The sequence below is a fragment of the Rhincodon typus genome, chromosome 16, assembly GCF_021869965.1.
Source record: "Rhincodon typus isolate 14 chromosome 16, sRhiTyp1.1, whole genome shotgun sequence".
NCBI classification, from domain to species: Eukaryota; Metazoa; Chordata; class Chondrichthyes; order Orectolobiformes; family Rhincodontidae; genus Rhincodon; species Rhincodon typus.
In genome coordinates, this window is record NC_063347.1 from 16,996,621 (window position 1) to 17,137,849 (window position 141,229).

A 141,229-nucleotide genomic window follows, 5' to 3' on the forward strand; every position below is an offset into this window, starting at 1 on the left:
TCACAGATGCTGCCAGACCTGCTGAGCTTTTCTGGCAACTTTGTTTTTGTTCCTGATTCATAGCATCAGCAGCTCTTTTGGTTTTTACCTATAAATAGAAACTGCAACACATTCAATCCAATATCAAGCATCTACCTAGTTTGTGGTCAATAGTTGAAAATCATTTTATTCATCAGATATAACACAGTTTGGAGCTGGAGGAACACAGCAGGCCAGGCAGCATCAGAGGAGCAGGAAAGCTGACATTTCAGGTCAGGACCCTTCTTCAGAAATGGGGGAGGGGAAAGGGAATTCTGAAATAAATAGGAGTGGTGGGGCTAGGGAAGGTAGGTGGGATGATGATAGGTGAGTGCAGGTAGTCAGTGGTGGGGATAGGTCAGTGAGGTGGGAGGAGCGGATAGGTGAAGGAAGCGGGGATGAGAGGGAGGGTTGGTCATAGAATGAGGCTGGGGGTGGGAGATTTTGAAGCTAGTAAAATCCACATTGAAACCATTGGGTTGTAGGCTCCCAAGGCAGAATATGAGGTGCTACTCCTCCAGTTTCTGGGTGGTAACGTTGTGACACTGGAGAAGGTCCAGGATGGACATGTCGTCCAGAGAGTGGGAGGGTGAATTGAAGTGGTTGTGACTGGAAGGTGTTGTCGTTTGTCACGAACAGAGCACAGGTGCTCTACAAAGCGGTCCCCAAGCCTCTAGTTGGTCTCACCGATGTAAAGGAGAACACATCGGGAGCAGCGGATACAATAGACCACTTTAGTGGATGTGCAGGTGAACATCTGTCTGATGTGGAAGGTAGTTTTGGGTCCTTGGATGGAGGTGAGGGGGGAGGTGTAGGGGCAGGTGCAGAACTTCCTCTGGTTGCAGGGAAAGGTGCTGGAGGTGGTGGGGCTAGTGGGGAGTGTGCAGCAGATGAGGGAATCACGGAGAGAGTGGTCCCCAAGGAAGGCAGATAGGGATGGGGAGAGAAATATATCCTTGGTTGTGGGGTCAGATTGCAGGTGGCGGAAGTGGTGGAGAATGATACATTGAATCCGGAGGTTAGTGGGGTGATACGAGAGGACAATGGGGATTCTGTCTTTGTGTTTGTTGCGGGGAGGGGGTGTGAGAGCAGAGGTGCGGGAAACACAAGCGATGCGGTCAAGAGCATTTTCGACCACTGAAGGGGAGAAGTTGCAGTTGTTGAAATAATAGGACATCTGGAATGTTTGGGAGTGGAACGCCCCATCTTGGGAGCAGATGTGGCAGAGGCAGAGGAATTGGGAGTAGGGGATCGCATTCTTGCAAGGTGGGTGAGAGGAGGTATAGTCTTGGTAGCTGTGGGAGTTGGTGGGCTTGAAATAGATATCAGTTTCGAGGTGGTCACCAGAGATGGAGACAGAGAGGTCCAGGAAGGAGAGCGAGGTATTAGAGATGGTCCAGGTGAACTTGAGGTTTGGGTGAAATGTGCTAGTAAAGTTGATGAACTGTTCAAGCTGCTCATGGGAGCATGAGGCGGCGCCGATACAGTCATTGATGTAGCAGAGGAAGAGGTGGGGGATAGTGCCAGTGTAGCTGCGGAAGAGGGAATGTGTTATCTCTGACTCCAGCATCGGCAGTTCATACTATCTCTGATTTCATTCATCAGCCTTCTTTGTCTCAGATTTTATTAAAGCAACATCATCAATACTAAAATACCTTCAAATTCAACGTCACTTGCACAAGTAAGATTTAGCACAGAAACAGTCATGATTTTCAAATATGAAATAGAACTTAGTTACCGAAATGAGAAACTAGTTACCAAACCTTTTCCTCTTGCACTCATCAGGCCAATTTCAAGAAGGTCAAACTTTAAATGATCACAATGATTTGAACTGCAGGAGGAAAAGATGTTGCCTTGTTGTCAAGTTGATGCTGATTGTCCAAGGCATTGCCATTGAGAAAACAATATTATAAGCTCCCTAAGTTCTGGGATAATTCAAAAAAATGATGAGAACGTTGCTGTTCTTTTCTATGTCGTTTTTGAAGAGCCTAGGATTTCATTTGCCATATTGACCACTTTCTCAGCCTGCCCTGACACCTTCAAAAATTTGTGCACATTTCACCAGGGCTATCTGCCCCTGCAACTCCTTTTGAATTTACTCCATTGTTCATATTGCTTCCACCTCTCTATTTGCAACAACAGTGCACTGATTCTATTTGTTTCTTACCTCAATTGGCATCTGTGAGGCAACTTATTAATTGACATATGTTAACTTTCATTTTTTCTTCACAGATGCCGCCAAACCTGCTGAGCTTTTCCAGCAATTTCTGTTTTTGTTCCTGATTTACAGCATCCACAGTTCTTTTGGTTTTTATTAATTGACATTCTCGATACAATGACAGAAGTGATTGTATACTTCTCTCACTGTCCTATCTTTCAGTGCTCCTGCTACTTCCAACATTTCAACACCCCAGGAAAATTATTAGCATCTCCTATGATTTATTTACCCTGAATCGCTGTCCATGGTTATATTATGGGCATCTAGCTCAGTATATCTGACAGCTTTGTAGCCACATTAATTTCCTGAGACTTTGTCTCTTGTTACCCTTCTGTACTGGAACATTTTGTTTAGGTGCCCAGCTAGATCTTGAAAGAAAACCTTCAGCAGTAGAGGCAAGATAATGTCAGGTTCTACAGCAATTGCTCTTTGCTTTCTACTTAATGCTAGCTGAGTGTTTGACAAGTTTTTTTTTGACCTATGTGGTCCAAATGCAAAATCTGACATCGCACCAGCCAGTTGTACTATGTGACATCAGACTAAAGTATACCTGCATTATTCTGGCACAAACTGGGGTGGCAGTGGGGCTTTCCTTCCCTAAAAGACACACAGTTTTAACCATTCAAGTGGCAAGCATGCAGCAATTCCTGGATAATCAGCTCCAGGGTTGCACTATTGAACACCATTCCCTGTCCTAGATCCTTATTTGAGCCATGGTGTCTACTCGGAACTACCAATATTCTTGATTGATATAATGGCTATGCAAATGTATAGCATCTATCAAATAGTGTTGCTATTTTTGAGTTCTCTAAGCCAGAAAGTATGTTCTAGTTCTACCTGTTCCAGAGGTAACAAGTTGAATAAAATATAGTCTTACTGTCATTGAGTACGTTATCAGACATAACTTCTTGTACTTTTAAAAATACAAATATATTTCAGAGAAACCCGACAGTGTGGAAACAGGCCCTTCAGCCCAACAAGTCCACACCAACCCTCAGAGACCACCCAGACCAATCCTTGTATAACCCACCTGATCTACACCTCCCTGAACACTATGGGCAATTTAGCACGGCCAATCCACCTAGCCTGCACATCTTTGGACTGTGGGAGGAAACTGGAGCACCCAGAGGAAACCCACGCAGACACAGGGAGAATGTGCAAACTGCACACAGACAGTTGCCTGAGGGTGGAATCAAACCCAGGTCCCTGGCGCTGTGAGGCAGCAGTGCTAACCACTGAGCCACTGTGCCACCCGAAAGTTGTTGGGTTTTGATGGTGATGTTGAAATTTTTTTCAAAATATCAAATTAATACATAGAATGCCTGCAGTGTGGAAACAGGCTATTCAGCCCATTCAGTTTACAGCAACCCTTTGAAGAGAATCCCATCCTATTACCCTGCATTTCCGATGGCCAATCTGCCTAACCTGCACACATTTCGACTGTGGGAGGAAACCAGAGCACCCAGAGGAAACCAATGCAGACACGGGGAGAATGTGTAAACACCACACAAAGTTGCCCAAGACTGGAATCGAACCCAGGATCCTGGCACTGCGAGGCAGCAGTGCGCTGCCCCCATCTTCAGGAATATTTACAGAAAGAATTTATTCATATTTATGCTTTGGAATTGCACAGCTATGCACAAACTATTTAGGAGACATTATTTTATGACCTTCACTGTAGCTCTTCCCTGATTTGTTGACACGCAATCATGCAACGTTAACAAATATGCTGATGGTTAATGATTACATTTGTCCAGTCACTCATCATTTTCCAAAGTGCAGTGACCCTGCTGATAAACACATTTGCAGTTAAGCATTAAAGTTTGCTATTTTTCTTTCAGAACAGATTCGACCTTTTGGTTATCGATGCTTTTCAAGTTACTTACGGAAATGAATGCTTATAAAATGTTAGAACATATAGAATATCTATGTGCAGAATTTTATAATTATCAAGATGTATGTTGATAACTTGTTTTAATTAGAGATTTACACAATCCATTTCAGGGATATATCATACATTGAGTTGGACTAAAATGTATGTATTTACAGATTTTTTTCTGAGGGTCAGTTGACTCACTCATACAAAATTTAACAAGCAAATTTTTTAGAAATCTGCAGTGGTTAAGAAAAGCATGCTAGGATTATATATTTTTAAAAGTGTATTCATACATGGAATGTGGGCATCACATTCTAGGCCATCATTTATTGCCCATCTCTAATTGTCCTTGAGAAGATGTTGGTGAGCTACCTTCTTGAACTACTGCAGTCTGTGATATAATCCTTTTCAGTATCCAACTATGCTGTGTGGGCTGGAAGCCTGTTGAGATTGTAACATTTAAGCACAAGGTGTTTAACTGCTGGTTATACTTGACCCAAGTATGGAAATTGTTTTAAGGTTTTTAATAGGTCACGTAATCAATTCAAGGATCAGTGAACAGCAACTCAGGGATCAGTTTTAGTCAGCGAGAGACATAGAGAAGGTGACTCCTTGTTGTAAAGTGCTGCTGTTAGCTGGCTTCTTGCATTTGGGGCAAAGCTTGGCTCATGGCAGTAGAGTTCTGCTCAAAGAAGTAGAGAGCTTGAACTGTGCCAGCAATTAGATAATGGATACTGTTTATGTATCCCAATGAGATGTAAATTCAGATGGAAGTCAGCTCATTTGGAAAAGAAGACCAAGAGGCTGCGTGTGGGACCTTGTTGAGAATTTTCTTGACAAAATTTAGGCATAGCTCAAGTTCAGTGCAAAATTGAAATTGTGCAGCAATTAGACTATTACAAGGAGTCTCAGGATGGAATGTGATCTTGGGAGAACAGGTTGAACAGCCAGCTCACAAGCAGTTGTTGAGGCAGTCTGTGACACAGAGGATTTGGGGGATTTTCAAAGCTAGATCTGCAAAAATAAAGAATTGGAACTCCTCATCAAGAAGGCAAGGAGTTAATGAGAAATCGAAAAAACTGCGGATGCTGGAAATCAGAAACGAAACAGAAACTGCTGAAAAATCTCAGCAGGTCTGGCAGCATCTGTGGAGAGAAATCAGAGTTAATGTTTCAGGTGCAATGATACTTCTTCAGAACTGATGATGGCTGGGAAAAAGTTGGTCTTTATGCAGATGGCAGGGAGGAGGGAGGGGTTAAGGAGTAAACAATAGGTGGAGACAGAGCCCAAAGAAAGAGAAGAACAGCTGGAGAGACAAAGGAGTGGATTATGGCCAGCCTATGAGAATGAATGGCTGCTATCAGGGACTAATAGTGGCTAACAATAGGTAATGTGAAATAGCAGACCATACGATAAAGGCCTGGTACGTGGGAGTTGGGGTAAGGACATGGGAGAAGGTGCCTCAAGCTCTAAGATTGTTGAACTTGATATGGAGTCTAGAAGGCTGTAGAGTTCCCAAATGGAAAATGAGGCACTGTTATTCCAGCTTGCACTGAGCTTCGCCGGAGCACTGCAGCAAGCCTGAGATAGAGATGTTGGCCAGGGAGTAAGGTGGTGTGTTGAAGTGGCAGGCAATTGGAAGCTTAGGGTCTTTTTTGTGAATAGAACATAGGTGTTCTGTGAAGCAGTCACCCAGTCTATGCTTTGTTTCCCCAATGTAGAAGAGACTGCTTTGTGAGCAGCGAATGCAGTAGACTAGATTGAGTAAAGTGCAGGTAAAGCACTGCTTCACCTGGAAGGTGTGTTTTGGCCCTTGGATAATGAGGAGGGAGGAAGTTAACAGGCAGGTGTTACACCTTCTGCAGTTGCAGGGGGCGGTGCTGTGGGGCTGTGGGGGTGTTGGGAGTGAAGGAATAGAAGACCAGGGTGTCCCAGAAGAAACTGTCCTTGCAGATGGTGGACAAGGGAGGGGAAGGGAATACATTCCTGGTGGTGGTATCCTGCTGGAGGTGGTGGAAAAGTTGGCTAATGATCCTCTGGATGTGGATGCTGATGGGATGGTAGATGAGGGCAAGGGGGACACTGTTGCTGTTGTGGAAGGGAAGAGACGTGGTGAGGGCTGAAGTACAGGAGATGTGTTGGACCTGGTTGAGGGCCCTGTCAACTATGGTACTGGGGAATCCTCGGTTGAGGAAGAAGGTGGACATTTCAGAGGCCCCCTTGTCAAAGTTGGCATCATCAGAACAGATGGAACAGAGACAGAGGAACTGGGAGAATGCAATAGAGTCTTTACAGGAAGAAGGGTGTCAGGACATATAATCAAGGCAATTGTAAGAGTCAGTTGGTTTGTAGTGGATATTGCTGGCCAGCCTATCCCCAGAAATGGAAACAGAGATGTTGAGGAAGTGGAGGCAGGAGTCAGAGATGGACCACGTGAAGGTGAGAGCTGGGTGGAAATTGGAAGCAAAATATATAAACTTTTCCAATTCCAGATGAGAGAGGGAAGCAGCACCAATGGTATTATTGATATGCCAGAGCAAGAGTTGTGGGTGTGGGCTGGAACAGGACTGGAACAAGGAATGTTTCACGGATACCCCACAAGAGACAGGTATAACTGCAGCCCATGTGGGTACCCATGGCCACCCCTTTGACCTGGAGAAAGTGAGAGGAGTTAAAAGAGTTGTTCAGAGTGAGGATGAGCTTGGCCAGGCAGAGGAGGGTGGTGATGGTATATCAATGATTTAATGAGATTTACTGGCTCTCAGTACCACTCAAGTCTGGTTAGATTGCTGAGAAATTCATGGAAACTGCCTTGACTGCATCTGCCATTTGATATGCTCTGTGGTGTGTTTCACTATAGTTTATCTGTTAACTCACAATTATCTCAAGTTAAACCTAGATGTTAGAATATAAACTGTAAATTTATGTTGTAGATTTCTTTAACTTTTCTAATTTAGTGTAGTAATGTTTATTTTGTTTGTTAAAAATCATGGAATATTGTGAGTTCACTATTTTAGTAAGTACCTGGGATTTCAAATGTTAAACAAAAAATCTTGCTGGTCGCTAATCTGGTCATAACATGAAATATTGGTTTCACATGGAATCGTAACATAAAGTTGGTAGGCTTGTCTAATCGTAACATAAATTGAGGACTCTTGTCCGATGCAGATCTAAAGACTAAATGAGTGCTAGGACTTTGTTAAGCTGAAAGATGATAAGATTTTCATGGTGAATTTTTCTCTACTTATTGTAATGGTTTTGTGTTGCTAAGACTTTTCTAGGGAGAAAATACTATCCCTAAGTGATTTACAAAAAATAAACCAGGGTAGTTAAGTAGCATTACTTGAAAAGTTGGAGTAAGTGTTAAATACAGGGACAGAAAAACCTGATGTAATTGAGGTAATAGCAGAGCATGTGGAATTGGAAGAAAAAATAACCCAGATATAGCATTTCAGTTTAGTTGACTAAAATCCAGTTGCAATTGAAATTGAAAAAGAAATTAAGATACAAAGAATAAAATAAATGAAATTTGGAAAAGAAATAGAAATTTGAAAGCTTAAACTTTAACTCCAGAAGTAGATAGATTAGCAAGGAAAGAAAAAGGTAAAATGCCTGAGAATTCCAAAGAGAGAAAGAAACGCTATAAATTAGCTAAACAAAAGTTTACGTTACATGGCTTAAGAGAAGGTATTCTAGTCAAAAAGACTTAGGAAAAGGTTGTGGTCATTTTCATCTGTTGTAAGATATTTCATTATAATATATATAAGATGGTCTCTTTACTCTGTAATTATGTTTCCCCAAAAGATGTGTCATACTACAAATATCTACCTCAAATTATATAGTTTAAAGCTCAGAAGCATACAGCCCAACAAGGCTCTGGAAACATTTCATGCAAGCTTCCTCTCATCCCATTCCATCCAATACAATCAACAAATTCTTCTTTTCTCTTTCATAACTCAAGATTATATCGACTTCTCTTGTAACACTGCAGCTAATCTTTGAGGTAGGACGTTCTACCTTCTTACAACTCTTTAGGAAAAGGTGTTTCTGTTTTATTCTGTGTTTGATTTAGTTGCCAGAACCCTACATTTCAGGCTCAGAGATAGTAAGAACTGCCAATGCTGGAGTCAGAGATAACACAGTGTGAAGCTGGAGGAACACAGCAGGCCAGGCAGCATCAGAGGAGCAGAAAAGCTGATGTTTCGGGTTGGGACCCTTCTTCAGGGTCTCGACCCAAAATGTCAACTTTCCTGCTCCTCTGATGCAGCCTGGCCTGTTGTGTTCCTCCAGCTCCACACTGTGTTATCCCTATATTTAAGGCTTCTAGTTTTGGTCTTCTCCACAAGTGAAAACATTTTCTCCATGCCCATCCTATCAAGTCATTTCATTATTAAAAACATCAGTGGGGCTCCCACATCCTGTCACACAACCCCCTCCCTCCTCCGCCCCCTCAGCACTGCCTTTTCTGGACAAGAGTACCCCAGCCTCTTCAGTCTTTCTTGCCAGTTATAACCTCTCAGTTCTCATTCTACATCACAGATGGAGTATGCCATTAGGTTTTACTGTTAAGAAAATAAACTCTTTGAGTCCTGTTGTCACCTGTCAACCATTAAAGAGTAACAGAACCACAGCAACAGCGTCACACTAAGAAAAAGATTTTTAACTAATGTCAATACCACACAATAATTAAACACATAAACTGACTATTGATTGTCTTTCTAAACCAGTAGTTGGATTCATAAGTTCAAATTCTCAACAGTGAAGTAAAGCTTGAGTGACTTACATTGCTATCTGAGCCTCATAATTAGTTTACTGCCTTATAACTTACCGAAGATGTGTAATATCTAATCTCAGTATAATTTGATTGAAAGTTGTATTAATTTGTTTTATTTATTTTTAAACAGCTGACCGTGTAGTAACTAGTGGTAAGTTGTTCATGTTTCTTTCTAAACATTAAGCAGACACAGTGCATGCAAGTTATTTTGAAATGGATTTAACAGCTTAATTGTTAGGTTTTGATGACATTAGTCACATTTCTGACAACTTCTAATCACCTCTACTATCTGTCTTGCCTTCCCTTTATAAATCAGGTTTGGGCTGCAGAATGATGGAGATGCTACTTCTCCATTCAAATCTTCTGGGCTGGGCATTAATCCCAAGACAGGGAGGGAGGAGAGTGCTTCTTTGAGACCTGGAGGCAGGATCTGTTACCATTTTATATCTTTGCTTCCCAGCCTCAGCCTTGCGAGATTGACTGGCTGGCTACTGGGAGTCTAGGCCTTTAACACAAGATTGCAACAGGCGAGGTGAGAGGAGAGAGAAATTCAGAGGGGTGTATGTATGTTGGGCGACAAGGTCGGAGGATGGAGGTAAAATCGAGGTTCAGTGCTGGATAAGGTTGTAAGCGAAGGAGATCAGAAGCCAGATAGAGAAGCGATTAGAGGAAAGAATAAGGGTCAGATTTCAATCCACAATGGGATAGAGATCGGAGGCCAGAGAGGCAATTGGAAACCAGAGAGATGACAAGTGGCTAGGTCATGGAAGCTCAGAAACCCTGCAGAACAGCTGCAAGGTGTCTGGGAAATCAAGAATCAGGACAGTGATTTGAAGAATCTCGGGAGAGTGAAAGCAGTGTAACTGAGAAAGTCTGGCAATTGATTTTGGATTTGATTTGATTTATTACTGTCACGTGTACCAAGGTACAGTAAAAAGTGTTGTCTTACATGCCTTACTGACAGATATATTATACAAGTGCATCAAGGTAACAGAACAGAGTGCAGGATAGGAGTGACTGATCAAGGTGAGTGTGATCAGTGAGGCAGGTAAACTGAATCTAGTAGCTAAATAGAAAGACACTCAGCTCCTTGATTCTGCAGCCCTCACCTTCCTTTAGCTGCAGGTTTCCTGAAGCGCAAGAAGCTCTGCTAGCTGGGTTAAATTTAAAAGCGGTGATACAATTTGAGACATTTAGCCTTATTCTAACTTTTAAATTGACAACTTACCATCCCAACCCATCTACATTAAAACCAGAAACTGCTACATCAAAAATGGGTGTGGGAGTGGGCCAGTCAGCCCTTTGAGCCAACTCTGCCATTCATTACCATCATGGCTGATCATGCTACTCAGTAACTAGCTCCTCGTTTTTCACCATATCCTTTCATTCCTTTAGCCCCAAGGGCTATAGCCAACTCCTTCTTGAAATCATACAATGTTTTGGCCTTGACTGCTCTCATTGGTAGTGAATTCCACAGGCTCACCATTCTCTGCGTGAAGAAATTTCTCCTATCTCAGTCTCCTAAATAGTATCTCCCGTATCCTTAGTTTGTGACCCCTGGCTTCGGATTTCACTGACATTGGGAACTTTCTTCCTGTATCCACCCTATCCAGTCCTGTTAGAATTTTATAGGTTTCTATGAAATCCCCTCATTCTTCTGAACTTGGCTGAACATAATCCTAACTGATTCAACCTCTCCTCAAACGTCAGTCCCACCTTCTCAGGAATTACTCTGATAAACCTTCACTGTAATAGATCTTTTGCAAGAACATCCTTCTTCAGATAATGAGACCAAAACTGCATGCAATATTCCAGATAGTGGTGTCACTAAGGCCCTGTGCAATTGCAGCAAGCCATCCCAGTTTCTTAACTCAAATCCTATCATTATGAAGGCCAATGTATAATTTGCCTTCTTTACTGCCTACCATACCTTTAGTGACTGGTTTAGAAAGGACATTCAGGTCTCATTTTGTATTCCCCAGTTTATAGCCATTTGGATAATCATTTGCCTTTCTGTTTTAGCTACCAAAATGGATAACCTCATATTTATCCACACTATATTGCATCTACCATGCAATTGTCCACTCACTCAGCTAGACTAAATCACATGGAAGCATCTCTGGATCGTCCTCACATCTCAGCCTCCCACCCAGCTTTGTGTCATCTGCAAATTTGGAGATGATTGCATTTAGCTCCCCCATCGAAATCATTTGTGTTTGTCCCTAGCAGGCAGGGAAGATGCGGTCAAGTGAGGGAGCCTTGGTTCTCAAGACAGGTCAAACGACTGGTTAAGACGAAGAAGGATGCTTATGTAAGGTTTAGGAAACAAGGAACAGAAAAGGGTCTAGAGGGATACACGTTATCCAGGAAGGAGCTCTAAGGGTGCATGAAAAAACCTTGGCAGATAGGATCAAGGAAAACTCCAAGGCTTTTTACACGTATGTGAGGAATTAGAGAATGACCAGATAAAGGGTAGGGCCGATCAAGGAGTGTAAAGGGAATTTGTGCACGGAGCCTAAAGAGATAGGAGAGGTCCTTAATGAATACTTTTCTTCGGTATTCACAACTGAGAGGGACCTAGCTGTAGAGAAGGATAGTGTGAAACAGGCTGGTAGGCTAGAGGAGGTCGATGTTAGTAAGGAAGATGTACTAGGAATTTTGAGGAACTTGGAAGACAGATAAGTCCCCTGGACCTGATGGGATTTATCCAAGGATTCTATGGGAAGCGAGGAAAGGGATTGCAGGGCCTTTGGCGATGATCTTTTCATCCTCACTGTCCACAGGTATAGTGCCGGAAGATTGGAGAGAGGCAAACATCATTCCCTTATTCAAGAAAGGGAATAGGGATAACCCTGGAAATAACAGGCCAGTTAGTCTTACGTCAGTGGTGGGCAAATTATTGGAAAGGGCTCTGAGAGATAGGATTTATGATCACTTGGAAAGGCACAGTTTGATTCATGATAGTCAGCATGGATTTGTGAGGGGTAGATCATGCCTCACAAATCTTATTGAATTCTTTGAAGAGGTGACCAAATGGATGAAGGTAGAGCAGTGGATGTGGATTACATGGATTTAAGTAAGGCATTTGATAAGGTTCCCCATGATAGGCTCATGCAGAAGGTAAGGAGGCATGGGATAGGGGGAAATGTGGCAGATTGGATTCAGAATTGGCTGACCCTTAGAAGACAAAGGGTGGTAGTGGACGGAAAATATTCAACATGGTGCTCAGTTACGAGTGGTGTACCACAAAGATCTGTTCTAGGTCCTCTTCATTTGTGATTTTTGTAAATGATTTGGATGAAGGAGTGGAAGGGTGGATTAGTAAGTTCGCGGATGATACAAAGGTGGGTCAAGTTGTGGATAGTGTGGAGGGCTGTTCTAGGTTACAAAGGGACATTGATAGGATGCAGAGAAGTGGGCTGAGAATTGGCAGATGGAGTTTAACCCTGAAAAGTGTGAGGTGATCCATCTTGGAAGGACAAACTTGAAAGCAGAATACAGGGTTAACGGAAAGATTCTTGGCAGTGTGGAGGAGCAAAGAGATCTTGGGGTTGGGGTTCATGTCCACAGTTCCCTGAAAGCTGCCACCCAGGTGGATAGAGTTGTTAAGAAGGCGTATGGTGTGTTAGCTTTCATTAATAGAGGGATTGAGTTCAAGAGCCGTGAAGTTATGCTCCAGCTATACAGAAGCCTTGTTTGGCCACATCTGGAGTATTGTGTCCAGTTCTGGTCGCTTCATTACAGGAAAGATGTGGAAGCATTGGAAAAGGTGTAGAGGAGATTTACCAGGATGTTGCCTGGAATGGAAGGTAGGTCTTACAAGGAAAGGTTGAGGGAGCTAGGGCTTTTCTCTTTAGAATGACAAAGGATGAGAGGTGACTTGATAGAGGTGTACAAAATGATCAGAGGTATAGATAGAGTGGACAGCCAGAGACTTTTTCCTAGGGTGGAGGTAGCTATTACGAGGGGGCATAGTTTTAAAGTGAGTGGAGGTAGATATAGGGGAGACGTCAGAGGTAGGTTCTTTACGCAGAGAGTGGTTGGGGCATGGAATGCATTGCTGGAGAGGGTAGTGGAGTCGGCCTCATTAGGGGCATTTAAGAGGCTATTAGATAGGCATATGGATGATAGTATAAGGTAGGGGTGGAGGTTAGATAGGCCTTAGGATTAGGGTAAAAGTTCGGCACAACATCGTGGGCCGAAGGGCCTGTACTGTGCTGTACTGTTCTATGTTCTATGTTCTATTAATAAGTATTGTAAATAGCTGGGGTCCTAGCACTATTCCTGTGGTACCCTACTATTCACTGCCTGCCACTTAGAAAAAGATTTAAAAATAGATTTTGAGCTGTGGATTGGAGTTATGAATAAGATTTTTAACATTTTAATATGTACACCCCCACATACAATTATTCTACCTATTGTACTGTCTCAATCCTTCTCCCCTCGGCTAAAATCACATTAGAATCATAGAATCCCTACAGTGTGGAAACAGGCCCCTTGGCCCAACGAGTCCACACCGAACCTCAGAGCATCCCACCCAGACTCATCCCCCTATAACCCACCTAATCTACACATCCCTATGGGCAATTTAGCATGGCCAATTCATCTAACCTGCGCATCTTTGGACTGTGGGAGGAAACCGAAGCAAACACACGGAGAACGTGCAAACTCCACACAGACAGTCGCCCAAGGCTGGAATCGAACCGGGTCCCTGGCGCTGTGAGGCAGCAGTGCTAACCACTGAGCCTCTGTGCCGCCCCTTTGCAGAGGATCATGGCATGAAAACATCTGTGGAAAGAAAAACAGAGTTTATATTTCAAATGCAAAATGACTCTTCTGAAACTTTTGGTTTTCAAATCTCCAACATCTACAGGATTTTGCTTTCATTTTAGTATATAAAACAACATCTTTTTGAGTTACAAAACAAATAGAACACGACAAATTTCTTTTTCTTTGCATGGCTTTTTCCTCTGTTCGGATATCTGACCTTAGAAAATACAATATGTTGTTATCTTTAAAGTATAAATATTGATTTCTAATGGCTGTCAACATTTCCTAACTCTACATTTTTTAAAGTTGATGGAGATCCTCATTTCATTATCCAACGGCCGAAACAACAGAATGCCATCTGTTTCAACCTTAATGGGAAACCAGGTTCAATACTAAATCTTGTCACAGATCCACAGACAGGTAACATAGTGTCATATACAGTTTATTTTAAGCAGAGCATTAGAAGAGAAACAATCATAAAATAAAATGCATTTATATAGTTGCTTTTGAATGCTAAATAAAATACCTCCACAGATGCTATTATCCCATCATCAAGTCACCCTTTATTTACACATGGAGAGTCCTTGACATTGATCCAGCTCTCTGAGAGTGAAGACGATGTCTTACACTGATTGGACTCCCTGATTTAGCCAGATTAACAGTCCCAATTGGGAAACTCATATTCTATGAGGTCCACCTGGCTGAACTTGTTACAATCACTACACTAAAGATGCCACAAAATATTTCATGGGCAATTATTCTAAACAAATGGAATAACCTCTAACACAGCAATGAGAGAACAGAAATGAAATGAAAGATAAGTCGTTGCCAGGATATCTAGAAAACCTATTTTCTTTTGTTTGAAGAATCGATGGATTTTTGTTTACATCCACTGGAACACCAGATTTTCTACTGCATTTACAGGAAAATAATTTCCCACAGCACATTTCCAAGAAAGAAAATAGACATTGTTCTAAATCTCTGAAAAAACACATGAATTTTTATGATTCAATGAAAAGGAGGGAAATTCTTATTTGTCCTTCCTTACTGTCGAAAAAAATCATGACATTGTAAAATGTATTTCTTATAATGTTCCTGTGAAAAACAAAATCAAATTATTTTGCAATTATTATATCAAATAGAGGTTCATATATCACGTAAGTTAGCTACTGATTTTTCCATTTTGTTACATTAATATATACTTATCCACAAAAGGATACACACAAACACTACAGGTCGACACAAAATTTACCCACAAGGAAATGTTGGGAATTAATAGCACCATTGCAAGTAAATCTCTGACACTGTTGCTGACGGAGAGTGAAAGAACATGTTATTTTGTAACTTTTTCTATTGTCTTCACTTTGCTATTTCTCTCTGTCTCAGTCTCTCTCTCCCTCCCTCACTTTTGTTTCCTTTTGATTCTTTTTTTTTTTTTTTCTTTGTTGTTTACGTCACTTCACTATATAGATTTTTGTTTCTGTACTATATGTTTATTTTGGCTGGACCATGCTGACAAAGGGTATGCCATATCAACTATTGCTCTTTTCTTTCTTTTCATTCGGTCTCAGCCACATTTTGGTCTTCCCAGCAAATAATATCTTTCATTTCCCACCCTGTGCACTATGTTTCATCTTTTTACTATTTTCCTTATAGTTTTTTTTTGCTCCATCTAACTTTCCATTCAGTCTGTATTCTTCCTGTTAGGTTAGGTTATCCAAATAACTACCATATCTTTGGTGTTTTAATAATCATCACCCATTAATCAAATGTTTTATTTGCATATTGGGTTTATTGTTTTTAAGTTATTTTTGATATATTTGTCATAAAACTACAGGCATAAAAGTAAATGGACAATTAATAGGAGACAAGAAAGTAGAAAACAACCAGAAAATAAATACATACTTTGGAACATTTGGGATTGAAAACAGGAAAATTAACATGAAAATGGCAGTGACAACTGAAAAAATCAACATTTATCACAATGAAGAAAAGATTATTATCCCTTGGTCAACTACAGCAACATTAACATATGAGAGGTATTGTCTGCAATAATAAACTGCCATGTGTTTGCCCTTGTACCATTTGTCACAGGCACAGTCATCACAAAAAAGGGGTTTTGTCACAATCAGTCGTCTGACTGGCTGGCTCATGGTCAGGGGATTCATGCCACCAGAGTCTGAGAAGTGTTTTATGGTCAGTCCGATAGGGTGAGCACAAGGAGTTGGGGAATTTGCATATTATGAACCAGGGAGTTGTGAACACATCAATCAGACATCTGGTCACTCATGCCTATTGCTGTTAGTAAAAGCTGGTAGAGGTCTGAGAAAAAAAAAGTCTTTGGTTTCCTTCTGTTGATCTTTTAGGAAGGTTCATTGGGGTTAGGATCCTGCAAGGGCAGCACAGGAGTGAAGGAATCAAGGCTGGAAGGGGAAACACAGAGGCAGTTAAAGTAGTAGGGAGAGAAATTATGACAGGAAAATCTCAAGTTCAATGCGGAAATTTGGAGCTGCTTTGGAGAGTATGGTAGACTTTGGGAGCAGGAGTCATGACCACGGCCTCCAGAGGGAGAATGCAAATGAGCAAATTGACCATCAGCCAGAGGTAACGCTAAAGTTCAAGGGGCAGGAAAGATAGCTGTATACAAAGTTCAATGTGGCGTTTCTCACCATTGGGTCTCATGGGTTGGAAAGGGTTGCCTGAGTAGTGCTGGATAAAGGGGTCAGATAGATATGAGGGGTTCTGAGGGGGAAAGGGAGGGGGGTGATGTGGCAGCCACACTGAGCCTGGTGCTGATGGTGTCCAGCATGATTTGCGTTACCTGCTATCATTTTTGCTTTTCTAGTTGCAAAGTGTTCCTAGAAAATAGCAGGAGGAACACCCAGGTTGGGCGTAGACAGCATCAGTTTTGGGTGGAAGCTCGGATCCATGTTTGCTGAATGATAGTACATTGCAACAAGAAAATTGTGAAGCAGCCATTTGCAAACAGCAGCTAAATTGAGTTTGCAATCATTGTCTTACCCACTTCATTTACAATCAGAGTGAGGCAGCTTAGAAGTCAGATGCTGGTCAAAGGCAACTTGCCACATGACATTGATACTTGCAAATTGTATCCAGGCATATCAATAATGTTGAAGTTGGAAGCAATCATGGTATAAAAGGCCAGTGCTGGCCAAAGGGACACCACTAATCATTCAACTTCCAAGGGTCCCATGTGAACCACACAACTTCATGTCCTCACCTGTGATGTAAGTGAGCGATGGTACTGAATACAGTGTTAGGTTTAGCATTTGATGTGGCTGTAGGGCTGGGAAGATGGTATTGCACTGCAGGTGGTCCTTTTTCACTTACAGTACATATGGTGGTCACTCAACCAGAGTAGAACCTGCAGCAACTGGCTGTACATGCTAAGGAGGAATATTCAATGCAGACATGTCTCCCATTATCTGCATCTACCAAACCCTCCAGAAACCTTAAATAAACTCAGGTAAACCCAAATAAACATAAGATTCAGCCATTTAGATCTTTAACTTGAGTACAGTCTATACTGTGTTCCCATTGGCTTGTCAGTATATAGACTTGCACAATAAAATTTATGTAAACAAAAACAGAGAAGCTACTTCTCACTGCAGGTGAATTCCCGCAGTGTTACATTGATTACATCACAAGCTTAAAATTTCGCTAATAATAGCATCAAGTTGTACAAAATGGGCAACAGAGAACAGCAACATGCATTTTTTAAACTCATAGGATGGCACGGTGGCTCACAGTGCCAGGAACCTGTGTTTGATTCCAGCTGCAGGAGTTTGCACTTTCTTCCCCTGTCTGTGGGTGTTTCCTCTGGGTGTTCTGGTTTCCTCCCACAGTCCAAAGATGTGCAGGTTAGGTGGATTGTCCATGCTAAATTGCCCATAATGTCCAGGGATGTGCAGGTAGGTGGATTAGCCATGGGAAATGCAGGAATAGGGGAGAGGGTGAGTTGCTTTTTGGAGGATCAGTGTGGACTCGATAGGATGAATGGCCTGTTTCCACACTGTAGAGATTCTATGATTGCTAGGATGTGGGTGATATGAGCTAGGCCAGCGTTTGTTGCCCTCGAGAAGGTGATGGAGGTGCAGCTAGGGATGGGCAATAAATGCTGGCCTAGCCAGTGATGCCACATCCCATGAAGGAATACAAAAAGTGCTGCTTTTGTCTCTGCTCAGTGTGGGAACAATATGCAAACAAGTCAAATATTGCACAACTAGAAGGTCAGTTGGCTTAATTTCATCAAAAACAATAACTGATAACTGCTTGAGATTATATACCTGTAGTCATTCACTCACTTATGCTTTTATAAAGAACTGAAACAATTTTGGATCAATTACACTTGAATACAAAAATTATCTCTATCTAGCTGCTCAGTCTCTATCAGGAAAGAGAAAGATCTCACAATAACGATGGGGGACGGTGCAACATTCGTTATCGTGCTGCATCGGGTCTGGAAAAATCACCCTCTGCACAGAGATTTTCTGGGATTTTATACACTTGATAGCCACAGGCTTTCAAATATGACCCATGGATTACTTGGTATGTAGCACATTCACTTTATTACCTATACAGTCAACAGAGAATGAACTTGCATTTACGTAGCATCTCAGGATGCCTAAAGCATTTGATAACCAATTTTAAAGAGTATTCACTGTTGTAATGTAGGGAAATGTGGTAGCAATAAGCAGTAACATCCCACAAATAGAAATAGCATTGATTAATGTTATATTGATGTTCGTTAAGGATAAATGTTATACAGGACATTAAGATGACTCACCCTGTTTTTCTTTGAAAAGTGCCAGCTAATAAATGAAAAATAACATTCATAACGCACAAGTGCCAGGAAACAACTATTACCAACAAAAGAGAATCTAGCCATCTCTCTTTGACATTCAATGTCATTATTGTTGGTGAATTTCCCTATTTCAGCATCCTAGGGGTTACTAGTGACCAGAATCTGAACAAGAACAAATCTGAGGTCAGTAAATCACCTCCTGAATTGCCCAAGCCTGTCTACACCTACATGGCATGAGTTAGGAATGTGATGAAATATATCACACTTGCCTGGATGAGGGCAGCTCCAACAACACACTAGAAATTTGATGCCATCCAAGATACAGTAGCCCACTTGCTTTGCACCTCGTCCCCAACTTTAAGCATTCACTTTCTCCAGCAATTATTCTTAGTTGCATTGGTGTGTACCATAGGAAGGATGCACTGATGCAATACACTGAGGCACATTCAGTAGCACCTTCCATACCAAAGACCTCCGTTACCGAGATAGGCAAGAGCAACACAGGATCATCACTACCTGCAAAATCCCCTCCAAGCCACAACACCCTGACCTGGGTCTATATCGTTCTTCTTTCACTGCTGCTCAGTCAAAATCCTGGACCTCCCTTTCCAATAGCACAGAGACTGTAGTGGTTCAAGAAGGAGGCTTTATTACAACTCTGTCAAGAGGAGATGAGCAATGCTGCCTTGTCAGCAATGCTCACAATCCTGGACAAATAGAAACAATCTTTTACATGCTGTTTAGTATTTCATCTAAGACACTTCAACTTTGTCAATGCAGCGCTCGCTCTCAGTACTGCACTGCATGTCAGTCTAGATTAAATGCTCAAAGCTCAGGATTGGGGTTTAAACATTCGACTTTCTTATTCAGAGATTAGGGGCTATCATTGAACAAAGATTTACATCAGTTGGAGCTAAGTTTGAATTTTTGAGTAGGATAGTTTATATTTCTTATTATACTGTGATGGATTTGTGAAATTCTAATCTTTAGCTAGTACTGATTTTACTTGATATTTGCATAGGTCAATTTTACCATGATGTTAACTATAAGGTGTATAACATCCATCCTGGATTGGACCCAGAAAAACCAGATGCTACAATGGCTGTAAAGGGTCATAATCTGACAGTAACAAGGTAGAAGTTTAAATTGTGGTTTTTGTTTATATATCTGAGAATATTTAAATGATTCTTTTGGAAATGTAATTGTGTTATAATTTTGACATTTCTTATAGAGGATGGCAGAAAGATTATCGATTGGATTCAAAGTGGGGTGCCAACATCACATGCTGGTTTGTTCACAACAATGGGAAAGGATTTATTGATGGAACTTACACTGACTATGTTGTTTCCTCCTTATTTGACTAAACATCCATACATCTGACCAGTTTAATAAAAAGAGATGTTGAAAAATTATAGTTTCTGTATTATACTTTTTCACATGGTCACTTCAAGATATTGCAAAGCATTTCACTGAATAAGTTAAGCTTGAAGTGTGATGACTCATTTTATCTACGAAAGCAGAAGTGCTCTTACGAAAGCTTTTCAAGTGATACTGCATGATCTTATCAGCCACCTGAATAGCCAAATGTGACCTATGAACATACCAAAATAGGAAAATGCTGAGCTGAAAAAAACCAATACCTACCAATCAATTAATCAATTCCTAGCCATATGGGTATAGTTGTTTCCTGGGTCCATGTAATCACATGTGAGAGATAAGTGAAACAGCAATAATCCAGAGCAAAAACGAATAAAATTAATCTGGGCAATTCTTCTCTGAACAAACTTTCCAAATCTATTTAACTGAAATAATTTGTCATTGTGGTCACAATTTAGTTCTATTGTTATTTTATACTCCCCAATCAAATAACGTTGGAGTTCTCATGGGTAGTAGGAACTGCAGATGCTGGAGAATCCGAGACAACAAGGTGCAGGGCTGGATGAACACAGCAGGCCAAGCAGCATCATAGGAGCAGAGAGGCTGACGTTTCGGGCCTAGACCCTCCAACTGCCGTCGAGACATCAATCGCCTCAACCTCTCCACCCCTCTCACCCACTCCAACCTCTCCCCCGCAGAACGTGCAGCCCTCTGCGCCCTCAGCTCCAATCCCAACCTCACCATAAAATCCGCGGACAAGGGAGGCGCAGTTGTAGTATGGCGCACTGACCTCTACATCGCCGAGGCCAGACGCCAACTCTCCGACACCTCCTCCTACCACCCCCTTGATCATGACCCCACCCCTGAGCACCAAACCATCATCTCCCAAACCATCCACAACCTCATCACCTCCGGTGACCTCCCATCCACGGCCTCCAACCTCATCGTTCCCCAACCTCGCACTGCCCGCTTCTATCTCCTTCCCAAAATCCACAAACCTGAATGCCCTGGCCGACCCATTGTCTCCGCCTGCTCCTGCCCCACCGAACTGATCTCCAACTATCTAGACTCCATTTTCTCCCCCTTGGTCCAGGAACTCCCTACCTATGTCCGTGACACCACCCACGCCCTCCACCTCCTCCAGAACTTCCAATTCCCCGGTCCCCAACATCTCATCTTTACCATGGACGTCCAGTCCCTCTACACCTGCATTCCCCATGCAGATGGCCTTAAGGCCCTCCGCTTCTTCCTGTCCCGCAGGTCCGACCATTCCCCCTCCACTGATACCCTCATCCGCTTAGCCGAACTCGTCCTCACACTCAACAACTTCTCTTTCAATTCCTCCCACTTCCTACAGACAAAGGGGGTAGCCATGGGTACCCGCATGGGCCCAAGCTACGCCTGCCTCTTTGTAGGTTACGTGGAACAATCCCTCTTCCGTACCTACACCGGCCCTAAACCCCACCTCTTCCTCCGTTACATTGATGACTGTATCGGCGCCGCCTCATGCTCCCACGAGGAGCTCGAACAGTTCATCCACTTCACTAACACCTTCCACCCCAACCTTAAGTTTACCTGGACCATCTCTAACACCTCTCTCCCCTTCCTGGACCTCTCTGTCTCCATATCGGGCAACCACCTAGAAACCGATATTCATTTCAAGCCCACCAATTCCCACAGCTACCTAGAATACTCCTCCTCCCACCCACCTTCCTGCAAAAATGCTATCCCCTATTCCCAATTCCTTCGCCTCCGCCGCATCTGCTCCCAGGATGAGGCATTCCACTCCCGTACATCTCAGTTGTCCTCATTTTTCAAGGACCGTAACATCCCCCCCTCGGTGGTCGAGAACGCCCTCCACCGTGTCTCCCACATCTCCCGCACCTCATCCCTCACACCCCGTCCACGCAATAAGAACCAAAAAAGAATCCCCCTCGTCCTCACGTACCACTCCACCAACCTCCGGATCCAACGCATCATCCTCCGACACTTCCGCCATCTGCAATCCGACCCCACCACCAAAGACATCTTTCCCTCCCCACCCTTATCTGCTTTCTGGAGGGACAACTCTCTCCGTGACTCCCTTGTCCGCTCCACACTCCCCTCCAGCTCCACCACACCCGGCACTTTTCCCTGCAACCGCAGGAAGAGCTACACCTGCCCCCATACCTCCTCCCTCACCCCCATCCCAGGCCCCAAGAAGACTTTCCACATCCAGCAGATGTTCACCTGCACATCTGCCAATGTGGTATACTGCATCCGCTATACCCGGTTTGGCTTCCTCTACATCGGGGAAACCAAGCGGAGGCTTGGGGACCGCTTTGCAACCTTTTCTGATGAAGGGTCTAGGCCCGAAACATCAGCCTCTCTGCTCCTATGATGCTGCTTGGCCTGCTGTGTTCATCCAGCCCTGCACCTTGTTGTCTTGGAGTTCTCATGCATCACCAGAGTTTTGTTCAAGGAAAAAACAATATACTTTGATTATAATGATTATTCCTGTGGATGCAGCATTGTTCCCTAATAGCTTTAGATATAGCTTCATGACATTGACCGAGAAACCTTGAAGAATAGGAACTATGTCACCAAGGTGTTTATCTTTCAGCACTGGATTCAGTGTACTATTATGGAATGCTTATGCTCTATGTTAGAAGAGTTCAGCTTCAGCACTTCGAGTGAAATTCAGCCCAGTACAAATGTTAACAGTTCTCATTGAAGCAGCAGTTTATAAACCAAAGGTCATAATGTTCACAAACAACATTCACAAATTTATACAATGATTATACTGTTCACTTGCAAGACTAGCATAAATGACTCCATTGCAAAGCAATTAGTCCTTCACAAAACTTTTATTTTTTTATTGTAACCTAGATATTTTAAACATATTTTATGTCATTTTTATAAGAGTCACAAAATTTTCTTCTCATTTCATACATCTTTATAGCATATCTGAATGACACTCATTTTATCACTGATTCAAGACATTTCATGGGATATGAACTTATGACCAATGGAACTGCTTGAGATTTACAACCTTTTCAAGAAGTACAGAATAGAAATTTCCTTTCTCATAATCTGAATTGGATTCATCTGAGATTCCATAGATTGAAGAACAAAGTCACCAAGCACCTGAACTGTCTTTCTGTCCCACACTGTTCTTCATTCATTAATTTCTTTACACTCTTTCACTTGCTCAAACTCAGTCAGTTATTCTTTGTTTCTGTTATCCTAATATTTGTTTAGGTAGGAGTTCTTCTATATGGTGGAACGAGTAACACTAGCTCATAACTCCACAGAACAATTTTCTTTGTGAACTCATAATGGCTTTATAAAACTCTTCTACAGGCTGCCCTCCCACCATTTAATATTCAATTAACCCCACACCTAAAGAGTGGAAGCAGTTAAAATTGACCGGTTGATCTTCCATCCAATATCCCATTATTTTCAATTTTAACCTGCATTTCTAAGCATGTGGTAGCTTTAAGTTGTTGGGGACCTAATTAAAAACTGTTGTCATCTACCTATGCTTGTAGGAGTCTTTAGCTCCTTTCTAGCAGCCCCCAATCTTTTAAAAGGCTCTTAGAGAGCTATCACAGTTCACTTACATTTAGCTGCACATTTATCACTGTTATCAACATTGTGCATTCCATTCAGATAAATGCTACTAAATTAAAGCACAGAATTTCCAATTTTGATTCTGTCCCACCAACTGAAAGATAATACAACCCACTCATCATCCACCTTCTGCACCAGGGTCAACTTTTAAACTCTTTAGGGGTCAGCGTGATCAGATGACATTTTTGATGTGACCCTTGTGAAGAGTGGTATATCTCTGTTTAGTAGCTACCATTACGACCTTCCAAAATGAGTACCACGGAATCTTGCCTTATGAATTTTTCTTCTATTTGTGTAAGGGATGAGAGTATGGCTGGTAAGGGCAGCATTGATTGTCTATCTGTAATTGCCCTTGAGAAGTTACTGAGCTACTTATTGAACCACTGGGTATAGTGTTCTACATCATTTATGATAGATAAATAATGTTAGGAAGGAAATTGCAGAATTTTGACCCAGCAAAAATGAAAGAACAGCGATTTAGTTCCACCTCAGGACAGTGTATGTTTTGTCGTGGAACCTGCAGGTGGTGGTCTTTCCAGGTACATTCAGTCCACTTTCTTCTAGGAAGTATACCTACGGGTTTGGAAAGTCATATCCAAAGAGCTCTGCCAAGTTATGGCAATGCTTCTTGCAGATAGTATTGAGGGACTGCTATGCTCAGAATCTTCACAGCTCCAGAAGGATGTGGGCATTGGTGAGTCAGTTGAGAAAACAGGATGAGATTGGCAGAAATGAGATTCTTGACTTTAAGAGCAAAAAATCAAATTCTCCTACGAAGTTTCAAGCTGCAAGATGAGAATCTCATTAGTGAGCATCAAAAGGCCTATTTGTATGTTTTAGCATTACCTAATGCATTACCTAATCTCGTCTCATGTAGCTTCCCATTCTACCCACTGGGTAGAAACTAGACAACAATAATTCACAACAGGAGAGTCAGAATGGGTAGTTGGTAACTCTAGCTTTCTGTTTCCACCTCCAGGCCAACATCTTGGACAGTAGTCATCAATATCTCAAGGCATGGCTGCATCCCCCACCCATGCCACACCCTCATGGCACACTTACAATACAATTCTGTTCTTGAACACTGCAATTTGCAGCACACCAGCACCTTTCATTGTAATCCTGCTGCCAGGGCATATTGTGCACAGGAACCGGCACTCATGGATTCGACCAGACTGCATCTCAGGGTTCCTCACTTGCTTTCTTAGCACTCATTCACTTTGTGTCTGCTCAGATGCTATAGCATATCTGCCTTGCCTTGCCTTGCATTTTTGCTGTTTCCCCAACTCCCTCAGTCAGAGGTTAAAGACTCACTGTACTTCTGTTGAGGAGCTGAACAGCGATCAGTCAGGGATCTGTTCAGCCATCAGTCCAGGCTGTCTGTTCGTCAGTTGTGGGTGGGCAATGATCAGTCCTGGGTGTCAGCCAAATGAAAGTCAAAGAGGGTTATCAGAAGCCACTGTGTGGTGAAAAAGTTGGCTGAACGTAGTATGCTGGGATCCAGGAGAAGGCAATGATTGAGATGGGGAGAAACTGAAAATATAAAGGGGATGGAAGGGTTGTTTGTGTGTGTGTGTGTCTGTATGTGAGTGTGTGTGTGTGTGTGTTTGTCTGCGCTTGCGCTTGGGATACAGTGCAGCATGATGTTGTCTTGAATAAACTATCGTGCTGACGGGGTCATGTTTGGAGATGAATCATAATTCAAAGGGATGTTTGGTAATGAGCGGAAGTTCAGAAGTGATGAGTTCAACCGAGAATGCCAGGACGAGAGGAATGTGGAGTTGAGCCAGTAATGTACCGTATCAAGTGTGACCTGCATTGCCTTCCATACGCATGCTAAATGTAAATGCGCTCTGTAAATGGAAAATAGCTGTGACCAAACCATGTGTCTATCTAAGCATACAAGGTCCACTTTTGACCTATATGAGGCTTATCAAGGGGACTGCATTCATCAGGGACATACACAGTGCAGGTTGAAGATGTCAATAATCATAACCTCCTGCATGTGAAATGCAAGTGGTGTTCAACAGTGTGGGATACTAATTCTGGTCACAAGTTAACTGGGCCATGTCATTGGTCACTGCAGATTGAAGATAGTCATCTCTATGAAGCAGAAGTAATCACAAGAAACTTTAAAAATGGCATCTATGGGCCACAATTCACAATGATAATTTAAGACCTCATCAGCTGCACAAGGAAACGGAACTGATTTTCTTTTCCGTAAACTGTAAGAATTCATCAGCATGCTCCTATGTGCAATATTGCCTTTCTGAGGTGATGTGGGGTAGGGTGGCAAAGTATCAGTAAACATACAGCACTTCCAATGTACTATTGTATTCACACACCTCGACTTCTGCTGCATTCACCGGATTAAGGTCTCTATGTCAAGCTCCATGTAGAGGAATTTCAATCCCTCCTTCTTGGAGCCCCCCATGTCCCACATTATGGAGGAGTATACTAAACCATCAAGTGCCAGATGCTTTACAAGGGTGGTTACAGGAAGCCATGAGTCATGACACCATTGCACAACCCCTGATTGAGGCTGAGTGTAGATATAATGCAGCCCAGTCCTCCACCAGGGAAATGGTACAGCAGATGATAGGCACATTGAAGATGGGGTTCTGAAGCTTTGATCAGTCTGGGTGATGTGCCTCATTATCCCAGCATGCTGTGCTCTGCACATCTGGAGCAGGCAAACAAGGGATGCGATGGGCTCTGAAGATCTGGGAGAACTGCAGCAGTGTTCCAAGTCGGAAAATGTGGACATTGAGCAGGAAAAACATCATCTTCATCATTATGGAGTGCTGTAGCATTGGATGCAACAAGCCAGACAAAACGTAACTGACACCTGCTTCAAATAGATGAGAGCTGGGTGCAGTTATCACTCATTGATTGTAAATCTGTTGCTCTTCAAAAGGCAGTCCTGTCTAATCCAAGAAGAAAATCGAGGTTCTGTTTGTTTGGCTATGCTTCACTTTTACTGATGCTGAATAAAAGTGAAGATTTTCAACCATTTCAAGGCTTTCCAGAATGTAAGGGGTTCACATTCAGCAATGAGAAAATGTTAGGCTACACTGGACGTTGGGAAAGACTATCATTCAGACAGGGTTTTGAGATGAGGCTTAGTAGCTTGTGTAGCTTGGTCCCTGAATAGCAATACCTTTACAAATGTGTATTTGTATTTGCAAAGAAGTGTCAGTCATGATAGTTATGTGCCCTGAGACATGTTTCTTTATGGATGCTCTCCCACTATGCGCACCGTGAAGGGCAACTCCTGGCTGGCAGCACCTTGACCAGGTGCATAGCTGGCCTTTATAAATAATAATGGCACCAGGAATCCCAGCAGGCCGGAGCAGTGGTGGATACTTCTGTCGAGAGGGATGATGGGACAAATGGAGTAGCATAGAGGGATGTTGCATAAGCAACAAACAACTTTTAGAGAATAACGTAAGAAATCTCACTTGAGCTCACAGAAATAAGCCCTCCATGAAACTCACAAAATTGACGCTTAGCCAATTTCTGGTCAAATTCAGCCCACTGTTTCTCATTTATACTACTAACCAGAATTAAAAAAATGTCTACCAAACTTTTTAATGGATTCAAAAGGTACTGGTTTATTATAAGCAAGACTTATTCATTAAATAAGTGTCAAAAAACATGTGAGCAGTAGATAACTGACTGAAATAACTCCACAGAGGTTGGTATCCAATCACCAAGTCACCCTTTATTTAAACATGGAGAATCCTTGACACTGATCCAGCTCCTCTCATTAACAGATTAACAGCCCCAATTAGGGAACTCATATTCTTTGAGGTCCAACTGGATAGCCTCATTATAATTGCTATACCCCTCTCCTTCTGAGGGCATAGAACTTAGAACTGTACAGCACAGGAACAGGTCCTTCTGCCCACGCTGTTGTGCCGAACATGACACCAAATTAAACTAGAGATAGTAGGAACTGCAGATGCTGGAGAATCCGAGACAACAAGGTGCAGGACTGGATGAACACAGCAGGCCAAGCAGCATCATAGGAACTAATCCTGTTTGCCTGCCTTTGGTCCCTATCCCTCTACTTCTTGCATTTTCATGTGCTTATCTAAAAGTCCCTTAAATGCCCTTGTCATGTCCGCCCCACCACCACTCCTGGCAGTGTGTATGAGACTCCTACCATCTTTGTGTAAAAAACTTTTCCCCTCACATCTCCTTTGAACTTACCCCTTCTCAACTTAAATGCATGCCCCCTTGTATTAGACATTTCAACTCTGGAAAAAGATTCTGACCGTCAACCCTATCTATGCATCTCATAATTTTAGAGACTTCTATCAAGTCTTGTCTTAGCCTCCACACTGCAGAGAAAACAACACAAGTTTTTCTAGCTTCTCCTTAATCCCTTTATATTATAAAAATACACTTTAATCCAGGCAGCATCCTGGTAAACGTCTTCTGAACCCTTTCCAAAGGCTTGACATCCTCCTTGTAATGTGGTGACCAGAATTGAGCGCAATACTCTCTAAGCGTGGCTTAACCAAAGTCTTATAAAACTGCAACATGACATCCTGGCTCTTGTACTCAATTACCCGACCAATAAAGGCAAGAATGCCATATGCCTTCTTTACCACCCTCTCTACTTTCGTGGCCACTTTCAGGGAGCTACAGCCTTGAACCACAAGATCCCTCCTTACATCACTGGTGTTCAGGGTCCTGCCATTAACAGTATACTTTTGCTTAACATTTGATCTCCCAAAGTGCAGCACCTCTCACATATCCGGATTAAATTCCATCTGCTGTTTCTGTACCCATATATGCAACTGATCTATATACCGCTGCATCCTTTGACAACCTTTGTATCTTTGTATCATCTACAAACTTACTAACTCACCCATCTACATTTTCATCCAAGTCATTTATGTACATATTACAAACAGCAGAGGTCCCAGTACAGATCCCTGCAGAACACCACTTGTCACGGACGTCCAGTCTGAAAAACATACTTCCACCATGACCCTCTATCTTCTATGGACAAGCCAATTCTGAATCCATGTGGCCAAGTCACTGTGGATCCCAAGCATCTTAATCTTCTGGATGAGCCTAACATGACGGACCTTGTTGAAAGCCTTACTAGAATTTCATTGTGGGCCAAAGGGCCAGTACTGTGCTGTACTGTTCTAATCCATGTAAACAACACTGCTCTACCCTCATTAATCACTTTTGTTACCTTCTCAAAAAATTCAATCAAGTTAGTAAGATGTGACCTGCCCTGCACAAAGTCATTCTGACTGTCCCAAATTAGGCCATGCTTTTCCAAATGTATATAAATCCTATCCCTAAGAATTCTCTTCAATAGCTTCCCAACTACCCACGTGAGACTCACCTGTCTACAGTTTCCTAGATTATCTCTATCCTGCTCTTGAACAGAGGAACAACATTAGATACTCGCCAGCCCTCCAGGACATCTCCAGTGGCTAATGAGGAAACTAAGATCTTGGTTAAGGCCCCAGCAATTTCCTCTCTTCTCTCTCTCTACAACCTGAGGTACATACCATTGGGCCCTGGCAACGTATCCACCATAATGCTTTTCAAGAGACCCATCACCACTTCTTTCTTGATCTCAAAATTACCTAGCATATTAGCATGCTCCACACAAATCTCATCATCCTCCGTATCCTTCTCCCGGGTGAATACTGACGCAAAGTACTCATTTAGGATCTCACCCACAATCTCTGCCTCCAAGCACAATTTCCCTCCTTTATCCATGAGTGGTCCTACCTTATCCATTGTTATCCAATTGTTTTTAATGTATCTACAGAATGCCTTGGGATTTTCTTTAACCCTACTTGCCAAGGTAATTTCTGGCCCCCTCTTGTTGTCCTAATCCTGATCTTGAGTTCCTGCTTTCTTTATATTCCTCATGGACCCTGTCTGATTTTAGCTTCCTAAACCTTACATATACTTCTTTTTTTCTTTTGACTAAATTCATAACCTTCCTCATTATCCAAGGGTCCCAAACCATGACACCCCTGTCCTTCCTCCTTACTGGAACAAGTTGGTCCTGAACTCTCCCCAGCAGGTCTTTAAACAATTCCCACATGTCAAATGTGGACTTGCCTGATATCAGCTCCTCCCAATTAACACTCCCTAGCTCCTGCCTAATATTGACATAAGTTGCCCTCCCCCAATTTAGTACATTCCCGCAAGGTCCTGATATCCTATTCATAGCTATCTTAAATCTTAAGGAGTTGCAATCACTGTTTCCAAAATGCTCTCCCACTGAAAGGTAGGTCACCTGGCTAGGCTCATTAGCCAATATAAGGTCCAGTATGGCCCTTCCTCTAGTTGGACTATCCACACACTGTTTCAAGAAACCCTCTTGGAAGCATTTAACAAATTCTTTTCTGTCTAAACCTCTTGTTCTAAGGGAGCCAGTCAATATTGGGGAAATTAAATTAATCTGCTATGACAACGCTGTTTTCATTGCATCTTTCCATAATCTGCCTGCATATTTGTTCCTCAATGTCTCGGTGGCTGTTGGGGGGCCTATAGTATAATCCTATCAGAGTGATTACACCCATCTTACTTTTGAGGTCTACCCATATTGCCTCAGTGAATGAACCCTCCAATATGTCTTCTTTGAGTGCAAATGTAACATTTTCCTTGATAAATGATGCAACTCATCCACTTCCTTTACCTTCCTCTCTGTCTCGGCTAAAACAACGAAACTCTGGAATGTTGAGTAGCCAGTTCTGTCCCGCTCTCAACCAAGTCTCTGTAAGTCTCTGCAGTTCCATGTACTGATCCAGGCTTTAAGCTCATCTGCCTTACCTTTAATACTCCTTGTGTCAAAATAAATACACTTCAACCCACTAGCGCCATCGTGTTCATTTATCTGACATAGGCCAGTTTTTTTTTGTTGCTCCTCCTAGGCCTTTTTAGCACTGGGTCAGCTTCCTCCAACTCTGCCTCTGATATGGACGGCATGTAGCTCTCCTCTCACGCCAGGAGCGTCTTGGAAGAAATTCATGTTCATTTTCAGGCGGTGACATCCACTGTATCTATCTCAGATTCCAAGGTATTGATCAATACCTTGATCAAGGCTTGATCAAGAGGGAGTACCCATGGATTCCAAAGCAGTCGGAAAGGTGGTGGAGGAGTTAGGCATCTTTTGTTCCCAAACCATTTGTGAGTTTTCAGCTTCCATATGGTCCACATGATTGTTCAGAAGCATCACGTCTGCCTGAACTTTATATGTCACTGGGCCTGACCTCTCATCCAAAATGACTCTTACCCAATCAGGGCCATTCCCGTGGTTCCTACACTAAACATCATCACCTGAAGTAGAGACATAGAGTCATTTAGAATGGAAACAGACCCAAAACCATTAAATCCATCTGTCACTCCTCAGCCCATTGACCCAACTGGTCAAGATCTCTTTGTAATCTTAGATAACCTTCTTCACTGTCCACTATTCTACCAAAAATGTAAATTGTCTCTTTCGCCAAGCAGAGTCTTGTGTCCAGCATTGGCATTTCTGTTTCAGCCTCACCTTCCGAGGAGCAGGAAAGCTGATGTTTTGGGTCTGGACCCTTCTTCTTTCTGAAGAAGGGTCCAGACCCAAAACTTCAGCTTTCCTGCTCCTCTGATGGTGCTTGGCCTGCTGTGTTCATCCAGCTCCATACCTTGTTATCTTAAAGAAATAGCCTACAGTTTCACTAGATACCGACTGTCGCAGTTCCCATTTGACTATAGGACCACCTCACGTGCAATTACAGGGATGGCCCCAGCAGATAGCTAATGGTGAGAAGAACACATTGAACTAATACTACCCCAATGGTAAAATGGGAGGCATCTCATGTCAAATCCAGATCTTGCTTGGGATCACAGTGTGCCAACAGCTTAGAGGCTATTTCTTCACATCCCTGAAAGCTATGGCTTGACTACATGACCATTTTGAAGGCTGACCCTTTTTTAAAAGTTGATGCAAAGGTGCCAGTTTGGAGGCCAGATTATGCATGTATTTTCTGTAATAATTCACCAGTCAAAGTAAAAACCTAAACTCCGGTACGGGGCACCTGTCATTGCCCTTACTTTATCCTCCAATGGGTGTAATCCAGTCTTGTTGACTCTGTAGACCAAAGAGGTCACTTGAGGTGCTTGGAACACACATTTTTCCCTTCTAAGACATATGCCCACCTGGGAGAAATATCTAATCGCTATGTCCAAGTTTTCTAAGTGCTCCTTATTGGTGTTCCCTGTTTTTGGCACATCATCCAGATAAATAGCGACTTGAAGTAGAGCATGTAAAATGTTCTCCATCATCCACTGAAAAGTTGAACAGGCTGACTATACCTCAAATGGCAGTCTCATAAATTGGTATAGACCTTTACGGGTATTAATTGTAGCATACTTCTGGAAATTCTCAACTAACTGCAATTTGAAGTATGTGTGGCTCATGTCCAGCTTAGTGAAGCACAGCTATATCTCCCGTCCCCCACCAGCTTTGTGTAGAAATTCTCTACGCAAGGGTATTTATCCAGCTGCAAAAAGTGGTTTGCTATTTGATTAAAATCCCCACAAAGGCAAACCAACCCATTGAATTTCACAATTGGTAGTACCAATGCTGCCCTTTCCACAAACTGAACTGGTTTGATGATTCTTTCACTTTCCAGCCTTCTGATTTTTGCTTCTACTTTTGCATGTAAGGCAAATGGCACTGGGTGGGCCTTGCAGAACCATGGAATTGCGTCCTGGTCAATATGCAAGGTGGCCTTGGCTCTTTTGATCGTCTTTAGACCTTCCTGAAAAACTTCCAGGTATTTAATTAGAACTTCACTCAGGCAGCCATTTTCTAATTGAAAAATGTTGGGCCAATCTAGGTGAATCTTTCTCAACCAATTTCATCCCAACAAGCTTGGGTCTGAGCTTTTTACTACAATCAGTGGTAACTGAACCAGCTGTTTCTCATAAGAGACTGGAACCAAAGTTGTATCCTTAATTTGTGAAGGTTCTCCACTGTAGGTTGTAAGTCTAGCTGAGGAATTGTGCAATCTCAAGTGTTGGAGTCCAGGGTGAATTTTGTTAAAGGCTGGTTCTACAATCACTGAAACAGCCACACTGGTATCAACCTCCATAAGAACACGGTGACCATTTAACCAGACATTTATTTTGATTGGTTCGGATTTAGATGTTGCTAAGCAAGTTAATTTTTCCAAACCAGATGTAGGTGGATTTTCCAGGGTGTGGCCCCTCCTGGATAATGGCCTATGAGTTCTCTTACTCAATTTCGGTCAAGGTGGAATTTTTTGCTGTCTCAAGTCAACGTACCAGCAGCGACTACAATGGCTTGCCGGTCTGTATCCTGAAGAAAATTTTACCAGTATGGCCAAGGCTTGACTTTGTTTTGAGGTTTTGCTGTGGGATGACCTAGAGTCCCTCTGTTCAGGATATGTTCTGAGTGAGGCTATGCAATTGCCTCCACCCAAGTGGTGTTCCCCAAGCTCAGTCAGATTGGCGAGGGTGTCCACTTCCACCAGAATTCCCTGCAACTCATAAGCTCCACTTGCCACTTCAGCTAGTAGGCACTTTTGCATGGTTACATCATTAATCCCACATACCAAACGGTCTCTCAGCATCTCATTAAGGATTAAATCAAAGTCACATGCCTCTGCTAGACTTCTTAACCTAGTCAAAAATCTTGATATGAATTCCTCGGATCTCAAATTGCTGACTAAAACTGATACCATTTCAGAGTTAGAGGAGGCTTGGGGTTGTAATATTCCTTAACTAAATCTGTCAAATCTTGAAAGGTTTTGGTATCTGGTGCCTCAGGGAAAGTTAGGCTCCTAACAACCAAAAAAATCTGTGGGTCCACAAGCAGTCAACCGAATTACTCATTGCTTTTCATCTGCCCCAGTGTCATTTGCCTGGAAAACATAACGCATTCTTTCCACATACTGGGCCCACTCTTTGGCAGGAGGATCGAACAAGTCAAGTTTCCCAATAACGGCCTGTTGTCAGAAATGTTTACTCCAATTCAAAGATGACTGTTTCTTCTTCACGGGCATGATTTTTTATCTTCACCACTGAATTAACTCCACAGAGGCCAGTATCCCATCATCAAGTCACCCTTTATTTACACGTGGAAAGTCTTGAGGACAGGATGTCTGACACGCCTGTACTTATCTGTCAACCAAGGCTCCTTGATTGGACCAGATTAACAACCCCAATCAGGGAACTCATATGCCAAAAGGTCCACCTGGCTGACTTCTGGAGTGACTGTAAAGAGGTCACCTAGGTTTCCTGATTGGGGCTGTTAATCTGGTCTAATCAGGGAGCCCTGGCTGACAGGAGTGTCAGAGTTCCTGTTCACTCTGAGAGTTGGCTCTGAGGGAGCTGGATCAGTATCAATGACTCTCCACGTGTAAATAAAGGGTGACTTGGTGATGGGATATTGGCCACTGTGGAATTATTTCAACCTTGTTTACAATCACTACACCCACAATTCTCTTTGATCACTTCAATTTTCACGTCCAGGAAATCACATGATAAACCCTCTTCAACCCAGAAACATTCAAACAGTTCCATATTCCTCTTTGTCATAGTCCATAAATGGATATTTATTCCTCATTGTAATGATGAATGGTACTGAACATAGCGGAATCAACAGTGAATATCCCACTTGTGACCTTGGTCAACTTGGATTTGTCCTGCACTTTTCAGACTAGAAAACACCTGGGCAATTTTCTCTTTGTAGGGTAAATGCCAATGTTGTAACTGCTCTACTCCTTGTCATGTCTCTGTTACTTGGATTGCAAAGAACGCATAGAAATTCTGCTCCTACAAGGCAGCGAAGAACTCAAACTGCTGAGACTCAACATAACTATTCCTTAGAAGTGCTGTGCCAAATACTCCAAACATCTTGGCCCTAAAATTGTTTACTTACAGTTGGAGATCAGTGGTGGTATCGTGGTATTGACACTGGTCTAGTAATCTAGAGACACAGGCTATTGCTCTAGAGTTGAGTTTGAATCCTATCACAGTTGATGACAGCCATTGCTTAAAAATAAATTTCATTTACTAATTCCATTTAGTGAACGAACTTTGCCATCCTTACCTGGTTTAGCCTACATGTGACTCCATGCCCACAGAAGACTGACAAAGAAATGGCTCAGCGAATAATTCAATTGTATCCAATTGCTGCAAAACTTGATGAAAAAAATGAAACCAGATGAATTACTTGACACCTGTCAACCCTCCAAAGTCTTTCTTACTAATAACTGGGGCTCTGTCTGAGAGTTGCCCCATATTCAAATTAGGGAATATCCTGAGATAGCCATTCTCATGGAATCACACCTTACAAACACCTATAACACCAAAGGACATTTCTGGCTGATTAGATGGCACACTGGTATACCATTGGAAGGAGATAACTTTGGAGTCCTCAATATTGACGTTCGACTCCAATGAAGTCTCATTGCACCAGCTCAAACAAAGCCAAAGAAAAATCCTGTTAATTAAGATCTATTACCTCCTCTCCTTGGCAGATAAATCCATTCTCCTGTATTTTGAGCAGCACTTGGAGGTGGTCTAAGGATGGCAAGGGTATCTGGATCCATCATCAAGAGTGGCTCAGCAGCTCTGCTGACCTAGTTAGCTGAGTCCTAAATGACATAGATATAACAGGTGGTGATTGAACCAACTAAAAGGAATAAAACCTACCACCTCATCTTTACCCGTCTATCTGTGCCAATGCATCTCTCCATGACAGAATCTGTAGGAATGCCCACTGCACAGTCCTTGTAGAAATACCTTTACATTGAGGATACCCTCCATCTGTTGCACTAACACTGCGCTGAATGTGAAAAATTCTGAACAAATCTAGCAACTCCAGACTGGACATCCTTCAGGGGGTCTGGACTATCAGCAGCAGCTGAATGGTATTCATTCTGTGTTTCTGTAATCTCATGGTCAGTTTCCACCATCCTCCTTCTGTTATCATCAAGCAGAGGATCAACACTGGTTCAAGGCAAGAGGACATACTAGTAGCAGCACCATGCATATCTAAAAATGAGTTGACAACCTGGTAAAATTACAATACTGAACTACTTACATGTCAAACAGCAGTGATAGACATGCTTAAGCAATCTCTCAACAAATGGATCAGATCTAAACTCTGCAGTCCTGCCATCATGGATGGAGTGGACAATTAAACAAATCACTGGAGGAGGAGACTCCACAAATATCCCCATTCTCAACAATGGAGGTGCTCAACACATCAGTACAAAAGATAACATTTGCAAATATCTTCAGCCGGAATTGCTTAGTGGACAAATCAACTTGATCTCCTCCTGAGGTCCCCTGCATCACAGATACCAGGCTTCAGCCAACTCAATTTTCTCCAAGTATTGCCAACAAATACCTGAAGGCAGTGGACACTGCAAAGGCTATGACCCTGACAACATTCTGGTGATAGCACCGATGACACATTCTCCAGAACTAGCTGTGTCTCTCACCAGTGCAATTACAATACCGCCATCTATGAACGTTGTGGAAGATTCTCAAGAATTCCATGTACAAATAAAGCAGGTCAAACATAACTTGTTTAATTACAGCCCATCAGTCAATTCTCAAATATTAGCAAAGTGATGGAAGTTATTGTCTACTGTGTCCCTAAGCATCACTTAGCAACTCAACAATAACCTGTTTACTGATGCTTAGTTAGAGTTCCACAAGGGTCACTTACTATTGACCTCATTATAGCCTTGGTTCAAACATGAACAATTGAGCTGGACTCAAGTGAAGGTGAAGGTGACTGTTTTTGACATCAAGACTGCTTTCGATTCAGTGTGGCGCCAAGAAGCCCTAGCAAAATTTGGGTCACTGAGAATGAGAGGGAAATCTGTCCATTGGTTAGAATTCCTAGCACAATCCAAGACATAACTGTAGGAGTTCCTCAGGGATGCCTTCCTAGGCCAAACCATCTTCAGTTGCTTCATCAACAACCTTTTCTCTATCATAAGGTCATAGGTTGGGATGTTTGCCGATGATTACACGATGTTCAGAAACATTTATGATTGCTCAGATAACTGAAAGAGTCCATGCTCAAATACAGCAAGATGAGGCTTGCGCTGGCAAGTGGCAATTAACATTTGTGCAGTGCAAGTGCCAGGCAATGACCATCTCCAACAAAAAAAATCCAATTATTGTGCATTTACGTTCAATAATGTTACCAAATGGGGGGTTACCATTGACCAGAAACAACTGGATCAGTCATCTAAAGACTGTACCTATAAAAAGGTCAAAAGCATGGAATTCTGCAGCAAGTAACTCATCTTCTGACTCCACAAAGCCTCTTCGCCATCTACAAGGCACAAAACAGGAGTTTGATGGTATATTCCTTGCTTTCCTCTATGAATGCAGCTCCAACAACATTCAAGAAACTTGACACCACCCACCATCTTCAACATTCACTTCCTGTATCACCAACGAACAGTGGCAGTATGTACCAACTACAAGATGCATTGCAAGAACACACCAAAATTCCTTAAACTCCTTCCAAAACCATAATCTCTGATGCTTAGAAGAACAAGAGCAGTAATACATCCTGCAAATTCCTCGCTAAGCCCCAAACCATCCTGGCTTGAAACTGTATTGCTACTCATTCACTGTTGCTAGGTCAGAATTTGCATCTCAATAGTCTCAATAGTTTATGAAGACAACTTACTATGAGATAGCAGTACTATGGTCTTGTAAGACAATGGCAACTTGATATTCTCTCGGGCAAAAGAACCATATATGCTAGCCGAACTAGTGATGCACACATCTGTGAATGAATTTTAAAAATGCTCTGTGAAATTATGTGCTGCTGTGACTAAAAATGTATTTTTATATTTCAGTACTGACCCTTAAGTACAGACTAGTACTTGTCCCTGAACGTTCATGTTTCATAATTTGTCTAAAAACTTCTTTGTTTGCTTTAATTACACAGTTTACATCATATTCTCCAGTGGGTCAGTTCGTTTTTGGCAATAGCAGGAGTCAAGTCAATGCTGCTGTTGTTTATTAACAGAGTTCAGAATAAAACCTAGCTTCTTGTACCTCGATTGATGCATTGAGCAAAATGAAGGCAATGCTGTCCTTTCTTCTACTAATTTCTATTCCAGCGCTAATATCCTCTGATTTCATAATAACAGAATCAGAGTTTCCGCAGGTAATGTACAATTTATACGACTAAATATCTATAATAACTTCTTTAATTGGCTGACTGTTTAACTTTTTAAAACTTTATTTTGGCCAGCATGGATATATGAGCAGTTCATCAGATGTTCTGGAACTGGATGGAAGAACCCTGAAGGTATTTTGCAGCTAAACTGTACTTGTAAAATACTGTGCCTCACTTAATCTCTATATAAATGTTATTTCAAGTTAAATGTCAGAAATCGCATGACACCAGGTTATAGTCCAACAGGTTTATTTGAAATCATAAGGTTTTGGAGTCTCACTTTTTCTTCAGGTGTTAGTGAGGTGGTATCAGACACAGAATTTATAAGTAAAAGATCAAAGGGTCACACCACTGATAAGGATGTATTAAACAAACCTAAGATGCTTTTAAATCTTTAATCAGTTAGAAGGTTTTAATTGATTATTATGTATATGCAAATCCCTGAATTCCTTTCAAGTCACTGGCCTGAGAGAATTAAAGGTTTTATCAGTATAAAGAAGAGGTGACATTTTAGGTCAGACAATGCATGTTATGTGTGAGGTTCTATATGTTTAGAATCTATATGTGTTTGTGTTTTGGTTTGGAGTCAGACTAGTTTTATTTCTAAAGTAGGAATTTATAAAATGCCACATTGACTGACTGCCTATAAATTGTGTGCTTTTTGAACAAAATAGAATGTATCTGCAAATATAAATTCACCCATGGATTTACTTGTGTGTGTGTATGTGACGGATTGTGTGTGTGTGTGTGTGTGTGTGTGTGTGTCAGTGTGATTCAGGGCGGGCGGCGGTGTGGGGGGGTGGGGGGGGTGGGGGAGAGAGAGAGAGGGGTTGTATGTGTATGTGTGTGTGTACGTGTGTGTGCGTGGGTGTGTGTGTGTGACGGATTGTGTGTGTGTGTGTGTGTTCATGTGCAGGAGAGTGTGTGTGTGTTCGCGTGCGGGAGAGTGTGTGCGTGCATGTGTGGGAGGGTATGCGTCCATGTGCGTGTGCAGGAGAGAGTGTGTGTGCACACGTGGCAGAGAATGTGTGCGCGCATGTTTGGGAGAGAGAGAAAAAGAGCGTGTGTGTGTGTGTGTGTATGTGTGCGTGTGTGTCTGTGTGTGTGTGTGTGTGTGTGTGTGTCTGTGTGTGTGTGTGTGTGTGTGTGTTTGGAGAGAGATTGTGTGTGCATGTGTTTGTGCGTGTGCGTGGTGCAGACAGAGATGGTGCGTGTGTGGGAGTGGTCCAGGACATTCGGCCTCAAATCTTCAGGTGACCGTCCTCCAAGGCAGACTTTGGGATACACAACAACACAAAGTCGCCGAGCAGAGGCTGATAGCCAAGTTCAGTACCCATGAGGATGGCCTCAACCGGGATCTTGGGTTTATGTCGCACTACAGGTGACCCCACCACACTATACACTCTCACACACACACACACACACACACACACACACACACACACACACACACACACACAAGTAAATCCATGGGTGAATTTATATTTGCAGATTCTTTCAATTTTGTTCAAAAAGCACACAATTTATAGACAGTCAATGTGGCATTTTATAAATTCCTACTTTAGAAATAAAACTAGTCTGACTCTTAGCATCTTAGCTTTGTTTAAAACATCCTCATCAGTGGTGTGACCCTTTGATCTTTTACTTATAAATTCTGTGTCTAATACCACTTCACTAACACCTGAAGAAGGAATGAGGCACCGAAAGCTTGTGTTTTCAAATAAACCTGTTGGACTATAACCTGGTGTCGTGCAATTTCTCACCTTGTCCACCCCAGCCCAACACCGACACCTCCATTTCAAGTAAAATATGAAAGGATCAACTGTTGAGTATGTCTGGGTTTTTCTCACTGCCAAAGATTGTTCTTGCTAGTCATGATTTGCAAGCCTCACACACAACAGAAACTATTTTCAAACTACCTATTTCCTTTGATAAAAGGATACAAGCAACAATGTAGGTAACTTTTTCCAGATTATATCGCTTGTGACAGTAAATTTATGATTCCTCAGTCAAGCTTCCAGACTCATAAGTACAATGCAGCATTCAACTTGTTTTAATGGTGGATACTATTTCATTTCACTGAATCTTGATTTACTTTTCTTAGTTGGCAATAGCTGACAGTGCAACTGCAAACTGAAACTAAAGGTGATGTTTAGCACTAAAGAATCTAGTATTATGATTTTTGTTTTTACTATAGATTTAGCCTTGGATAATTTTGTTATCATTTGCACAAAATAACACCATATCACAGTAGTTATTTAGAATCTAAATCTCAGTTCTTTTGTATCGTACCACAATTACACTGAATGTTTCAGTTTTTTGAGCTCAAATTGATTATAGCCCAAGGTATTGAGAAGAATTTTTTTTATTATTTAAGCTATTTTGCTAATCAACCTGTTGAAGAGATGTTATTACACATCTCTGGAACAGGTGAGACTTAAACGTAGACCTCCTGGTGCAGGGGTAGGGTTGCTACCACAAGAGGGCCTCCTCCAAGATTTGAGTCTGGGACCTTGCACCCAAAGTGGGAATCATAGCCCCAGCTGAACAAGCCACTTTGGGGTACCCTACTTATTACATTCAAATTAATCAAATTTGAATATATTCTTACACTGCAGTGGCAAATTGGCCTCTATTGAATTCATGAGGTATAACTGTTCATTCACAAAGTTATGTCACTGAATGCACAGCAGCGTCTATTGATATTCATTAATTTTTATCAAACAGGTTACTTTTTTAGAATTAGATTCTCAACTATCAAGATGCAACTACTGATAAACTGTTGCAATGTCATCATTTGATTGTATCAAGATCCATTGTACATTACACGGGAGATAGGGCATACAAAAAGGCCTTTTGCCCAACATGTGTATCTTGATGTTTATGCTCCACTCAAGCCTCCTCCCATATTGCCTGTTCTAAATTTATAACTCTTTCTTTCTCCTTCATATATTGGTCTAGTTTTTCTTTAAATTAATATTATGTACTTGAACCATTCACAATAGCAGTGAGTTCCACACTCTCTGGGGAAAGGAATTTTTCTGAATTCCCTATTTGATTTCTTCATAAGTACCTTGTACTGATTGCCTCTAGTTATGCCTTTCTTCAATAGGAGAAACATTCTCTCTATGCTCATTCAATCAAAATCACTCAATTTTAACAAGCTCTATTTGGTCACACTTCATCTTTTCACTAGGAGAAAAGAAAGCCAGTCTATTAATTCTTTCCTGACATGTATACCCATGCATTCTGGTATCATCCCTGCAAATCTCTGCACCCTCCCTTGTTCCTCTCCATCTTTTTCATAATCAGAACTACATGCAGTACTCTACATGTGGTCTAAGTAAAGCTCAACACAGGTTTAGGGCTCATTTGGCTGGACAGCTGGTTTATAATGTAGAGTAATACCAACAGCATGGGTTCAATCTCTGCACTGGTTGTTGTTACTGTGAAGTCTCCCCTCATCTGAAGCATTGTGATCATCAGGTTAAAACCACCACAGTGGTTTTAATGCTGTTGAATGAGAAAGCAGCCCTATGGTCCAGTAAGTGACTTTACCTTTAGCATTTCCTTAATTTTAAATTATTTTCATCTCTTAAATAAGGGCTTGTCCTTGTTCATATTGTGATGAACTCCCTAAATTGTAGTGCAGCTTTTAGTTGACTACACCATGATTGTTTTGTTCCTTAATGTGCCCCCCCACACCAAATATACACCTTCCAAGTAATCAGATCTTCCTATTCTTCTACCCAAAACTTACTTCCTCATATTTATCTATGCTGAATTTCATTTGCAAATTATTTACCATTCTGAAATTTATTACTGTCCTCAATTTATTGCAGTTCTCCCCAGTAATGACTAACTAACACCCCCCATCCAAATGTCATGCCATCAATATTCTACCTTTGAAAAGAGGAAATCTGTACAGTGCTTTTTATACTTTATATTTATAAATATCAAACATGTAATTTGTACTTTAATTTAGTTTCTTCTGTAATTCCATTGGCTTGTATAATTTGTGTATATAACTGATGCATTTTGTAACATTGATGTGTTTGTCCTTTTTTGATTGGCAACAGAAAAGAAGCATTGGTGAACATGGCAAAAAAGTAAGCTTGATTTCTCTGACTGTTTATTTCAGCAAGAATTTGCATTCATTTTAATATGCTGGGTGATTGTTTTTATCAGTTACATTGGATTCTTTTCTGTCTCCGCAAATGGTATGATTGACCTTGCTTTGATATATTGAAGCTGCGATTTTGTAAAATGTATTTGACGATACCATTTGTACACTATGACCAATTCGAGAAAGAATAGTAGATGCTTTACTGTTCCACTGGAACAATAAAAGCACAGATTTAATTTAAATTGGATCTTTCTAGTTTCTTGCTTCAATCATTTCTTCTTGATATAATACTCCTTAATCTCCTTCAGCCTGAGCGGGACCTTGAAATTTATGGTATGAAGATTGATTGCAAAGTCACATCTCGATTTGCTCACAGCGAGGTAATCAGCCGGGTAGTGAATCGAGCCAATGAATCAAGGGAAGCTTTCTTTGAAATGGAACTACCCAAAACGGCATTTATTACCAACTTCAGCATGTGAGTATCAATTACATTATTCAGTCAAAGTAATTAATTAGGATTACCTAACCCATTTACACAGTGTGAAAGTTTGTTTGCACAGTGTCACATTTTATATATGTATTGTATATAAAGTTAAAGGTTAAAAAAAACTACATGATTCTACTTCCACAAACTAATTTTGTTTTGCTTAAAGAAGGGAAGTGTCATCAATAAAATTAAAACACTTTATAAATAGAGGTATGAAGTATAAAATCAAGGAAGTTACGATGAATAATCTAAAACTTCAGAAACACTTGACAGGTCAGGCAACATCTGTGGAGAGATAAGTATATTTAACATTTCAGAGGGAAAGCAGGACTAGCTGATTTACTGTCATGGTGAGCTGACATGAACATGAAGAGCCTAATGGCCCACTCTGGGCTGCGACCATTACTTGATTGGATGATCCTGAATTTTGTTGTGTAAAATAACTCCACAGAGGCAAGTATCGCGTCACCAAGTAACCCTTTATTTACACATGGAGAGTCCTTGGCACTGATCCAACTCCCTCAGAGCCAGCTCTCAGATAAACACGATGTCTGACACTCCCGTTCTTTTCTGTCATACAGGGCTCCCCAGATGGATCAGATCAGCAACCCTAATCAGGGAACCCATACTCTATGAAGTCCACCTGGCTGACCTCGTTACAATCACTACATCCCCGCTATCCTCCACCGCACCCCCCCCGCCACCTTCCTCTGAGTCCGAGGACACAGGCCGATTCTTTACTTTTCCAGCTCCTTCTGAACTGGGTCACATTCTTCCAACTCTACCTCTGATACGGGTTGCACGAAATGTACAGTAGCTCACCCCTTGCACTCAAAGCATCTCGGAAAACATTCATTCTCCTCTTCAGGTGGCAAAGGTATTGAGGTGGTGACATCTGCCCTGTCCATCCCTGATTCCAAGATATCTTCAAAGTTTGACGGAGAGGGAGAACCCACAGGTTCCAGTACAGTCAGAAAGGCAGTCGAGGAGACAGGCACAATTTGTTAATGCGCCATTTGTGAATTTGCAATTTTCATATAGTCTGCACGTTTGTTCAGGACCGTCGTACCTACCCGAACTTTATATGTCACTGGACCTGACTTCACGTCAACCATACCTCTTACCCATGCAATGTCATTCCCATGGCTTCTAAACCACTTCGTCCCTGAAGCAAAGTGTCTCTCTGGCTTAGCGGCGTCTTGTGTCCGGTGTTGGCATTCCTGATGCGGTTTCATCCGCACCCCCCACCCCACCCCGTTCTGGGAAGATCAGATTTAACCTGGTGCAGAGTCTTCTCTCCATTAAACTCTGCTGGAACTATCCCTGTAATTACACGAGGGATGGTCCTGTAATCAAATAGGAACTGGGACAGTTTGGTATCTAATGAAGCCATAGGCTGTTTTTTAAGTCTGCCTCAAAGTATGGACTGCTGATCTACACTAATTTTGAACCACATTGGCAAAAGGTGTAATTGTGCAACAAATTCAATGATGAAATGGCAAATACTGCTATAACCAAGTCCAAGCAGCTGAATAAAGTTCTCTGTTTTCATTCACTGTGATTGGTACAACAGTTTTGACCTTTTAAATAGATTTTTCTTTTCCCAATTCAATACGCAATTGGACACACATTAAAACTATGAAGAACACACCTAACAGATCTCTTTGGAGTTCATTTATTAAATTTCATTTCACTGAAGTATGAAACTTCCTTAAAAGATAAAAATACTATCCCAACTTTGACACACACACTAGCATTCAAGCCAACAGTACAAGGCGCAGGGTCAGGCTGGGTGGAATTGAAAAACAATCACAATTCTGCAGTTAAGGCATTATATGTTGAGTTGGTTGTGTTTCCAGAGAAAGTTGTATGGGACAGATTTCACATCTTAAAGGATCTTGATTTGCAGTTGGTTTTCTCTCAGGGCTGATCTCTTTTGCAGAAGCAGGTACACCACTTCCAAAGATATAGAGTTCTTCTTCTTGATGTTACTGGATATTACTTAATGTTATTAGATGTTTCTTCATGATGTTATTGCTTTCTGTAGCAACAGATACAAGTGTATAATCAGGAGTTCTCATAGGAGGTGGGGTTATATGTGTCAATCCTTGCTGTTGACCCACACTGGGGACAATTTGTTTTTAAAAGAGTTTTTATGGTCCATTGCCGGAGTTCCCTATCATCATTTGATATAGTTAGAGGAAGCAGGGGAGGTTTCAATCCATATATGTACTGTAGTTGACAATCCTCATCTCCAGAGACATTTGAAGGTTTCAGTGGGAGCTACGCATTCCAGATGAATTTTAATATTCAAGTCACTTCATCTTGTATAGCCATTTGAAGCCACTTAATGCCCTGCTTTTAAGTCTTGACAATGAGATTTAAAGATTAATAGTTTGTACTTTATATCATAAAAAAGGTAAAGTCACCATATCCACAGAGGACAACTGGGCTGCTCTCATATTAGAGAGACAACGGTGGTGGTTTAACCTGAGGGTCACCACACCTCATTATGACATTACTACAAAGTCAAGTTACAACATGAAATTGAATTATTGAATTGTGCTTATCTACACTATTTTTGGAACACATTGGCAAAAGGTGTAATTTTTCCTTACATTATATCCTCCTGCTGAAATGCCACACGACTGAAAATGTAAGTCTGTCATAAGAATTGGCACTTGATTGCAATTTGTTTGATTTTAAATATGAGCTGCTAATCCTATCTAGTCCAGACTAGAATACTTCTTCGCTTATTCTCTGTTAATGTTTTTTAGAGTTTTGCAACTGATGTTGGCTCCTCTGCTGTACATCCCATGCTCTTGAAATTGTCTCTTCCATGGTTTTTTTTCTCTCTACTTTATGCCTCCCAAGTGTCATTCCAAACTTCTCTCTAATTTTGTTGCGCCCTTAAAATCATGTTTTTTCTTTCAGTTTCCAAGATATTTGTATCTCCAATGCCTCTAGGATTTACCCTTCCCTGTTTTTGAAATCTATCCTCTTTTCTCTCCATCTCCAAAATTCGCCTGCCCAGGGCCTTCTAATCTGTTTGTTTTAGAGATCTCCTTGACTCTATATGTGAGACAAACCACCACTCTTTCTTTTTGTATTCATTGTACAGTGTTTACTCAGTTTTTTCAGGATCACCCTGCTGGGTGGACAAAGATGTCTTAAGATGTAATATAGTAATTAATAAGCATATTAGAGTATATATTCCTTCTTTAACGGAATAAATATTATTAAAATAGTGGATTAAAAGAAGAAACCAGTGGAGGATATATGAGATAAAAATAATGAGTTAGACCCGTGTTATACAATCCATGTGTTTTTCTCTCTCTGTAGGACTCTAGATGGAGTGACTTATGTGGGAGCTGTAAAAGAGAAAGAAGTTGCTCAGCAACAGTACCAACAAGCAGTTTCACGGGGACAGACTGCGGGACTTGTAAAGTAAGAACAATTTCCTAGTATTTAACTAATGATGTCCATTTCTCATTCGTTTATTCCCCATGTTTCTAAGGTTTTGGAGTAGATCTGTAGCTCGGGTTGTGGATGTTGAGGTTGGTTGGCTCGCCGAACTGGTTTGTTGTTCCGCAGATGTTTCGTTACCGTGCTTGGTAACATCCTCAGTGCAGCCTCTGATGAAGTGGCAGTGTGTTTTCCTGCCTGGTTTTTAAACTCTGGGGTCCGTTGCAATGGATTGCCTCACTTCTGGGTTTCCTCCGTAGTAGAATGTATATGGGGTCGAGTTCAATGTGTTTATTAATAGCATGCTTCGTGGAATGCCATGCTTCCAGGAATTCTCGTGCTTGTCTCTGCCTAGCCTGTCCCAGGATCTTGGTGTTGTCCCAGTCGAAGTCATGGTTCTCCTTGTCCATGTGTATTGAGATGAGTGAGTATTGGTAGTGTCTTTTTGTAGCCAGTTGGTGTTCATGTACGAACTAAAGACCCACTCCCCGCCATGGACAGGACCAATGCCATCTACAAGATCCCCTGCAGAGACTGCGAGAAACACTACATCAGACAAACAGGAAGGAAACGAACAACAAGAGTACATGAACACCAACTGGCTACAAAAAGACACGACCAATACTCACTCATCTCAATCCACATGGACAAGGAGAACCACGACTTCGACTGGGACAACACCAAGATCCTGGGACAGGCTAGGCAGAGACAAGCACGAGAATTCCTGGAAGCATGACACTCCACGAAGCATGCTATTAATAAACACATTGAACTCGACCCCATATACATTCCACTACGGAGGAAACCTGGAAGTGAGGCAATCCATTGCAACGGACCCCAGAGTTTAAAAACCAGGCGGGAAAACACACCGACGCTTCATCAGAGACTGCACTGAGGATGTTACCAAGCAGGGTAACGAAACGTCTGCGGAACAACAAATCAGCTCGGCGAGCCAACCAACCTCAATTCCCCATGTGATTTGTCAAATGAAACTGCTTATGATAACGCCCACTTAGTCTTAATAACAAAGAAATAAGAATAAATGCATGAAATTCTAGTAGACTGTGCCACACTCCCACTTCCAATACACAGTCACTTGCCCATTTATCATCATTTCTTACCAAGGCAATATTCAATCCGCCTGGCTAATTCATTTATACACTCATATTCTTTTGAAGTTCTCCAATACTGTGGTGAACCCAGCAAGAAATACACTGGGAATGAAATTTCAGAAAGTATAAGATTACAATATTATAATTTTCCCATACTGGATGCCTACACATAGAGATTGGTTGCACGTTCACAGAAGCACTCCACCTTCGTAAATAGCTTCTGACAAATATATAATTCATGCTGGACAACACAGTTTTACTGATTGGATCAAATCAATTTAAAGGGGCAGATCAAGAAGATTCTATTGGAACGGCGGGCAGAGTTCCATAATGTCAGATCTCCATCCACATTGTGTATCATAACTATTTCTGGGCAAGTTGGAGGGGCAGTGGTACAGTTTAGGAAGCAGTAAACTCATTTGAGATTGATACAAGGAAAGCATAACCTGCTGTCCATTTCTCAAAATACTGGAATGTTGAATGCATAGGTTCTGTAGAAATACCTTACCATTTCCCTCTAAACCCTTCAAATTCATATACCACTCCTTTTAAATGTTGTAATTGTACCAGCCTCCACCACTTCCCATGGCAGTTCATTCCACACACTCATCACCCTCTGCATGAAAACGTTGCCCCACAGGTCCCTTTTAAATCTTTCCCCTCTCACCTTAAACCTTTGGCCTCTAGTTTTGGACTCCCCTGCCCTGGGGTAAAGACCTTGACTGTTCACCTTATCCATGTCCTTTACGATTTTATAAACTTCTGTAAAGTCATCCCTCAGCCTATGACACTCCAAGGAAAATAGCCTCAGCCTATTCAGCCTCTCCCTACAGCTCAAACCCTCCAACTCTGGCATCATCCTTGTAAATCTTGCAAGTCTTGCTTATGCCCCATTCAAAATTGGATATTTTTTATGCATCCCTCATTGTAATGATGTGATCGTCACAAAGTAACAGTAATATGATAAGAAGATAAAAAAAATTTCTACCTCGATATGTTACAGGTATGTAACAGCAATTTTTAAATTGTGTTATTTTTTCTGATTTCCAAAGAGCATCTGGAAGAAAAATGGAGAAGTTCAAAGTGTCAGTGAATGTTGGAGCAACCAAAAAAGTCACCTTTGAACTAACTTATGAAGAATTATTAAAACGTAATCTGGGGAAATATGAAATGCAAATCAGAGTAAAACCCAAGCAGCTTGTCAAACATTTTCAGGTATATTTCTAAAATAGTAACACAATTAATATATTTTAACTGTGGCTATTATTTCCTGTTTAACAACAATTAAATTCTCTTACATTTTGAATTGCTGTTTCCAGATTGATGTACATGTCTTTGAACCACAAGGCATTGCCTTTCTGGACTTTGATGCAAAATTCTTACCAAATAATCTGACGTCAATTGTGAAAAAGACACTGACTGCAACAAAGGTAGGTACGTGCCATTACTTAAAAAAAATCTTTAGTTAAACAGTCACTGCAAAAATTGACTGCATCACTGCTTCATTCAGGGCCATATTTCCTTTAAACCAACTCTTGAGCAACAGCGCAAATGTCCTGACTGTGATGAGACTATTCTGGATGGAGACTTCATCATAGAGTACGATGTCCATAGAGACCTGTCTGCCGGTACTGTTCAGGTAATTGAACATTATATTTAAAATAGACATCTCATTGGACCCTTTACTCTGATTTATTAATGTTGAAATTCTTTTGCAGATTATAAATGGATATTTTGTCCACCATTTTGCTCCTGCAAATCTAACCAGAATCCCTAAAAATGTCGTCTTTGTGATTGACCACAGTGGATCTATGTCAGGCACTAAAATGCGGCAGGTAAGAAAATCTTTTGATGTAGGCTGAAGAATGGAAATCCCTGTTATTCCTAACCTCTTTCTTTCCTAAGCCTTACTCAAGACGCAGCCAAATGAAAGAGTAATTTGATTCACACATTTACCAACATGAGGAAGAAAAAGAAATGTGCAACTATAGATATTTTGTAATTAACTTGTTCAAATATGTTATTGCGTATCTCTGGAGCAGGAAGAACTTGAACTCAGACTTCCTTGCTCAGAGGTAGGGACACTACCATTGCAACACAAGAGACAAAGCTTTCAATGACATACCAGAGTTCACAGCCCCAGGATGTGCCAAATGTCTTACAACCAATTAATAGTAATATCAGTCATGGTTGTAATATATGAAGACCTTTGTTCTTCAGCAACCTTCTCAAAATGTAGGATCATATAGAATGGATTGTTCTTCAACCAGGCCAATTATCTACTCTTAAATTTGTATACCAAATGCTAACAATAGCAATTGAAAGTATGGATAAATGTTGTATTCTGTTTGTTTTTAATCCAGGAAGACATCTGTATAAATGTTTATTTTGGTCACTGTTAAGTTAAAGTAGCTCTGTGTTTATTTTACTATTTATTCAAAATGAGGATGCATCAAAACTCTCTGTTTATCAGTGTAATTACAACCTCAGTTGGTAATTTTATAGTTCCTCTGAAATAACCTCACAGAGGCTGATATCCCATCACCAAGTCCCCCTTTATTTATACGTGGAGAGTCCTTGACACTGATTCATCTCCCTCAGAGCCAGCTCTCAGAGTGAACAGGATGTCCAACAGTCCTGCTCTTATCTGTCAGTCAGAGCTCCCTGATTGGACCAAATGAGCAGCCCCAATTAGGGAACTCATATTCTATGAGATCTACCTGGCTGACCTCATTACAACTACTACAGCCTCTAACTGTAGTCAGTTAACAACTAACAATTACAAAGCATGAGTGACAGAGAGCCAGCAAATAAAATAATATTATTATATTTAGCCAAAAGCTTGGTCAGAAGTACATTTAAAGAAAGTTTTAAAAAGAGACAAATCCTATCTAATAGGAGACAATGAATCAAATCTTGGTGTATAAAACTGTCAATGTTTGCCATCATTAGTCAACTGACACTGACAGCACCTTCTGCATATGCTCAGAATAACATGGAAACCCAGAAGCTGTTGTCAGTTGAGACTAACCTCCTCCACTGGATGCACTCTAGAGGCTCACAAAACTGCAACTTCCATATCATTCATGAATCATGGAACTACAATAGGAACACTATTAATTTCACTGCAGAAACCTTCAAAAATGTTATATGTTGCTCAATGAGTTGCAACTGCATTTTTAAGAGTGTACTAACTTCATAATTGATGCTAAACTGCCAGTTGCTTTTATCTTTGTAGAATTTCAAATTTCTCCAAAGAAATTAAAACATTCCACATATTTTCAAAGACAAACATTTTTAAAAGTCTGTTTATCACATTTTAGTTTCTATTTTATACTGTCATTCAAATTTAATATTTGAATATTTAAATTAAAAGTGAAGGATTTTAAGTGCTTTTAACTGTCTGGTTTGCATTATGTAAGCTAAAAAATTGTACTTACGTTACTGCTTACTGATATTGTTGTCCCTGCGCTTCAAAATATAATACAAACGCATGAATAGGGAATGAGAATGGGCCACTTGACCCCTTGTGTCTGCTCTGCCATTCAGTACTGTAACATGAGATTTGAACACAGGGACAGCCCAAAGATCATTAAGCAAAGATTCTTTATTGCATTGCCATTAGGTCATTATAAACATGAAGGGAAGTGAAAGATAATAAAAGAATACACAGCATTTACAAGGAATTAAGCTTCTACTTTACATCTAATTGACGAAAACCCATGTCTATCTGATCCTTCACCCCATAAGGCCTACGTCATGGAGGCACCTTTTTTCTTCAGAGAGGGTCTGTTTGACTGCTTCAGCTTCCCTATTTGGCACCCTCCTGCATTGTCACCATCTGTTGCTGGAAGTTCCATTTAAAACTTTCCTGCTTGAGACTTAACAACCCAGCAACTACACATAGTGCACAATGACATTTTGCTAAGTAGTTGCGTGATTAGCAGGTTCAATTGCATCTTGGTGACTAGAATGCTTGGGTCCACCTTAGTGGCAGTGTTCTTTTTATGTATCACAGCTGGGAAATGATAAATATTGGGGTGATATCCACTATTTGCTCAAGGACCTTCACAGCTTCTTATCTGTACTGGTACCTTCGAAGGGACACAGACTCTGTGGCAGGTCACCCATATTGGAGTCTGAGATGGTCAGGTCTTTAGGAGTTACATGATCGGAACCCTGGGTGCTTCAGTTTTATTCTCCCTTTGAGCCATCCCAGTGCCATTTTCCAGGCTTGCAGCAGGCTTCCCTACAGTGGATGTACACCCTGGATTCACAACGCACCGGTTACTTCAGGATTCCTCATCATTAACCGACTCTACTTCACTTGAGCCATCATTCACCATCACTTCAGGCTCCATGACCCTGAGTTACTTGCGTCCATGTCATCCACCAGACACCCGGTCTCAACCAACTCCTATCTGTAAACTATTTTCTGAGTCTGTACTCCAGACCATCAACATAGGTGTGGTACTGTGTCCAATTGGTCGATAACTCTGTGGGGTTGAAGATTCCAGACATTCTGTATCCTATTTTGTCCGCTGACATTCAGAATTTGGAGGAACACTCTTGTACTGATTGGAAGGCCATTGTCACTGGCTTTGCAATTGTTCAGTCCTTTCCACCACTTCCTCTGTCAGCTCATTCCATACACGCACCACACTCTGCGTGAAATATTTGCCCCTCAGGTTCCTTTTAAATCTTACCCGACTCATAAGGCCTATGCCGCCTAGTTTTGGACTCCCCTACCCTGGGGAAAAGACCTCAGCTATTCATCCTATCCATACCGCTCATGATTTTATAAATCTCTTTAAGGTCAGCCCTCAACTTCCGATGTTCCAGGGAAAAAAGCCCCAGTCTATTCATTCTCTATCTATAGCTGAAGGCCTCCAATCCCAGCAACATTCTTGTAAATCTTTTCTGAACCCTTTCAAGTTTAACAACATCTTTCCTGTAACAGGGAGACCAGAATTGAATGCAGTATTCTAAAAGTGGCCTCAGCAATGTCCGGTACATCCTCAACAAGGGAAGGCAATGGTCTTGTAGTATTATTGCTGGACTGTTAATCCAGAGACCCAAATAATGTTCTGGGGATCCAGGTTTGAATCCCACCACAGCAGATGGTAGAATTTGAATTCATTTTTTTAAAAAAATGTGAATTAAGAGTCTAATGATGACCATGAATCCATTGTCAATTGTCAGGAAAATCCCATCTGGTTCACTAATGTCCTTTAGGGAAGGAAACTGCCATCTTTACCTGGTCTGACATATATGTGACTCCAGACCCACAGCAATGTGGTTGACTCTTAACTGCCCTCTTGGCAATTATGGATGGGCAACAAATGCTGGCCTAGCCAGAGATGCCCACATCCTGTGAATGAAGAGAAAAAAATGACATCCCAACTCCTATACTCAGTACCAATGAAAACAAGTGTGCCAAACACCTTCCTCACCACCCGATCTACCAGTGACTCCACTGACTAGTGTGTGAGACAGCTGTCCCAATGTTGACAGTAGATGTTAGTAAGGAGGGCCTTGCAAAGTCGACAGCGGTGTTTCTGTCATCTTTTCCAGTACCGAGGTTGATGTTAGGTGGTCTGTCTGGTTTCAAGTCTTGGTGTGATGGTAATGTCCCTACCTCTAGACTAGGAAGCTCTGGTTCAAGTCCCACATGCTCCAGAGGTATGTAATACCATCACTGTAACAGGTTGGTTCGGAAAAATAGATTAATACTTAGCACATAACAGTATATGTTCAATAGTTTACAGGTTCAAACAGAAAATCTATCATCCTCTCTAGCCTTGGTAAATATCTGTTTCTTGGTGTTGTGCAATAGATCTTTTATGTTTCTTCAGAGAATTTTGATTCTCACCTGAGAATTCCTCTATACTAATTAGCCTGCTAATTTCCTTTACATACCCTTAAATTAAACAGCACAACCTAAACCAAGCAACATGTACTACACTTACTTTCCTTGGCTTGTTTTTAATCACTCTACTTCCCTGCAACAATCAGACTCCTGACGATATCCTAGCATTGTGACTGAGATTTATTCAAAACAACATACTGTTTGCTGACTCACTGGTTTACGCAATGGCTCATAGTTAGTTCCTACAGAAGTTACAGGACCTCCTGCAGTGCCACAACAATGCCACCCGAAGGTTGCAGGAACAGCAACTCATATTCCACTTGGGAACCCTGCAGCCCAATGGTATCGATGTGGATTTCACAAGCTTCAAAATCTCCCCTCCCCCTACCGCATCCCAAAACCAGCCCAGCTCGTCCCCGCCTCCCTAACCTGTTCTTCCTCCCACCTATCCCCTCCTCCCACCTCAAGCCGCACCCCCATCTCCTACCTACTAACCTCATCCCGTCCCCTTGACCTGTCCGTCCTCCCTGGACTGACCTATCCCCTCCCCAACTCCCCACCTACACTCACCTTTACTGGCTCCATCCCCGCCTCTTTGACCTGTCTGTTTCCTCTCCACCTATCCTCTCCTCTATCCATCTTCTATCCGCCTCTCCCTCTCTCCCTATTTATTTCAGAATCCCCTTCCCCTCCCCCATTTCTGATGAAGGGTCTAGGCCCGAAACGTCAGCCTTTCTGCTCCTATGATGCTGCTTGGCCTGCTGTGTTCATCCAGCTCTGCACCTTGTTATCTCGGATTCTCCACCATCTGCAGTTCCTACTATCTCTGAATCAGTTGTAGACTGATGATTACAATTAGGTTTGAAGTTTCAGTCTTAAAAAGCTTCTATTTTATGCACCATCATTTCTTGTGAAAGGCAGTATAATTTTCATCACACAGAGACACTAGAAAAATAACATTATCAAAATGTAATTACTTAGAAAATTTCATGCTATACCTCATAAATGATATTTGGCCCGAAACATCAACTACCCATTTCAATTTGCTGTTTCTCATTGTTGCAGTGGATAAATTGCATTTTCTTCTTTTCTATATTTAATAGCTTTTCTTGCTTTTTGACATCTTAATGATATGGTCTTTTTAATTCATAGCTGTGACCATTCCATTATCAACAAAAAAGTATTGTCTCACTGAGACAACAAGGTGCAGGGCTGGATGAACACAGCAGGTCAAGCAGCATCATAGGAGCAGAGAGGCTGACGTTTTGGGCCTAGACCCTTCATCAGAAAAGGGGGAGGGGAAGGGGGTTCTGAAATAAATAGGGAGAGAGTGGGAGGCGGATAGAAGATGGATAGAGGAGAGGATAGGTGGAAAGGAAACAAACAGGTCGAAGAGGCGGGGATGGGGCCAGTAAAGGTGAGTGTAGGTGGGGAGTTAGGGAGGGGATAGGCCAGTCCAGGGAGGACGGACAGGTCAAGGGGGCGGGATGAGGTTAGTCGGTAGGAGATGGAGGTGCGGCTTGAGGTGGGAGGAGGGGATAGGTGGGAGGAAGAACAGGACTGCTGGCAGCTTTCCTGATTATAAGGCCAGAATTGGAACCAGTACCAACTGCTACTCTCTCGATTTGGAATAAGACTAATTATTGGTTCACTTTGCCACTGATTTCAATGTTGGCCTACTGAAACTGCAACCTTTTGCTAATGTTACTGGTATCTCAATTGAGATGCTAATGCCTTTACCTTCTGTTATCAAAATGCAATCTTGTAACAGCCATATTTTGTTGTTCCCTGCTCCTCCAGCCAATTGTTGAACACACAGTGTCAGTACAATTGAGAATTGTAACGAGTGAAGGATGTTAGATTGCCATGAGATCCACTGTACTTGCTATGTGCCACAACTGATAGATGTCAAAAACAAAAAGATTCATCTCCTTCAGATATTTCATCATTCTCATGGAATCATACAGTACAGACAAGGCCCTTTAGCCCATTGAGTCTGCTTTTTGTTGAGTCACTCGGTACCGTACCTATTTAGAAGAGCGTTACATTTGGGAATCAAAGAATCAAAGAAGGATTGAGATGTTGAAGATAGTTGAGTTGATAGCTTTCATCCACAAGCAGTTCTGTATGCTCAGTGTCTCCAACACCCATTCCTAATCAGGCCTCTGCTGTCCAGCATCACATACTGACCCATGTTTAGAACTGTGAGCAAAGGTGTGACGGTGAATGAGTGGTGCCTCAAAATCAGATAGCTCTGAGCACGTGTCACTCATCAGTCAGGGTTGGTAACTTGCTTTGGAGAAGGAAAACTCTAAATTTAATCTTCCAGCTATGGGCCATGTCGTAACATCTTTGTCAGTTGACAGTCTAGAATATAAACAGTGCCAATGAATTGGATGATGATATAGAAAGGGCAGAAGAGGCTTTCTAGCTTGTTTAGCAGCTCATTATCATCATCATCCTTCAAAAAGGTGCCATCTTCCAGGTTTCATGACTTATATGTCCTAAAGTGACTCAACAGAACCTTTTGGAAGAAAGGAAAAGAACCGAGTAGGGGCAGGGTTTCAAACCAGGTTAATTCTCTTTCTCCTCCCATTTTCTTTGCTTCTCTGCATCAGAGTTTATGCAGTCAGTTTCTGTCTGCACTGTGGCTTGTTAGAGGAGGCACTGCTTCATGTTGTAGTATGTGGCAATGCACTGATACAAAGGTGGCCTCAGGAGAATGGTACTTCGCCACAGATCAGGGCAGCTATGGAGTTTAAATGCTCCTAAAGGATGGAGCAACTATTTTTTAGGAATTGTACTGCTCTCCCCAAACCAGGGAGGGGAGAAAAAGAACTCAAATGCAGCATGCTGTCTCTGCATCTTCCAGATCACTGCTCCTAGCTGATGTGTCAAAAAATAGAAAAAATTCAAACTCATAAGATTGTAAGATGTCGGAGCAGATGTAGGCCAATCAGCCCATCAAGTCTGCACCACCATTCATTGGGACCATGGCTGATCTGATTATCCTCAAATCCACTTCTTTGTCTTTTCCCTGTAATCCTCTATTCCCTTATTGAATAAAAGTTTGTCATCTCAACATTGAAAATGCTTAATGACCCAACCTCGATAGCCCCCTGAAGTAAAGAATTCCACAGATTCAATACCTTCAGAAGAAATTCTTCCACATTTCTCCATTTCCTTTACATATCTCTCTTAAATGGATGGCCTATTATTCTAATATTGTGCCTTTTGGAGCTAGATTCTCCCACAAGGGGAAACAACCTGGGTGCAACTGTCCTGTCAAGTCACCTAAGAATCAATACATTCGCCGCTCATTCTTCTTTATTCCAATGACTACAGCCCTACTCAAGTCTCCTCAAATGATAGTCCCTCCCTGGTCTTAACTTAATGAACCTTCTCTGGGTTGTCTCCAATGCCAGTATTCATTTCCTTAGGTAAGGGGCCCAAGACTGTTCACAGTATGCCAGCTATATTCTGACTAGTGCTTTGTATGATTTTCACGAAACCTTCCTACTTTTATAATCCATTCCCCTTGAAATAAAGGCCAACACTCCAATTATCTTGCCTATCACCAGGTGAAATTGAATGCTAGTTTTATATGACTCATGCATGAGGACCCCCAAATCTTTCTGTTCTGTAGCCTTCAGCAGTCTTTCTCAATTTGGGTAATATTTAGTTGTTCCATTCTTCCTGCCAAAGTGCATAATCTCATATTTTACCACATTATATTTCATCTGCCAAGTCTTTGCCCACTTGCTTAACCTGTGTACACCCTCTGCGAACTCTTTGTGTCATCTCCAGTACTTGACTTTCCAAATATTTTTGCGTCATCCACAAACGCGGCTATAGTACATTCACTTTCCTCTTACAGAAAATTTATATATATATAGTAAACAATTGTGGCCCCAGCACTGATCCCAGCAGCTAGTAACAGACTGCCATCCCGAAAATTCCCCCTTACCAACTCTTTGCCTTCTACTGGCTAACCAATCTTCTATCCATTGAAACTCAGTTCTATTCTACTTCTTGTCTCTCATTCTGCATTCCCTGAACTTATCCATTAACTTTTATTCTCTAAAATCAATTTCTGTCTACCCCACCCAGACTTGCAAGAAATAAGTGAACTCCCTATTCTTCTTACTAAATATACTACCTCATATTTATCTGTATTAAACTTAATTTGCTAATTATTAGATCATTCGTCAAGTATATTAAAGTCTTCCTGTAAGGTGTTGTGGACCTACTCAGCATTAGCAAACCCCCAATTTGGTATCATCAATATTCTGTTTCATATTTTTCTAAATTCCAATTAGTGTAGGTCAAACCTACAATCATTGAATCTTACAGTACAGAAGGAGAACATTCGACCCATCATGTCTATACTGTCTCCTGAAAGAGCTAAAACAGAAATTGCTGGAAAAGCTCAGCAGATCTGGCAGCATCAGTGGAGAGAAATCAAAATTAATGTTTTGGGCCTAAGTGACCCTTCCTCAGAACTGTAAGAGCTACCTAGCTAGTCCCATTTTCCAGCCCTGTCTCCATAGCCTTCTAAATTCATCACTTTCAAACATAAATCCAGCTTTCTGTTGAAACCTTCTACGCAATCCACCTCGACTATTCTCCCAGGAAGTGCATTCCAAACCCTAACAACTCTCTGAGTAAAGAAGTTTCTCTTCACCTCACTTCTAGCTTTCTTGCTGACAATCTTGAAATTGTGATCCTTAGTTATTGACATGCAATGAATGGAAACAGAATGTTCCCTTTTACCCAAACAAAGTTGTTCCTTATTTTGAACATCTCAAAAGGTCACCTCTTCATATTCTCTGCTATAAGCAAAATAAGCCCAAATTCTGTAATCTTTCTCGGTATTGAAAATCTCTCATTCCTGGTATATTTTATTAAAGTAAATTTCCTTTGCACTCTCTCCAAGGCTCTAACATCCTTCCCTAAATAAGTTGCCCAGAACCGAATACAATACCCTAAATGAGGTCTGACCAATGATTTGTAGAGGTGCAGCATCACTTCTTTGCTTTTATATTCTATGCCTCTGTGCACAAACCTAAGGATTCTACAAACCTACTTAACAACAGTTTCAACTTTTCTGGCCACCTTCAGAGAATTATGCACATGACCCCTGAAGTCCCTCTGCTCCTGTACTTCCCTCAAAGTTTTAGCATTGAGCCTCTATTGTCTCTTCTATTTCTTCTCCTAAAATGAATTACATCACATTTCTCTGCATTGAATTTCATCTGCCAGGTGTCCACCCATTTGGCCAACTTGTCAATGTCCCTCTACAGCTGCTCAGCATCATCCTCACAATTCACGATTCTCTCTGGCTTAGCACCATTTGCAAATTTAGAGGTTTTGCCCTCAACACCCATTTCCAAATTGTTTACATAAAACAGAAAATATACAAGTATATAAACCTGCCCAACTTTGCTTTACAGGACAAACTCTTTATCCCAGGAATAAAAACCAGAAGAACTGTGGATGCTGTAATTAGGAACAAAAACAGAAGTTGCTGGAAAAGCTCAGCAGGTCTGGCAGCATCTGTGAAGGAAATATCAGAGTTAATGCTTTGGATCCGGTTCTGAGGAAGAGTCACCAGATCCGAAACGTTAACTCTGATATTTTCTTCATAGATACTGCCACACCTGCTGAGCTTTTCCAGCAACTTCTGTTTTGCTCTTCATCCCAGGAATCAGCCTTGTAAACATATTCTGAACTGTTTATAGTACAAGTATATCTCTCCATAAGTAAGGAGACCAAAACTAGGTGTGGCCTCATCAACAGTTGTAGCCAGATATTCTTAATTTCATACTTCAAACCACTTGTAATTAAGGCCTACATTTTACTTACCTTCCTAATTAATTATGTACTTTCTTTTTGTGATTCATCTGCAAGAATACCCAGGTCCCTCTGAACTGCAAAATTCTAGAGTATCACTCCATTTAAGTAATATTCTGCTTTTGTATTCTTTCTGACAAAGAGAACGACCTCACATTTTCCTGCATCATACTCAACTTGCCAAATATTTTCCCACTCACATCCTATCTCATAGAGTCAGAGAGTCTATACTGTAAATGGAAAAGCCCTGGGGAAAATTGATGCACAGAGAGATCTGGGTGTTCAGGTCCATTGTACCCTGATGGTGGCAACGCAGGTCGATAGAGTGGTCAAGAAGGCATACGGCACGCTTTCATTCATCGGACAGGGTATTGAGTACAAGAGTTGGCAGGTCATGTTACAGTTGTATAGGACTTTGGTTCGGCCACATTTGGAATACTGCATACAGTTCTGGTCGCCACATTACCAAAAGGATGTGGATGCTTTGGAGAGGGTGCAGAGGAGGTTCACCAGGATGTTGCCTGGTATGGAGGATGCTAGCTATGAAGAGAGGTTGAGTAGATTAGGATTATTTACATTAGAAAGACAGAGGTTGAGGGGGGACCTGATTGAGGTCTACAAAATCATGAGAGGTATAGGCAGGGTGGATAGCAAGAAGCTTTTTCCCAGAATGGGGGACTCAATTACTAGGGGTCACGATTTCAAGGTGAGAGGGGAAAAGTGTAAGGGAGATATGCGTGGAAAGTTCTTTACGCAGAGGGTGGTGGGTGCCTGGAACGCGTTGCCAGCGGCGGTGGTAGAGGCGGGCACGATAGCATCATTTAAGATGTATCTATACAGATACATGAATGGGCAGGGAGCAGAGGGATACAGATCCTTGGGAAACAGGCAACAGGTTTAGATAGAGGATCTGGATCAGCGCAGGCTTGGAGGGCCGAAGGGCCTGTTCCTGTGCTGTAATTTTCTTTGTTCTTTGTTCTCGTCACACTGCATAGAAACGTGCTTCAGGCCACCATGTCAATGTTGACTAACGAATACCAAACTACACTAATCCCATTTACCTCCACTTAGTCCGTAGCCTACTATTTCATGAAATTTTAAGCACTCAAACAGATGTTCTCAAATGCTTAAAAGTATCTGCCTTCACCACCTTCTCAGGCAGCACATTCCATATTTCTACCATCCTCTGGGTAAAAACATTTTTCCTCAGATCTCCTCTAAACCACTTACTCCTTAGTTTAAACTTGTGCCCTCTCGTCTTGGACATATCTGCCCTGGGGAAAAGATTCTCACAATCTACCCTGTCTATGCTTCTCATAATTTTGTATACATCAATCATATTCCCCCCTCAGTCTCCACTATCCAAGGAAAACAAAACCCGGCCTATCCAATCTCTCCTCATAACTGAGACTTTTCATCCTGGTGAATATCCTCTGCACCTTCTCCAGTGCAATCACTCCTTTCAATAGTGTGGTTAGAGGATTTTCACACAGTATTCCATCTGTCCTAACCAATGTTTTATAAAATTGCCACAAGTCTTCCTTGCTCCTATATTCAATGCCCCAGCTAATAAAGGCAAGCATCCTATATGCCTTATTCACCACGCTGTCTACTTGTGTTGGCACCTTCAGGGGTCTATGGACTTGTACACCACAGTCTCTTTGTTCCTCAGTATTTATTGACCCTTTTTAGACCTCCCAAAATGCATCACCTCAGACTTATCAGGATTAAATTCCACCTGCCATTGCCCTGCTCAATTTACCAGCTGATCAGTATCAGACTGTAGCCTGAAATCATTAATGCCTGCTAAAACATTTAATACTTCCTTCTTATTCATCTCATCATGTTCTACAACCTCACCATCTCAACTGAAATCATCGCTACAATGCCCTTCTCCACTGCGAATGAAGATGAAAAATATTCATTTGAGACTAAAGCCATGTCCTCTGGCTCCACAAACAGATTGCCCTTTAAGTCTCCAATAGGTCCCACTCTTTCCCTGATAATCTTCTTTCTCTTAATATACTTACAAGATGCCTTGGGTTTTCCTTAATCCTATCTGGCAAAGATAGTTCATGGCTGCTCCTAATTTCTTTCTTGAGGGTTCCTAACACACTCAATGTTTTTGAAGTGCCTCCCCCTGCTTTTAATGCACTGTACTTGACATATGCTTCCTTCTTTTTCGTTATCAAACTCCTAATATCTCTTGACATTCAGTGTTCCCTGGACTTGCAGCCCTTGCTCTTTACTCTTAGAGGAACTCGCTGGCTCTGAATTTTTACTATACTACTTTTAAAAGATTCCTGCTTTCCAAATGTAAACTTAGCTACAATTAGCTGTTCCCAGACTATGTTTGCCAAATCATGTCTAATGATATTGAAATTGGCCTTCCCCCAATTTAGACATTTAAATTCTGCGCTATCCTTAACTCCTTCTCTAATGACTTTGAATCTTACAGAGTTATCCCCAAAATGCTCGCCGAATAAAACTTCAATCACTTGACCAGCTTCATTATCTATAATTACATCTAGCACTGCCCCTTTCCTAGTAGGGCCATCTATGTACTGGCACAAAAAGATCTTCTGGATGCACAATGAAAATTCCACCCCGTCTAATCCTACCACACTTATGTGATCCCAGTTAATGTTAGCGAAGTTGAAATCCCCTACAACTACAATGCTATTCCTCTCCCCTGTGATTTGCCGACATATCTACTCCACTATCTCCCTCTGTTGGGAAACCTGTAGTATAATCCCAGCAAAGTATTCTCCACTTTTTCATTTCTAAGCTCTACCCAGATGCCTTCATCTGAAGACCCATCTAGGATATCCTCCCTCATTACTGCAGTGATGGATTATTTTATCAATAATGCAATGCCCCTACTTCTCTTACATCTGACTTGAAACTAATATACCCTGGAATGTTGAACTGCCAGTTCTGTCCTTCCTTCAACCATGGTTCAATGATTGCAACCGCATCAGATTCCCACATGCTGACCAATGTTCTAAGTTCATCCACCTTACTAGTCAAAGTTCCTTGCATTCAAATAGGCACAATTTAGCTTTCTGGAACTCCATGTGCCTTATCATGCCCATGTCTTCTCTGCCTACTGGAATGTCCTAGAATTTCCTCTATATCCAATTGGACTTTGCTCCCATCTTTACATCTACTCTGTTCCCCTTCCATTGCCAAATATACAAAAACACAAAATGCTGGAAAAACTCAACAGGTCTAGCAGCCTCTGTGGAGAGAAATGAGAATTAATGTTTCGAGTCTGTTCAACCTTCTTCAGAACAGAGTTATTTCATTTTTTCAAAACCTCTATATTTCTTTGCGGACTCTTGGTATCCTCCTCATCCATACTTGTGTCATCTCCAAATGTGGGCACAAGAGGATGATGGGCAGCCTGACTTATGATTCCTTATTCCTTTCTTGGAAAACATCCTCACTGACAATGTCCAAGATCCTGTTCAGGTATTTGAGGCTGCCTTTGATTTACTATGCTGGTACGAATTACACAAAGTCCATCTCCTTTGATTTGACTGAGGATTGATCTTTTCTCTAGGTTGGGAGAGTTCAAAACTAGGGGGCATATTTTTAAGTGAGAGGAGAAAGATTTAAAAGGGGCCTGAGGGGCAATTTTTTCACACTATGTGTGGCTCGTATGTGGAATGAACTGCCAGAGGAAGTGGTAGATGCAGGTACAGTTACAACATTTAAAAAATGTTTGTGTAGGTACATGAATAGGAAAGGTTTAGAGGGATATGGGCCAAATGCAGGCAAATGGAACTAGTTTAGCTTGGGAAACTTGGTCGGCATGGATGAGCTGGACGGAAGGGTCTGTTTCATGCTGTCTGACTGCTGACAACCAAAACTAGCTTCTTGGCTTTGTATCTGTGCTAAACAGCAAGGCAAGACAGAAGTAATATGAGCCTGTTATCTCTAGTCAGGGGCAAAATGGAAAAAGGCGAGGCAAGGCAATAGAAGGCAGGGATGCTGTGAGCATGCAGATAGGGTCAAAGTGAGTGAGCACTAACAGCAAACAAAGAAACTGGAGATGTAGTCTGGTCCAGTACAGGAGCTGGGTCGGCAACACTAAGTTCTCGCTGAAGAAATGCATAAAAGATGCATTAAGATGCTCCTGACATTTAGAAAGGCCTCTCCAATCCTCACTGAACTCTACCACGAATCCATCCAAATCCCACGTCACTCATCCCCCACAATGTTCCACCCTCTGTCTTTTTAACTTCTAAATCTTGATTAAATAAACTCCTTTGCAGTGCACTTAATCAGCCTGTCATCTCTAAAAGGATAAGTTTTGCTGAATGTATTGACAGGAGACTGTTTGCAGCAATAGGTATAATATTTCAATAAACCTTATACAGAGCACAGGTTTATAATTATGACCTCCAACTTGTGCAATCCTTTAATCTAATAGTGCACAGGAAGAGCTGCATTCCTGATTGTAAATTCCACCTAAAAAATATTAATCCCATGTTTCAGGATTTATTCCACAATGTTCACTTGTTAATATGGCTGAGGCTTGAGAGCGCATCATTGCTGTCATCCCATTACTCCACAAGTCACAAAATAAAACAGTTTTTCCAGTTACCAAGATGACCAATTAAATACCTTAGCTATAGCAGATTTTAAACAAGATTTATCGAACAGGATTCTTAATAAACACAATTATGGCTTTATTATCGAAAAAAAACATATTCAATAAAAATGCAAGAATTAGTTAACATATAATCTGTAATATTTAAAAAAAAACTTATCCTCATAAACATCACCAAAACACATGAAAACACATACACACTCCTTGAGCAGACAGAAAAAGAACAGAATAGTGCTTGGCCTTCCGAAAACAAAAATATTTTGGTCAAGAGGCTATTCTTGAAAGAAAAAGGATAAACATAGGATGTTCTAGGTTTTGTTGTACTAATTTTCTGGCACATGTGGTCAAGTCACAAGTCACAAATTCTGAAGAAGGGTCCCGACCTAAAACATCAACTTTCCTGCTCCTCTGATGCTGCCTGACCTGCTGTGTTCCTCCAGCTCCACACTGTGTTGTCTCTGACTCCAGCATCTGCAGTTCTTGCTACCTCCAAATCATGTACAATTGTCTAGGAAATTTTGCTGACTCAACCTGCTCAGGGATACAATCTTGAGATTTTTAAAAATCATTCTTCCAAAAGAAATAGGTTCACCCTGAACTGATATAGATGGTTTTCTTTTCAGAAATGCGAGGGATCAGCTGCACAGCTTGCTCAAAGCACGTTTTCTTCCAACTCAGTTTGTTTCTTACTAGGTTTTTCTCCAATAAGAGAGAAAGAAGATTCTTTTCCAAGCCAGTCACTGTTTAAAATCAGCTCCAGCAGGGTATACAGCAAAATAAGCAGTTATCATCAGTCATGTAATTGCAAGGAAGCCTTTTATAAAACAAATTCAATGCCCACAGTGACTCCTATTGACCTCTTTTCATGAAATATTTGTTTAATGACAATACCACCACAACCATGCTCTCACAGAAACAAAGCAGTTGCCAGGAACAAAGACAGCTCTGCCCATTTGATCACACTACAGGGTAGAGTATCCAGGGAATGGGGGAAACACATTCAAAAAGGATTTGGAGTTGAGTAATCTGTTATAACAAGATGTAGAGCTGGATGAACACAGCAGGCCAAGCAGCATCAGAGGAGCAGGAAAGCTGACGTTTCGGGCCTAGACCCTTCTTCAGAAATGGGGGAGGGGAAGGGGGTTCTGAAATAAATAGGGAGAGAGGGGGAGGCGGATAGAAGATGGATAGAAGAGAAGATAGGTGGAGAGGAGACAGACTGGTCAAAGAGGCGGGTATGGAGCCAGTAAAGGTGAGTGTAGGTGGGGAGGTAGGGAGGAGATAGGTCAGTCCAGGGAGGACGGACAGGTCAAGGGGGCGGGATGAGGTTAGTAGGTAGGAGATGGGGGTGGGGCTTGAGGTGGGAGGAGGGGATAGGTGGGAGGAAGGACAGGTTAGGGAGGCGGGGACAAGCTGGGCTGGTTTTGGGATGTGGTGGGGGGAGGGGAGATTTTGAAGCTTGTGAAGTCCACATTGATACCATTGGGCTGCAGGGTTCCCAAGCGAAATATGAGGTGGTGAGTTGAGTAATCTGTTACTGTTTTTAAATATTTTGTATAAATTGATGTTTCTAGTCTCAATCCGAACAGTTTGGGCTGTGAGGGTCCCACTTGTTCAGTAGTCTATCACAGTCCAAGGGCGGGGTAGGGGGCATCCCCATCCTTCCGTAATTTAAAGCAGGATGTTGTCCGCTTGGGTGTAGTGGATCACTGAAAATTGCATTCTTACATCCATGGCCCTATCACAGTGGTGTTGTGTCACTGGTTCCATTTGCATGTTTTCAGGTAGTGGGCACCTTGGCATTGGCAACACACACACACTGCTTGGAGAATCCACTCCGGTGGATCATGAGACTTGAAATAAATTCTGTTTTCTGCAAATCTTTCAAAATTTAAGTCTTCTCCGAGCAATATTAAATATAAAGCATCTTCATAACTAAGTGATCTGTGACACTGAAACTATGCAAATACATGATGTAAAATAACAAAACTGTGACAAAAATTTGGCAGAGCTTGGCTCTGTTGTTTATTAGAACTAAAGGTTTTGGAAGTAGTCCGTTGGGGGTTTAGTTGGATTCTGAACAGCAACTGATAGGGAGAATAGGATCCTACAGTGTTGGAAGGTCTAGAGCCCCTGGAAGATCTGCAACTGTTGCCACTTGGTGTTCCTAGCTTGTGTCAATAAGGGAAGGACTAAACTTTTGAATCTCTATGAGTTGGCAACTTATAGAAAGCTGGAAACTACTGAAAGGTCTAGCAATACTCTGAGACTGGCAATGTAGCAACACTTAAAGTACAGTTGAACACAACTAGAGAGGGATCGAAACATGACAGCCACTTAGAGAATGAGTTTGGCAATACTTGGGAAAGGTTGTATTCTGTCAACACTCAAGAGGAGAAGTGGGGTCTGATTGTATACGTCTGGGGTGTTGTGTCTGTGAGTACTGTGGTCAGGCATCATTTTCAAGTTACGGTCTAGTGATGCTTACTGTGAGCACAGTTGATTACTAGCATCTGCCAACAACTGAGTGAAACACTGTGACTTTGTAGCATTCGCTGGAGCTGGAGCCTGACAGCAATTTGCTGGAGGTTGTAGACTAACCACTCAGGGAGGGTGAGTTGTGGTCCTAGACCGCAGTGTGACATAATGAAATTTAAAAAAAAACACACCTATGTTACTATTTACTATGGAAAACATCTCTGGGAATTATATTTTCATAGATATTTCTCTATGCTAGCAAACCAAGGAATACATAGAGGAGGCAGGAAGGTGGAGTTGGCGCAAAGATCATCCATGTTTGTATTGAACAATATAGCAGGCTCAAGGGACTGTATGGTGTCTTCTGCTCCCTGTTCTCATTTTATGTTCCTGTAACACTAACTACATCTTCCTAATTATTATATTTAAATATATAATATTATGGTCATTATTGGCAAGATGTTTTCCTACTTACACTTATTTAATTTGCTCTGGCTTATTCCCATTATTGGATCCAGCAGTAAATCCCCCCTTGTGGACATGTGAAATATTGCACTAGAAGGGAGTCTTATACACATTGTCGGAACCACAATTCTTTATCCTCTACAGCTACTTCGTCTAGCTAACTAATTTCATGCTACTTGAGATGATCTGTGGTTTTTGTTCTCTGTTTCTTACTCATTTCCAAAGTTTGTTTGCATACTACAAGCTAAAATTTGGGGCCATCTGATGCACATTTTATTCATTTTGTGAATCTTGAACCATCTATTTAGATGCAAATATCACCAGGTTAAAGAGGTAGATTTCAGTGGCAAATTACCCATTCTTAGTTCAGAAATAGAGAGTAAATAATGACAATTTCTATGGCTCTATAACATGCTTTGTAAATCTAAATCAGTGAAAGTTATTTTCAAATTGTTTGGTCAAAATTAGTATTGCATTGTGTCACTCATTGCACTTTTCACTATATTCCGGTACATGTGACAGTAAATCTAATTTAAATCTAAATCATTTTGTGCGCAGATGTGTGTCATTGTGTCAGAAAATGGTACGAAAACTCACTGTGGCTCCATGGTTAATGTGATTGTTAAATTTGAAGCTCTTAAATTACAGTTACAAACTAATGTTTTGTCTCTTCCAGACAAATGAAGCCCTTTTAAAAATTTTAGATGATATGAACACAAAAGATCACTTTGCAATTATTATATTTGATGATACTTCTGATACCTGGAAAAACTCCATGTTTCAAGCAACTCCAAACAATGTGGCTGAAGCTAAAATATTTGTACAAACCATTTCAGCCAGAGGAGGTAAAGATTACTACATTCATTGTACAACAATATACATATAGGGAGTATTAATAAGAAATAGAACAAGACATTGCATTATATGTTTTAATTACATTACCATAATAATATAAGAATGGTATTAATCAATTGAAACATGTAAGATCCTGGGGGATTTTGACATGGTGAATCTGAAATGGATGTTTTGTCTTGTAAGAAAATCTAGAACAGGGGAGCGGTCACTGTTTAAAAATAAGGGGTAGCTCATCTAAGACAGAGATAAGGTGATTACTTTTTCTCACAAAGGGTGGTGAGTCTTCAGATCTCTCATTAATAGATGATGAAAGCAGAACCTTTGAATCTTTGAAAGGCAGAGGTAGATAGATTCTTGACTGGGGGAGATGACAGCTAGTGGTATTAATACTGGACTGTTATCCACAGACCCAGGTAGTGTTCTGGGGACACAGGTTCAAAGCCCACCATGGCTAATAATGGAATTCAAATTCATTAAAATCCAGAATTAAGAGTCTAATTGTGTCAAGTATGAACACCAAGTGGCATGACAGTACAATGGGACAAGAATCAAATTAATGGTGATTATACAGGTACATTTTCTTATTAAGTGGTTATCCTACTGAGCAACTGGTACAAAACCTGGAGGATTTCCTGATACTCTAAGAGAACCATGTTTCCACATTTTGCAATTTTGTCCCAGTGAAATGTTCTTTATTAAAAAAAACAGGAAGACAACTGACACTTTAATGAATGAAATTCGGTTGCTTAATTTATATTATGGTGGTGTTATAGAACCATGTAAATTTCTGCAGAATTTTAAAAGCCAAGACAACCTTTTGTTGTAGGAACAGATATAAATGCTCCGATGCTGAAAGCAGTAGGACTTCTGGACAAGTCCCATCAAGACAAGCTTCTGCCTGAAAGAAGTGTCTCCATGATTATTTTGTTAACTGATGGTGATCCGAATTCAGGTTAGTGAAAATAAATGCCTTTTATTTCTGTCTTTTGAAAATCTGATTGCAGAATAAAGCTTGAAGCTAGACAGGGGCACAATAAACTTGTGATGGATGAGATAAGAAACAAAAACAGAAATTGCTGGAGAAACTCAGCAAGTCAGGCAGCATCTGTGGAGGGAAAACAGAGTTAATGTTTTGGGTCCAGTGATCCTTCTTCAGAACGAGAGGGTCTGAAGAAGCATCACTGGACCTGAAACATTAACTCTGCTTTGTCTCCACAGATGCTGCCAAAACTGCTGAGTTTCTCTAACAATTTCTGTTTTCGTTTCAGATTTCCAGTATCTGCAGTTCTTTGTTTTATTATGGAAGATATAAGGCTATGCATTCTAATGATTGCTTTGCTGCTGATGAAATGTTCTTGGAAATTATTGCATCATTTCATTACTGATGCCCTTAGATAATAAAAGACAAGTGAAAAAGTCAAGTCTCCTTCTAGAAATTGCCAAGTTAGTGAATTGTCCATGTTAAAAATTTGAATCTGCTTTATAAATCTCCCAGACCTCACTACCTAATGCAAATATCTGTTATTCCCATTTGCTTTTAATTTATTAGGGATGGAAGAACGTAAACATTGTTCCTTCAGGTATTGAACTCAAGTAGCTCCTTCATGAACACAACACCTCCCAAAAATCTTGACAAATAATTATTTTTGAAGTTTAAAAGTGCCAATTTCCTCAGAGACAGATCCACAAACAGCTTGATGATCAGAGGCTTAAGATCTGTTTTGCGGTATTGGTTGAAAGATAAATATTGGTCAGGACTCTGGTTGGAATTCTCCTGCTTTCCTTCACATTAATGCCAGAGGGGTCCTTATTTCCATCTGGGATAATGTAATGTCTCTCATCTGAATGGAAGTTCAGATGACTGTGACACTCCCTCAGTTAGCCTAAATCATGGTTCTCAAATTAACAGAGCGAACCTTCTGTTACAGAGCTGTTAGAGTCTCACTTTAACACTGTGGACACATAAATTCCTTCCATTTTCCCATTAGACAGGTCAACTTAAAACAGGTTGAGGGAAGAATGGGCTTCAATCACACACTATACCAAGGGTTAAAATAATGAGATCGATGCAAGTGGTTTGATAGATTTTTCTAATAACTATTTGTGCATTAACGTAGAAGTTCAGCTATCCAATAGAGACTAAATTATTTCTGAAGTATGTCATATAGTTTCCTCATCAGTGATAAAAGCACTGTAATATAATATATAGTCATTTCAAAAATGGAACCTAAACAACTATGAACATACAGATAAATTAGGAGCAGAAGTAGACCACTCAGCCCCTCCATCCTGCTCCACCATTCAATAAGATCACTGTTGATCTAATTATTCCACATTCCTGCCTACCACCAATAACCTTTCACCTCTCTGCTTACCAAGAATCTATCTCTTCTACAAAAATATTCAAAAACTCTGCTTCCATTACATTTTCAGGAAGAGTGTTTCAAAGACTAACAAACCTCCTTGAGAAAAAAATCCTTCTCATCTCTGATTTACATGGATGACCCCTGATTTTTAAGCAGTGAATCCTAGTTCTAGATGCTCCCACAAGTGGAAACATCCTTTCACATCTACTCTGTCAAGATCCCTTAGGATCTTACATGTTTCAATCAAGTCACCGCTTACTCTTCTAAACATCGGCAGATACTCCAGCCCGTCAAACATTTCCTCCTATGACAACTTGCCCATTCAAGGTATTATTCTAGTCAAGCTTCTTCCAATGTATTTACATCCTCAAATGAGAAGATCAATATTGCATACAATACTCCGGATGTGGGTCCCACCAATGCCTAAACTAAAACATAACCTCACCACTTTATGATTCAATTCCTTCTTACGATAAATAATAACACTCAATAGGTTTCCTAATTATTTAAATCTTCATAATAATCTTTTATGATTCATGTATTAGGACACCTAGATACCTTTGCAACTCAGACCTCTACAATCGCTCACCTTTTCGATAATATACTTTTTTTTTATTTTTCCGGCCAAAGTGGACAATTTCATATTTTCCCACATTATTTCCCTTTCACAAAACCATATTGACTCTTCCTGATTGCAAAGGACTTTTCAAAGAGCCTTGCCATAACATCTTTACCAATAACTACTAACATTTTACCTCTGGCAGACATTAAGCTAATTGGCTTGCACTTTCCTGGTTTCTATCTCATTTCCTTTTTAAATAAAGGAATTATTATTCACTAATGCTCGTAATGTAATCAAGTCTCCACTTCTCATCATCCTGATTGAACCCCTCACAAATCTGTGAAGAATAAAAATACATGATTCATGATTTTATTTTATCTTAGACTAGCACATTCAGACTGCGAACTGAGTTCTCTAAATGATTGGTTACAAATAAATTACATTTGTTCATTTATTATTACAGGAGAATCAAACCCAACAAAAATCCAGGAGAATGTTAAAAATGCCATCAATGGCAGGTACAATGTGTATTGCCTTGGGTTTGGTTATGATGTTAAATATAGATTTCTGGAAAAAATGGCACTGGAAAATAATGGTGTAGCACGGAGAATTTATGAGGATTCAGATGCTCCCTTACAGCTCCAGGTAAAATGATTATTAAATAAAAACTGAAAGAAATGTGGATGTTGTAAATCAGGAACAAAAACAGAAGTCGCTGGAAAAGCTCACAGGTCTGGCAGCATCTGTGAAGAAAAAAATCAGAGTTAACGTTTCAGTTCTGGTGACCCTTCCTCAATTCTGATGTTGTAAATTCACTGAACATGCACCTGAAATCCAGCTGAGCCAGTGAACTGGGTGACAACCTAACTTCCAATAAAGTTATAGCAGCAGGATGAAGACATCTGTGAGGAAATTCATAATATTTCATCATCTCTTACCATGAACCATTTGATAAGCTAGATGGTATTAAATTATGTATGCTACTGACTTACACAAATTACACAAATTGGTTCTATTTGTGGAGTTGCATACAAACATAAGAACATAAAAATTATGAGGAGGAGTAGGACTTCAGCCTGTTCTGCTACTCATTAAGATCACTGTGATCTTATCATGGTCTCAACTCCACTTTCCTGTCTGCCTTGACCATAGTCCTTCACTCCTTTTTGGATCAAGGATCAACCTTGAATATATTCAGCATCTACTCCACTCTGGGCTAGTGAATTCTTAGATTAACAATGCCAAGAAAGGTGCCCAACTCCATCTTAAATGGGAGACCCCTTATTTTGAAATGGTGTTCCCTAGTTATAGACTACCCAATAAGGAAAAGCATCCTCTCAGCATTTATACAACGAAGCCTCCTCGCAGCATTACATATTTTATTGAGATCACCTCTTATTCTTCTAAACTCCAATCAGAATAGACACAATATGCGATAACCACTTCATCCCAAGGGCTAGGATGGTGAACTTTCCCTGAACAGAATCAAATGCAAGTACATCCTTTCCTAAACAAAGAGGTCACAACTGTACACAACAGTCTAAATATTTTCTTATCGATGCCTTGTGCAGTTGTAAAAAGACATCCTTATTTTTGCACTCCATTCCCCTTGTAATGAAGGCCAACATTCCATTTCCCTTCGTAATTATCTGCTGTACCTAAATATTAACTTAGTTGCAATTCAAGTATGAGGACGCCAAGAGCCCTCTGTACTGTCTCTTATTACAATAATAGTTTGCTTTTCTATTCCTCCTACCAAAGTGGACAACCTCACATTTTCCCATATTATTCTCCATCTCCAAATTTTGCCCACTAACTCAACCTATCCACAGCCCTTTGAAGACTTTTGATGCCCTCATAATTTGCTTTGCTAGCTATCTTTAGATCAGCGACAAGTCTGGCTGCGATACATGCTGTCCCTTCACCTAATTACTGTACATTATAAATAGTTGATGGCTCAGTACTGGCCCATATGGAAACCCACTAGTTACAGCTTACCAACCTGAAAATGATCTATTTGTCCAGACACTCTGTTTCCTGTTAGCCAACACTCTATCCATGCTAATACATTTCCCTCCACAATATGGGCAGCATTTTTCAGGTTTCTGGCTTTGGCACCTTAACAGACATAGCCATCATGCAGCTATTTAATCTTTCAAGCATTTGATTGGTTGGTAAGACCAACCATTGTCAGTTATTAGGAGGTAGGATTACAAGCAGATCTTTGATTCTAAGTCCAGGGCCAGGTCAGAATAATGGTGGTTGGTAGCATCTCTGGAGAGGGGAGGTGATATCTATTTGGTAGGGAAGGAGGTTCAGGTCTCAATAGGGAGACTGGGTGTTGGGGGCAAGAGGGGGCACCCATGGGACAGGCTTTGTGCTCAAAGTAGAAAGGGGGCTTGAGGGAGGTACAACCTTCCTTCATGCCCATGGCCCAAGTGAGTGCCCTGCTAGAGTTACCCCCAACCTTGAACTCTTCCCTCTCGGCTCAAAGTTCTGGTGGGCTGGAATGGAAAACTTAACTGCAAATAATTGGGCACTAAAGGACCTCAATAGGGCAAAGACAGGCAGACTGCCCTAGATCTTGCCTACCTGGATAAAATTGCAGACAGCTCAAGGTGGCTGTGATGGCAGCATTAAGGCTATCTGGGGAGTTTCATAGGACAACCTCCATCAACGAACTTGCAAGCGGGGAACTATAAAATTGTGCACCACAAGTTCTTAGATTGTATAGTTACCTTTCATATGGTAACTTAACAAATGCCTTTAGGTGATTCAAGTACACCACATCTACTGGTTCCCCCTTCTTCACTCTAGTTGTTTTATTCTCAAAGAACTCTATAAATTTGGTTCATGCAATTCACCTTTCACTAAATCATGTTAACTGTGCTTGATTATAGCATAACTTTGTAAAAATCAGTGCTATTAGATCCTTAATAATGGATTTCAGTATTTCCCCAATCACAGGTTTTAAGCTAACTGGCCTACTTTGTGTCTCTTATCTTTCCTGAATAGAGTTATTATATTTGCTGTTTTTCAATCTTCCAGCATCTAGGGAATTTTGGAAGATTACAACAATGCATCCACTATTTAGGCAATCACTTATTTTAAACCCTAGGTCGCAAGTCAGGGAACCTGACAGTCTTTAGTCCTATTAGCTTTTCCAGTACATTTCCCCAATGATAGGTTAGTATTTCTCATTTCTTTATCCCATTTGGTCTTTGATCTTTTGCTATTCTTGAAGTATTTTTTGTATGTTTTACCATGAAGGCAGATACAATATATTTGTTCAAAGTCTCTGTTATTTCCCATTACGTTTTTTTTTCAGTTTGATCTCTAACAGACCAATGTTTACTTTAGCTACTTTTACATTTTTAGAAGATAGTTTATTCTCACGTTCTGAATTGTAACATTAAAATTGAAATGTTAACTCTCTTTCTGTTGACAGATGCTGCCTGGCCTGCTGAGTTTTCTCCAGCACTTTTTGTTTTAGATTTCTAATAGCTGCAGTATTTTGTTTTTGCTTCACTTACAAGGTGCCTCTCATATTTGTGTCCTGCTGCAAGGTAAGCTGTAAGGTTTTCAGAATTCTTTGAATGGGAAGGAAGAAACAGTGTTGTGAGAAAAGGTTCTCTGACGTGTACTTTAAGAAGTTAATTTTCCAAAAGACATCATTGTGTAGTTTTGTCTTGACTTCTATCTACAAGTTTGCCATCTTCTTTCAATTCAAACTAGACCCTTTGGGTTTCAACAGTTTACACCATGTCAAACTACCAAGGCTGTGATACTATTTTTTTGTTCTGCAGTGCAATGAACCTCAGCTTCTTCCTGACACTTGTGGTATTATGAAGCTCAATGCTGCATCACTAAATTAAAAGCTTCCAGTGTCCAAGAATTCTGCAGTTCATTTCCGCATCCCCTGGGTGGCAGACAAGAGTACAAATATTTCACTGCTGTGATATTTAAAATGATCAATAATTATGAATGTTCCCTGAGCAACCCAGCTGTGCAATTGAGAACTAAAGCTGTGTAGAAAAAAAGTACAAATTCTCAACATCAGGAGCAAATTGTCTAGCAATTTTACTTCAGTGGGATTTTAAAGGGTAAAGATGCAACATTATGATGACTAATTAGAAATCCTTTTTTCTCTTTTCACAGGGCTTTTACGATGAAGTGGCAAATCCCTTGCTTTTGGACATTGAATTGCAATATCAAGAGAATGCTATTTCAGACTTAACTCAGTCCAATTTTAAGCAGTTTTTTGATGGGTCAGAAATTGTAGTGGCTGGCAAGATTTCAGATAATAACCTGGAGTCACTCATTGCAGAGGTCTTTGCACAAACTGTGAGTACTCTCTAAAACTTATTCCAATTCAATTATTTACATTTTGGAAGAATCATAGAACACAGTTATTACAGTGTTGACAGAAAATATTTAATCCGTTGTGCCTATGTTGGCTCATTAAAGTACAACCCACAACACTATTTTCATCCCTTTTTTTCATACCTTACCCAAATATTTCCTTACAATTAATTATCTACATCCCATTTGAATGATATTATCATGGCTTCTGTTTCTATAATTTTTTTACTGGGAGTTGTAAGATTATAAAGATATAAAATATTATGTTTTATAAAATGTAGAAGAACCCACAGTAAAAATTTCCCTGTATTGCAGACTTGTAGTGTAGAACAGAAGACCATTTGATTCATTTTGCCTGCAATGATTCTTTGAAAGAGTGAATCAATTAGTCCCTTGCTCATATCCCATTAGTAGCCCAGCAACGTTTTTCTACTTCAAATATTTATTCAATTCTCTTTTGAAACTGATAACTGAATCTGCTTCATCACTGTCAGGTAATGCACAATCATAACAATTCACTGCATTAGAAAATGGTTTCTTCCTGTCACTTACATTTCTTTTACTAACTCTTTTGAATCTATGTCCTCTAGTTACTGACCTAAATGCTCCTGGCAGTGTTTCTTTTTCGCTCTATCGAAACCCTCTATATATATGTGTGTGTGTGTGTGTGTGTGTGTGTGTGTGTGTGTGTGTGTGTGTATATACAATCCAATTTTTTTCAGGTTCTTCATTCATTCAGGAAATCTAGATTTAAATGTTGTACTTTTCCCTCCTCATAGAGTTATAGAATTTTACAGCACAGAAGCCATTCGACCCATCATGTAAGGACCAGCTCCCAAAAGAGCAACCCATCCAGTATAATTCACCAGCCCTCTACCTGTAGCCCTCTAAATTCACAACTTTCAAATATGTATCCAGCTCTCTATTGAAACCTCCCATAGAATTCCTCAGAATGTATTTACTTTCTACTTGAAGTATCTATTCTTGTTTTTGTTTTTTTTCACTTACTGGGTCAGCATTTATTGCCCATTCCTAATTTCTGTTGAGAAAGTGTTAGTGAGTTATCTTTTGAACTTCTGTGTAGGTAAACCCACAGTGCTGTTAGATAAGGATTTTCAGGATAATATCTTTTCAAGTGAGGAAGTTAAGTGATTTTCAGAGATACTTTCAGGCAGTGGTTGTTCCTATGGGCCTATTAGCCTTGTTCTCCTAAGTGAAAGCAGTTACCAGTTTGGAAGGTACATGTGAAGAAGCATTTCTTTGAAAGTTCATTTACTGTTCTACCTGCAGAGTATTGATTTCTATAACCATAAGTCTGATCCCTTTTCAATTCACTGAAATTAACCTCCTTGCAGTTGAATACTTTTGCATTTGATTTTCCATTGTTCTTTCTCATAATTATATTAAAGATTGAAAGGAAAGATGGAGTACGAGAGTAGGCTTATTGGGAACATAAAAACTGACTGTAAAATTTCTATAGGCATGTGAAGAGAAAAAGATTGGTGAAAACAAATGAAGATCCCTTACATTCAGAAACAGGGAAATATAGAAATGGCTGACTAACCAAACACATACTTTGGTTCTGTATTCACAAAAGAGGCCACAAATAACATGCAAGAAATGTTATGGAACACAGGATTGAGTGAGAAGGAGGAACTGAACGCAATCAGTATCGGTAGGGAAATGGTGTTGTGGAAATTGATGGGATTGAAGCCTAATAAATCCCTTGGCCCGATAATTTACATCCCACAACACTTAAGGAAGTGGTCTTAGAAATAATGGATGCATTGGTGGTCATCTTCCAAGACTCTTATGTCTCTGGCACAGTTCCTTCACATGGGAGGAAAACTAGTGTAACTCCTCTACTTAAAGATAGAGGCAGGGGAAAAAACTGGGAATTATAGACCAATCAGCCTGACATCAGTAGTGGAAGAAATGATGGAGCCCATTTTAAAGGAATTAATAGCTGAGCATTTGGAAAACAACGGCAAGATAGGGCAGAGTCAGCTTGAATTTATGAAAGGGAAATCATGCTTGACAAATGTACTAGATTTCTTCAAGGACATGACTAATACAATTAATAAGGGGGGAGCCAGTGGACGTGGTTTATTTGGACTTTCCTCAGACTTTCGAAAGAGAGAATAGCGTGTAAAATTAAAGTGCAAGGGATGGGGGGATAGTATTAAAATGGATAGAAAACCAGTAGAGAGACAGGAAACAAAGTGTTGTAATAAGTGATATATTTCTGAATGGCAGGAAGAGACTAGTAGGGTATCTCAGGGATCAATGCAAAGACCCCCAACTATTCACAATACATACAATATTTCCAAATTTGTACATGACACAAAGCTGGGTAGGAGGGTGAACTGTGAGGAGGATGCACAGATGCTTGGACAAGCTAAGTGAGCGGGCAAATGCATGGCAGATGCAGTATGATGTGGACAAATGTGAGATTATCCATTTTGGTACCAAAAACAGGAAGGCAGGTTATTATCTGAATGCTATAAATTGAGATGGAATGTGCAATGAGATCTGGGTGTCCTCGTAAACTAGTCGCTGAAGGTAAGCATCAGATACAGCAGGCTGTTAGGAAGGCAAATGGTATGTTCGCCTTGATAGCAAGAGGATTCAAGTATAAGAGCAAGGACATCTTGCTGCAATTATACAGGGCCTTGCTGAGACTACACCTGGAATAGTATGCTCAGTTTAGGTGTTCTTGTCTGATGAATGATTTTTTTTTGCCATAGAGAGAGCGCAGCAAGGATTTACCAGACTGATTCCTTGGGATGGCAGGACTGATATATAAAGAGAAGTTGAATTGGTTAGGATTAAACTTGCTGGAGTTCAGAAGAATGAGGAAAGATCTCATAGAAAGTTATAAAATTCTAATAGGACAATACAGGGCAGATCCAGGAAGAGTGTTCCCAATGACTGTGGAATTCAGAACCAGGAGTCACAGTCTACGGATATGGGGATACTATTTAGGTCTGGTATTAGGAGAAATTGAGCCTGTGGAATTCAGTTGAACAAGCAACTGTGGCCAAAACATTATATGATTTCAAGAATGAGTTGGATGTAGCACTTGGGGCTAAAGGGATCAAACGATATAAGAGAAAAACAGGAATAGGCTATTAAGTTGGATAATCAGCCATAATCATAATGAATGGCAGAGCAGGTTCGATGGACCAAATGGCCTAGTCTGCTATTTTTTATGTAATATTTTCTTTATTTCTAAATTGGGTGATGTTCTCACACTGCTGCTTTATTCACCATTCACATAGCAACACAACCACAGCAGGATTTTTCCACATTATTCGTCCTTCAACTGGCTGTATGAAATCTCGGTCAATCAGTCCCCTGAACTTTGCTTCAACTTATCCTATCACATCAAAAGGTGTTCCACGTATAAGCCTACTTACAAGCTTCATGCTCTAATCAATGATTAATCTCTCTTGGCAGTTGTGCAAATTGCCAATTCCTTGCAACACCGATCCAAACTCCTCCCTGAACTTGGCATAGAATTTCACATTTAATCCAATGTGTAGCATCCCAAAGGTTTGAGCAATTTCCCTGCTCAGAAGCAGTCTATCATCATCCTCAATCACATCCCAATTCTCAACCTTTACATCTGCAGAGAAACATCCAATGGTTTGAAGTACAGCTTCCGATGCATAAGGTTAGAGCTTTCAGACACACTTCTGGGATGTCCACTTGATTTTCTTCGTCAGTTCTTTCCACAGCCCTCTGTGAATGAAATTGTCACTGCCTGAACGTACAATAACACTCACTACCACATCACCAAATATTGGAACATTCTCAGAGTTGTTTCCATTGACCAAAAACATGTATCCATAATTGTTATTCATGTCCTCACTCTATGCATCTCCTTCAACTCATCTTACAATTGCTTCCTATACTTCCAAAGCACAGTTAATGTTGCTATGTAGGCAGTTAACTTAAATGCATCAAAGTCTTAAAACCAACAATGCGCTCGCTGATTAGTCAGTAGGTTCTAGCAAAGTTTTTGAAGAGTACGTTTTGGACAGGACAGTTATAAACCCCAAATCAACATAAAATTATATTTAAAAAAAACTTCTCATTATATATTGAATAAATCTTATCAGTTTTCAGTGTTCAGATTGATGAAAATAATTAATGCACTGTATGCCTAATATGAAATAATGAAAACATTACAAATTACAGAATCTTTAAAAACATAACTAACTGCAAATATGAACTTAAGTCACTGAACAAGGAACAAAGTTTAATGTACTTTCCAGATCTACTTTCAACAAGGTTCAACTTAACCCTGTAATTTTCCAACAGGCCAATGAAAACCTAACTTTAAAAGCAGAAGTGCAGGTATCAGAAGTTGAAAATATCACTCAGCAGCAGCAATACATTTTTGGTGACTTTACTGAGCGACTGTGGGCTTATTTGACCATACAACAGCTATTGGAGAAGCGGTAAAGTAGAAACAGCTTTCTGTTTATGAGCCTGAAATTTTAAAAATATCATTTATGTAAAAGCAATGATTAATATCAAAGCTGATCTATCAGCACCTAACAGGTAGGTTGACATTTTGATTGCTAACCTTTGTAACCCTTCATTCTTACTAACTGCGGCTGTCATCAGTGCAAAATGGTAGTAATCATTCCAGTGTGATTATCTGTTTTGATTATTTTTTGACAAAGGGTTAATACACATTACTATAATTTGGGAATTTAGATTATAAAGTAGAAGTTTTTTGTTTTACTTCTATGAAGATGACTTATTTATTACAAAAGGTTGGGAAGTCATTTTTCAATAGTGAGCTCAAACATCATTTTCAGGAAAGCATGTGACTTAAGTTAAATGTCTAGCAAGCAACACTTATTTGAAGAAGTGTTTGCAAAGTTGAACTTCTATGGTAACAGAAAAAAGGTTATGGGCCATAATCAGGTTTCAGTTGAGAATAAAGAATTCATACTAGCAGAGAGCAGTTGAGTTTCTGGCAGTCTCCACGATAACAGAGCTGGAAAGACATCTCCAGCCTATCAGAACTGTAAAAAATTCTTAACCTGTTTAGCACTTCAAGTAGACAGGGCTTTTCTTAAAGTTTGTCAAGGAAATGTCAGGGAATTGGATAGTGTCTGTGTATCGCAGGGAGAGACAGTAATGGAGAAAATCACATCTAGTGACTATGCAGAAAGTCTGAGAGGAGGCAACCTCACCAGTTCAGTAAGGAATTAAAGAATTAAGATAGGAGTGATACGTCATTGGGATTAGGTGTCTTTAAAGAATATTGTTATGAGAAAGTGTTGAATTTTTCCTCAAGGTTAGATCTTTCCAAAGTGTCATATACATAGCTTTGTTTTTTCTTCTCTTTTGTGCAGTAAACTTATGTTATTTTGTTTAAAGTACGTTGGTAGCCATGTGTGAATATGTTTAGTCGCTGATCATTATGGTAATCAAGCTGCAAAAATAAAACTTACGATCTATCGAACTAGGTTTCATTCTAAGATCTGACATGTCCAGTATTACCAAAAGCTTGGATCATAACAACTCATAGAGAAAATCACATAAACAGTTAAAAATTATTGCAATGCTTGTTTAAATGGCAGCACAAGTATTTACAGCAATGGAAAAAAAAAATTGCAAAATTAATTGTTATCAATTGTTGCATTCAGGGTTTCGGCAGTGGCAAATGAAAAGAAAATCCTAACAGACAGAATCCTGGAACTGTCACTCAAGTACAGCTTTGTAACCCCATTAACGTCAATGGTTGTCACAAAACCAGAGGAAAATAAGAATGACAGCTTTGTGGCTGACAAACCGTCAGAAGATGGTAATGTTTGATTACAATTACCTTTCATTCAGTCTTGATTTTGCAGTTGACATTCACCTAGTATATCAGTCAGCATATTCTGTGTAGGTTAGATTTAAAAAGCTACTTATTAATCTTAACGGATAGATTAAATTTTCATTTACTCATCTATTCAAGTTCTCTACTTTCACAAGTAAAACCGTAATAAAATAAAGTTCATATTCAATAAAAGCAAAAGCTAACTTTCACAAAAGAAAAACACCCTAAATAAGACTTTTCATATGACTATTAAAGGCACCAAAGGGAATTAATTGCATGGGAGGAAGATAGTTGATCTTCCATTATATTGTTCCTTAGAGGTAGATATACCCTTTTAAAATGAAAGTACCGATGCTATGCAGTGCATAATGTATTAGAATAAAAAGACATGGCTGAAGTATTTGCAGCATCTTAAATCAGAAGTGCTGGTGCATGATCCATCTTGGCCTCCCAAAGCATCATCAAAGCTAATTTGATTCACTCTGCATGATATCAAGAGAACACAGAATACATTGGATACTTCTATCTGTGCTGGCAACATTTGGCACTTATACTAAAGACTTTGCTCCAAAACTAGTCGCAGCCCTAGCCAAGCTGTTCCAGCACATTTGTAACACTGGGGAGCTACCTGGCAATGTGGAAGATTGCCCAAGTACATCCTGTCCACAAAAAGTAGAACAATCCAAATTGCTTATCAGCCTGCTCTTAATCATCAGCAAAGTGATGGAAGGTGTCATCGACAGTACTATCAACTAGTACTTACTCAATAATAACCTGGTCGCTAAGAGATTCCACCAATTACACTCAGTTCCTGATCTCATTATAGCCTTTGTCCAAACATGGATAAAGGAATTGAATTCAAGAGGGAAAGTGAGGGTGACTGCCCTTGACATCACGTCTGCATTTGAAAACTGTGGCATCAAGGAGCAGAGCAAAACAGGAGTCAACTGGAATCACAGGTAAAGTCTTCACTGCTTGGAGTCATCTGCACAAAGGCAAATGTTTGTGTTATTTGATGTCAATAATCTTAGCCTCAGGACATCATTGCAGGAGTTTTTCAGGGTAGTGTCCTAGGCCCAACCATCTTCAGCTGCTTCAGCAAGACCTTGCCTTCATTGTTAGGTTAGAGGTTGGGATGTTTGCTAACGAGTCACAATGTTTAGCAAGACATCATTCGTCTGTTTTGGCTGATAAGTGGCAGATGATATTCATGCCACACAAGTGCCAGACAATAACCATTTCCAACTAGAGAGAATCTAAGCATTATGTCTTAACATTTAATGTTACTACCATCATTGAGTCCCCCACTATCAACATCCTGGAGGTTACCTTTGAACAGAACTAAACTGGTCCAGCTATATAAATGCTGTGGCTATAACAGCAGGTCAGAGACTGGGAATTCTGCAGTGAGTAACTCACTTTCTGTTTTCTCAAAGTCTGTACCCAACTATAAGATACAAATCAGGAGTGTGATGGCTTTTCTGAAGAAGGGTCTAGGCCCGAAACATCAGCTTTCCTGCTCCTCAGATGCTGCTTGGCCTGCTGTGTTCATCCAGCTCTACACCTTGTTATCTCAGTGTGATGGAATACTCTTGATTTGCCTGCTTGAGAGCAGTTCCAGCAACACTGAAGGAGATGAAGGCCCACTTGATTGGCACCCTATCTAACACCTTCTACATTCACTCTCACCACCACCAATGTATAGTAGTAGCAGTGTGCACCATCTACAAGGTTCACTGCAACAACCTGACAAGGCTCTACCAACAGCAAACTCATTTTCCTTGGTAGATGTCAATTACTTTGACTTACATACACAAAGTTGTTGCAATGTAACCTTCAATCTATTCTGCTGCCAGGCAAAACCATCAAACGTTTTAACCAAGAAAAATGTGCTGGAAATTTAATCAGTCCCTTGGCAATAGGCTTTCCTGGAGGTCAGTGATCCCCTTACAATTAAGAGCCACATATTCTATTCTGCAGTTCAGCAACCATCACCACATCAGAGAACACCCAGTTTAGCCCTCAGGCTTGCAGCAATCTCAAGGTGTATGCCAGCAACAAAGGCCACCCCTTTAATAATGGTGCTGCTCGTACTCACCCTCTCCCCCCACCACCACCAGCCCTGATTGCTCGGGATTTGCCTGGTTACTCCTCTCAGACGCTCCATCTCTCTGGTTTTGTTGCCTCAGAAATGACCACTGTAATGCTAAGGTTACTGAGCTGCCCACCCTCTGACAGGCTGCCATCCTCGGGATTGCTTCCAGTGAAGCAGGGCCTCATCCTTCTTTCAGCACCATTGGCAGGACTTCTGCTGTCACAATAATATTCAGCCCAATTTCTTGGCAATCATTGATTGTTTGTACATTTGGAGATATTGGAATTTTATGACAGGAACTGCAATGTGGGCTCTGTGCAAAAGTTTAATTTGCAACCCCTACTTTGCATCAAATCTCTGCTATCAATCCAATCTCTCATGACAGATCTTTGAGTTTTGAGATGTCTTGGGCAGCGTGGAGCCCTATTATGTGTCACTATACCTGCTTCAAAAGCTAGGCCACACTTCCCACTTTCTTTCGATATAGTTTGTCTGTAGCGCTGAACAATTGAGTGTTCACTTAACTAACAATCAGAAAGCTGCAGTCTTCAGTTATGGCTTCAGTGTTCTTTAGTTACAATGAAACCTTGCAGCTCCATTTGAGGCATTGAATGTTGGCCAGGACAAATTTTGCTCTGGAGGTCAGATATGCTTTGTGTATTACACAATTCAAATGCCTGGCTCTATGACCTTCACTAACCAAGATATGTCTGGCATTATTATCTGCCATTTTCTCTCCTTCAGCATTGATGCCCATATCCTCACTCTTACTGTCTCCCTACTCATCGTTCTCAGAACTTACATTCATTTTCATTTGATTACACTCCCATGAAACATCTTGGAATGTTTTTCAACATCAAAGGTGCCATATAAATGCAAATTAAATGTTTTTGACTGTATTCTTTTTCCTCAGATGCTGCCCAACATGGTGAGCACTCCCAATATTCTCTGCTTTTATATAAATGGATACTTTTGTATATGTATGTACATCTATATTTATATGCATCTGATATTCTGTATTCCTCTAACATAAGAACACAGGAGCATGAGTAGACCATTCATGCTTGTTCTTTCCTGTTTCCTCAACATGTGCCTCTCTTTTCTGAACGTTTGCACTCTGTTTTCCTCTTGTAACTATGCAGAGGAAGGCAACAACTGGAAAATGCAAAACAAATTATTTACTTTTGCTAACTGGTCTTCAATGACCTCTATACATGACAGATCTATTTAAAAATATAAGTAGATGTGTATTTTTATTTATTTTTCAGAAAAGGTCCTAATACAACAAAAACATTATGGTCCTCCAGGATATGCATTACGTAAGTGAAGAAAAAAGTCAATCTTAATTTGGTGGGACTACTGGAAATTGTAAGTTCCTATACAAGTGTAAGAAATTCTTTATGAAGACAAATATATGAAGGAAACCATGATGGCAAGCCTGGTTACTTCTCTCAGACGCTCCATCTCTCTGGTTTTGTTGCCTCAGAAATGACCACTGTAATGCTAAGTTTACTGAGCTGCCCACCCTCTGACAGGCTGCCATCCTCGGGATTGCTTCCAGTGAAGCAGGGCCTCATCCTTCTTTCAGCACCATTGGCAGGACTTCTGCTGTCACAATAATATTCAGCCCAATTTCTTGGCGATCATTGATTGTTTGTACATTTGGAGATATTGGAATTTTATGACAGGAACTGCAATGTGGGCTCTGTGCAAAAGTTTAATTTGCAACCCCTACTTTGCATCAAATCTCTGCTATCAATCCAATCTCTCATGACAGATCTTTGAGTTTTGAGATGTCTTGGGCAGCGTGGAGCCCTATTATGTGTCACTATACCTGCCTCAAAAGCTAGGCCACACTTCCCACTTTCTTTCGATATAGTTTGTCTGTAGCGCTGAACAGTTGAGTGTTCACTTAACTACCAATCAGAAAGCTGCAGTCTTCAGTTATGGCTTCAGTTTCTTTAGTTACAATGAAACCTCGCAGCTCCATTTGAGGCATTGAATGTTGGCCAGGACAAATTCTGTTCTGGATGTCAGATATGCTTTGTGTATTACACAATTCAAATGCCTGGCTCTATGACCTTCACTAACCAAGATATGTCTGGCATTATTATCTGCCATTTTCTCTCCTCCAGCATTGATGCCCATATCCTCACTCTTACTGTCTCCCTACTCATCGTTCTCAGAGCTTACATTCATTTTCATTTGATTACACTCCCATGAAACATCTTGGAATGTTTTTCAACATTAAAGGTGCCATATAAATGCAAACTAAATGTTTTTGACTGTATTCTTTTTCCTCAGATGCTGCCCAACATGGTGAGCACTCCCACTATTCTCTGCTTTTATATAAATGGATACTTTTGTATATGTATGTACATCTATACTTATATACATCTGATATTTTGTATTCCTCTAACATAAGAACACAGGAGCATGAGTAGACCATTCATGCTTGTTCTTTCCTGTTTCCTCAACATGTGCCTCTCTTTTCTGTATGTTTGCACTCTGTTTTCCTCTTGTAACTATGCAGAGGAAGGCAACAACTGGAAAATGCAAAACAAATTATTTACTTTTGCTAACTGGTCTTCAATGACCTCTATACACGGCAGATCTATTTAAAAATATAAGTAGATGTGTATTTTTATTTATTTTTCAGAAAATGTCCTAATACAACAAAAACATTATGGTCCTCCAGGATATGCATTAAGTAAGTGAAGAAAAAAGTCAATCTTAATTTGGTGGGACTACTGGAAATTGTAAGTTCCTATACAAGTGTAAGAAATTCTTTATGAAGACAAATATATGAAGGAAACCATGATGGCAAGCCCGAGCCACCTCAGTAACCAAAGTGTAAAGCACTGGCTCTGGTAGCTTTGTGTGCAGGAGAGAAAAGGGCATCAACCAGAAACAATATAGCAAAAGAAGAAAGTATATCAATAGAGTAGAAATGAGAATACCAGTGGAAGCAGATGAAGGGAAATTGTATGTTGCATTACACATTCACATTGGTCTTAGCTGTATTCCTCAAAATGATAATTAATTACATGACTGAAAGAATATGGTCAGTTTGTAACTTGAAGATAGTATTGAAAATATCCAATTTCTCAAGTTGTGTGCTTTCAAATTATGACTTTTGGTTTGGGATTTGTGATTTGTAATTATAAGATAAATAGAAACACCTGATTGCGAAATTGGTTAACAACCCTGATGTAGATGCAAATCAAACAAGCTATTTTAATTACAATTAAAAAATAACCTGTTTTATTCAATAAGTTCAGCATTGATTAAGGAAGATCCTTAAACAATGGATGATTTATTTTTTGACTTTGGTATAACCGTGATGCCTACATTGAACCAATAAGGCATTAAATTATTCACGTAGATTGCAGAATAAAAGAAACTCAGAGCAGTTTGCAAATATAAGTGTTTCTTTGCAAAGCAAGTAGTTTATAGAGAGTGCAAATATATCCAGTAGAGATATTAATCATTCATGTTGGTTACAAAATCAAACTGTTCTGTTGAATGGGATAAAGAATATTCTACCTGTTGTCATGGATATGAGCTTTGGCAGTTAAGTCCATTTCTTTGTTTTAAACGTTTGTAGTTTGGAAGCAGTTAGTTTGGTCAGTCAGCAGGAGACGTGGGAACAGATGCTGTGAATCTGCCGTGGGACTACGAGCACAGGGGTCATTAGGAACCAAGAGTGTTCCTAATTTTAAACCACTAAGCAATAATGCAATAAGGCCCTATGCATGAAATTAATTTTGAGGTCTTAAAGGAAATTTGGAGGGTTGCATAGCCAAAAGCTAATGGAAGGATCCATGTGAAAATCTTGTAGCTCACAGAATAGATGGAACATGAAGAAGACCAAAGTGAATTCCAGAGAACTGCTGAATAGCTTAGGTTTGTCTCAGAAGAAATGAATGAAATTTAAAAATTTGTTAAACTGTGAGAGACTTCTCGTGAGAGGGCTTGGGAAGTCAAAAGTAGAATTGGATTTATAATTTTAGTCTGTAAAAGCTTTGGTGTTAAATGAGTAGCACGAGCTCTGTTTAATTTTTTATGTAAAGTTTTGTTAATTTAATAATGTGAAATCTTTTAGCGTGGTTCTTTCAGTTAATCACTCAGTTTTCAAATTTATCTTTAACCACTAATGTTCCTCTAAGGATTCACAGTCATGAAAATGAGAAATAGGTTGGAAAAGTGGAAGGAGATTGTCCTTGAACACCACTGTTGTGTTAAAATATCGATTGAAGAGCAGCAGAAATTATTTGGAGACACATTTGTGTGAATTTAGATTTTATAAATTATAAATTGCAGAGTTCATGGGGAAATGCTTCCTTCACTGCTGTTTACAACTTCCTCATGCTGCTATTAGCCATTGGCTATGTGAAAAGAACTGTTGTCAACCAAATATTTAATTTGGCATCTGAGCAAAAGAGTGACTTTTTTGAACCAATCCTGGCCTTTTTTTGTCCCATGGAGGTGTATCTCTATTAAACTGACATTATTAACAGTTGATGCCTCTGAGCCACGCTCTCAGTTGTAATGCACATGAACCAAGATGTGTTGCAAAACTAACCTTACAAATTGTTAATTTTTTCAGTGTTTCCAAATCATTAAGCTATCTATTAGTTAATAATTAAATATAGAATTCAACACTGTTTCAGAAATTATTTAATTATTTTAGAAATAAAATTCTAAGTTAGAATTATAGAAAAAATGTTGGACTCAGATTTTTAAAACTTGTTTCAATACATCAAAGTTTTAATGTTTTCCAGAAACATCAATAGCCACACCTAGCTTTCACTGTAAGTAATTCACATACATTTGGATTTTGAACTGTTTCAGTTAATTGTAGCAAAATGTTGTACAGATGCAACAGTTTCTTTGTCAAATATAAATTAATGATATTTGCAAGCATCTTCACTTTTAGATCTTTTTAATTGACGCACCTAAAAAATTTACATATTCTCATGTAACCCAGAAGATATTGCAGGGATGTTCACCATTGAACTATCTTAAACTATTTAAGTACTTGATCACACATTAATTTTCATATTTTTCTCTGCAGATAGAACACCCAGTTTCACTTATGGTAAGATGCAGCTTAAGCATTTATCATTTTATATAGTAGCATTAGTAAACTTACAAATGTTCGCAATTATATACAAAATTGGCAACAGAAAGAAAGGTAATCTGCCAAGCCTGTCCCATTCTCATGATGACGAGAGCATCATGTTTAAACATTTATTTGCTTCCTCTATCCTGGTAGCCATATAATTTCTTGGAAACGACAAAAAGGATAAACAAAAAATTTCAGGGCCAGTAAGGGGAAATTGCATAAGTTAATTCTTCTCTATTGCCTCAATCTAGGGAATTACACACACAAATCCATAAAGATTCTTATTGTCTACAATCTATGCCCAGTTACAAAGCACCCAAATCCCTCTTAAAACTACCAATCATCATCTTCCACACCAGCTGGCAATATATTCGAGAGATTAACTGCTCTTTTGGAAAAGAAAAACTGTCCCACTGTCTCCTTAACCACATATCCTTAATCTGTTAAATTGGAATTAAATTCTAGGCACTTTATAGGTCTCTATGTATGTCTATACTGCTTTAAAGTAAATAGACAAAAAGATCCTTGAGTTTATTTGAGTGGCCAAGAATCCTAAAACTGGAAATAGTCTTGAAGGTCACCTTTCCCAAGGGCTGTACATCACTCATTATGTGGACAAAGTACTCCATATAACCTTTGCCATGAGCTTATTGTGACAAAATTGTTCTATTTAATTTTCATTGCATAGTTCTCTTAATTCGATCCAACGTCTTCTCAACTTTAGCTACAATTTCTCCATTTTGATTACATAGAAAATGTAGAAACAGAGCATTGGAGCAGGAATAGGCTGATCATTCAACTCAATAGCCCATTCCTGCTTTCCCCTATCCTTTGATCCCTTAAACCCCAAGTGCTGCATTCAACTCTTCCTTGAACTCATACAATTTTTTGGTCTCTATTACTTTCTATGGTAGTGAATTCCATATGCTCACTACTCTGTGTGAAGAAACTTCTCCTCAACTCAGTCCTAAATAGTTTATTTCATATCCTTGGACTGTGACCCTGGTTCTGTGCTCCACAGCCATCAGGAACATCCCTCCCATGACCACCCTGTCTAGTCCTGTTAGAATTTTATCGGTCTCTGTGAGATACTTCCTCATTCTTCTGAACTTCAGTGAATATAGTCCTAACTGATTCAACCTCAGTTCATTCACCAGTTCAACAATCCCACAAATCATTCCGGCAAACCTTCATTGCACTCCCTCTATAGCAAGAACATCCTTCCACAGATAAGGAGGCCAAAACTGAAAAAACTATTCCTGTGGTCTGTGGTCCAGCTGTGGTCTGACCAATGCCCTAACTGCAACAAGACATTCCTGCTCCTGTACTTGAACCATCTTGCTATGAAGCCCAACATATCATTTGCTTTCTTTACTGTCTGCTCTAACTGCATGCTTACCTTCAGCGACTGGTGTTCAAGGACCCCTAGATCCCTTTGCACATTCCCCTCTCTCAATTTATAGCCATTCAGATAATAATCTGTACTGACAGCACTTCATAATAGTGTTATGGCCAATCCTTGTGAATTCCACCCTGACTTGTCAAACTTAGAATTAGGTTTTATTGTCACGTGTACTCATGTACAGTTGTACAGGAGTACAGTGAAAAGTGTACAAAGTCGCTATTCTCTGGCGTCATCTTAGGTACAAAAACCCAAATTTAAGAAAACAACCATCTTAGGTACAAGCACCAAAAATTTTTAAAATAAGCAGAACTACAAAAAAAAAGCTAAGAAGAAAGGGGGAAGTATCCAAATCCAGAAGTCTTATCTCCATAAGGTAGTCTTACTTCAGTAAGATATGGGCCTCCCTCCCCAAAGCCTCAGGTCTCAATGCTGCCACGACCAGTCAACCCTCGGAATTTGCTCCCACTGCTGCTGCAGGCCCTCAGAACTCACCTCAAAACTCACTCCTTGAATTTGTTCCTGCCACTGCCAAATCCTGGAATATGCACTCCCAATTCATTGCTGCCATTCTGGTCTCGCTCTCGCTGATGCCTGCTGAAGACACCATAAAATGCAAATAGAAACAGAGCAAAAGACAAAAGAAAAAGAGAAAAAAAGTGTAGATGGAAGCAGATGAGCCCTGGGCTTGTATCTTCCAGGTGAAGAAAACATTTCTGGTTAAAGTACGTGGCAGGGAGAGGAAGAACGTGACCTTCTGAGGGCACAAGTGTGCTATGGGTGAAACTTCATTGTAAATAAGTTTGCCATTTTGGCAATATATGTTCACTTTTCATCATCGGCTGGGTGAACAAGTGTCTTTATATTTGTAACGACAAGAATGAAGACACAGATCCTAGCCATCCTTAGTACGACATGATGTCTTATGGCCTAAGTATGAAGTGAGCAACTCATGCACCATGTACAGGCTATGGGACCTTGGAAGGTGAATGCTACTTTGGCGTCTAGGGTCAATCTTTCTAGACTTCAATACATTGCTTGTGCATTCTAGCCATTAATTGGATTGATTCCTGAAGCTGCATGATGTGGTGAAGAGTGCTTGTGGCCAAGATGTGTACTCCATACAGTAGGTTGATGCACACAGTTCACATGGGAAGTTGGTTAACTCAAGAACAAAAACAAAGTTGTTGGAAAAGCTCAGCAGGTCTGGCAGCATCTGTGAAGGAGAAAACTGCGTTAATGTTTCAGGTCCGGTGACTCTTCCTCAGAACTGATGGTTTATATGCAGAAAATAGGGAGGTGGGTGGAGTAGGGAGTAAACAATAGGATAGAGCCCAAAGAGAGAGAAAGACAGTTGGACAGACAAAGGAGTTGCTAACGATCAGGCTGGGAGGGTGAATAGTTGTTAATGGGGACTGTTAGTGACTAACAACAGGGGGTGTGTAATGGCAGGCTATGTGGTAACAAGGCCTGGTGTGTGGGGTAGGGGGCTGGGACATGGGAGAGTTTAGGTCCTAAAATTATTGAACTCAATATTGAGTCCGGAGGACTGTAGGGTCCCCAAGCAGAAAATGAGGTGTAACTGTTGAGGTGTAAAATGTTGGTTAACTCAGTTGGCTAGACAACTCATTTGTAATGCACTGGAACACCAACAGTGCATGTTCAATTCCGAGACTGGCGTAGGTTACCTTTAAGGTCCCTCTTTCTCAGCCTCTTTATTCACCTGCAGTATGGTGACCCTCAGGTTAAACCACTACAAGTTGTCTCTCTCTCTCTAATGAGAGAGTGGAACTATGGCAACTTTATTTACTATAGTTTACATACAGTATTTTGTGATTGCAGGTGTCTTTTGCCAATGCCCTTTGTAGGGCCTCATGTCACACAAAAGTGAGTGATCCCTGTCTCACAAAATGGAACACTTACTCCACCCACTCTGGGTGTGGTGGCAATCATTTCCATCTCTATAGTGCAGTTGGTCTTTGGTTGATGATGAAAGGAAACAGTGGTCATGCTTCATGGAATGACTCAGATACAGCCGCTCTGACCAACCCCTCAAATTTTCATATTCTCCTCTTCATGGCCCTACCTGACAATCCTATCAGCTTTGATTTCCCAATGTTCCCATCCAACCCATGTATAGAAGAGTTCAACTCCTCGCTTTATTCTCTGATCTTCAGACGTACTGCATCATTATGGCAGCATTATGTTGTCAACTGTTCTGCCCATTTTGAACCAGGATGGTGCTGACTGTTGATGACACACATACACCACACACTCCTGCTTTATCCCTTGCCCATGCATATTCTATCTTTTAGCACCCCTCACAATTGTTATCCTATCTGCATCTCAACATAATGCCTGCACTCCCTACTATTGAATTCCCCAGCTTTCCTACCACAACAATGATAACATCCCTATCCTTGCCTTTCATTGAACTGACCCGTCAGACTGATCATCAGCCACCAGACTTGGATGTACAGCTCCTGACTGATATCTAACCAGATTTGTGACTGACTTCTGGTGTAGCTCTCCAACTTACTTACCATGGCTCCCAAGACTTGCAACTTTTTGTGATTCATGCATTAGGACCCTTAGATGCTTCTGCAATCTCTCACCATTTAGGTCATTGTTTTTTTTCCCTTAATTCTTCCTGCTAAAATGAACAATTTTTCATTTGCCCACATTGTACTCCATTTGTCATCACTTCGCCTACTCCCTTAATCTATATGTTTTTTGTAGCCTCCTTCACAACTTACTTTCCTACCTATTTTTCTGTCATGAGCAAAATGCTCTCTAATTTATTTTCAGTGCACATTCCTCTTAGGTCCATTCATGGCAGTGACTTCCAAACCTGGAATTCAATGCATCAACATGCCAATCATGCAGATTAGTGTGTGAAGAAACTTGAAGTATTGCATGGTCGCTTAGAGGGAACATTGGTTATCAGCAAATTAGACAAACATACCTCTTGTCCTTTCATCAAAGTCATTTATAGTAATCATAAACAAGTGAGGTTCTAGTATCAATTCTGTTTGTTACACCTGACCAATCAGAAAAAGACCCATTTATGCCCAGTCTCTTTCACCTGTTAGCCAGCCAATCTTCTGTTCATGCTGATATGCTACCTCATACACGATAAACCTTTATTTTCTGCAGTAATCTTCAATGTGGCACTAGAGCAAATGCCTTCTAGGAAATCTAAGTATAGAACATCCCCGTTATTCATAGCATGTGTTAACTCTTCAAAAAACTGCAATAGATTGGTCAAACATAGTTTCTCTTTCACAATGACATTTTAACTCACCTGATTACATTGAACTTAACTCTAAGTGCCTTGAGCTTCAAACATTTTCCCTATGACAGACGTTAAGCTAACTAGCCGATACTTTCCAGCTTGTGTCTCCCTCCCCTTTTGAATAAAGGCATTACATTTGCTGTCTTCCAACCTAATGGGAATATTCCTGAATCAAAACAAAACTTTTGGAAAATTTAAACCAATCTATTGACCATCTCACTACCAGCTTCTAAAAGCTGAGGATGAAGTCCATCAGAATTTGGGTATTTATCAGCCCGCAGCTCCAATAATTTATTAGTACCAAGTCTCTGCCCATTATGATTTTCTGAGTTCCTCCCTCCTTTCCATTTCCTGATTTATTGCTGGTTCTGGGATCTTACTTTAGCCCTCTACAGTGGCAATCGATGCAAAATGCCTATTCAATTCATTTGCTGTTTCCTTATTTTCCATTATTAATTCTAATTCCATTCTCACCTCCTTTGGACCAATGCTCAATTTGTCAACTCTTTCCTTTCTTAAATATTTGTAGAAATTTTTACTATCTATTTTAATACTTAGGCAAGCTTTTCTCATGCTCTAATTTTTCCCTTATTAATTTTTTGGCCATACATTGCTTTTTAAAAAATATTTCATCCAGTCATATGACCTTCCACCTATCTTTGCACAATGATATGCTTTTCCTTTTAAGTTGATGTTGTGTTTAATATTTCTAGTTAATTGTGGATGGTGGGTCTTTTCCTTGAAATTTTTCTTACTCTTTCAATAGTGAAACATAGGTAGTTAGTCAATTTCAAGATTCTTAGCTGTGCAGTCTAGCTTAAGTCTTTTTTGTCCTACTTCCTTTTGAAGTAGCTTGCTGACTGGTTCTTTCCAACAGAGCGAGAGAATCATTTACTTGCAAGGCTTGGGTGACTACTGGATGGTTCTTTGACTGACTTACACATTCGAACCCAGGCTAGTACACGAATATCTTAGCCCACTAGCACACATAGACATATCGGCCTACAAGCAAATATAAGCAGGCTTTTAACTCCTGTCCTTACGCATTCTTGAAAGGGAAAACATAAACATGCCTCTTGTCCAGACTGTTGTTTTCTCCCATCATGTTCACAGTCTGGAATACTCACAGGAAATGACAATTCTCTTTGTTGTGTATTGATAGCTTCCTTGATAACTTCAAGTGTTCACCTCCAGATATCCACTGAGTTTATCAATCATCCTTTAGCTGCTTTTCCATCTCTTAAATAGTCACTCATGGGATGTGGGTGTTGGTGGCCAGGCCAGCACTTTTTTCCATCTCTAATTGCCCAGAGGGCAGTTATTGGTCAACCACATTATTATGTGTCTGGAGTCACATACAGGCCATACCAGGAAAGGGTGACAGATTTACTTAACCAAAGACATTAGGTTTTAATGACAATAGACATGGTTACCATTAGGCCAGCTTGCTTTTCCAAATTTTTCATGAATTCAAATTCAGTCATCTGCTATGGTGCAATTCAAACCCATGTCCCGAGACTATTAGCCTGAGTTCCAGATTGCTAGTCCAGTAACATTACCACTACACCACCACCTCCCTTTGGATATTTAAAAATACATGTTGCAAATGAAAGTTCAATATGTTCATAAACTATCATGGTCATGATAACAGTAGACCTATGGGTTACGGTACACAACTCTTTGAAATTTGCATCACAGGTAGACAGGGTGGTAAAAAGGCATTTAGCGTGTTTGCCTTCATTGCTCAGACCTTTTGAGTTCGGACATTATGTTGACGTTGTGCAGGACATTGGTGAGGCTTCTACTGGAGTACTATGAGCACTTCTGGTTACCCTGTTATAGGAAGGATATTATTAAATTGAAGAATGTTCAGAAACAATTTACATAAGAACATAAGAACCAGGAGCAGGAGTAGGCCATCTGGCCCTTCAAGCCCACTCCACCATTGAATAAGATCATGGCTGATCTTTTCGTGGCCTCAGTTCCACCTACCCACCCTCTCACCATAACCGTCAATTCCTTTACTGTTCTATCTTAGCTTTAAGAACATTTCAACGAGGAAGCCTCAACTACTTCATTAGGCAAGGAATTCCACAGATTCACAATCCTTTGGGTGAAAAAGTTTCTCCTCAATTCAGTCCTAAATCTGCTCCCCCTAATTTTGAGGCCAGGCCCTCTTGTTCTAGTTTCACCCGCCAGTGGAAACAACTTCTCTGCTTCTTATCTATATAATTTTATATGTTTCTATAAGACACCCCTTCATTCTTCTAAATTCCAATGAATATAATCCCAGTCTACTCAGTCTCTCCTCATAAGCCAACCCTGTCAACTCCGGAATCAACATAGTGAATCTCCTCTGCACCCCCTCCAGTGCTAGTACATCCTTTCTCAAGTAAGGAGACCAAAACTGAATGCAGGACTCCAGGTGTGGCCTCACCAGCACCCCATACAGCTGCAACATAACCTCCCCACTTTTAAATTCAAGCCCTCTAGCAATGAAGGACAAAATTCCATTTGCCTTCTTAATTACCTGTTGTACCTGAAAACCAACCTTCTGTGATTCATGCACAAGGACACCCAGGTCCCTCTGCACATCAGCATGCTGCAATCTTTTACCATTCAAATAGTAGTCCTTTTTACTGTTATTCCTACCAAAATGATGACTTCACATTTATCAACAATGTACTCCATCTGCCAGACCTTTGCCCACTCACTTAAACTATCTATATCCCTCTGCAAAATTTCAGAGTTTTCTACACACTTTGCTCTTACCACTCATCTTAGTGTCATCCACAAACTTTGAAACACTACATGTGGTCCCCAACTCCAAATCATCTATGTAAATTGTAAACAATTACAGTCCCAACACTGGTCCCTGAGGCACACCACTAGTCACTCATTTCCAAAGAGAAAAGCACTCATTTATTCCCATTCTTTCCTTCCTGTTAGTTAACCATTCCTCTATCCATGCTACTACATTGCCTGTAACACCATGCTCCTTTATCTTATGCAGCAGCACTTTGTGCGGCACCTTGTCAAATGCCTTTTGGAAATCCAGATATATCACATCTACTGGGTCCCCGTTGTCTACCCCACTTGTAACGTCTTCATAGAATTCCAGTAAATTAGTTAAGCATGACCTGCCCTTCATGAACTCATGCTGAGTCTGCCCAATGGGACAATTTCTATCTAGATGTCTTGCTTTTCCTTACTTGATGATAGATTCAAGTTTTTTCCCCACTACAGAAGTTATGCTAATCGGCCTATATTTCCCCATCTTTTGTCTACCTCCTTTTTTTAAACAGTGGTATTACATTTGCTGTTTTCCAATCTGCTGGAACTGCCCCAGAGTATAGAAAATTTTGGAAAATTACCACAAGAGTATTTGCTATTTCTCCTGCTATCTCTTTTAGTACCCTGAGATGCATTCCATCAGTGCCAGGAAACTTGTCTACCTTTAGCTCCATTAGCTTGTCCAACACTATCTCTTTCATGATAATGATCGTGTCTAGGTCCTCACCTACGTTAGTCTCCTTGTCATCAATTACTGGCATGTTACTCGTGTCCTCCATTGTGAAGACCGACACAAAATACCTGTTCAATGCCTCGGCTATTTCTTAATTTCCCATTATTAAATCCCCCTTCTCATCCTCCAAACGACCAATCTTTGCCAGTATGTTGCTGGAAATGGAGGGTTTAAGTTCTAAAATAGGCTGAATAGGCTGGGACCTTTTTCAGTGGAGCATAGGAGGTTGAGGGTGGGTGACCTTATAGAGGTTTATAAAATCATGAGGGGCATCGATAAGGTGAATGACAAGTTTCTTTTCCCTATTGTGGGGGAGTTCAAAACTAGGGGTCATATTTTTAAGGTGAGAGGACATGAGAGGCAACTTTTTTTACACAGCTAGTGGTCTGTGTGTGGAATAAACTGCCAGAGGAAATGGTGGATGCAGGTATAGTTACGACAAAAGTACATGAATAGTGAAGGTTTGGAGAGATGTGGGCCAAATATAGGCAGGTGGGACTAGTTTAGTTTGTGAACATGGTTGATGTGGACTAGTTGGACTTAATGGTCTGTTTCCATGCTGTCTGATTCAATTATTCCATAACAGCAACATATTTTTCTCGCTCAGCCTATATTGCTCCCTGCAAATGATACAGAGGTAGCTAGTTTCTTTACTAACAACTGAGTCAATTTCTTTGGGGAAGGCGGAGTTGAACAAAGTTAGATCAGCCATGATGTTATTGAACTGCAGAGCAGGCTCAGTGTTGGAATGACCAATTCCAGTTCCTTATTTGTATGCTTGTCTATGTATAAACTGTGTTGACCCTACCAAGATGCATGTCACTTCACTTATTTAGATTAAATGGTCTTTGTCATTAAGCAGTCTGTATTTCTTCACAAAATTAATTCCCTTTGTTTTGATTGTGACTTTTCTGTCTTAACACTTTTTCAGATTCTGTTGTTATCTGCAAGCATACAAATAACATTCCCATCACCACCATCAAGGTCATTGATAAAGACAGAGAATAGTAACGGACTCAGGGCTATTGCAGGGGCCACCACTTGTAGCATAATTCCCAACTGAATTTGATTTATTAACTATTTTGGCTGTCAGATTTGAGCCAATTCATAAAACAGTAATTAAAATTCCTACTGTCACCACCAGAATCTATTTTGTGAAGTAATCTATTGTGAAATTTCTTTAAAATTTTCTGAATGGAACAGATACAAAAGGTTTCCTGGATTCATCTTGTTTGTTAATCCAGTAACTTCCTCAAAAATATTGTTCACTGCTTCCACCTTACAGTCTGGAATTTAAGTATCATGTACTGCTCTGATTTACAGGAAATAATCATAATAGGATAAAGTTTGAAGCTGCTGTACAGTGCATTTTTGCAACAAAAACAGAAATTGCCAGAAAAACCTTTGTCTCAGAATTCCAGCATTTGCAGTTGTTTTACTTCAGTATTCTTTTGTGCTCTTAAGGATCTTCAGACATAGTTGTAAAAGCTTTTTTGTTGTTACCATAATTACAATGCATTCTCATTTCCAAAGATCTCTTGGCAACTCACATATTTACTTTTACTCAGTTGCATGTAATGCTTTCCCCTGTGAGATAAAAGCTATATGTTGAATGTCTTCTTGGTTTTATTTTACTACAAAATGAAACTGTATCCCTTTAAAGCCCAAAATCTGATCACTACTAGAGCCCAATTTCCATTTGGCACATCATAAGATTTATTACAGGATAATTATTTTAAATCCTGGCTCCCTGACGTCAGAAAATGCAAATAGAATTACCTGGCTTTCATTCAAGACTGTTTTACAGTTGTAACAACGTGTGAATTTGAATTATATGTAATAAGTTTTCAGTTCATGACAGAAGGGGCAATGACTTAAATGTTCTAAATCTTTGACATCTTTTCAAGTTGACAGTGATCCTCATTTTATCATTTCAATAAATGATCACAGTGATGCCATTTGTTTCAACATTGATGGAAAACCAGGGGCAATTCTAAATCTGGTCACAGATCCATCCACAGGTAGGTGTAAACTGTGTTGCAAGTTGTCTTAAGGAAAGAAAAAATAGCTACTTAACAGAAACATTTTGAGTTAACAGATTATAGTGACATTAAAGCTGACCTTTGCGGAATTCTATTGTTTGATGTGCCCACATTCATGACTTAAAAAGGAATATCTGAAGCAAAGCATTTAATTTAGGAGAAAAGATGAGGAAGTATTAGAACTTTTTATAGTTATCACTACACAAGATAACAACTTAGATTTATGACAGTGCTTTTCCAATTTGACCATAAATGCCAGGCAGAATCAGGATCTGATCTGGTAGCCTTTTAAATTGATAATTCTATTTCATGTTTCTAATGTTATGAAGAGCGTGAGTATATTTTTGCTTCATACAAATCTTATGGATTATTTATTTGATAATTTATTTCTTCATTATTTCCTCATGCTTTTACTTGTGGGATCTCTAAAGAATCTTGCCGGTTATTTACAATAATGATTATTTGGAATCATCAATTGGCTTCATGAAAAAGTGATTTTTGAAATTTTAATTTGTTGTTGTGACAATTAATTAGCCTCAATTAATATGTTTGACATTTTCATGCAGATTTTGTAGTAAATGGAGAATTGATTGGAGAGAAGAAAATAGAAGTTAACAAGAAAATAAATACATACTTTGGAAAGTTTGGAATTGTGAACAACAAAATGGATGTTAAAGTTGAAGTATCAACTAAAACAATTACAGTATTTCATGGAGAAGACAAGATTGTTTTCCCCTGGTCAGCAACTGCATCTTTAACAAAAGAGAGGTACAGATGTGTACTTATACAGTTTGTACTCCTGTAAATAGATGGTGGCGATATAAATTCAAACACAGCCAAGTAACAAAATGTTCAATTAGTTTGATTCTTACAAAATGCTTTGTAAAGTCAAGTAATTTATACAATGAATGCACTTTCATAAACATAGTTCTTTTTTGGTTTATCTTTGCATTTTTCAAGTTATATTAGTTATAGGCTAGCACTGTGGCACAATAGTTAGCACGCTGCCTCACAGCGCCAGGGACCAGGGTTTGATTCCAGCCTTGGGCAACTGTCTGAATGGAGTTTGTATGTTCTTCCCATGTGTGTGTGAGTTTGCTCCAGTTTCCGCCTACAGTCCAAAGATGTGCAAATCAGGTGAACTGGATATACTCAATAGTCCCGTGGTGCCCAGGGATATGAAGGCTAGGTGGGTTAATTATGGAAAATATGGAGTTATGGGGATAGGATGGGTTGGTGCAGACCGAATGGGCCGAATGGCCTCTATCTGCGCTATGTGGATTTTGTATGTGGTGAAAAGAGTTCGGCAAAAATACAAAGAATGACCAAAATGTCACCATCACATAAACAAAACGGAGTAGCAATATTGCTACAATAGCAACCTTAAGTGAAGATTTATAAACAGTTAGTAACAGTAACCTGTAGTAAGGTTAATCACATCTATTATTAAGGAATCTGAACAATGCATTTAGAAGATCAGACAAATTTAATGTAGTTTGACAAAATTCTGTTTCATGCATTTATTCAAGTTCTTGAGAATGTAACTGGAAAGGTAGATAAATGTGATATGTGGTATGCTTCATTTTCCAAAAAGTCACTGAGAAGGTGCCATTCAAGAGGCTAATATGCAAGATATGAGTGGACAGCATTGGGTTTAATGTATTAGCATAGATAGACAATTAGTTAATAGGAGAAGCAGAGTGTAAGGATAAATGGAACATTCTCCAGTGAGCAGACTGTAACTTGTGGAATGCCACAAAGATCAGTCCTGAGGCCTCTAGTGTGTACAACCCATATAAATGACTAGACAGATACTGTCTTTTTAATATTCATTCATGGAATATAGTCATCACTGACTAGAATATCAATTATTGTCCATTTCTAATTTCCCCTGAAAGGAAGTGCAAAATGTCTTCTTGATTCTCTTGTAATCCATGGAGTTTGAGCACACTCACAGTACTGTTAGGGAGTGAGTTCCAGGCTTGTGACTCAGTGACATAAAGAACAGAAATATAATTCCAAGTCAAGATGGTGTGTAGCTGGCACAAGGGCTATTTGTAGGTAGTGATGTTCCCATGCATCTGCTGTTTTGTCCTTCTAGCTGGTACAAGTTGCATGTTTAATTGGTGTTGTTGAAGGAGCCTTTCTCAGCTGCTACAGTATATCTTGTAAATGGTACACACTGCTGCCATTACACAGAATTAATTAAGGGAGTGAATATTGGAGGTGGTGGTTGGGATGCCAATCAAGTAGGCTGCTGTATCCTGGATGGTGTTGAGCTTCCTGAGTGTTGGAGCTGCATTCAGCCAGGCAAGTGAAAAGTATGCCTTCACCCTCCTGACTTATGTCATGAAGATGGCTGACAGATGGTTTGAGAAGACAGGAGTGAATTACTCACCTCAGACTTCCACATCATTGACCTGATGTTGTAGCCACTGTGTTTATATTGCTGGTCAGGTTCAGTTTCTGGCTAATGGTAATTCTCCAGGATATTCTTATTGGGGGATTCAGTGACGGTAGTACCATTGAATGTAAAGGGGAAACAGATTCAGTCTTGTTGGAGACTTGTTGGTCACTGCAGAGTACTTATGTGGTATGAATATTACTAGCCACTTATCAGCCCAAGCTGGATGTTATCCAGCTCTTGCTGAGTATGGACACAGGCTGCTTCCGTATCTCAGGGGTCAATAACAGTGCTGAACATTGTGTTATCATTAGCAACTAACCCATGTCGGACCTCATGATTGAAATAAAGCAATTGATGAAGCAACTGAAAATAGTTGCGCTCAGAACACTAGCCTGAGGAATTCTAGGCCTCTTGTGGAACAGTGGTAGTGTTCCTACCTCTGAGCCAGGAGACACAGCTTCAAGTCCTGCATTCTCCACAGGTTGGTAATAACATCACTGAGTAGTTTGGTTAGAAGATGTCTATCCCAAGGAACTCCTGTTGTTATGTCCTGGGGGTGAGAAGATTGACTTTTAAGAACACAATTGTTTTCCTTGCGCTCGGTTTGACTGCAACCAGTGGAAATTTTACTCCCAATTTCCGTTGACTTCAGTCTTGGTAGGACCCCCTGATGTCATACCTCAGTCAAATGTTGCACTGATATTAAGGAAAGGCTCTCTGTCTTCAGCTCTTTTGCTCATGTTTTCAAACAGCCTGTAACAAGGAAAGCAGCTGAGTGGTTGTGGCAGAACCTATAATGACTGAGTGTATAGGTTGCTACTGAGCAAGTGCCACTATAGCACTATTGACAAATCCTTCCTTTGCTGAGGTGGCAGCAATTGGCCAGGTTGGATATGCCTTGCTTTTTGTGTGCAGGGCCTGTGCAATATCCCCTGTTGCTGGTTTTATGCCAGTGTTATAGCTGTACTGAAATGGTTTAGTTGGAGGTGAAGCTCCTTCTGGAGCATGTTTTTAGTACTGTTGCCAGAATGTTGCCAGGGTCCTTAGCCTTTGCAGTATTCAGTGCCTTCAGCCATTTCTTGATATCACGTGCAGTGAATCAAATTGGCTAAAGACTAACAGCTGTGATACGGTGATCTCAGGAGAAGGCCGAGATGGATAATCCACTTGGATTCTGGGTAAGGATGGATGCTGATGCTTCAGCATTGTCTTTTGCTGGCTGTCCCATTAAGGATGGGCTATCTTAGGAGACTCCTCTTGCTATCTGTTTAATTGTCCAAAAGGTCCTGAATACAGAATTTAGATTTGATCTAATTAAAACAAAGGAACTAGGAGCAGGAGTAGGCCATTCAAACCTGCCATGACATTCAATGTGATCAAGGCTGATCTTATATTAGGTTAGATGGGTTAGACATGGGAAATGCAGGGATAGGGGAATGGGTCTGGGTTGAATGCTCTTCCGAGGGGTGGTGTGGACTTGTTGGGCTGAATGGCTTGTTCCTACACTATAGGGATTCTATGATTCTATGTTGCATCCTTGTTTTCTCCGCTTACCCCTTGGTAACTTCGAAATCTAAAAATTATTTTTTCACTGAATATATTCAGTGACTTGGCCTCCACAGCCTTCTGTCATAGAGAATTTCATAGGTCCACTACCTTTTGAATGAAGAAATTTTTCCTCGTCTCAGTCCTAAATGGCCTACCTAGACGCCTGTGACTCCTAGACCTAGAATCCACAACCAGGGGAAACATCTTCCCCACATTGTTAGAATGTTGTACACGTTTCAATCAGTCACTCACATCCTTCTAAACTCTAGTGAATACAGGCCCAGTTGAATCAATCTTTCTTCATTGGGCAGTCCTGCCATCCCTGGTATCAGCCTGGTGTGAACCTTTCGATCCGAAGTATACCTTTTCTTAGGTAGGAAGAACAAAACTGCATGCAATACTCCACGTGTGATCTCACCAACACCCCCATATAACTTCAGTAAGACATCTCTACTTCTGAAATTAAATCCTTTTGCAATGAACATTCCATTTTCTTGTTGCATCTGCCCGCCTGCTTTTATTGACTGGTGTTCAAGGATGCCTGGATCCCTTTTTACTTTGATATGTTGGCTATGGAATCAATTAATTCTGTTGCATGCTACTTCCGCTGTTTGGTATGCAAGAATTCCGGTGTTGTAGCTTCATCAAGTTGACAACTTGTTTTTATGTATGATTAGAGACAAAAAAACTGCAGATGCTGGAATCCAAGAAAGACAAAGTCAACATTTTAGGTATAATACAGGCCTAGCTGAATCAATCTTTCTTCATAGGGTAGTCCTGCCATCCCTGATATCATCCTGGTGAACCTCTGCTCACTCCCAAGTATATCCAGGTATAATACCCGAAATGTTCACTTCTCCTTTCCTCCAGATGCTGCCTGGCTTGCTGTGTTCTTCCAGCTTCTTGTTTGTCTACCTTGTTTTTATGTGTGCTTAGTTCAGTTCCTGGCAAGCTCCTTTGCACTCCTCAATGAACTAGGGTTGATCATCAGCCTAATGGCAATGATAGACTGGCAGACATGCCAGGCCATGTAGTTACAGATTGTGTTGGAGTACAATTCTGCTGTTGCAGATAGCCCACCCGTATCTCATGGATGCTCATTGATTTGTCAGATATGTTTGAATTCTACCCAGTTTAGCATACTGCTAGTTCCATACAGCATAAAAGAGCATATTCTCAATGTGAAGACAGGACTTCATCTCTAGAAGGACTGCAGTGGTCACTCCTACTGTCATGGACAGATGCATCCATGACAATTAGACTGATTAGTATGAGATGAAGTAAGTCTTTGTTCCTTTTGTTGGTTCCATCATCGGGTGTTGCAAACATAATCTAGAAACTGTGTCTTTTAGGACTTAGCCAGCTCTTTAATTGGTGCAACTGAGCATCTCTTGGTAATGGATATTGAACTCCCACCAAGAGTACATTCTGTGCTCTTGCCCTTTTTGGTGGCAGGAGGTGAGAGGTAGAGAGGTGGGGGGGTGGTGGGTATAAGGTGGTAATCCAAAAGAGGTTTCCTTGCAGGTGTCTCCTTTCCAACTGGAGGTGTCACCTGATTTCATGAGTCTGGTGTCAACGTTGAGGTCTCCCAGTGCAATCCCAGTTCCCTTTTGAAATATATGTTTATAAAAGACTAAGAACCAGAATGAAACCAGTATCCTTGCCCAATTCAGTGGAGAAGAATGAGAAAGTTACACAGACCACTGTTTGAAGTGGGTCTTTATGGTTATATATAAAGATTATTAATAATGGCTTATTAGAATTGATAATTTAATGATTTATATACATTCAATATTCAGTGCATTAAAGTTTAGATACTATATAATTTATTGTGTCTAATATTTGTTTCCTAGTTTCTCAATTTCAATTACGAAAGAAAGGAATCTCACACTGACAATAGGAGATGATGCAACATTCGTTATTGTGCTGCATCGGGTCTGGAAATACCATCCTCTGCACAGAGACTTTCTGGGATTTTATACACTTGACAGCCGCAGGTTCTCAAATATGACTCATGGATTACTTGGTAAGTATTCACTTCATTAGCTGCTCAAAATTAAACATGCTACCACTGATGGCTGTGCCTTTAGCTGCCTGGTTCCTAACCTCTGGTATTGTCACCTTAAAGCTTTCTGACTTTTCTCCTAGATACTATCTTTTCTCTATATAATTCAGCCCTAGCGTTACCATATGGTGCTCTGTATCATCTTTTGTTTTAGATATCCATGTGAAATAACTTTAGGACAATAAAATGCAATAAACTACTTTATATTTACAAGCTATTGTCATGTAAAGACTACAGCTCTTGTACAATCTTTTTACAGATTCCTTTGCAACAAAAAGCAATTCTTTTCCAGTGCCACATTTAGTGATGCTTCTGCAGGATATATGTCCTAAGAGCAGTAATTCCCATACTTCACTAAAACTGTATTCAGTCTTGTGTCACTACACACAGTCAAAAAATTAAACGTTCACATCAATGTTCACCCATTTGTGAAATACATAATGAAAAGAATGGTTTAGTTCAGTTCAGTTTACTTCAATTTCCAACCTCATAAATATTCCCACTGCCATTTTTGGTCAATATTTATTCCAATGATTATTTAAGTGCAATTTTAACTAAATTAACAAACTCATATATTAATATTTTACTAAATCAAATTACCACTAAAGTTCTTGCATTACTCACTGGAGAAAGTGACATTCTTGATTCAGTTACAAAATTTACCAACAACCTTGAAATTAATTCATCTCTTATAAATCTTCACTGGTAAATAAAGTAATTTTCTCCTGCACTCACTATACTAATACTTATTGTGACTTTGCAGTCAATTTCATTTGTCTTTATTTTGACACAGGCCAGTTTTACCATGAAGTAAATGCTGAGATATATAATATCCGCCCTGGTTTAGATGAAGGCAAATCTGATGCAACAATGATCGTAAAAGGTCACAAGCTCAGAGTAACAAGGTAATGTTTACTGTACTGAGATAATGTTAACACTTTCGATGTCTTCTATTTAACAGATGTAACTTGTTTGTAAATTTCTTATGCATTTTATTGATGATTTTAATTTTAGGGGTTACCAGAAAGACTACAGATTTGATCCAAAGCAAGGAACCAATATCCCATGCTGGTTTGTTCACTACAATGGCAAAGGATTTATTGATGGAAGTCCCACTGACTATGTTGTTTCTTCTTTATTTGACTCCCTAAATTCATAAGCTGAAAGCAGATGATGAGAGTTTATCCCTTGAATGACTTTATTGCACAATGACTTCATAGATCAAATGCAAATATAGATTAAAAATCACATCCATAAGCACTTCCTGTCTCTTCAATTATGTTACAATGTTTCTTTATAATGATTACTGCCTATGTAAAATGACCAAATTAAGTTTGTGTGTTAAGAATGGTTGTCAGGTGAGCTCCTTTGCTGATCCACTGGGCTCCAGTCTCTGAAAATGTGCAGGCATCGGGATTATTTTCAAATTTCTACCCTATGCACAGCAGCAGCTCAACTTTATGTTAAAACCCTGTTCCAAGATTACCATTCAGTAGGGACAGCTGACAAGTTTGAGGAGGTGGAAGGGCCAACTAATACCCACAATGTGCAGTCTTCACTGTGGCAAAATTGACAGCACTGTTAAAGAGTCTGGGGCATGAGACAGCAATGTCATGAAAGGGAGATGAGGCTGATCATACTACATGGCTTTTCTTAAACATGACTATTCATTGTGATAACAGTCTCCATGTCAGTCTGATGCAATATCAAGCCTGTACCTGCAGATCGTTGCCAACTTGTTGATTTGATACATAAAAGTCAGACTGACTGTTATTATAACTTTGCTTGGATCGCTTGCTGCGCACTCACCTCCTGTTATGAACACTGTGGGGTTTATGTATCCTTGAAGACGTTGAATATCCAGAGAAATTGCCTAGTAAATAAATTAGTGATCTCAATTTCCTTCCTCTGTTGCCGCATGGTCCTTGACATCATATTTGGTCAGCAGATTTTTGTGAAGCTCCCTCAAACCCCAACTCAAATCTGTCTCCAAGGAACAAAGAAATTTCCACCAGTAAATTAAAAGCAGAAATACTGGTATCAATTCTGTAATACTGTCCACAAATAGCTAAATGTATTTACATCAAATGGCAACAAATGGAATATAAGGTGGGTATCAATGCCAATGCAGTGAGAAGGCACTGAAAGAACACTTCAAAAGAAGTGGTACACTGATTTCAACATAACAGCTATTTTGATTGACATCAGAGGCAGTGACATCCTTGCAGGCATTCGCACAGTTCTAGCACTGAATGCAAAAGGAAGTGGCCCAGTAATGAACTGGCTTCAGTACTACTTATTATGATGAATGAACACTGGACCAAAAGAACACTGGGTTTGGATGGACCATATCACTGCATAAGGTTCCGTTGTGAACAATTGTGTGCAGCTCCGATATAGATATGAATTTGAAAAAAAGTGCATTTTTAAGAGTTATCCAGTAATTTAGCAATACAAAATAGTTCCAAAAGCATTTTTGATAGTGAGTCAAATTACTTGGCAAACTCCAATGGCAATACTGAACAATGTGTCCCTCGTACTAGCAGGAAGCAAATATATGTATCTTCCAATATATAAATAGCTCTGATAATATGAGTCTTTATTAACTAAATAATGAATTGTTCTAATAAAGTGCATAATCTAAAGACATGTTCTACTCACCAAAGATATTCTTGCATATGTAGACAAATCGATTTTATTTTAAATTCATGTCAATCCATATATACTGTTGAGTTGCTGCTTTATAGCCTATCATTTCTGAATTAAATTTACAGAGCAAAATTCCTCAAACGTCTCTTGTGATGAACACATTTTCACTTTGCATTATACTTAGTTCTCCATCTTTTCCTTTGGATGTGATTTGATGCATTGGTTTCATCAAACATCAAATCATAGACATAGGAGGTTATTCAGCCCATTCTGTTCCCAACAGTTAACAAGCAGCCATTCAGCCTAATCCCAATTACTGGTGCTTGGACCATGGCTTTGTAAGTTGCAGCAATTCAAGTGAAAAACCAAATACATTTTATATATTTTCAGTGTTCTCCCTCGGCTACCATATGGGACAGTCAATTCCAGATTCCTACCACCCTGTGCGTAGATAAAAATCTACTTGAAATTTGTTATTTAATTCATAATAATTTATTTATATGGTGATTTTGCAGCACTATTAAACTTCTGTTGATATTCATGTACCGTCTCAGCCTTGGTTTATTCCCTCCTTTCCCATTCTGTGCCTTTAATGTCTTCAATTTGCCTTGCTGTTTCTCTCTTTCCAAAACCTTTCTTTTTTTGCTGTCATCATCCTGTTGCATTATGTACAGGTAATGAGCACGAGTTTTAGTGTAGTAACAATTTTTATTAATCATTAATTATTGGTCATTGTTTAATTTAAGCCTTGAATATTATTCTTTCTTAAATTATTATCAATAGTCCATAAGACATAGGAGCAGAAGCAGGCCATTTGCCCATCAAGTCTATGCAGCCATTCGATGAGATCATGGCTGAACTGATAATCCTCATGTCCAATTTCCTGCCTTTTCCCATAAACTCAGATTCCCTGAGTGGTTAAATATCTGTCTACCTCATCCTTGAGTACCCCAGCCTCGATAGCCATCTGTGGTAAAGAATTCCATAGACTTGCTACCCTCAGAGAAGAAATTCCTGTTCATTTCTGTCCTAAATGGGCAATCCCTCATTCTGGGATTATGGCCTCTGGTCTTAGACAGTTCCACAGGGAGAAACAACCTTCCTGCAGCTATCCACTTAAGTCCCGTAAGAATCTGGTATGATTCATTAAGGTTGCCTCTCATTCTTCTAAAATCCAATAAGTACAGGCACAACCCACTCAACCTTTACTCAGAAGACAATCCATCAGATCAGTCTTGTGAACCTTCTCTAGATTGCCTCCAATGTCAGTATATCTTTCCATAGATAAGTGGCCCAAAACTGTTCAGAGTATTCTAGCTGCAGGCATATTAGTGCCTTAGTTTTGAGTAAACCTCCCTACTTTTATACTCCATTTCCTTTGAATTAAAGGCTAACATTCCATTTGCATTCCCTATTACCCGCTGAACTTACATGTTAGCTGTTTGAGATTCAAGGACAAGGACTCCCAAATCCCTCTGATCTGTAATTTCCTGTAGTTTTTTTCTCCATTTAAATAATATTCAGCTTCTGTATTCTTCCTGCCAAAATGCATAACCTCACATTTTCTCACATTTATATTCCATCTGCCAAGTCTTTTGTCCACTCATTTAACCCGAATATATTTTCTGCAGACTCTATGTCATCCTCACCACTTTCCTTCCCATGTATCTTTGAGTCATCCACAAACTTGGCTATCGTCCATTCACTTTCCTCATCTAAGTCTCATTCAAGACTAAATAAAAACTGAAAGAACTGTGGATGCTGTAAATCAGAAACAAATACAGAAATTGCTGGAAAAGCTAAGTCTGGCAGCATCAGTGGGGAGAAATCATAGTTAACGTTTCAGGTTGAGTGACCCTTCCTATGAAGTTTTCTATCTGATTAAATGTGGAGATATATTCCATCCATGTCAGCAGGGCAGTAAAGATCAGTAGGGCAGAGGGAAAAGCTATCAAACAGTATAGGGTCAGAAAACAACTATGTTCGCCCAATTCTCAATCTAAAAACAGTCAGCCATCAAGCTGAGTGGTGTTGTTCATGTTATCACGGAAGGATCATTTGAAATTGCAAAGCTTGGGATGACAGCCATTTTTCTCCAGAGCCTGATACAGGCCTGTTCAGCTCACAGCGTCAAATGCTTTTGTAAGATTCACAAAACCGAAGTGTGTTCTCTGAACTTCTTTTGAAGCTGATGTATAGATGAAGGTCATGTCTACCAAAGATCGATCTGCTGTGAATCCATATCCATCCTATCCAATGGTGAGTGGAATCTTATCGGAATGATCCTGGCAAAGACTTTCCCGGTGACATTGAGAAGTGAGATGTTCATAAGTTGTTGCAATCTCCTCAAATGCCTTTGTTCTTGTACAACAAGTGTTGTTTGCATCACATATATCCTGTGGACCAGCCTTCTCCACAGCAGAGAAGTTGCAGAGTGCTGATGGAGCTAAAGCAGCGGGTGGAATTTCCATAATTGAGTAGCTCAGCTGGTATTCCATCTTTTTAAAATTGGTTCCTTGTGGATTGGGAGGCAATGCTTTTACAAGCCATACAAATTAAGTTTCTACATCAAGCTCATACCTGACAGTTAGCTGTAGAAAATTAACAACCAAAGGCAGAGATATTTCACCTCACATATGTATAGCTCACTGACTGATTATAATTACAGAGCCATACAGCACAGAAGAACCCTTCAGCCCATCAAGTCAGCACCAACCTATTTACAATCCTACTTTCCAGCACTTGAATGTTATGGCATTTCAAGGGCCCATCCATGAATCTTTTAATGGAAGTGAGGTTTCTCACCACCTTGCACAGCATTCCAGATTCCTACCACCCTCTGGGTTAAATCACTTTTCTTCAAATCTCCTCTGAACCTTCTGCCCTAAAATTATGCCCCTCAATACTGACACTTCAACTAAAGGGGGCTGTTGCTTCCAATCCACCCTGTTCATGCACCTCATAATCTATATCCCCGTCCCTCCGCCTATTCCGCTCTAAAGAAAATGTACCTTTCCAGCCTCTCTTTATAGCTAAAATGCTCCATCCCGGCAACATCCTCGTGAATCTCTTCTGCAGCCCCTTCAGTGCAATCACATCCTTCCTATAGTGTGGCAACTAGCAATGCATAAAGTACAACAGCTGTGACCTAACCAAAGTTTTGTACAAATCCAACTTAACCTCCCTGCTCTTATATCTATGTTATGACTGATAAAGGCAAGCGTCCCGCATGCCTTCCTAGTCACACTGTTGTCATGACTTGCTGCCTTCAATGATCTGTGAACAAGTACCCAAGCTTCCTCTGTTCCTCTGAGTTTCCTAGTGTCCTGCCATTCATTGGGTACTCCCTTTTCTTGTTACTTCTTCCAAAGTGCATCATCTCACACTTTTCAGGATCAAATTCCATTTGCCACAGATCTGCGCATCTGATCAACTCATCTATATCTGCCTATAAGCTAAAAACTTCTTCCTCACTATTAACCATCTACCAATCTTCATGTCACTTGAAAACTTTCTATTCACCCCACATTCACATACTAGTTACCCAATAAACATACCAGTACAAGATTGAATAATTGCACTGAGGAGTAAGTGAACTTTTAGTCGTAGTAATTCTTACCAAACCATGTATCTAAGGTTTTTAATGTTCTAGATGGCTATCAAGATATTTTCAACTAGTTGAAATTATCAAGACAGACATGGATAACATGGTTAATTTTTTGTTGTGTGAACAAATCAAGTTGAGACATGATACTAAAGTATGCGATTCCTAAAATAACACATCCATGTGTATAACTAAAGCATTCAAAAATATGGAGACATAGACAATTAGATAAAGATCATTATAGTACCATAAACAAAACTTTTACAAAAAGATTGCAGCCAGAAAGACCAAGTCATGGTGTATGCACCTTAAACATGGGGCATACTGTTACACATCAACACAGTAAAGGTAGCCAAATTGTATAAGGGTACGACTTGTCCCTTGCCACCCCTTTTACCTGGCATTAGAGTGTTCTCTTGACAGCTGGAAGTCTGTTCAACTGAACAATAATCTGTAAACAAGTCATCAAGTATCATCATCTCAGACTTCATGATGGAAACTGTCCTGGGTAGAATTCAGTACCAGAAATACATATTCCCCTAACTATTGGAGAACCAGTGAAAAGTATGCGTTCTTGGGGAGATCTGACACTACTTAAGTACACTAAAGCATTTAACTGGCCAGTGTTGGGTCTCTCAAGCGATCATGTCTCCCACAGGGCAGAAATTCCAGCCTTCACAGCTGCTTTCAAATCAGAAGCTAGCAGATCAAATTGCTTTCAGCATCACATCAAGCCTCCTCCTAAAACTAGGCATTGAACAAAGGACCACATTATCCACCCCCCCCTCCCCAACCCACATTGCCCCTCCGCAATTATGAGGCCAAAGGTGAACCTGACATGGTTTCTTGGACAGCTTGGGAGCCATGGCAGGCCTGTACAAAACCTTTTATGTCCATGAGCCATGACTACACCCCTGTGGACTCAAGGATAAATGCCATTGAGTGGCTCACTAACGAGTCTAATTGTCATTTGCCTCCAGTGGACATGATTCATACATTGTGTTCGCCCTGCTAATTAAATTGGAAACAATTTTCCCCATGCTGGGAATGAGGTTGACCCCAGGCCCAATTCTCCCATTCCCCTTTCACCACTCTAACCCCACCCCAAACTCTGGCATCTCCCCTAAATTCAGGCCCTATTCTTTTAACATAACATTGTTGGACATCTCAACACACATCAATGTGTATCAAAGCTTGATTTTTTAAAACCACTCAGAGCTGAATCAGGCAGGGTCTTTTGTTTCAGAACTAACAACCTTTTTTGTGAATGTTGTGATAAAAGATGCACACACCAGTATATATTATTATTCTTTGGGGATTTGGAATTTTAAAATAGATGAAGCTATGTGGTTTCAGTGTGAAGGTATTTAATTTAAAAGTGGAGGACGGAAAGTAATTTGGATCAGTCACCTAGATACATCATTTCCAAGAAGACATGCAATCTGATCAAGAGCTCGGCAAGACTCCTGTGGTGTCATTGGTTGTAATGTTTATACTGTTGAGTTTATGACAGATCAAAGGCTATTGGTTGAACTTTGAATTTTAATTCAGAAAAATCAGCAATTCAGTTCAGAAGAGAGAATTTTTCTCTCAGCACAAGAATCAAGTTTTCATTTTGGGGCAACTAGCCACTCTAGCAGATGTGGTTTTTAGTTTGTGAAGCTTTCAAACTTCCAACGTGTGTGTATACACCACTTCCATGGACATTCACTCCCTCCAAAACCGATGCTCAGGAGAAGCAGTGAGTACATCCACAAGGTGCACCGTAAAAGTTCACCAAAGCTCCTTAGACAGTACCTTCCAAATCCATAACCACCACCATCTAGGGGGACAAGGGCAGCAGATATATGGGAACACAACCAACTCCAAAGTTCCCCTTCAAGCTACTCACTATCCTGATTTGAATATTTATTCTTGTTTCTTCAGTATTTTTGGGTCAAAATAGAATAGAACATAGAACATAGAACTGTACAGCACAGGAATGGGCCTTCGACCCACAATTTGGTGCTGAACATGATGCCAAATTAAACTAATCCCTTCTGCCTGCCCTTGGTCGATTTCCCTCCATTCAGAACATACTCATGTACTTATTTAAAAGTCTCTTAAACGCCCCGATCATATCTGCCTCCACCACTACCCCTGGCAGCACGTGCCACACTCCTACCACTCTCTGTGTAAAAAGACTTGCCTCTCACATCTCCTTTGAACTTTCTCCCTCTCATCTTAAATGCATGCTGCTGATTTTAGACATTTCAACTCTTTGAATAGGATTCTGACCGTCAACCCTATCTATGCATCTCATAATTTTATAGGCTTCTATCAAGTCTCCTCTCAGCTACCTCCACTCCAGAGAAAACAACCAGCAGTTTTCTAGCCTCTCTTTACAGTTCATATCCTCTAATCCAGGCCTCTCCAAAGTCTCGACATCCTTCATGTAATGTAGTGACCAGAACTGAACACAACAACCTAAGTGTGGCCTAACCAAAGTCTTATAAAGCTGCAACATGACATCCTGAGCTCTTGTACTCAATTTCCCAAGTCAAGCATGCCATTCACCTTCCTTACCGTCCTATCCACTTGCATGGTTACTTTCAGGGATCCCTCTGTACATCAATGTTGTTCAGGATCCTGCCATTAACCGTATACTTTTCCTTAACATTTGATCTCCCAAAGTGCATCACCTCACACTTACAAGGATTTCTCCACTCATAACTGCAAGTGATCTATATCCTTTGTATCTATATCCGCTGTATCCTTTGACAACCTTCTACACTATCCATTCCACTGATCTTTGTATCGTCTGCAAACTTACTAACCCACCCATCTACATTTTCATCCAAGTCATTTATATATATGTATCACAAACAGTAGAAGCCCCAGTGAGGATCGCTGCGGAACACCACTTGTCACGGACCTCCAGCCTGAAAACAACCTTCCATCATGATTCTCTGTCCTCTATGAGCAAGCCAATTCTGAATCCATGTGGCCAGATCCCCATGGATCCCATGCACCTTCTGGATGAGCCTACCATGAGGGACCTTGTTGAAAGCCTTAATAAAATCCATGTAAACAACATCCACTGCTCCGCCCTCATCAATCACCTTCATCACCTTCTTGAAAAATTCGACCAAGTTAGTAAGACATGCACAAAGCCATGCTGACTGTCCCTAATTAGGCCATGCTTTCCAAAGGCATGTAAATCCTATTCCTATTCCTAATCCTCTCCAAAAGTTTCACAACCACCAATGTGAAACACACTGGTCTACAGTTTCCTGGATTCTCCCTATTTCCCTTCTTATACAGAGGAACAATATTAGCCACTCGCCAACCCTCCAGGACATCTCCAGGGGGTAATGAGGATACAAAGATCTTGGTTAAGGCCACAGCAATCACCTCTCGTCTCTCTCTCTAAAACCTGGGGTACATAACATTGGGCCCTGGGGACTTATCGTCAAGAGACCCAACACCACTTCTTTCTTGATCTCAAAATACCCTGGCATATTGGCATGCTCCTCAAAACTATCCTCCATATCCTTTTCCTGGGTGAATACTAATGTAGAGTACTCATTTAGGATTTCACCCACAACCTCTGCCTCCAAGCATAAGTTCCCTCCTTTATCCTTGATTGGTCCTACCTTCTCCCTATTTATCCTATTGTTTTTAATATATGTAAAGAATGCCTTGGGATTCTCTTTAACCTGACTTGCCAAGGTCATTTCATGGCCCCTTCTTGCTCTCCTAATCCCCTGTTTGAGTTCTTTCCTGCTTTCTTTAAGTTTCTCATGGGCCCTGTCCAATTTTAGCTTCCTAAACCTTACATATGCTTCTTTTTTCCTCTTGACTAAATTCATAACCTCCCTTATTATCCAAGGATCCCTTACCTTGCCATCCTTGATCTTTCTCCTTACTGGAACTTGCCAGTCCTGAAATCTCATCAGCAGGTCTTTAAACAATTCCCACATGTCAAATGTGGACTTGCCTGACAATAGCTCCTCCCAATTAACACTCCCTAGCTCCTGCCTAATACTGATATAATTTGCCTTCCCCCAATTTAGTACCTTCACACAAGGTCCTGACTTTTCCTTGTTCATAGTTATCTTAAAACTTAAGGAGTTGTGATCACTGTTTCCAAAACGGTCTCCCACTGAAAGGTCAGTCACCTGGGCAGGCTCATTAGCCAATGCAAGGTCCAGTGTGGCCTCTCTCTAGTTTGACTATCCACACACTGTTTCAAGAAACTCTCCTGGATGCACTTAACAAATTCTGTCCCATCTAAGCCTCTTGCTCTAAGGCAGGCCCGGTCAATATTGGGGAAATTAAATTAAGACACTATGACAACTCTGTTTTTACTGCATCTTTCTATAATCTGCCTGTGTATTTGTTCCTCAATGTCTCGGTGGCTGTTGGGAATCCTAAAGTATAATCCTATATTGCCTCAGTGAATGAGCCCTCCAGTATGTCCTCTCTGACTGCAGATGTATCATTCTCCCTGATTAATAATGCAACTCCTCCACCTCTTTTACCTTCCTCTTCATCTCGTATAAAACAACGAAACTCTGGAACGTTGAGCAGCCAGTCTGGCCCCTCTTTCAACCAAGTTTCTGTAATGGCCACAACATCATTGTCCCATGTACTAATCCAGGCTCTAAGTTCATCTGCCTTACCTTTAATGCTCTTTGCGATGAAATAGCCACACTGCAGCCCATTCATACCATCGTGTTCATTTACCTGTCTATGCCTGTCCTTTATTACTGATTTATTAGTCCTAACATGCACCTTCCCCTCAATCCCTCCTGCTGCTTTGGTTCCCAGGCCCCTGCCACTCTAGTTTAAACCCTCCCGAGAAGCACTAGCAAACCTCCCTGTAAGGATATTGGTTCCCCTCCAGCTGAGGTGCAACCCATCCCTCTTGTACAGGTCACCCCCGCCCCAGTAGAGGTCCCAATGATCCAAGAACCTGAGACCCTGTCCCCTGCACCAGTTCCTTAGCCACGCATTCATCTCTTCTTTCTTTCCATTCCTTGATTCACTAACACATGGCACTGGTGGTAACCCAGAGATTACTACCCTCGAGATCCTGTTTTTCAGCTCCTTTCCTAACGCCCTATACTCACTCTGCAGGACCTCATCCCTCTTTCTATCTATGTCATTGGCACCAATGTGCACAACAACATCTGGCTGCTCACCCTCCCCCTTAAGAATTTCATGCAACCGCTCAGGGACATGCTTGACCTTAACACCAGGCAGGCAACACACCATCCTGGAGTTTCAACGTGGCCACAGAAATGCCTGTCTCTGCCCCTAACTCACAAGTCTCCTACCATTATCACTCACTTGGATCTTGCCCAATCCTTCTATACAGTAGAGCCAGTTTTGGTGCCACAGGCCTGGCTGCTACTGTTATATTCCTCTGAGAGGCTATTAACCCCCGCAACAGTATCTAAAAAGTATACCTCTTAGCGAGGGGAATAGCCACAGGAGACCCCTGCACTACCTGCCTGAATCTCATGGCAGTTGTCCATGCGCCTGACTGAACCGGTGGTGTGTCCACCTCCCTGTAACTAGTGTCTTTCACACTCTCTGCCCCCTGTATACTCCTCACTGTGTCCAACTGCTGCTCCAACCAAAGAACGTTATTCGTGAGAATCTGCAGCCAATCACACTTCCTACAGACATAATTGTCAGGGAGACTAGACTGCTCCCTGATTTCCCACATCTGGCACACCACTGCCCTAACTGCTATCTCTGCCCCTTTACACTAAGAAAGATAAAAGAATCTTACCTTGCTTGCCTTATTCACTGAAGCCCAGTATTCACCTAAGCCCGCACTTATACCAACTAGCAGCACTCAGTGGTTAGTTAAATTACAATGCAATCCTTAAAATCAGACCAAATGCCCTCTAGACTAAACAAACCTGCTAACAGCCTGTCTTAATATCTCTCTCCTTTTTTTTGGTTAGAGGAGGAGGGAAGGATGGAAATACTTTAGTAATTAAATCCTTGAACTCCATCTCTAACAGCAATATGAGTGTATCTGAACAGACTGCAGAATTTCAACAGGCAACTCAGTACTATCTTCCTAAAGGCAATTGGGAATGGGCAATCAACGTAGGGTCAGCTAGCAATGCCCACATCCCATGAATCAATTTTAAAAGAAGTTGTCAGGCCTGAAAATACATTTAAGTCATCAGAATTGAAGAGGTTTATACCAGCAGAATTGGAAATAACTTGTAAAGTAGTCTCCAACTGATCCAAGAAGGAGAGCTGAAAAGAATCAGTTAAGTAAAAACTTAAAGAGTTGTGGAAGGAGTGATATTTCTCTGGGAATAGAGTTACAGGGGTTGCCGGGAAACAGGTTGAAATTTTGTTTTAAATACCTGTCCATCTTCTCTCTCATCTATCCGCTCCTCCCATCTCAATGACCAATCCCCACCACTCCCTACCTGCACTCACCTATCACCATCCCACTTACCTTCCCCAGCCCTACCCCTCCTCTCTCTATTTATTTCTGAGCTCCCTTCCTCTTCCCCATTTCTGAAGAAGGGTCCCAACACGCAACATCAATTTTCCTGCTCCTCTGATGCTGCCTGGCCTGCTGTGTTCCTCCAGAAGAAGTTAAATTAAATGGAACTTGTACTGCAACTACATCTGAAATATTCCTTGTCAATAGCCACTAATGAACGGATGGAACCATTGGCAAGTTACAGTAAGGAAAAGACAGTCATGCTCATTGAGGAGAAGTGGAATTGAAACCACAGAAACTTTGCTTTGCTGTAAACAAGAACCAGATTCCTGGTTTGAACTTCATTACAATGTATAATGTACAAATGATTTTCAGTCCACCCAATTCTGCTTCTGTGGGTTAATAAGTTCAATTTACTGATATGGTATCGTATGAATTTCTAAAGCCCTGAATAACTATTTTTGGTGTTGACTAATCAAAATAGAAAGAATCCTTCTTGGGTTAATTTGGGTTTAATTAGTCATTTACAGGCTGTTAATCAGGACATAGCTAGTCTATACATTCAGCTGGATAAATTAAGTGCTCCTTCATGTGTGTTGCATTTATCTTGCATGTGCAACTGTAGATATAAAAAAGTCAATTGTGTCATTATCCCCACAGAAACTGATAGTCTTAAACAAGAAATCTGAATTTTCAATGATCAATTTAAAGGAATTGAACAGCACAATTGCAACTTTGAAGACTCTTACTGTAACAAGCTGAAGTGGAAGCAAGTCATCCTCAATTCTCAGAAAGTGCCTGAGGAAGTAGGAAATTCAGTCACTCCCAGCCTTCAAGGTACTCATTCTCCCAATTTTGTCAAATCATAAATTCAAATGAACACTGAAAGATATTTTAAGAAAACATCCAAACCAACCAGCAACCATCCATAAGATACAGGAGCAGAATTCAGCTATTCAGCCCATTGAGTCTGATCTGCCATTTGATTGTTGCTGATGTTTCCCACCCCCATTCTCCTGCCATCTCCCCATAATCCTTGATCCCCTTACAAATCACAAACCTACCTATTGCTGTCTTAAATACAATTAATGACTTGGGTTCCACAGTAATCTGAGGCAACGAGTTTCACAGATTACTACCCTCTGGCTAACGAAATTCCTCCTCATCTCAGTTCTAAAGCTCGTCTCTTCACTCTAAGGCTGTGCTCTTGGGTCGTAGGGCTACTAGAGGGAACATCTTCATGTCCTCTCTGGCGAATTTTCCTCTAGGCCTTAACCGGGCAAATCCTCAAGACTCTTTAGAGGTTAGTAAGCATTCCTTTCAACAACAGACATTCCTCTGCAATCTGTCTGGTAATTCGCAGAGAACTCTCAGCTTCTTCTCTTTGCTGACCACACTCATGCACTTTCTGAGAATTGAGGATGACTTGCTTCTACTCGAGCTTGCTACAGTAAGAGTCTTCAAAGTTGCAATATTGCTGTGCAATTCCTTTAAATTGATCATTGAAAATTCAGATTTCTTGTTTAAGATTATCAGTTTCTTAGGGGATAATGACACAATGGACTTTTTAATATCTACAGTTGCACATGCAAGATAAATGCAACACACATGAAGGGGCACTTAATTTATCCAGCTGAATGTATAGGCCAGCCAAGCCCTGATAAACAGCCTGTAAATAACTAATTAAACCCAAAATAATCCAAGAAGGATTTTTTCTACATTGATTAGTCAACTCCAAAAAATAGTTATTCAGGGCTTTAGAAATTCATATCATACCATATCAGTAAATTGAATTGAAACTTCTATTTCCCTCCCTCTCTTTTCTGTCCAAAAACTTCGAGTTTGAAGATCTGTCCACAGTTAGTTAAGCTACTTTTACCTAACTTGTCAGTTACGGATATCTTGCACTTTGCTTCTGTCAAATCTCACTGAGACTCTGTCCACATAATAACCTACTATCATTATTACAACCTAGCATGGTGTCAAAACATCTGAACGAGAACAAGCCAGTTCGGCGAGCAAGTCAACAACCTCACCCACAACCCGCACTCCAGCTATTTGCCAGAAGTTTAAATATAATAACCAAGCCACTCATCTTTGTTGTCATGCAGAATTCAAAGCAGATTACACTATTTAATCTAGAATTAAAAAGATAGTCTCAACATAATCATCTCATAAAATCTCACATCCACAACAATGAGACAAATATGCATTCCTATTTGAGCAGTTTATATTCTCCTGAATCATGAGCATGAAATGGATTATTTTATGTCTCTGCCTGCTCAGTCAGGCCCTGAGAGGAAGCGCTTTGATTCATATTCTTCCCTCGCCAGCGATAGTGCAGTAAAATTGTACTGAGGTAGAAGATGAGCCATTATCTCATTGAATGGCAAAGTGGCCTCCAAGGGCTGAATGGCCTCCTTATGTTCTTAGTTCTTACATACTCAGTACTATCCAGATAGGGAAAAAGATAAAACAAAGGTAAAATAAAAGCTTAACTCAACTACATTGACTGAATTTCACCCTAGTGGTTCCATTAACATAAAGTCTTACAAACTGCTATTTAAACTGCAGTTCAGAAAGAAAGGGCACAAAGTTGACATTATAAATTCAAAAGGATGTAGCCATTTTTAGTAACAAATCAAGCAATGCCAGTTTGCCTAATAGGTAAGCATATGTTAAATGGTTTTAAACAACTAGACTGATACAGTACTAAATTTCATGTTTGCAACATTTCAGTTGACAGAATCTATCTCGTCTGCATTTCTTTATTTGGGCAACCATTTTTCACAGCTTTTATATTCAAAATATTATATTATGTGGTAATAATTACTCTTTCCCAAGCATCAAATTGTTACCTTACTAAACTCTCTGAAACTGTTGTCAAATAATATATGACCAAAAATTTGATCTTCATAGTTTGACTTCCCACTGTATGTATGTCCTCCTCACTGCACCCTCCACAAGTTATAATGCAATCAGAATAGAACACTCCACATCTTCACCCACAGAATTAGCACTTCCACTATCCACTATCTCTTAACCATGCTAAGTTCCACTAGTTTGCCTACAACTGTAGATTGATTGACATACTTAATTTCTTACTTCAATTCTGTTAATTTCACTGTCTCACTCTACTTGGCAGTTTTATTCAGCTTACAGTTTATACAGCTTTATTCAGTTATATTTGTCTTACACATTCCCGATGATAAATCTACTTTCCTGTCATTACTTCACTTCCACAATTGATGAAAGACAGTTAAATGAGGAGACTCTTTTCTCCTGGAGCACGTACTAAACCCTCTGAATGTAATATCTTCGTAAGCTTTCGCAAAATCATTTCACCTGTATTAGGCTTTACCCTGCTTTCTCAGGTGATACTTTTTATCTTTTAAGTCTGCATCTACTCTGTTTTCTACAGTGTAAAATCATTTGATTGACTTTCATCTTTAAATTACGTCTATTTGTACTTAATTTTATTCTTTGTATCTATATTTTATCTAATTTTATCTAATAACAGTGTCATGTTTTTACTCAGTAACTTACAACAATATTCATTTCTTGGATGTGGGTATTGCTAGATGAACCAGCTGTCCCTAGTTGCCCGTTAGAAGGTGGTGATGAGCTACTTCTTGAACCACTTCAGTCTAAATAAGGACTAGACATCTGTGCAGGCTTGGCCTGTTCCTGTGCATTGTTCCTGTGTATTGTATTGTCAACTGTACAGTAAATTCAACTTTGATCTGGTTTGAAAATAGATCTCTGCTACGAGTCATTTTTAAATTTGAATACTACAAAAAGCAAAGAAAAGAGGCTAAATTAGCTATTTCAATCATAGTTCACTATCTATGCTACAGACATGCCTTGTGGCTGTGACAGGCATAAACGCATTCAGAGCATTTCCAGCTGCCACAACGTTCTTGCGCCAACTCCATGCTATTTTATGCAGGATATGAAGACATCTGCTTCACATTGCCATCCATGAAAGATTATTCTTCCTGGCCTAATGAGGATTCAGCTATACATATGGCTGTCTGCACATCATCCTTTCCCCTCACTTGACTCAATAAATCTTTTTGGGTAGAAAAGATTAAGATATATGATAGTCTTGTAGGATGATGCTATGGAAGCTATTTCAATTAAGTTTACAGCAACCCTACAGGTGATGTCTATTGTATGATAGAGTTGCACAAACCACTCACTTGCAATCAATATTGACAATCCAATGTTGTAAGGAACAATGAAAGTGATACAGGCACCCAATTTTTGTAGAGCAAGGGTGCCAGTCTCTAGCTCCAAAATTCTTTAAACATAATCGTGTTAGTCCAGTTTGAATTTGATGATGTTGAAGCCATGGATGGGGGTGTACATAGTACTTCCAAGGTGATATTGTGCCCTAAATCAGAACACCTAAATAGTGTCAACCCCTAAATAAAAAAAACCGAAGAACTGTGAATGTTGTAAATCAGAAACAAAAACAGAAATTGCTGGAAAATCTCAGCGGGTCTAGCAGCATCTGTGGTGAGAAATCAGACTCAGAGAAACACGAGAAATCTTTCTGATTTACTGTATCCATAGTTCTTTTGGTTTTTACGTACCATCCATTGCAAGCTGTTGACAATATTTACAACACAGCATCACCTTTGGAAGTATTATGTACACCTCCATCCATGGCTCCAACCTCATAAAATTCAAACTGGACTAAAATGACAGTGTTTAAATAATTTTGGAGATAAAGTTTGGCTTATCTGAACTTCTGAGGAAGGGTCCCTTGACCCGAAATGTTAACTTTGATTTCTCTTCACAGATGCTGCCAGACCTGCTGAGCTTTTGCAGCAATTTCTGTTTGTTTTGACAGGGAATGATATTGTACGGAACTTGGATTTTTGTTTTATTTTGTTTTCAGCCTCCTCCTTGCTTCCTATGAAGATAAAAAAAAAATTTCTTAGGTATCAATTGGTAGAAAATACAATAAATAATGCTTCTCTAAGACCAAGCATTAAAACCTACTACGGTGTGTAGTGTGTATGCACCACCTGGATGGTAAAGTTGCATATAATTTATATACATTCTTGAAAAAACACGAATAACTTGAATATTGCTCCTGCCATGCTTGACGCCCTACCAGCCTCGTGTCAAGAGGAACACAGCCTCTCTTCTCTCACCTCAGGGTGCCCGGACCACAACCTGAAGGACTCGCGCCATCTTTGATGAATGTGGCTGTTGAGGATGTCACTGTTTTTTTTCTGCCAGGTATACAATACCCAATTCCCAGCACAGAGTTTCTTTTTAATTCATTAATGAGATGAGGGCATCGCTCACCAGGCAGCATTTATTGCCCATCCCTAATTGCGCAGAGCGCAATTCAGTCACATGCAGGCCAAACCAGGTAAAATGGCATTAATAAACCAAATGGGTTTTTCCTGACAATCGACAATGGATTCATGGTCATCATTAGATTTTCAATTCCAGATATTTTATTGAATCCAAATTCCACCAAATGCCGCGGTCAGGATTCAAATCAGACTCCTCAGACGTTATCTGGATCCTGGATTAACAGTCCAGCGATAATCACCGCCCGCCCGAGACACACACCACCCCAAAACGGTCTTCGCCCCGCCCCCACCCCACAGGCCCGCCGACTATTACAGACTCCGCCCCTGTACGTAACGCGGTCTCCGCCCCCCAAGTTTGCCCCGCCCCCCCATTCCCCCGGAATGTGGTAAACAAGCTGGTCCAGAAGATCCGCAGGCAAAGAGCGACTGAGCGAAGTCAACTTGTGCGTTCCGTAACAAAGATAATTCGCTCACTCCTGATCTGTCTGCGAACCCAATTGCGCTGTGTGTGTCTCAAAGAAAATCTTTGCTTTCAACAATTTTGCGGCAATTAGGTGTAGGGTCAATTTACAGAACTCAGAATAAAACTTCGTTCCCCATAGTTCGATTGTCAGAATAGCATCGTGCAAAATGAAAACAATTCTGCCCTACCTTTTTCTGATTTCTATCCCTGCGTTAATATCCTCTGATTACATAATAATGGAATCACACCAGCACAAGGTAATAGTTTATTACAAGTTTATCTGCTAATTTACTGTTTAAATTGTTTACGCTTCGAAATATTTGTAATAACTTTTTTAATTCGCTGGGTTTTTTAATTCGAACAAATACATGCGAGCTCTTGGTCAAATGATCAGAAACCAGCCGGAAGAACCCTGAAGGTTGTCAAGAACGAGTCCGTGCATGTAAAAAGAAATGTGCATTTAATCAGTTGCGAAATGTTATTTCAAGTAAAGTATAAAAGGATTGGCTATTGATCATATACTTAACATCTGAGACAGTTTTAACAGTTATCCTCACCCACTGTGATTTACAAGCTTCAGACGCTTTGACTGAAACGATGTTCTCACCAATTACTCCCCAATGCAAATAAGAATGATTAAACCGAGGGCAGTATAAATTAATCCTCGTTAGGTTTTAGTTGTGTAATCAATGTCTTGCATCGAATTTGATTTAACGTTGGGTACTACTTCAATTCGTTGAGAGTTATTTTGTTTTGCTTTCGATTGATCAGCTGTCAATGCATAGAGATCGATCTTTACACGAAAGAATCAATTAGTATGATGTCTTTGTACAGGTTTAGCAGTAAGTGCTTTTATTATCAGTTGTAGTAAATGAATTCGGCAAAGGATCATCAAGAAACTGGTGATTGAATGTAAGCTAGCAAGAAACGTTCTCGTGTTTGGCCAACTGTTTGATAAGGGCGTTTCATACAGCGTTTCGTTCCGTGAGACTTAATAACTTTTCTCACGCAATTCCCTGCTGCTGCCCTCATTAATTATACATCCGGTCTCCAGAGTGCAGCTCAGCACAATTCTCCGGTCAGCAGTGATATAGGGGCTCATTGGTTCTGGGACCCTCTGGCATTCAAGTTATGGTTTAAACCACTGCTAGTTAGGGACTTCCGTTAACGTGTTACTGTGCAATTTTAAACGACATGGCTGAGAAAGGGAAGTTGGCCGCCTACCTTGTCTAGAGAGGCCTTGGAGATCCTGATGGGCGCCCTACTTCCCCACGACCACCAAAGGGGACCATGGCATTGGATGCTGTCAGCCTGAACAGTAGTAGCCATCTTGGTTAGTGTGATGTCTACAGTCTAGAGGAAGGTGCAGCAATATGGCAAGAAGGTTAATGACCTTCTGCACTCCACAAGGGTAAGTGTCACCGGAACTGTCTTCTGTCTCACACCCATTTTAATCTTGCTACTGTACCCACCTCCTATCATGGCTCATGGTTTATCACTCTCACTGTTGCTTGCAGCATCTTCCCTCAGTGGCTCTGACCCATTCTATTTCTCCCAAACTACTATCCCTACCTTGTCCTTTGCACTCACAGACACCTCAGCACCTTTTCTGTACCTGTATCACAACTAAGAACTCCGTCAGTCACTTTTATCTCACTCAGTCCTTTGCCTCATTGCAGGAGAAAAAGCCCATAATAGGGCTGAAAAGGCTAAGACATTTGTCTCCTCATCCTGCACAAAGGGAAAATCCTTGAGCTTATGGGAGAGGGCCATTACCAAAACACTGAGACCCCTATGGCCTGGCAACCGAGTAAGCTGCATTGTGCTATGCTGTGGCGCTTTTCTGTTACCACCCTCTATGAACATAATCTAAAGATGCTCAAGACCACTGTTTTTGCCAACTCTTTCCCTCTTGTCTTATACAGATACCTGCGGCATCGGGACACCCTCTGCCACTATGAAAATGGCCCCTGTGAATATCAGCTCCTCCTCCGGCTCTGAGGAAGAAGACACAGACCCCTCAAAGGATACACCAGCAGGACTGTTTCCTGCAGCCTCCACCAACTCTGATTATTTCACCTCATTGGGTAGTTTATTTGGAGTACACTTGGGAGCACATTCTGATGAGCACATTGCTGCCAGAGACCAAACACCCACTCAACCTCGGGCAGTGTAGCGTCACATGTCAGCCATTAATAACTTCATGCAAACACAAAAACAGATACAAAAGCAGCAGGTAGATTTGTTTGAGATGCTTGGTAAACCAAATCAAAGGTTGAAGGAGTCCACCAACTTATCAATTCTATGTTAGCTCCAGCGCTCATATGTCTGTCTTCATCGACAGTACTAGACATTCATTCCAGAAGTCATTGCCTCACAATCCTAATAGAATTTTGGGTCAACCCACAGCAGGAGGACTGCAGCGGTTCAAGAAGGCAGCTCACCACCACCTTCTCAAGGGCAACTAGGGATGGGCAAGAAATGCTGGCCAGCCAGCAATGCTCACATCCCACAAAAAAAATGAATAGAAAAAAAAACAGACTCAGAGATGAGCACAAAAGAGAAAAAAATCGGAGGGTATGCAGGCCAGAAATGCCCAGCCCCTCATCTTCCACCCTACCTATGATCTTCAACTCTGTGTAAGTTGAAATCAAGGAGGGTAAAAGTACATCTCAGCCGGACACTCTCTGCATATCTGGTCTCTTCAACTGTACATACCCTCAGGGTCATCCACCCAAATCTTCAAGGCCAACAATTTTCGCTACAGAGCAGGCAATCTCCACACGTCAGCTCCGCCTGTTCATTTTTCTTTTTTTTTCTGCCTGTTTTCCTCCCTTCTCTAGGCCTCAGACATCCGGCCCCAGCCTCCGACTCTCAGCCTTCAAAGCAGGGACACCAGCATCCAGAGGTTGGAGCAGGGACGCTGGTGACCAGAGGCTGGAGCAGCGTGGCTAGCGCACGCTGTGGAATGTGACGACAGCCAGCTGTCAGATTACGTGGCGGCCCACTGCGCTGGTTTGCTGAGAGACACCGTGATATTTGTCTTTTTAACTTTGCTTCTTTTTTTTTTGACCTATGGTTATACGGTGCATAGCTGTAATGTAACTCTTTTTTTTTCTTCATTTCTCTATTCTGTAACTAAGGATTGTACCTAGGTACTCTCACCCTAAGATGGCACCATGTGTTGGTGACATTGTTATACTCTAACTAATCTTACAACTGAAGAAGCCGTATGTAGGTACCTTTGAACCTAAGTTGGCGCTGTTAAGTGCCGACATATGAACCTTTCACTGTATTCATGTGAGTACACATGACAATAAAGCTAATTCATTCATTCTTTAGCCTAATGATGACCATGTAACCAATGTTCAAAAACAAAGTTGCTGGAAAAGCCCAGAGGGTCTGGCAGCATCTGCGAAGGAAAAAACAGTTAATGTTTCAGGTCAGTGACCCTTCCTCAGAACTCAGTTTCATGTCACCAGACCCGAAACATTAACTCTGTTTTTTCCTTCACAGATGCTGCCAGACCTGCTGGGCTTTACCAGCAACTTTGTTTTTGTTCCTGATTTACAGCATCTGCAGTTCTTCCGGTTTTAACCAATGTTGATGCTTATAAAATCCATTTGGATTGCTAATGTCTTTAAGGAAGGAAATCTGTGATCCCTTAATCTCTGAGGGTCTTAAGTCTTTGGAATTTTCTTCCTGAAAGAGCGGCGAAAGGAAAGTCCTCGAATATTTTTAAAACAAAGGTGGATGGATTTATTTTTATGCAAGAGATTGAAAGGTTATTTGGAGTAGGCAGGAATACAGATTGGAGGTGACAATCTGATTAATCATGATCTTATTAAATCGTGGAGCAGCCTCAAATGTCTGATTGGCCTACTCTTGCTCCTTATTTGTATTGCTGTGCTTATTTTATATATAAATTTTACTGGCAGTATTTCATGTTGTTTAACAGAGAGGGTGAAATCAAGGAAATGTGTGTTTCTAACCCAAATATGTAGACAATTCAAGCAACTAACTGGAACTCTTTTGTGTGTTTAAATAAATGGGATTGTTTTCTTGTCCTGGATAAATGCACATTGAAGCCTAATGAGAAAGATATCTTTTACGACTGAAAGGTAATTTCGGTGAATTAAGCACTGAAGTTCAATCTACGTAGCCATTTCAGGATTCACTAGAAAAGATAGATTTTCTGCAGGTTACAAAGTTAGTTGTTTGTTCACTCATTACTGTAAAGTCAGTTTGCAGCATCTGCGAACCCAAAAGAAAACCGGCGTGAGACTTTACAATGTAAAGTTCCTCCAATTCTTTAGAAACAGATGTTATAACTTTTATATTGCTACTGCAGTCTTACTGCAGACAGTGCTTAAAGATCAAAAGCAGACAGACATTGTTGCCGTACCATGTGACTTCTCACAATACCTTTTCTAAATTTGGCCATTGTCTTAGTTGATTAGCCACATCCTCATTTATTGTTTCAAGACATTAACCCTGAGACAATTAAGATAATTATCATCTTTGCTTCAAAAGAAAGCACATTCAATTTGGGATTGTTGTTTGATGGACTGGATATAAATGTTTCTTCACCTGGGCTGAGTTCTTTCTCCTGAGTCAGTTTTTGAAGCACATTGACATTTCCTTCGAAAAGTGGACAATTTCAAATAGTGCACATTAAAATAAACTTTATATATCTTAAAAGTTAGCATTTGACATGCCATTAGTGAACACGATAACTCAAATCACAAAGAGGTGGACAGATTGAAGCCTGGTGTGGAGGCTAGTCTTTTATAAAAAAATCCAGGATCCCTACTTATTGTAATTTGTATTGAACTGTTCCAAACCAAAAAATGTGAAATATATTTTTGACTGTGGTGGTGTAGAAGCCTGTTATCCTTGATGTACTGCTAATTAATAAATTTATAGAACTGAATGTAAGACTATGATATCTATTTTCACTTCTTATCTGACATCAATCAAGTTACATTTTCAAATTAGTTTCTTTACTAACAAAGTGCAAGAACTGTGAATAAAATTTTGCAAAACCCTGAGCATTTTTATCAAGCTAGGTTGTGCATTGAATATTGTACTTTACAAAAAAGAGAGGAACACTTTTGTACGCTTAATCTTATGTATTTTTATATGTATCAAACATTAATTTTATGGAATATAACTTAATTTTTTATGCTGCATTTTCTTGTATGTATAACAAATGCATTTTATTACATGTACTGGTCCTTTTTCTTGGCTGAGAACAGAAAAGGAGCATTGAGGAACATGCCAAAAACGTAGGTTCGATTTCTGTTGTATTATTTATTTCAATCTGTGTTTATTTCAATATGCTAGGTGAATTTTATCAGTCATATTAATTTTTCTTCTTTTTTTAATCATTTATAGAGGCTGTGATTTTGTAAAGCATGTTTCTGTGTTTAACATTTGCACAAAGTGATCATTTAAAGTAAAAAATAGATGCTTTATCAAGTTGCATGAGAACAATACATAGCACAGATTTACTTTGAGTTTGATCTCTTTAGATATTTTAGTTGCTTGCATCAGTAATTTCTCATTAAAATGTCACTCCTTAATTTCCTTCAGCCTGAGAGGGAGCTTGAAATTTATGGTATGAAGATTGAGTCCAAAGTTACTTCTCGATTTGCTCACAACGTGGTAATCAGCCGAGTGGTAAATCGAGCCAATGAGTCAAAGGAAGCTTTCTTTGAAATGGAACTGCCTAAAACAGCATTTATTACCAATTTCAGCATGTCAGTATAAACTACATTATTCAGTTAAATTAACTAATTAGCATGAAAAACTTTATTTTTGAATGTATGTAATATATATATAATTTATATTACTTGTGTATAAATCTAAATATTTTTTAAAAACATTCAGGCATCCAACTGTTTGTTATTCTCTGTAAAGTGACTATCATTCGAACTCTGCTCTTTGTGCCTCAACTGCATCAAATCCTTTATCACCATCATTTATCACCAATATCCAAATAACTTGGCTTATTTCTGCATTAGAGAGGAATAAAGTCATCTGTAACCATGAAATATTCTATAAACAAGGGCATAAAGAATAAAAGCAAGAACATAATGATGAATGATGAAATGGTTTGGGTCTTAACTGGAGTATTGTATCCAATTCTGGGCATCACACTTCTGGAAAGATACGGCATATTCACGGAGGGTGCAAGAAAAATTAAGAAGGGTTCCATAAATTAGGGACTTCTGTAATAAGAAATAACTGAATTGCTCTTTCAGTGAGGTGGCAGAAACAAGATGGAACAAATTGCCTTTTGCTATGCTGTAAATACGCTAGGATTTTAGATTATGCTCCTTGCAAAGCTATCACTACTGTCTGACCAAATTAAAATTTAATTGTGTAGAACAATGATTTGTATTTTTACAGTGACTTCTGTGTGAAAACAGATCCCTGGACATGTAACAGAAGCATTAAAAATCAAAATAACAATGAGTGACAGACAGAAATATTCAGGCAAATGGCCAAAATCTTGGTCAAAGAAGTAAACTTTAAAAAGTGACTTCAAGGAGGAAAGTGAGGTGGAGAGTTCGAAAGAAGTGGTTGCATATATTCCAAATCTTGGTGTCTCACCAACTGAAGATGTTTGAGCAGTTTTTAATATTAAGGAGGTTCAAGTGGGCCAGAATTGAGGAGCACCGATATCTTAGTGGTTATTGGGCTGGACGAGAGTGAGAATGGCAAGGCCAGGGAGGAATTTGAATACAAATTTCAGAATTTTATATTCAAGATATTGCTTGATCAGGAGACAAATTTTCCTTTAATATTCATTCATGGGATGACTGAATTGCTGGCTATGCCAGCATTTGTTGTGCATTCCTAATTGCCCATAGGACAGTTAAAGAGTCAACCGCATTCCTGCAGGTCTTGAGTCATGTGTAGGCCAGACCAGGTAAGGATTGCAGTTTCCTTACCTAAAGGACATTAGTGAACCAGATGGGTTTTTCCAACAATTGATAATGGTTTAATGGTCATCATTAGACCTCTAATCCCAGATTTTTATTCGAATTCCATCATTCCGTGGCAGGGTTCAGACGTTGGTCCCCAAAACATTACTTGGGTGTCAGGATCAACAGTCCAGTGATTAATGCCACTAGTCTATCACCTCACTCTATATAGATCAGCAAGCACAGGGTGAGAAATAAACGGTACTTGATGCAGTTCAGACGTGGTTAGCAGAGTTTTGGATGATGGTCAATTTACAGAGAATAGAGTGTGGGAGACAGCAGTGTGTTGGAATAGTCAACTCTAGTGATAATGAAGCTATGAACAATGGTTTCAACTGTAGAGGGGCTGAGACAGCATGAAATGGGCTGATATAATGGCAGTGGAAACAGGAGATTTAAGTGATGTCAAAAGCACAAAGCCATAAGCTCCTCTCAGAGTGATATGACCCCAAAGTTGCGTGCAAACTGGTTTAATCTCAGATGTTGCCAGCGAGAGGGATGAAGCCAGTAGCTTGGTAACCACGTTTACAGCTGGTACTAAAATCAATAGCATCAGACTTTGCAAATTTTAATAGAGGAATTTTCTGCTCATTTACTACTGGATGTCAGATTAGCAGTTCAATTGTTTAGCAACAGTGGAAGATATGAGAGGACTGGTAGTGAGTCAACATACATGTGAAAATTAATTCTAGGCTTTTGGATGATATTGCAGAGGGGCAGCAAGGTGAGAAATAGGAGGGACAAAGATAGATTCCTGAAAAATGCCAGATGTAATACTTTGGGAGCAGCAAGTGAAGCCATCGCAAATGAATCTCTGGCTTTGATTAAATAGATGAGAATAGAGCTAGGTGAGAACAGTCTATACCCAGTTTATCAGTGGAGAGACATTGAAGGAGAATGATATGGTCATATCTCAAAGGCTACAGACAGGTTGAGAAGGACAAGGAGAGAGGGAAAGTGTACCTTTATCACAGTAATATTGGATGTCATTTATGACTGATGAAAGCAGTTTAGTGCTGTTGCAGGGATGGAAACCTGATCTGAGGAATTCTAACGTAGACTTCCAGGAAAACTGGGAATGGATTTAGGAGACAATGACACATTGAAGGATTTTTGGAGAGGCTGGTGATGGAATGGTTATTTGGAAGGACAGGGAGGTCAAGGGTTGTTCAATAAGATGAAGTGTGTTTACGGCAGATTTGAAAACAAGAATGTCAACACCTTGAGGGACAGTGGTAATCAGCAAAGGATATCTTAGGCCAGGAAATTGAATGGTAGCAATTGATTGGGAATAGAATTGTGGGAGATGAACTCAAAGGTCAAGAGGGGAGATAGAAAAGAAACTAGGGGAAGATGCAACTGTAGGGCTTGGGCATGTGTTAGAAGAACTGTAGGAAAGTGAACTAGTATAAGAGAGGTTTACACCAAAGACAACTGATTTGGGTGGTCTCGATTTTAGTGACAAGGAAGATAGAGAGCTTCTTGCACTTACTGTTGGAGGTGAGGGCAGAGGGGGCAGGTTAGATGGACTTAGGCAGATGTTTGCAGCAGGATAAAGATGCATTACAAGATGATCCTGGAATGGTGTGCAATACTAGTAGTCAAGAGCAGGATCTGATAGCATCTTAATTAGTCGAGCCAGATTTGGGTGATTTAGCCAGTTGTCTTTGAAGTCTGCTGGTGCAGTTAAGTACAGATATGACACTCCCAAATCTACTTACGAATAAACTGTTGAGATTTCAGTGGGCCTGTTTTAACTTTCCCAATGAACTGTATCTCTGATCTTCTGCTTTTCAGTGTGAACAGTGGAGATGAGAAAAGTAGCAATGTGAACTAGGAAGTGAATCAGTTAATAAACAGTTTTGAGAAGACTTTACCATTTTAGATTCAACCAGAGAATACCTTTGCACAGAAATTGGCAATATTATGGTTATGCAACAGATGTGATAGAAACATTAATCTTCTAACTGGCTAGCTTGTAGCTATTAGTATAATATAATTTCAATTTTTCATTTTTCATCAAGTTGTAAAATCTTACAACACTGATGGTGGTCATTCTGCTCAAGTCCACTCAGCTCTCTTTCAAAGAATCCAATTAGTGCCACTCTGCCCCATAATCCTACATGGTTATTTCCCTGAAGTACCCATTCAATATCCTTTAAAATCATCCATTTTCTTCCTGCCATCATGGTCCCTAAACAGCATGTTTCGTTTGAAGTTTGAGAATTTATTGGTTGTTCTTTTTTCTTTTAAATCTCTTTTTAGCTTTCAAAATCTATAGCTTCCCATTTAATGTGACACATACTGTAATGTTGAGTTAACTCAGTTTTGAATACTTGAGCATCTGTTCACTTGCATTATCCTTGACAAAATAATTGCAATCTTTCTTTACCTTGTACCTGCTTCCTGAGATGCTAAATGATATCAAGATTTAGTTGCTTTTGTTACATTTTATGCTTGATTAAAATTTTGGTTGAATCAGACTTGAGCATTACTCCATTCTTTTCTGGAGTTTTTGCAATTGAAGTCAATTCCTACAGCTGCAACTTGCCCTGCCACTGAAGTGATTCTTCCATGGTTGAGTTTTTTTTGTTGCTTTACTTCCCATTAAGACACCGCTGTATTCATGTGTTTTCTCTCTCTGCAGGACTTTAGATGGAGTGACATATATGGGAGCTGTGAAAGAAAAACAAGTTGCTCAGCAGCAATACCAACAAGCAGTTTCACGGGGACAATCTGCAGGGCTTGTAAAGTAAGAACAATTTCCTCATATTTAACCAATGACCTCCAATTTTCATTAGTTCGTTTTCCACACTGCTTGAGATTGTGTCCATTTCAATATTGACTGCAAAGGAGCAAGAACGGATACATGAAATTACAATTGCCAATGTTCCTTCTACTGCTCCCAAAGACTGTCACTTGTCTATTTATCATCATCTCTTGCCAAGATGGTTTTCAATCCACCTGCCTAATGTTTCATCAATTCAATGCAGTCATACCTATTTATAAAGTTTTTCAGTATGAAGGCATCTCTGCTGCTCTGAGATCCTGCAGAAAGCTAACTGAGGGGTGTGAGGCTTTGGAATTCTCTTCCTGAAAAGATGGTCAAGCAGTGTGCTTGAGTATTTTTAAGACAGAAGTGGATAGATTCTTGTTACAAAGTGGGTAAAAGGTTATCAGTGTAGCGGGGGATGTGGATTTGAGATTACAATTAGATTAACCGTGATCTTAATGAATGGTACACAAGTCACAAGAGGCCAAACAGCTTACTCCTGCTCATTATTTATATGGTCTTACATAATAGTGGATAGAGGGAAGTGACCACAATGTTATGATCTGCTTAAATAATTCATGTATCACAGCTGAGATTGATTTATATGTTGATGATATTTTCTGTGATTCATTTGAATTCTTTCAGACAACGGTGCAAACAAATTATCTAGTAGTTAATTTGATTGTTGTTTATTGGATTTTTTAGTATGGAAGTTGGCTGCTATCTTTACTTTACTGTTATGCAAAAGTAGTTCAGAGGCTGATAAATGGTTAAGGATATCCTGAGGTTGTGAAAGAGAATATATAATTGCAAATTTTTCATTTGCTGTGCCCATAATCGGACATTTGTAATGCATTCCTCATCATAATGATGTAAGCTTCACAGTACAACAAAAGATCTGAAAAAGGCAATGATAGTACCTTTACCTCAATATATCACCAAGATTCCATCATCTTCCATGTATGTAACTTGTGTCTTTCTGATTTCCAAAGAGCATCCGGAAGAAAAATGGAGAAATTCAAAGTGTCAGTAAATATTGGACCAACAAAAAAAGTCACCTTTGAACTAACCTATGAAGAATTATTAAAACGTAATCTGGGGAAATATGCAATGCAAATCAGAGTAAAACCCAAGCAATTTGTCAAACATTTCCAGGTATTTTTCTAAAGTCATAACATTACTAAAATATTTTAATTGAGACTGTTTTTGATTTTCTTATTTGATAATAATTAACGTCTCCATTGTTTTGAATTGCTTTTTCTAGATTGATGTACACATTTTTGAACCACACGGCATTGCCTTTCTGAATGTTGATGCAAAGTTTCTAACAAATAATCTGACTTCAATTGTGAAAAAGACTCTTACTGAAACAAGGGTAGGTGGCTTTGCATAAAATGAACTTTAGCTAAACAATAACTATAAAAAATTAACATTGAGTCACTGCTTTGTTCAGGGCCACGTTTTCTTTAAACCAACTCTTGAGCAACAGCGCAAATGTCCTGATTGTCATGAGACTATTCTGGATGGAGACTTCATCATTGAGTACGATGTCAATAGAGACCTGTCTGCTGGTAGTGTTCAGGTAATTTGAACATTGTATTTAAAATGGAAGTTTCACAGGACTCTTTATTCTGGTGATCATTTGATTTTATATGATGTATTTTTCAGATTATAAATGGATATTTTGTACATCATTTTGCCCCTGCTAATCTGCCCATAATGCCTAAAAATGTCATATTTGTGATTGACCACAGTGGATCTATGTCAGGGACTAAAATGAGTCAGGTAAGAAAAGCTTTTGGTCCTGAATGATTTGAATGGAAAGATAACTTTCTTCTTGCTCTTTTTTTATTTCAGCTTCCATCTCCTTCTAACTCAGAACCAAATGTCTTAGCATTGAGCTATAGCTGATCATTGAATTATAGAATCCCTACAGTGTGCTAAACTAAAAGTCATTCCTTGATTGTTCTGAATTGAAAACAAGCTAATGCCCCCTACCATGTTCTCAAGAGTGGAATATCTATTTCCTGAGGGATGAAAATGCAATTCTTCCCTCACTAAGGCCACCCTCAGTGTTTTATAGCTACAAGACAGCCTTTTTAAAGTCAGTCGGAGATAGCTACTGTGAAGAGTGTAGAGAGATTGGAGTGGAGGAGGTATGCAACATGCTTCCTGAAAAATTCAACTACCTATTTCAGAGAGACAAACAAACTGAAATTCTCACCAACTGATCAGCTACCTGCTGTCCTGCACCATCACTCTGGTTTGTTTTCTTTTCTCTCTCCTCTGTTGCCTATAACCTAATCTCTCACACTGGGCCCTGTCCTCCACTGCTCTGAGTGCTCAGGTCACTATTTCCTGTACCATTACCTTTCACTTCTGGTCTCACTCTCACTGTGCATTCTCTAAATCATGCTTCATCTGGACCATCTTCACAGCATTGCAATATGGCAAGAAAACTAATGAAGCCTGTAGTGGCATTACAGTCAGTGTAATTTGTAAAGTTGATGTGTTCACAGATGCAGATTGATGTTTTATCCCTTTCAGACAAATGAAGCCCTTCTAAAAATTTTGGATGATATGGGCACAGAAGATCATTTTGCCATTATTCCCTTTGATAGCTCTTCTGAAATATGGAAAAATGCCATTCATCAAGCAACTCCAAGCACTAGGACTGAAGCTAAAATGTTTGTGCAAAATATCAGAGCCAGAGGAGGTAATGATTACTACTTTAATCAATAAAATGAGAATTTCTTATACCTTACTTTCCAATTGTAATGTTGCCATAGTCTCAGAGGATCATAGGGCTGCTATCTCATTAGAGAGAGACCACTGAGGATCACCTCAGGCAAAGAGTAATGTTCAGAAGGTGGGATCGTCATGGTAAGCTCAGCCAATGCAAGAATTGAACCTTTACTGTTGGCATCACTTTGCATCTCAAATCTGTAAACTGGTCTAACATATCCCCATTTCTTCCAATACATGTTCATCAAATCACTAACTATTAATCCAGAAACTCAGCTCATGTTCTGGGGACCTGGGTTTGAATCCCGTTATGGCAAATGGTGGAATTTGAATTTGAATTTGAATTCAATAGAGAATTAAGACTCTAATGATGACCATGCAACCATTGTCAATTGTCAGGATAAACCCATCTGGTTCACTAACGTCCTTTAGGGAGGGAAGCTGCCATCCTTTTTCTGGTCTAACCTACATGTGACACCAGACCCACAGCAACATGGCTGAGTGTTAAATGCCCTCTGGGCAATTAGGGATAGGCAATAAATGCTGGCCTAACCAGAGATGCCATGTTCTATGTGTGAATAAAAAAAAAGACATCCTTGTATTTATTTTCCTGTTCAGACCTCTTTGTTGCCTTTATTCCATCAAGACCATGACGTCACAAGCTGACTACTCAGTGATAGATATGAAGAACACCATGAATAATTATGGTGGGCAACTTTGGCAAAATTTTGCCTAAACACCCATGAGGTGTTTAGACTGTATCTGTCATGGTTGTATAGTAAAATGTAAGATGGGAGGTCTGAGAAAATGACAATTGTAGTAGTTGTGAAATTAGGAAGTACAGAGAGAAGGAGATGGACAGAAGTATATTATACTGATTTTGGGAGCTTGAACAGAATCTGGGCAGGAGTAACATTCATGCCACACAATTGTCAGAACACGACCATCTCCAACAAGAGTGAACCTAACCATTGCTCCTTGATGTTCAATGCCATTTCCATCACTGAATCCCATAATACTAATTGGGGTTTCCATTGTCCAGAAATTGAATTGGACCAGTTACATAAATACAGTGACCACAACAGCAGATCAGAAACTAGAAATTCTGTGACAAGCCACTCACTTCCTGTCTTTAAGATGCCTGTTTACCTTCTATAAAGCACAATTCAGGAGTGAGATGGAATACTCTCCATTTGTCTGGATGAGTGCAGCTCCAACAGTACTCAAGCTTGACACCATCCAGGACAAAGCTGACCCTTGAACTGATACCTCATTCACCACCTTCAACATTTACTCCCTTCACCATTGATGCATAATGGCAGCAGTGTTTACTATATAAAAGATGCACTACAGTAATTCACCTCAACAGAACCTTCCTAAGTCCCAACCTCTGTCATCTAAAAGGACAAGGGAGCAGCTGAATGGGAATGCCACCACTTGCAAGTTCCCCTCCAAACCTCTCATTTCAAACTAAGTCACCATTCTTTCATTGTTTATGGATCAAAGTCTGTGTACTCTGTCTCTAACAGCACTGTGTATATTCCCACACTCTGGGATTGCAGCAGTTCAAGGAAGCAGCTCATCATCTCCTTTCCCAGGGCATTTAGGGATGGGCAATAAATGCCAGCCAAGCCAGAGTCACTAACATCCACAGTAATCTCTTCCCTGACAGCAGAGATATCCCTTGGAGTGATTTCTGACCCAAACAGAACCGACTTCCTTTTATCCTATCCTATCCAAAGCCTCATAACAGGGCTTGGTTGCTGTCTTGGATCTCATGCTGACTTTAGTTATGTGACTGTTGGCTTTTCCACTGGTGGGTTGATTGAGTGGATTTAAAGCTTTGAATTTAGGTGCACTTCTGACCAGTTATGTTTCCTTTTTAATAAATCTTAATAGCTAGTGATCCAATGTTGACCAATATTGGTGATAGTGATCAAATTTTGTTTAACACAACTGAGACTTGAGACATTATATTATCTGAGAAGCATTTTATGAAATAAAATTGAGTTATAATATGCCTTTTATGCTTTTGGTTGCAGTGAAAGTGTCTGGACCCCTATCCAAGCACCTGACTTTTCCCCCAGGTGTCTTTCAAAGATTTTTATATCTGCTGTCTGTATGTATTGTACTCCTTGTAATTCTTTCTGTAAGTCAAAACTACTAAATTTCACTAAACCAATTATTGACTCCTCATCTTATTTACCAGAAATGTCCCGTCATGTTTGGTCTAGTACCCCCTTCAAGTACTATTTTCTCCTTTTGTTGGAGCTATTATTGTGTAAAGGGTCATCTTTTACACTGGATTGTAGAAGGTGCCTCCAGCCAGTTTTGAACTAGGGCACAGTTCCCCCGTAGTCCTCATCACATTCCAATTCATAGTCAGTCAGAGTCCCGTGGAACATAGGAGTCTTGAGGTGCAGTGCTAGCTTGCCTATGTCTGGGCTGAAGACTCACTTGCGCAATATGTGCATCAAAATATGTCCTCAAAAATTGATCAGAAATAATTTCTAGTGGAACCTAAATGCCACTGCTTGCCTTTTTTTTTCTTATTTTTGCTGCTCTTTTAATTTATTTTTAATTAGCCATAATGTTATTCTCTTACCTTCATTCCCAAAAGTTAACCGTGCCTGCCATGCATAAATGTTTTTAAATCAGGTAAATATGCATACATGTCTGTAGGCATTCTTGAAGTTATAGGGCACTAGTACTTGAACAGATCCATTTCCAATTCAATGTTTTTCCTAAGAGGCAAATTATAAATATACTTGAGGACTCCAATTTTCCCTGTCAAATCCACTTTGCCAAACTTTGCAATTTTATCTGAATGAACTTCTCTTGTATGTTAAACAAACAGGTAGTCAATTGACACTTTAACATCTGAAATTTAGTTGGATAATTTATATGTACTGTTGGCATTGTAAAACCAAATATATTTCTACTGGACTATAAAATTTTAAAAGACCAGTTTATTTTTCTTCTTTTGCAGGAACAAATATAAATGATCCAATGTTGAAAGCTGTAAGTCTTCTAAACAAGGCTCATCAAGACAAGCTTCTGCCTGAAAGAAGTGTCTCCATGATTATTTTGTTAACGGATGGTGATCCAAATGAAGGTTAATGAAAATAAGTGCCTTCAATTTCTGACTTGTGAGCTATTGCCCATAGTACAGTTGGTGGGTGAAGCAGTCAGATCTGCCAGCCTTTAGAATAATTGAAGTTGCTAATTTCACCCTGCCTCCATAATGCAGTGGGCAATGGAAAAGGGGGGAGTAAGTGTGCTGCTTTTCCACCAACTCTAATGAGATGATGGGAAGGAAGGAGTGGTATAAAAGTGGGGCAAAGTGCAGCAACTGTACAAAGCATTAATGAGATCGCAGCTGGAGTACTGCATCAATTTTGGTCACCATGCTCAAGGAGGGATGTGGTGTATTGGAGGCGGTTTAGAGGAGGTTCATAAGATTAATACAAGAGATGAGCAGTTTGCCTAATGAAGAGAAATTGTGCAGTTTAGGCCTGTACTCCCTCATGTTTAAAAGAATGAAAGGAGATCTAATTGAGGTATATAAGATGCTAAAGGAGATTGACAAAGTCAATGTAGAAAGCATGTTTCCTCATGTGAGGCAATCTAGAATGAGAGATTATAGTTTGAGATAAGGTGTAGGCAATTTAAAACAGAAATAAAGAGGAATTATTTCTGTCAAAGGCTTGTGGATCTGGGGAATTCGCTGCTGCAGGATGTGGTGGATGCTGGGACATTGAGTAAATTTGTGGAGGAATTGAAGGATCATGGAAAGCAGTCAGGAAAGTGGTGTGGAGACTGAGATGAGATCAGCCCTGATTGTATTAAATGGCAGAGCAGGCTTGAGGAGCTCAATTTCCTACTCCTGCTCCCAGTTCTTATGTTCCTTTTGGGGGGTGCACTATGCATTTTGGTACACCAGCCTCCAATACCTTACCACCCCATCCCACATTTTGTGCCTTCCCCTTTGGCCTCCAAACCCTGGCCCTACACCAATCCCACTCCTGCAGTGTCCTCTATCCCTCTCCACTCAAACAGCCCTGACATTCCTGAATCTGAAATCCTTGTGGTTGTCTTCCTGCAAACTGAGTATAATTCCAGCAATGCCTATTGTTGACTTCTTGAAGCTGGGATGTCCAATCCCTGAGGATCAGAACTAAAGTTTGAAACTGAACTGCGACAGGTTAGACCTGAGTTTGATGGTTATCTGACCTTGCATTCTGGTGCTTCCTTTGCTGCTGATTATAAAAAAACAATTTGAAATCAGCACAATGTTTTATAACCAACACTTTCAGGTGATTAAACAAATAAGTAGAAATAAAACATCTAGCATGCCTTTTAGAGAAATGCCAAACCAGAGGAATTATCTATTTTACAAATTTGGAGAACTTAGAAGTCTCCCTAGGCCACTTCCTTTAGTAATCGGAATTAATTCCAATTGCCTTCAATCTGTTTGTGCTGTAATGGGACCCAGGAGTATCAGAGCTGCCCTTTCTGATCTAGAGTATACTTCAGTATCTGGGGAGAAATAACATACATTCATACCTTTTCATATGCACAGGATTTCTCATAGCAGTTTTACAGATAATTAATTATTTATGAAATTTAGTCACTGCCAATTTCCTCAGACACAGATTCCACAAAAGAAATTGTTTGTAGTCATAAAATCTGTTTTTTTGTGTGTTGTTGGTTGAGAGACAAAATTAGTCTGGATAACAATGAGAATTTTCCAGCTATCTGCATGTTTTCAGCATCCTATCAATATCCACTTGCCACCGGTCAGATATTTTCTAATCAGCTTGTTTAAGTATGTTATGATACACCACTGGAGCAGGTGTGCCTTGAACCCGGGCCTTGTGGCCAAGAGGTAGGGACATTATCAAGTTCACTTTCCAGCAATGCAATGCCATGGGATCTTCAACATATCTGAGGCAATTTAATATCTCATCTCAAAGGCAGCAATTCATTGACAGCCTAAATTAAGGTGCTTCAGTCTCCAGAGTGTGATTTGAAGCCACAATCCTCTAATTCAGAGGCTAGAAAGTTTCCATTGAGTAATGTGTAATACCTTGTATGTGTGTACTCCCTCTCTTTCTCCAGAGGCAAGTTGAGTTGATGCTGGGTTAAGCAAAGTTTGACTTTAGCCCTAAATTGCTTTCTACCAGGATTGGTAGCGCATACAGAATACTGAGATGAAGAGAGTGCTTTGCATTATCACAAAAGAATTCAACTGTCATAGAGAAGTTGACCTATTTCTGAAGAACATGTCAAGTAATACCTGTCTCAGTGATAAAAATATTGTACACATGACTTAGTAATTCTATAAATGGGGCCAATCTGCTAACATTACCAAAGTCCACCCATCTCCAACTTTCTGATAGAACATCCAAACAAGTCTGTGAAAAGTAGAAATACCTGCATAGTTGATTATTTTGTTTTAGGATTGGATCATGTTTGGCCTGAGAACTGAGTTCTCTAAATGATTGGCTCTAAAATAAACTATATTTGCTTATTTTTTATTATAGGTGTATCAAACCCAACAACAATCCAGCAGAATGTTAAAAGTGCCATCAATGGCAGGTACAACGTGTATTGCCTTGGGTTTGGTTTTGATGTTAAATACAGTTTTCTAGAGAAAATGGCACTGGAGAATAACGGTGTAGCTCGGAGAATTTATGAGGATTCAGATGCTCCCTTACAGCTCCAGGTAAAATGATTATTAAATGTTTACATATTTTGGCTCATTTAGTATGGCACAGGACCACCTCAGTTTCCACTTCTCCCACAATTTTACTGCAAGTGAACTGGATTACAACCACATTTCTGCTAGTTAAAATTAACCTAGATACTAATCCAACCAGGTAGGAAGAAGGAAGGTTTGCAGCGGACACATGGTTTATAGCCTGACTGATTTTGCTCGCCATTATTTTTAATGTTGCGCATGATTGGATGGGAAGGATATGCTGCCTAAAACCATTCATAACATTTCAGTACGGTAGAAGTTTCACTTAAGCTTGTATTTGTGCCCTGCTGCAATATATGGTAAGCTTCAGACAAATGTAAGATTGAGAGCATTCTATGAATAGGACAGCTATCATAGAGAAATGGAAATCTGAGGAATGATTTTATGGTAAGCATACTTCAGATAGTTATGACTTTAGTAATTATGTAGTCTTATTCTGACATATTTCTACAGGTTTGCCCTCCTGTTTCAAAGTTGAATCCAGGGTTTCTGGATTTAATTGCAGTTTTCACACTGTCAGCTGAAACTGAGTAACAAATCTTACAAGTCTTCAATATTAGGAGTAAACCTACTCAGAAGTTCATTTGAATCACAGTTTGTGTCTCAGTGGCAACAAAAACAGAAGTTGCTCGAAGCTCAGCAGGTCTGGCAGAATCTGTGAAGAAAAATTCAGAGCTAACATTTCAGGTCCAGTGACCCTTCCTGAGAACAGTTCTGAGGAAAGGTCACTAGACCCGAAACGTTAACTCTGATTTTTTCTTCACAGATGCTGCCAGACCTGCTG

At 40.1% G+C, this 141,229-nt stretch overlaps 3 protein-coding genes across 3 annotated transcripts in view; all 3 read left to right on the top strand.

Annotated features, from left to right (window-relative positions):
• The window catches only part of LOC109934851 (inter-alpha-trypsin inhibitor heavy chain H3-like), a 45,869-nt gene extending 25,996 nt beyond the window's left edge, over positions 1 to 19,873 (top strand). The window contains exons 14-19 of the mRNA XM_048606397.1: positions 9,017 to 9,037; positions 13,963 to 14,076; positions 15,494 to 15,695; positions 18,053 to 18,225; positions 19,503 to 19,614; positions 19,713 to 19,873. Of these exons, the coding sequence (XP_048462354.1) occupies positions 9,017 to 9,037; positions 13,963 to 14,076; positions 15,494 to 15,695; positions 18,053 to 18,225; positions 19,503 to 19,614; positions 19,713 to 19,845 (755 nt within the window). The 3' untranslated portion in view covers positions 19,846 to 19,873. The remainder of the gene's footprint in view (positions 1 to 9,016; positions 9,038 to 13,962; positions 14,077 to 15,493; positions 15,696 to 18,052; positions 18,226 to 19,502; positions 19,615 to 19,712) is intronic.
• Positions 19,874 to 37,566: 17,693 nt separating this feature from the next.
• LOC109934847 (inter-alpha-trypsin inhibitor heavy chain H3-like) lies at positions 37,567 to 106,846 on the top strand. Its single transcript, XM_048606761.1, has 24 exons — positions 37,567 to 37,673; positions 37,761 to 37,817; positions 41,765 to 41,794; positions 42,120 to 42,286; positions 45,641 to 45,745; positions 47,928 to 48,090; positions 48,195 to 48,305; positions 48,386 to 48,514; positions 48,594 to 48,710; positions 66,835 to 67,003; positions 67,840 to 67,965; positions 70,405 to 70,586; positions 74,100 to 74,285; positions 78,630 to 78,769; positions 79,973 to 80,130; positions 83,512 to 83,562; positions 84,903 to 84,953; positions 87,028 to 87,057; positions 87,321 to 87,344; positions 97,502 to 97,615; positions 98,203 to 98,404; positions 103,445 to 103,617; positions 104,450 to 104,561; positions 104,671 to 106,846. The coding sequence occupies exons 1-24, from the start codon at positions 37,584 to 37,586 to the stop codon at positions 104,813 to 104,815; spliced, it is 2,832 nt and encodes a 943-aa protein (XP_048462718.1). The 5' UTR covers positions 37,567 to 37,583; the 3' UTR covers positions 104,816 to 106,846.
• A 15,251-nt stretch (positions 106,847 to 122,097) lies between these two features.
• LOC109934846 (inter-alpha-trypsin inhibitor heavy chain H3-like) overlaps positions 122,098 to 141,229 on the top strand; it is a 36,902-nt gene continuing 17,770 nt past the window's right edge. The window contains exons 1-11 of the mRNA XM_048606704.1: positions 122,098 to 122,428; positions 127,430 to 127,459; positions 127,767 to 127,933; positions 131,811 to 131,915; positions 132,929 to 133,091; positions 133,201 to 133,311; positions 133,390 to 133,518; positions 133,605 to 133,721; positions 134,484 to 134,652; positions 137,671 to 137,796; positions 140,228 to 140,409. Coding sequence (XP_048462661.1) covers positions 122,339 to 122,428; positions 127,430 to 127,459; positions 127,767 to 127,933; positions 131,811 to 131,915; positions 132,929 to 133,091; positions 133,201 to 133,311; positions 133,390 to 133,518; positions 133,605 to 133,721; positions 134,484 to 134,652; positions 137,671 to 137,796; positions 140,228 to 140,409 — 1,389 coding nt within the window. The 5' untranslated portion in view covers positions 122,098 to 122,338. The remainder of the gene's footprint in view (positions 122,429 to 127,429; positions 127,460 to 127,766; positions 127,934 to 131,810; positions 131,916 to 132,928; positions 133,092 to 133,200; positions 133,312 to 133,389; positions 133,519 to 133,604; positions 133,722 to 134,483; positions 134,653 to 137,670; positions 137,797 to 140,227; positions 140,410 to 141,229) is intronic.

Coding starts and splice junctions, on each gene's coding strand:
- LOC109934847 (XM_048606761.1), top strand. CDS start 37,584: ATGAAGGCAATGCTGTCCTTTCTTCTACTAATTTCTATTCCAGCGCTA. Junction 67,004..67,839: donor AACCATTTCAGCCAGAGGAG/GTAAAGATTACT, acceptor CTTTTGTTGTAG/GAACAGATATAAATGCTCCG. Junction 78,770..79,972: donor CAACAGCTATTGGAGAAGCG/GTAAAGTAGAAA, acceptor TGTTGCATTCAG/GGTTTCGGCAGTGGCAAATG.